The following is a 122,950-nucleotide window of genomic DNA, read 5'->3' as shown; positions in this document are numbered from 1 at the left end:
CGCTGGTAATTGGCCTGATCAGGTTTTTATTTCTCCCTATTCCAGTTTTGGTAAATTGTGGTTTTCCAGATATGCACCCATTTCTTTTAGATTGCCTAATTTTTTGACATATAGCTGCTCATAATACGTTTTTAAAAATGTTTGTACTTCCTTGGTATTGGTTGTGATCTCTCCTCTTTCATGATTATTAATTTGAGTCTTTTTTCTTTTCTTTTTAAGAAGGCTGGCTAGAGATGTAGCTATGTTATTAATTCTTTCAAAGAATCAAATCCTGGTTTTGTTTATCTGTTCTACAGCTCTTCTGGTCTCTATTTCATTGAGTTCTTCTCGAATCTTTATTATGTCTCTTCTGCTTGGCATAAGTTTTACGTCCTGTTCTTTCTCCAATTCCTTTAGGTGTGAGCTTAGCTTGTGTATTTGAGTTTTTTCCAATTTTTTTGAGGGAGGCTTGTATTGTAATGTATTTCCCTTTTAGAACTGCTTTTGCTGTATCTCAAAGATTTCGAATGGTTGTATCTTCATTTCATTAGTTTCCATGAATCTTTTTAAGTCTTCTCTAATTTCCCAGGGGTTTTTCTAAAGATTTTATTTATTTATTAATGAAAGACATAGAGAGAGAGGCAGAGTCACAGGAAGAGAGAGAAGTAGACTCCCTGCAAGAAGCCTGATGTGGGACTCGATCCTGAACCCCAGGATCATGCCCTGAGCCAAGGGCAGATGTTCTATCACTGAATCACACAGGCGTCCCTCTAATATTCTGGTTGACCCATTCATCTTTCAGTAGGATGCTCTTTAACCTCCTTGTGTTTGAGTTTCTTCCAAATTTATTCTGGTGATTGAGTTCTAGTTTCAAAAAATTGTGGTCTGAAAATATACAGAGGACAATCCCAATCTTTTGGTATCGGCTGAGACCTGATTTGTGACCCAGTATGTGGTCTATTCTGGAGAAAGTTCCATGTGCACTTGAGAAGAATATGTATTCAGTTGTGTTTGGATGGAAAGTTCTGTAAATATCTGTGAAATCCATCTGGTCCAGTGTATCATTTAAGGCCCTTGTTTCTTTGGTGATGTTCTGCTTAGAAAATCTATCATTCGTTGAAAGTGCCATGTTGAAGTCTCCTACTATTAGTGTATTGTTATCTAAGTGTCTCTTTAGTTATTAATTGATTGATATACTTGGCAACTCCCACATTAGGGGCATAAATATTCATGATTTTTAGGTCTTCTTGATGGATAGACCCTTTAAGTATGATATAGTGTCCCTCTTCATCTTTTACTACAGTCTTTGGGATAAACTTTAATGTACCTGATATGAGGATTGCTACCCCTGCTTTCTTTGGATGACCATTTGAGAGGTAAATGGCTCTCTACCTCTTCATTTTCAGGATGGAGGTGTCCTTAATTTTAAAATGAGTCTCTTGTAGACAGTATATAGATGGGTCTTGCTTTTTTTATTCAGTCCAAAACCCTGCATCTTTTGATGACATCATTTAGCCCATTCATGTTCAGAGTTACTATTGAAAGAAATTAATTTAGTGTCATCGGTCCTATTCAGTCCCTGTTTTTGTGTATTATTTCTTTGGGTTGCCTCTTTCTATTACAGGGTCCCCCTCAATATGTCTCGCAGAGCTGGTTTGGTGGTCACATATTTTTCAGTTTCTGCCTATCTTGGAAGCTCTTTATCTCTCCTTCTATTCTGAGTGAGACCCTTGCTGGGTAACGTATTCTTGGCTGCACGTTCTTCTCATTTAGGACCCTGAATATATCCTGCCAGCCCTTTCTGGCCTGCCAGGTCTTTGTGGAGAAGTCTGCTGATAATCTAATATTTCTCCCCAAATAAGTTAGGGATAGCTTGTCTCTTGCTGCTTTAATGATTTTCTCTTTATCTTTGGAATTTGCAAGTTTCACTATTACATGTTGGGGTGTTGAACAGTTTTTACTGATTTTGGGGGTCATCCTATCTCCTGGATCTGAATGCCTGTTTCCTTCACCAGATTAGGGAAGTTCTCAGCTATGATTTGTTCCAATATACTTTGTGGTGCTCTTTCTCTCAGCCTTTTCTGGAATCCCAATTATATGTATATTCCTCCTTCTCAAACTATCATTTTTTTCCCCAAGCCTTTCCTCATGGGCTCTTAATTGTTTTTCTCTTTTTTCCTCAACTTTTTTCCTTACCATCATGTTGTCTTCTATTTCACTCACTCTCTTTTCCACCTCACTAACCCTAGCAGTTAGGACCTCCTGTTTGGATTGCATCTCTTTTAATTGATTTTTTATTTCGGCCTGATTAGATCTCAATTCTGCAGTAATAAAGTCTCTAGAGTCCTTCATGCTTTTTTCCAGAGCCACCAGTAGCTTTATAATTGTGCTTCTGAATTGACTTTCTGACATTGTATTGAAATCCAAATTCTGTAACGGTGGCAGAGAGTACTGTTTCTGATTCTTTCTTTTGAGGTGAATTCTTCCTTCTACTCATTTTGTCCAGGGCAGAGTGGCTGTATGAGTGGGCTGAGTCAAGAATATCAACCACAACCTAAGTAAAATACACCCTAGATGATTCTGAAGAGGTCAGAGACCAGAAAATAAAAGAAAAAGAACAGAACAAAATAAAACAAAAGAACCACTAAAGTGAAAAACAAAATTTAAAACAAAGTAGTAAAAATAAAAGGCCAAAAATCACAAAGGAGGAGAAAAAAGAAAAAGGTAAAGAAAAGAGGAAAAAAGTGGGGGTGGAGGATGGTGGTGGTAAGGAAGTGGTAGTGGAGAGAAAATGTAGTCTACGTGAGGGGTCCTAGAGGGTGATACTCTTGGCTCTGAGTATATTTTGTTCTGTATGTTAGAAGATGCTCAATCCCAAATTTACATAAATCTGCAATACTTATATAAAGCCCAAATACTGACCACAAAAACATAAACAAGATAAAAGAAAGGGGCAGAATGGGGAGGAAGAAAGAATATAATCTCACAGAATAAACCAGAAAGTATTCCACTTGGTTCTGGGTGCATGCTGGTCATGTTTTAGAAGGTACTAACTTCCACCATTGTAGAACAAAACAACGCAGAAAAAAAACAAAAAACAAAAACCTATATTTCATATATCTACCAAGATTAAATTGAATACGTTGAAGGGAATCCAGAAGTGAAAAATATATCTAAGACATGTAATAGTAGAGATATGAAAGTCAAAAGGAAAAAAAAAACTTTAAAATGAAGAACTGGTAAAATACTCTAGCCAATGTGGGAAAGGAAAAAATATTGGAAATTTTTAGTCTGATATAAAAATGAGTCATAATGGGAAAGGGGAGGGGAAGAAAAAGAAAAGGGGGACCCTCTAGTTCTACATACTATTTTCCCTCAATTTTCCCTTGGTCCTGGAGCTTTCCAGCGCTGCCTGGTCAATAAACTTGCTCTTCCCTTGTTCTTCCAGCTGATCTTCTGGGAGAGGGTCCGCTGTGCAAATTCTCAGGTGTCTGTGCGGGTGAGAGCTGCCCCGCCCCCTGCCAGATGCCAGCTCAGTGTCAGCTCTTTCTCCTGTGAGGCCTGTGTTCCCTGGAGGCCCCGCCTCTCCCAGACACAAGGTGAAACAAGGAAGAAAAACAACAATGGTGGCGGCCAGAATTCCAGCTCTGGAGGCAGCTCCCTGTGAGTAAATAACCGGAGTCTCCCCATCCATGCTGGCCTAGATGCTCCCGGGGCAAGGGCAGGTGCACTGATCTGCACAGCTTGCAGGGTGCCCAGGGGCAGAGAGTTCTCACTGTCCTGTGCCCTCCTTGCTTCTGCCAGTCCCAGGGGAATGCAGGATCGCTGGCTTTGTCTGCTTTGGCACACTGGGATCCAGGGCCCTGTGCCACTAGACTAGTGCTCCTGGGGACCACCTCTCCCAAAGGGAATGGAGGACAGCCACCTCCACCCAGAGGTGGCCCGCCTAACCGACTGGCTTCTTCCAAATGCCCCAGAGAGTTTGTGGCCCTCCAGCCCTTTACCAATAATGGACCACAGTTTTCTGTGATGTTTCCCCAGGGCACCCCTCCTCTGGAATCTTGACGCTTCACTACCCCTCCTGAGATTTTCCCTGATTTCCCTACTAAGCACTTTTCCATCAGGGAAAACTCTGGTGAGGATTTTTAAAGTTCCCGCTTCGCAGTGGTTGAGCTTTCCTTTTTTTTTTTTTTAATTTTATAAATTAATTTTTATTGGTGTTCAATTTACCAACATACAGAATAACACCCAGTGCTCATCCCGTCAAGTGTCCCCCTCCGTGCCCGTCACCCATTCACCCCCACCCCCCGCTCTCCTCCCCTTCCACCACCCCTGGTTCATTTCCCAGAGTTAGAAGTCTTTCCTGCCCAAGACGCTTTCACTGCTCTGCTTTAGCCTGGCTACTCAGTTACCCTCCCCCACTTTTTTTTTTCATCTTCCTGACTTGTTAAAAGCAGAAACTTTTCTCTCTGTAGCATTTCACCTGTTCTCTCTTTAAATCAGGTTGAATTTATAGGTGTTCAGGATGTTTTGAAGGTTATCTAGGTAAGTTTGTGGGACCAGGTGAGTGAGGACCCTATTCCTCCACCCTCTTGCCCCCTTCCAGATACTTTCTTTAAAAAAGAAGAAAATAAAGAAAGAAAACCAAGGAAACACTGGGTTTGAGTGATACACTGGGCCAGATGAACTTAATAGATATATTCAGAACATTTCATCCTAAAGCAATAGAATACACATTCTTCTCAAATGCAGATCAACAAGTACAAAAGTATTGAGATCATATGATGCATATTTTCAGACCACAACACTATGAAACTTGAAGTCAACCACAAGAAAAAATTTGGAAAGACCACAAATATATAGAGGTTAAAGAACATCCTATTAAGTAATGAATGGGTTAAGCAGGAAATAGAGAGCAAATAAAAAATTTCACGGAAGCAAATGAAAATGAAAACTGGTAACCAAACCTTTGGGATGCAACAAAGACAGTTCTAAGAGGGAATATATTCTACTACAGGCCTACCTCAAGAAGCAAGAAAAGCCTCAAAGACACAACCTCAATTTATGCCTAAAAGAGCTACAAAAGAGACAGTAATGATAGGCTAGTGAAAGCAGAAGAAGGGAAATAATAACGATTATGGCAGAAATAAATGACATAGAAAAAAAAGAAAGGAAAGCAAAACATTAGAGCATATCAACAAAACTAAAGACTGGTCCTTCAAAAGAATTAATAACATTGATAAACTCTTAGAGAGACTTAGCAAAAAGAAAGGAGAAACGATCCAAATAGTTAAAGTTACAAATGAAAGACAAGAGATCACAACTAATAGCTCAGAAATACAATTACAATAGAAAACTATGAAAAATTGCACTCCAGCAAACTGCAAAATCTGGAAGAAATGGACAAATTCCTAGAAACTTGCAAACTACTAAAAGTGAAAAAATAAGAAATAGAAAATTTGAAAAGACCCACAACAAGCAAAAAAATTGAAACAGTAATCAAAAAATTTGCAATGAACAAAATCCTGGGCCTGTTGACTTCCAAAGGGAATTCTACCAAACATTTAAAAAAGAGTCAATACCTATTCTTTCCAAACTGTTCCAAAAAGTAGAAACGGAAGGAAAACTTCCAGACTCATTCTATGAAGCTAGCATTGCCTTGATTCCTAAACCAAACAAATACCCTACTTAAAAAAAAAATTGCACGCAAATATTCCTGGTGTACATGGATGCAAAAATTTTCATTATAATTTTCACCAGTACATTAAAAGAATTATTCACCATGATCAACTGAGATTTATTCCTGGGCTGCAAGAGTGGTTCAATGTTCACAAATTAATCAGTAGGATACACCATGTTAAAAAGAAAGGATATGAATGATACGATCCTCTCAATAGCTGCAGAAAAGGCATTTGATAAAACACAGCATCCATTCTTGATAAAAAATTCTCAACAGGGCACCTGGGTGGCTCAGTGGTTGAGCACCTGCCTTTGGTTCAGAGTGTGATTCCAGGGGCCCGGATCGAGTCCCACATCGGACTCTCTGCAGGGAATATACTTCTCCCTCTGCCTATGTGTCTGCCGCTCTGTGTGTGTCATAAATAAATAAATAAATAAATAAATAAATAAATAAATAAATAAATAAATAAATATTTTTAAAAACACCTTCAAAGGGATCCCTGGGTGGCGCAGCAGTTTGGCGCCTGCCTTTGGCCCAGGGCGCGATCCTGGAGACCCGGGATCGAATCCCATGTAGGGCTTCCGGTGCATGGAGCCTGCTTCTCCCTCTGCCTGTGTCTCTGTCTCTCTCTCTCTCTGTGACTATCATAAATAAATAATAAAAAAAAATTAAAAAAAAAACACCTTCAAGAAAGTAGGGATGGATGGAACATAGTTCAAGATCATAGGGGCCACATATGAAAGACAAATAGTTAATATCATCATCAGTGTGGAAAAACGGAGATCCTTTCCCATAAGGTCAGGAACAAGACAGAAATGTCCACCCTCACCATCCCTATTTAACACAATACTGGAAATCTTAGCCTCAGCAATCAGACAACAAAAATAATTAAAAGGCATTCAAATTGACCAGGAAGAAGTCAAACTATCACTATGTGGAGGTGACATGGTACTCTGTGTAGAAAACCTAAAAGATTCTACCAAAAAAATGCTAACTGATGCAAGAATTCAGCAAAGTTGCAGGATATATAATCAACATGCAGAAATCTGTTGCATTTCTAGGAGGGAAGATGATGGAAGAGTAGAGGACCTCATTTCATCTGGTCCCTTGAATTCAGCTAGCTAGCTATCAAATCACTCTAAACACCTGTCAGTTCGACCTGAGATCTAAGAAAAGGGTTGCGGCAATTCTACAAATAGAAAAGTGACCACTTTGTGCAAGGTGGAAGGTGCAGATATGTGAAGGTGAGTGGATATATCAGAAGGTAAACTGCGGGGGGTGGCGGAGGAAGGAGACTGTTAAGGCAGCTAGGGGAGGTGATATAGCAGCGAGTACAAAATTAGAACTTTCAGAAGTCTGCTCTGTGGAGGGACAGCACTCTGCCTGAAAGGTGCTCAGGTGGAAAAGCAGGGCAAAATCCTAAGTGGGACAATGTGGTCTCAGGATCCCTGGGGTCACAGAAAGAGCAGGGATGCCTGAGTGCGGCCCAGTTCCTAAGCATTGGAGCAGAGAAGCTGGCTACCATCAGTGAGCCAGGGGAGGGCTCTCAGCTTTCTGTTGCCATAAACCACAAACTGTGGCACCATCGGGCAACTGCTGTCCAAGCAGGGGCCCAGCAATGATAGAAATGCAGCAAGACCCTCCTGTCCCCAGAAGAAACAGCAGGGCTGTGTGCATGATCCGGTGATCACTCTAAGAACAGGGGCCCAGAAAGTGGTAGAACCACAATGAGACCCACCTCCTTCCCCAGAGAGGACTCGTGTGGCTGTGCAATCTAGGAGTCTGCAGTTTGGCACACACAAAAGTGATTGCCTGCTTATCCCTGAGGGTGCAGTGGAGAGTGGAGGCCACGATCTTTCAACTCTAGGCTGGAGATTGAGGTTCCACCATTGTTATTTTAATTTTTTCTTCATCCAAGGCAGCATAGAAAGCCTTCAGGAAACAAAAGCCACATAGAGCAACCCAAAGCATCTTAACCTGACCCAGCCCCCTGGCAAGAGGTGGTGCAACTTTGCCCAGGCAGACACCTGAGAATCAGTGCAAGAGGCCCCTCCCCAGGAGACCAACAGGAACATCAGGCTAATACCAAATTTACAGATCACCCAGAACTGAAAAACTCTTGTACTAGGAGAAAATAGTATATAGAATTCGAGATTTTTTTCTTCTGATTCTTTAGTCTTTCGGTTTGAATTTTTTTTCTCTTTTCCTTTTTATCTTTATCAACTAGTTTCTTATTTTATCAACTCTTTTAACGCCATTTTTAAATTTTCATTTTTATTTACATTTTCTAGGAATATTCTTCATTTTTGGCTTCCTTTCACTATATTCGAATTTATTTTTGTAGAAATATAACTTTTTCTTTCCTTACAATTTTGGGACTAGGGTCTTCTAACAAACAGGCCAAAATATACCCAAGACCAAGTTTATCACCCTATTTTGTCCAGATATTAGATTATATTCTTTTTTCCCCTCTTTTTGGTTTCTGATTTCTTCGGATTTGTCTAATGTATATTTTGCTGAGGACGCGGTTGACATTTTTGATTTTTTACTCCCATTCATCTATTCTTCTCTGGACGAAATGACTAGAAGGAGAAATTCACAACAGAAGAAAAAACCAGAGGTAATACTCTGTCATAGATTTAATCTATATGGATATAATTAAGATGTCAGACTTGGAATTCAGAATAACATTTATAAAGATACTAGCTGGGCTTTAGAAAGCATAAAAGACACTAGAGAATTCCTTAGTTCAGAAATAAAAGAGCTAAAATTTAATCAGGCTGAAATTAAAAATACTTTAACTGAGATGCAATATAAAATGGATGCTCTAATGGCTTGGGTAAATGAGGCAGAAAAGAGAGTCAGTGACATAGAAAACAAAATGATGGAAAGTAAGGAAGTTGAGGAAAAGAGAAAAGCAACTACTGGATCATAAAGGAATGCTTCAAGAAATCAGTGGTACCATAAAGCAAAACTATTAGAATAATTGGGGTCCCAGAGGAAGAAGAAAGAGAGAAAGAGGGACAGAAGATACATTTGAGCAAATTATAGCTTAGAACTTCACTAATCTGGGGAAGGAAACAGGTATTCAACTCCAAAAGGCACAGAGAACTCCCTTCAATATCAATAAAAATATGTCAACACCTTGCCATATAGTAGTGAAGCTGGCAAATTTCAGAGATAAAGAGAAATCCTGAAAGCAGCTTGAGACAAGAGGTCCTTAATCTATATGGGAAGAAACATTAGACTGGAAGCAGATGTATAGACAGAAACCTGCATGGCAAGAGAGGACTGGGGTGATATATTTAAGATACTAAATGAGAAAACATGCAGCCAAAAATACTTTATCTACAAGGCTGTCAATAAGCATGGAAGGAGAGATGAAGAGTTCCAGGAAAAACAGAAACTAAAAATAATTTGTGATCATTAAACCAGCCCTGCAACAAATATTAAAGGGGATCCTGTAAGCAAAAAGAGAGCCCAAAAGTAACATAGACCAGAAAGAAACAGAGACAATTTACAGAAATAGTGACTTTACAGGGAATACAATGGCACTAAAATCATATATTTTAATAGTTACTCTGAATGTAAATGGACTAAATGCTACACTCAAAAGACACAGGGTATCAGATTGGGTTAAAAAAGCAAGATCCATCTGTATGCTGTCCACAAGAGATTCATTTTAGACCCAAAGACACCTCCAGATTTGTATGCTAATGGACAACAAAAGAAAGCTGGAGAAACAATCCTTATATCAGGCAAACTAGATTCTAAACCAACGACTATAAAAAGAGATGAAGAGGAACACTATATCATAATTAAAAGGTCTAACAAGAAGATCTAACAATTATAAATATTCATGCTCCTAACTTGGGAGCAACTAATTATATAAACCAATTAATAACAAAATTAAAGAAACACATTGATCCTAATATAATAGCAGAGGGACTTTAATTTCCTGAGTGATTACTATGTGCCAGGGCCTGGCTATGTACTTTAGATGTGTTTTCTTTTTTTAAGATTTTATTTATTTATCCATGAGAGACAGAGAGAGAGAGAGAGGCAGAGACACAGGAAGAGGGAGAAGCAGGCTCCATACAGGGAACCCGACATGGGATTTGATCCCGGGTCTCCAGGATCAGGCCGTCAGCTGAAGGCAGCGCTAAACCACTGAGCCACTGGGCTGCCATAGTAGAGGGACTTTAACATCCCACTCACAGCAATGGACAGAACATCTAAGCAGATCAACAAGGAAACAAGGGCTTTGAATGGCACACTGGACCAGATAGACTTCACAGATATAGTCAGAGCATTTCATCCTAAAACAACAGAATACACATTCTTCTCAAGTGCACATGGAACATTCTCCAGACTAGATCACATACTGGGTCACAAATCAGGTCTCAACTAGTACCAAAGGACTGGGGTCATTACTTACATATTTTCATACAACAATACTTTGAAACAATATATGAAAAGCCCACAGCAAATATCATTCTCAGTGGAGAAAAACTGAGATCTTTTCCCCTAAGGTCAGGAACATAACAGGATATCCACTCTCACCATCGCTATTCAACATAGTACTAGAAGTCCTAGCCTCAGCAATCTGGCAACAAAAGAAATAAAAGGCATTTAAATTATCAAACTCTCCCTCTTCACAGATGACATGATACTGTACATAGAAAACCCAAAAGACTCCACCCTAAGATTGCTGGAACTCATACAGCAATTCGGCAGTGTGGCAGGATACAAAATCAATGCCCAGAAGTAAGTGGCATTTCTATACACTAACAATGAGACTGAAGAAAGAGAAATTAAGGACTGGATCCCATTTATAGTTGTGCCAAAAACCATAAGATACCTAGAAATCAACCTAACCAAAGAGATAAAGGATCTATACTCTAAAAACTACTGGACATTTCTGAAAGCAATTGAGGAAGACACAAAGAGATAGAAAAACATTCATGCTCATGGATTGGAAGAACAAATATTGCTAAAATGTCTATGCTACCCAGAGCAATCTACACACCCAGTGCAATCCCTATCAAAATCCCATTGACATTTTTCACAGAGCTGGAACAAATAATCCTAAAATTTGTATGAAACAAGAAAATGCCCCAAATAGCCAGAGGAATGTTACAAAAGAAAACCAAAGCTGGGGGCATCACAATGCCAGACCTCAAGCGCTATTACAAAGCTGTGATCAGGGATCCCTGGGTGGCGCAGCGGTTTGGCGCCTGCCTTTGGCTCAGGGCGCGATCCTGGAGACCCGGGATCGAGTCCCATATTGGGTTCCCGGTGCATGGAGCCTGCTTCTCCCTCTGCCTGTCTCTCTCTCTCTCTCTCTCTCTCTCTCTCTCTCTCTCTCTCTCTGTGACTATCATAAATAAATAAATTAAAAAAAAACAAAGCTGTGATCATCAAGACAGTAGGTATTGTTACAAAAACCAACACATAGATCAATAGAACAGAATAGAGAATACAGAAATGTACCCTCAACTCTATGGTCGACTAATATTTGACAAGGGAGGAAAGACTATCCAATGGAAAAAGACAATCTCTTCAATAAATGGTGTTGGGAAAATTGGGCAGCCACATGTAGAAACATGAAACTGGACCATTTTCTTATACCATACACAGATAAACTCAAAATGGTGAAAGACCTCAATGTGAGAGAGGAATCCATCAAAACCCTAGAGGACAACATGTGCAACAATGTCTTCGACCTCAGGCACAGCAACTTCTTGCTAGACACATCTCCAAAGGCAAGGAAAACAAAATCAAAAATGAACTTTTGGGACTCATCAAGATTAAAATTTTTGCACAACAAAAGAAATAGTCAACAAAACTAAGAGGCAACCTGTATAACAGGAGAAAATATCTGCAAATGACATCATATAAAGGGCTAGTATCCAAGGTAGACAAAGAACATATCAAATTCAACACCCCAAAAACAAATAATTCAGTTAAGAAATAGGCAGAAGATATGAACAGACAATTCTTCAAGAAGACCTACAAATGGTCAACAGACACCTGAAAAAATGTTCCACATCCCTTGGTATCAGGGAAACTCAAATCAAAACCAAAATGAGATATCATCTCACACTGGTCAGAATGGCTGGAATTAACAAATCAAGAAATATTAGGTAGTGGTGAGGGTGCGGAGAATGGGGAACCTTCTTACATTGTTGGTAGGAATGCAAGCTGGTGCATCCACTCTGGAAAACAATATAGAGGCCTGTCAAGAAGCTAAAAATAGAGCTACACTATAACCCAGCAATTGCACTACGGTGTATTTACTCCAAAGATACAAGTGGAGTGATCTGAAGGGGCACCTTAGGATGTTCACAGCAGCAATGTCACAATAGCCAAACTGCGGAAGGAGCCATGATGTCCTTTGACAGATGATGTGATGTATATACAATGGAATATTACTCAGCCATCAGAAAGGATGAAATCTTACCATTTACATCGACATGGATGGAACTGGAGGATATTATGCTGAGTGGAGTAAGTCAATCCCAGAAAGAAAATTATCATTCAGTTTCACCCATATGAGGAATAGAAGAAACAGTGCAGAGGATCATACAGGACGGGAGGGACAAACAGAATGGGAAGAAATCAGAGAGGTAAAGAAACAATAACAGACTCTTAAACTATAGGAAAGAAACTGATGGTTTCTGGAGGGGTGTGGGTGAACGGATGGAGTAACTGGATCATGGACATTAAGGAGGGCATGTGATGTGTCGGGCACTGGGTGTTATATGCGATTGAAGAATTGCTGAACTCTACTGGGTCTGAAATAAATGATGCTCTATATGTTGGTTAATTGAATTTAAATATAAAAAAAGAAACCTTTTGCATTTCTATACAGCAATAATGAAGCAGCAGAAAAAGAAAACACGGAGTAAATCCCATTTACAATTGCACCAAAAGCATAAGATATACCTAGGAATAAACATAACTGAAGGAGTAGAGGATCTGTACTCTGACAACTACAGAACACTTCCGAATGAAATTAAAGAGAGCACAAAGAAATAGAAAAACATTGCATGCTCATGGATTGGAATAACAAAAATTATTAAAATGTCTACACCACCCAAAGTAATCTTCACATTTAATGCAATCCCTTTCTAAATACCACCAGCATTTTTCATAAAGCAAAAACAAATATTTTTGAAATCACAAAAGACTCAAAATAGCCAAAGTAATCCTGAAAAAGAAATAACAAAAATGGAGACATCCCAATTCCAGATTTCAAGCTCTATTACAATGCTATAGTGATCAAGACAGTATGGTACTGGCACAAAAACAGACATATGGGTCAAAGGAACACAACCAGGAACCCAGAAATGGAACCATAGTTATGTGGTCAACTAATATTTGACAAAGGATGAAAGAATATCCAATGTGAAAATAGTCTCTTTAACAAATGATGCTGGGAAAATTGGACAGCCACATGCAGAACTGTCCATCTAGGTGACTTTCTTATGCATAGATGACAATAAATTTAAAATGGATGAAATAACTGAATGTAGATCGGAAATCATCAAAATCCTAGAGGATAACACAGGTGGCAATCTCGGTGATCTGGACCACAGCAACTTCTTACTACACACATCACTGAAGGCAAAAGAAAACTGAAAATGAACTACTGGGATTTCATAAAGATAAAAAGCTTCTGCACAGTGAAGGAAACCACAAAACTACAAGACAACCCTCAGAATGGAAGATATTTGCAAATGACATATCTGATTAAGGGTCACTATCCAAAATCTATAAAAAAAAATCTACAAATACCTACCATTTGCTTCGACATGGATGGAACTGGAGGGTATGATGCTGAGTGAAGTAAGTCAATCGGAAAAGGACAAACACTGTATGGTCTCATTCATTTGGGGAATATAAAAATTAGTGAGAGGGAATAAAGGGAAAGGAGAGAAAATGCGTGAAAATATCAGTGAGGGTGACAAAACATGAGAGACACCTAACTCTGGGAAACGAACAAGGGGTGGTGGAAAGGGAGGTGGGCGGGGGGTTGGGGTGACTGGGTGACGGGCACTGAGGGGGGCACTGGATGGGATGAGCACTGGGCGTTATGCTAAATGTTGGCAAATTGAACTCCAACAAATAAATAAATAAATCTATAAAGAACTTATTAATGCAAAATCCAAAAAAACTAATAATCCAGTTATGGAACGGGTGAAAGACCTAAGTAGACATTTTTCCAAAGAAGAACCCCAGACGGCTAACAGACACATAGAAAGATTCTCAACGTCAGGGAAATACACATCAAAACCACGATGAGAACCACCTCGCACCTGTCAGAATGGCTAAAGTCAATAACACAAGAAACCCTGCCTTTGGTAAGGATGCAGAGAAAGGGGAGCCCTCCAGCCCTGTTGGTGTGGATGCAAACTGGTAGGGACACTCGAGATCGCTCAGACGTTCAAAATAGAGCTGCCCTGTGATCCAGCAGTTTCACTACGAGGTACTTACCCAAAGGATGCAAAAACATACAATCAAAGGGGTACAGGCACCCCAAAGCTTACTGCATCATTACCAACTCTGGAGAGAGCCCAGATGTCCATCAATGATCAATGGATAAAAAAGATGTGCTGTAGATACCAGGGACTTTACTCAGCCATCAAAAGAATGGAATCTTGCCATTTGCAGCAAGGTAGATGGAGCTGGAGGGTGTCATACTAAGTGGAATAAGTCCGTCAGAGAAAGACAAACACCGTATGAACTTGGTCAGGCATGAAATTTAAGAGACAAAACAGATGAACATATGATAAGGGGGGAAATGAAGGGAAAGAGGAAAACAGACCATCAGAGACTGGAACGTGGAGGGCGGGGCAAGCTGGCACAGGAGCAGGGTCCTCACCGCACCTGGCCCCCAGCTCACCTGGATGACTTTCACACCATCCTGAGCACCTGCAAATCCGACCTGAGATGTAGAGAGAACAGACAGATGCTACAGAGAGAAGGGTTTTCGCTTCTAACAAAGTGGGAAGGTGGAAAAGAATAAGACAAAAAGGAATCAAGTGGGGGTGGGGCATGAAGAGCCAGGCCGAGGGGGCGGGGCCTCGGGGACAGGAGAGTCCCACCCTGGAGAGGCGGGAACTTTAACTTTACACTGGATTCTTCCAGGAGGGAAAGGTGCTCATCAGGGAACTCGGGCGAGACCACAGGGGGGGCAGGGTCACCTCCAGTCCCCAGGCTACCTGTTAGAGGAGGGGCGCCTGGAGGGAGCGCACCCACACCGCAGCTGGTCTGGGTAAGGGTTGGAGCGCACACCAGGGGGGCCTCGGGGGGAAGCTGCGGGGGGGGGGCCCGGGGGGAGAAGCTGCGCCCTGCTGCCTTCGGGAGCACGATTCCAGCAGCACAGGTCCTGGATCCCAGGGCGACGGGGGACACAGCCCAGGATCCTGCCCTCCCACTGGGTCGGGGGACCCTCCTGCCACCAAGTGCCCCCAGGGGATGGGGGAGGGTACAGGACAGTGAGGATGCTCCTGCCCCCAGGCACCCCCCATTTGTGCAGGTCAGCGCCCCCCGCCACCCCAGGAGCATCCAGGCCAGTGCGGACTAGGAGCTGCAGGAGTTACTGCGGGAGCTGACTCCAGGGCTGGAGAGCTGGCACCGCCAGTGTGGTTATTCGTCCTGGTGTCACCCTGTGCCTGGGAGGGGGCTGCCCGGGAAACAGAGGTCTCCTGGGATACACAGCTCCCACTGAGCCCGGCACCTGGCAGGGGGCGGGGCAGCTCACCCAGGTGCACGCACCTGAGAATCAGACAGCAGCTCATCCCCCAGAAGACCAGCTGGAAGGACAGAGGAAGAGCAAGTTCTTGACCAAACAGCCCTGGGAAGCTCCAGGGGAAGTCGAGCAATTTACAGTATATAGAACCAGAGGGTGCCCCTCCGACTTTTTCCCCTTTCTCCAGTACAACTCGTTTTATATCAGACTATAAATTTCCAATTTTTTTCTCTTTTCCCACCTTAACTACAATATTTTACCACCTCTTCATTTTTAAGTTTCTTCCTTTTTGACTTTCACATATCTACAATTACGGGTCCTAGATATATTTTCCACTTCTAGATTGCCTTCAACATACTCAATTCAGTTTTGGAGATACACAAGATATACTTTTTGTGTGTGTGTGTGTTTTGTTCTCTGTGTCTCATTTTGTTCTCCAATGGCAGAAGGTAATACCTTCTAAAACATGACCAGCATGCACCCAGAACCAAGTACAACACTGTGCTGGTTCATTCTGTGAGATTATATTCTCTCTTCATTCCCATACTACCCCCCTCTTTTATCTCGTTTATGTTTTTGTGGTCAATGTTGGGGCTCTCTACAAGTATTTCTGGTTTATATAAATTTGAGCATCTTCTAACATACAGACCTTAATACACTCGGAACCAAGAGGATCACCCTCTAGGATCCCTCAGGTAGACTACATTCTTCCTCCACTACAAATTCTTCACCACCACCATCTCCCAGTCCCCCACACACACACTTTTTCTACTCTTTCTTTTTTCTTTTTTCTTCTTAACTTCTGCTTTTTTCTCTTGTATCTTTTTTCTTTTTTTTTATTCTTCTTTGGGATTCGTGGCCTTTTATTACTACTTTGTTTTAAAATGTGTTTTTTACTTTAGTGGTACTTTTGTTTTATCTCATTCTGATCTTTGTTTTCAATTTCAGGTCTCTGACCTAGTCAGAATCATCTAGGGTAAAATTTACTTAGGTCGTGGTTGATATTCTTGAGTCAGCTCGGTCATACAGCCACTCTGCACTGAGCAAAATGAGTAGAAGGAAGAACTCACCACAAAAGAAAGAAGCAGAAACAGTACTCTCTGCCACAGAGTTACAGAATATGGATTTCAATTCGATGTCAGAAAGCCATTTCAGAAGCACAATTATAAAGCTACTGGTGGCTCTGGAAAAAAAGCATAAAGGAATCAAGAGATATCATGACTGCAGAATTTAGATCTAATCAGGCCAAAATTAAAAATCAATTAAATGAGATGCAATCCAAATTGGAGGTCCTAACAGTGAGGGTTAATGAGGTGGAAGAAAGAGTAACATAGAAGACAAGTTGATGGCAAGGAAGGAAGCTGAGGAAAAAAAGAGAAAATTTATTAAAAGACCATGAGGAAAGATTAAGGAAGTAAATGATAGCCTCAAAAGGAAAAATCTATGTATAATTGGGGTTCCAGAAAGCTCCAACAGGGACAGAGGACCAGAAAGTGTATTCAAACAAATCATAGCTGAGAACTTCCTTAATTTGGGGAGGTAAATTCAGATCCAGGCAATCAGATTCAGGAGATAGACAATATGAGCCCAAAAATCAATAAAAACTGTTCAACACCTCAACATATAATAGTGAATCTTGCAAATTCCAAAGATAAAGAGAAAATCATTAAAGCAGCAAGAGACAAGCAATCCCTAACTTATATGGGAAGAAATATTAGATTAACAGAAGACCTCTTCACAGAGACCTGTCAGGCCAGAAAGGGCTGGCAGGATATAGTCAGGGTCCTAAATGAGAACATGCAGCCAAGAATACGTTACCCAGCAAGGCTCTCATTCAGAATAGAAGGAGAGATCAAGAGCTTCCAAGATAGGCAGAAACTGAAATAATATGTGATCACCAAACAAGCTCTGCAAGACATACTAAGAGGGACCCTGTAAAAGAAAGAGGAAGCCCAAAGAAATAATCCACAAAAACAGGGACTGAATAGGTATTACGAGGACACTAAATTAATTTCTTTCAATAGTAACTCTGAACATGAATGGCCTTAATGATCCCATCAAAAGGCGCAGGGTTTCAGACTGGATAAAAAAGCAAGACCCATCTATTTGCTGTCTACAAGAGGCTCATTTTAGACCTAAGGACACCTCCAGCCTGAAAATGAAAGGTTGGAAAACCATTTACCTCTCAAATGGTCCTCCAAAGAAAGCAAGGGTAGCCATCCTCATATCAGATAAATTAAGATTTATCCCAGACTATAGTAAAAGATGAAGAGGGACACTATATCATACTTAAAGTGTCTATCCAAAAATATGACCCAACAATCATGAATATTCATGCCCCTAATGTGGGAGCTGCCAAGTATATCAATCAATTAACCAAAGTAAAGACATACTTAGATAATAATACACTAATAGAGGGAGACTCTAACAGAGATCTTTCTGCAAATGACAGATCTTCTAAGCACAACATCACCAGAGAAACAAGAGCTTTAAATGATCACTGGACCAGATGGATTTCCCAGACATTTACAAAACTTTACGTCCAAACACAACTGAATACACATTCTTCTCAAGTGCACACGGAACTTTCTCCAGAATAGACCACATACTGGGTCACAAATCAAGTCTCAGCCAACCAAAAGATTTGGATCATCCTCTGCATATTTTCAGACCACAATGCCTTGAAACTAGAACTAAACCACAAGAAGAAATTTGGAAGAAACCTCTAGTGGAGGTTAAAGAGAATCCTACTAAAAAATGAAAGGTTCAACCAGGAAATTAGAGAAGAGTTAAAAAGATTCATGGAAACTAATGAAAATGAAGATACAACTTCTTTGGGATACAGCAAAAGCAGTCCTAAGAGGGAAATATATCACAATACAAGCCTCCCTCAAAAAACTGGAAAAAACTCAAATACACAAGCTAATCTTACACCTAAAGGACTGGAGAAAGAACACCAAATAAAACCTACACCCAGCAGAAGAAGAAGAGAGTTAATAAAGATTTTAGCAGAACTCAATGAAATAGAGACCAAAAGAACTGTAGAACAGATCAACAAAACCAGGAGTTGGTTCTTTGAAAGATTTAATAAGATAGATAAACCATTAGCAGTCTTATTAAAAAGAAGAAAGACTCAAATTAATAAAATCATGAATGAAAGAGGAGAGATCGCAACCAAGGAAGTACAAACAATTTTAAAAATGTATTATGAGCAGCTATAGGCAATTAATTAGGCAGTCTAGAGGAAATGGATGCATTTTTGGAAAACCACAAATTACCAAAACTGGAACAGGAAGAAGTAGAAAACCTGAACAGGCCAATAACCAGTGAGGAAATTGAAGCAGTCATCAAACACCTCCCAAGACACAAAAGTCCAGGTCCAGATGGCTTCCCAGGGGAATTCTATCAAATGTTTAAAGAAATAATACATATTCTACTAAAGCTGTTCCGAAGTATAGAAAGGGACGGAATACTTCCAAACTCGTTCTATGAGGCCAGCATCACCTTGATTCCAAAACCAGACAAAGACCCCACCAAAAAGGAGAATTATAGACCAACATCCCTGATGAACATGGATGCAAAAATTCTCAACAAGATACTAGCTAATAGGATCCAACAATACATTAAGAAGATTATTCACCATGACCAAGTGGGATTTATCCCCGGGATGCACGGCTCCTTCAACAGTCATAAAACAATCAACATGATAGATCACATCAACAAGAGAAAAAACAAGAACCATATGATCCTCTCAATAGATGCAGAGAAAGCATTTGACAAAATACAGCATCCATTCCTGATCAAAACTCTTCAGAGTGTAAGGATAGAGGGAACATTCCTCAGAATCTTAAAAACCATCTATGAAGAGCCCACAGCAAATATCCTTCTCAATGGGGAAACACTGGGAGCCTTTCCCCTAAGATCAGGAACACGACAGGGATGTCCACTCTCCCCACTGCTATTCACCATAATACTAGAAGTCCAAGCCTCAGCAATCAGACAACAAAAAGAAATAAAAGGCATTCAAATTGGCAAAGAAGAAGTCAAACCCTCCGTCTTCACAGATGACATGATTCTGTACCTAGAAAACCAAAAGACTCCACCCCAAGACCGCTAGAAGTCATCCAGCAATTCAGCAGTGTGGCAGGATAAATGCAATGCCCAGAAGTCAGTGGCATTTCTATACACTAACAATGAGACTGAAGAGAGAGAAATGAAGGAGTCAATCCCATTTACAATTGCACCCAAAAGCATAAGATAACTAGGAATAAACCTAACCAAAAAGGTAAAGGATCTATACCCTAAAAACTACAGAACACTTCTGCAAGAAATTGAGGAAGACACAGAGAGGGAAAAATATTCCATGCTCATGGATTGGAAGAATTAATATTGTGAAAATGTCAATGCTACCCAGGGCAATGTACACATTCAATGCAATCTGTATCAAAATACCATGGAGGGCAGCCCAGGTGGCTCAGTGGTTTAGCGCTACCTTTGGCCTGGAGCATGATCCTGGAGATCCGGGACCGAGTCCCACATCAAGCTCCCTGCATGGAGCCTGCTTCTCCCTCTGCCTGTGTCTCTGCCTCTCTCTCTCTGTCTCTGTGTCTCTCATGAATAAATAAATAAAATCTTTAAAAAAGTACCATGGACTTTCTTCAGAGAGTTGTAACAAATGATCTTAAGATTTGTGTGGAATCAGAAAAGACCCCGAATAGCCAGGGGAATATTAAAAAAGAAAACCATAGCTGGGGGCATCACAATGCCGGATTTCAAGTTGTACTACAAAGCTGTGCTCATCAAGACAGTGTGGTACTGGCACAAAAACAGATACATAGATCAATGGAACAGAATAGAGAATCCAGATATGGGCCCTCATCTCTATGGTCAACTAATTTTCAACAAAGCAGGAAAGACTATCTACTGGAAAAAGGACAGTCTCTTCAATAAAGGGTGCTGGGAAAATTGGACATCCACATGCAGAAGAATGAAAGTGGACCATTCTCTTACACCAGACACAAAGATAAACTCAAATGGATGAAAGATCTAAATGTGAGACAAGAATCCATTAAAATCCTAGAGGAGAACATGGGCAACACCCTTTTTGAACTTCGCCACAGTGACTTCTTGCAAGATACATCCATGAAGGGGAGGGAAACAAAAGCAAAAATGAACTATTGGAACTTCACCAAGATAAAAAGCTTCTGCACAGCAAAAGAAACAGTCAACAAAACTACAAGACAACCTACAGAATGGGAGAGGATATTTGCAGATGATGTATCAGATAAAAGGCTAGTATCCAAGATCTATAAAGAATTTATCAAACTCAACAGCAAAGAAAGGAAAAATCCAATCATGAAATGGGCAAAAGACATGAACAGAAATCTCACCGAGGAAGACATAGACATGGCCAACAAGCACATAAGAAAACGCTCCGCATCACTGGCCATCAGGGAAATACAAATCAAAACCACAATGAGATCCCACCTCACACCAGTGAGAATGGCACTTCAGGGGGCACTTGACGGGATGAGCACTGGGTGTTATATTATGTTGGGAAATCGAACTGCAACAAAAAAATATACCAAAAAAAAAGAGGCTCTAATGTTGAAGAGCACCTGAGAGTTAATGAAGGCAGTGGTTGGGGGATGGGCTAGGTGGGGGGGATGGGTATTAAAGCAGGCATTTGTCATGAGCACTGCGTGTTGTATCTAAGTGATAAATCACTGCATTCTATGCCTGAAACCAATATTACACTATGCACTAAATAAAATTCAAATAAAAGTTTAATAATAGCTAAGTATATATTTAGTAGAATTCCTATGGGAAGCCATCTGAGCCCGGACTTTTTTTGTTGGGAGACTTTTGATTAGTGACTCTGATTTTTGATTAGTGATTCAATTTCTTTGCTGGTTTTCCGTCTGTTCAAGTTTTGTATTTCTTCCTGTTTCAGATTTGGTGATTTATATGTTTCTAGAATTAGTAGTAGTAGTAGTAGTAGTAGTAGTAGTAGTAGTAGTAGTAGTTTCAAGAGTAGTAGTCTGTGGTTCATCAGTTACATACAACACCCAGTTCCCTCTAAACAAGCACCCTCCTTAATACCCACCGCCCATTTAACCCATCCCCGCGCACCTCCCCTCCAGCAACCTTCAGTTTAACCGCTGTAGTGAAAAGCGTCCTTTATGACCGCCTTCTGTTTCTTTCTTTTCCCCGCTATGTTCACCTGTTTCATTCTTAAATTCCACATATGAGTGAAGTCCTGCGGTATTTGTCTTTCCCTGACTGACTTACTTAGCTTAGCACAATACCCTCTAGCTCCACTCCCAACATAACAAATGCCAAAATTTCATTCATTCTTATGCTGGAGTAAATCTTCCCTTGTGTGAATACACCGCATCTTCCGTACCCTTTATGTGTAAGATCCATTGCATATTTGAGATTTTTCTTGCTTCTTGAGGTGGGCCTGTATTGCAACATATTTTCCTCTTATGACTACTTTGCTGCATCCCAACAGTTTGGGATTGTCATGTGTTCGTTTTCAATTGCTTCCTTTTTAAAGATTTCTTCCTTGTTTGACCCACTCATTCTTTACTAGGATGTTCTTTAACCTCCATGTATTTGTGGTCTTTCCATTTTTTTTCTTGTGATTGTCATCAACTTTCCCAGCATTGTGATTGGAAAATATGCATCATATGATCTCAACCTTTTTGTACTTCTCAAGGCCTGATTTGTGACCTGGTTTGTGATCTATTCTGGAGGTTGTCCCGTGTGCAGCCCAAAGGAATTCCACTGCTTTAGGATGAAATTTTCTGAATATGTCTGTTAAGTCCATCTGGGATGACAGTGTGTCAATCAAAGCCATTATTTCCTTCTTGATTTCTGCTTAGATGATCTGTCCATTGCTGTAAGTGAGGTGTTGAAGCCCCCTACTATTATTGTATTATTATAAATCTGTAATTTTGTTATTAATTCTTTTGCATATTTTGTGCTCCCAATTTGGGGGCATAAATATTTACAATTGTTAGATCTTCTTGTTAGATAGACCCCTTTGCTATGTTATAGTGCCCTTCTTCATCTCTTGTTATAGGCCTTGTTTTAAATTTTAGTTTAGACGGGCACTGAGGGGGGCGCTTGATGGGATGAGCAATGGGTGTTATTCTATATGTTGGCAAATTGAACACCAATAAAAAATAAATTAAAAAAATAAAATAAAATAAATATTAGTTTATCTGATAAACTGATAATATGGCTACTCCTGCTCTTTTTTGATGTTCATTAGTATAATAGATGGTTCTCCATCTCCTCCCTGTCAATCTGCAGGTGTATTTAGGTCTAAAATGAATCTCTCTTTCGCAGCATATAGATGGGTCCTGTTTTTTCATCCATTCCGACACCCTATGTCTTTTGATTGAAGCATTTAGTCCATTTACATTCAGAGAGATTGTTAATAGATATGAATCTAGTGCCGTTTCATTACTAGTTTTGTCATTGATTCTGGAGATTTTCTCTGCTTCTTTCTAGTATTTGTCACTTTTGGTCTTTCTTTCTCAGTCAAGGAGTTCCCTTTAATATTTCTTGCAGGGCTGCCTTTGTGGTCACAGACTCCTTTACTTTTTGTTTGTCTGGGAAACACTTTTTTAACATATTTATCAATACAATTTATTATAAAACATTGGCTCAACTCTCAGTATCAAACAGTTTACTGCCTAAACGTGAAAAGGCTGTATTCAGGCAAGTTGGTGGATTTCACAACTAAATGAAAAGTACCCATCCACGTTTAAGTTTGGAATCCAATATAAAACTATACCATTATGGTCAAATATTTGAAGAATTTTCCCATCCTTTTTTTTTATTGAGTTCAATTTGCCAACATATAGCATAACACCCAGTGCTCATCCCATCAAGTGCTCCCCTCAGTGCCCATCACCCAGTCACCCCACTCCCCACCAACCTCCCCTTCCACTATCCCTTGTTCATTTCCCAGAGTTAGGAGTCTCTCATGTTCTGTCTCCCTCTCTGATATTTCCCATTCATTTTCTCTCCTTTCTGTCTTGGAAACTCTTCATCTCTCCTTCTATTCTGAAGGACAGCCTTGCTGGATCGAGTATTCTTGGCTGCAGATTTTTCCCATTCAGGATGTTGAATATTTAATGCCACCCCCTTCCAGTGTGCTATGTTTCCATGGAAAGAAACCTTATTTGCTAACCTTATTTGTATTCCCTCGTAAGTTAGGGACTTCTTTTTCTTGTTGCTGTTAGGATTTTTTCTTTACCTCTATGTTTTTCAAATTTAACTATGATATATCTTGGTGTTATCCTGCTTTGGGTGATTTTGATGGGGGTTCCCTGTGCCTCCTGGATTTGGATATCTGTCTCCTTCCCCAGATTAGGGAAATTTTCAGCTTTAATTTGCTCAAATAAATCTTCTGCCCCCCCCCTTTTCCCTCTCTTTTTCTGGGACTGCTATGATGTGAATGTTACTGTGCTTTATGGAGCCACTGAGTTCCCTAAGTTTATGTTTCTGAACCATTGTTTTTCTTTCCCTTTGTTTTTCAGCTTCAATATTTTCCATAACTTTATCTTCTTTATCACTTTGTCATCCCTCTGCTTCTTCCATCCCTGTGATCATTACATCCAGTCAGTTTTAAATCTCAGTTATAGCATTTTTATTTCAGCCCAACCAGTTTTCAAGTCTTTTATCTCTAATGTAAGAGACTTCCTGGTGTCTTCTGTGTTTTTCTCAAGCCCACCTAGTATCCTTAAGATTGTTACTTTAAATTCTGGATCAGACATATTATTTATCTGTTTCAGTTATTCCCTAGTTGTGATTTTTTTTTGTTCTTCTTTTTGGGATGAATTCCTCCATTTTGATAATTTGTCTAGATCTCTTGTCTTTTTCTCTGTGTTATGAAACCCTGTTGTGTTTCCTATTCCTGAGAGTAATGGCATTATTATTAATAGATCTTATACTGTCCAGGGCCTGGAGCTTCAGGAAGTATCTCTTGTGCTGTGTGCACTCTGCTGCTGTGTTTTAGCTGCCCTTTCCCTCAGGTCAGTCATCTACAGAAGATCTCCTAGGCTGCAGCGAGGAGTGTTTGCAGCTTGTCAGAGTATGATGGGTTTTAACTAGGTGTGCCCTGGTCTGCTTGTTAAATGAGACCTGATGTAACTTTCACCAGAAATGAAGCTTTGCAGAAGTCTGTGGTTGGTTGATGTGATGCATGTTGTGGTTACTGCTGGTCTTTTAGGGAGGGTTCCCTACCGTGGTTCTTGGGCACACTTGTCTGAAAATCGGCACCTGCAGAGCTCAGGGGGAGGGATTGATGAAGTGGTTTAGGCTACCACTGTTATCATTGTCTGCTTACTGAATTTAGCTTATGCTGAAGGGCAAGAGAGGGAAGTTGTGCCAGCCCACTTCCTCATCCATAGACAGGAGATCCTGCACTATTTCCCTGAAGAAAGCATACCCAAAAGAGTGAACAATCTTCCCTCATGTGTCCCAGGTGTCCCTCAGATCCCTTCCTTCACCCTGTCTGTGTCCAAACCATCTTTTACCCAACAGGACAGTGCCCCCTGTGTCCTAACTCAACCAGTCTGGCTGAGTTTTAAAGCTCCAAACTTTAGGGTGGCATGGTGCAGGCTCCCACTGGTCCTTGGGGAAGGTCTCATCGGGATGCAACTGGTGCAGATTTGTTCCAGAACAGCAGTCACACCAAAGCACAGGGGCTTATGGTTTAGACTAAAGGGCAGCAAATAGCTGGTGTCCAGGTAGGGCACCCTCTGCAAGTGTCTGTACCATGCTCTGATGTGGGGAAAGGTAATGGTGATCTCCCCTGGCTTTTGTGTCCCTGGTGATTCAGTACTACCTCTCCCAGATATGCTCCAAGAAGGGCTAAGCATCTCTCCTGTGTATCCCAGGGCATCCTCAGATCATGCTGTCTGCCCCCAGGCTTCTGCCTTCCTTTATCATAGGAGCATTGTAGTGCCCACCAACTCTACCCTGGCCAGTAGTGGGAATCTAAGACTCTACTCTTTAAGCCCCACTGGTTGTAGCAACTCATGAAAATCAGCCCCACTCCTTTTCCCAGACAATGGACGCGGGGAAGAGTTCTCTTTCTGTGATCCCCTGAAGGCTCTGCACTCTCTCTTCTCTCTTTCCCTCTCCTCTGTTTGTGACCACGGCTTCCTCCCATCCACCACACCTGTGATCTGTTTCTTCCCCAAACCACAATTCCACCCCTCCTACCTTTCTTTTTTTTTTTTTTTCTTTTTTTTTTTTATAAATTAATTTTTATTGGTGTTCAATTTACCAACATACAGAATAACACCCAGTGCTCATCCCGTCAAGTGTACCCCTCAGTGCCCGTCACCCATTCACCCCACCCCCACCCTCCTCCCCCTCCACCACCCCCAGTTCATTTCCCAGAGTTAGGAGTCTCTATGTTCTGTCTCCCTTTCTGATATTTCTCACACATTTCTTCTCCCTTCCCTTATATTCCCTTTCGCTATTATTCATATTCCCCAAATGAATGAGAACATACACTGTTTGTCCTTCTCCGGTTACTGTGGCCAAGTTAAAAAAGGGTGTTGCCTGAGTTCTTCTCTGGGATTTTGATGGAATCTTGTCTCACATTTAGATCTTTCATCTATTTTGAGTTTATCTTTGTGTATGGTGCAAGAGAGTGGTCCAGTTTCATTCTTCTGCATGTGGATGTCCAATTTTCCCAGCACCATTTATTGAAGAGACTGTCTTTCTTCTAGTGGATCGTCTTTCCTCCTTTATCGTATATTAGTTGAGCATAAAGTTCAGGGTCCACTTCTGGGTTCTCTGTTCTGTTCCATTGATCTATATGTCTGTTTTTGTGCCAGTACCACACTGTCTTGATGAACACAGCTTTGTAGTACAACCTGAAATCTGGCATTGTGATGCCCCCAGATATGGTTTTCTTTTTTTAAAATTCCCCTGGCTGTTTGGGGTCTTTTCTGATTCCACACAAATCTTAAAATAATTTGTTCTAAGTCTCTGAAGAAAGTCCATGGTATTTTGATAGGGATTGCATTATACGTGTAAATTGCCCTGGGTAACATTGACATTTTCACAATATTAATTCTGCCAATCCATGAGCATGGAATATTTTTCCAACTCTTTGTGTCTTCCTCAATTTCTTTCAGAAGTGTTCTGTAGTTTTTAGGGTATATTTTGAGAACCATTTGAATGGTAAATGGTTCTCCAACCTTTTATTTTCAGGTTGTAGGTGTCCTTCTGTCTAAAATGAGTCTCTTGTAGACAGCAAATAGATGGGTCCTGCTTTTTTATCCAGTCTGAAACTCTGCGCCTTTTGATGGGGTCATTAAGCCCATTCATGTTCAGAGTTACTTGAACTTCTTCTTAAAGGGGAGTTTTAAGAGTCCCCCTTAAAATTTCTTGCAGAGCTGGTTTGGAGGTCACATATTCTTTCAGTTCCTGCCTGTCTTGGAAGCTCTTTATCTCTCCTTCCATTTTGAATGAGAGCCTTGCTGGATAAAGTATTCTTGGTTGCATGTTCTTCTCATTTAGGACCCTGAATATATCCTGCCAGCCCTTTCTGGCCTGCCAGGTCTCTGTGGAGAGGTCTGCTGTTACCCTAATATTCCTCCCCATGAAAGTCAGGGACTTCTTGTCTCTTGCTGCTTTAAGGATCTTCTCTTTATCTTTGGAATTTGCAAGCTTCACTATTAGATGTCGAGGTGTTGAACGGTTTTTATTGATTTTAGGGGGGGATCTCTCTATTTCCTGGATCTGAATGCCTGTTTCCCTTCCCAGATTGGGAAAGTTTTCAGCTAGGATTTGTTCAAATACATATTCTGGCCCTCTGTCCCTTTCGGCGCCCTCGGGAACCCCAATTAAACGTAGGTTTTTCTTCCTTAGAGTGTCATTTATTTGCCTTAATCTGTCTTCATGGTTCTTTAATTGTTTATCTCTTTTTTCCTCAGTTTCCCTCTTTGCCATTAACTTGTCTTCTATGTCACTCACTCGTTCTTCCACCTCGTTAACCCTCGTCGTTAGGACTTCTAGTTTGGATTGCATCTCATTCAATTGATTTTTAATTTCTGCCTGATTGGATCTAAATTCTGCAGTCATGAAGTCTCGTGAGGCCTTAATGCTTTTTTCTAGAGCCACCAGTAGCTGTATAATGGTGCTTCTGAATTGGCTTTCTGACATTGAAGTGTAATCCAGATTTTGTAACTCTGTGGGAGAGAGGGCTGTTTCTGATTCTTTCTTTTGAAGTGAGGTTTTCCTTCTAGTCATTTTGCTCAGTGCAGAGTGGCCAAAAACAAGTTGTATTGGAACACGGGGGAGTATCACTGGTCCCTCTAGCTGGTCTTCTGGGGGAGGGGCCTGTTGCGCTGATTCTCAGGTGTTAGCACTTGGGGGAGCTGCTCTGCCCCTGCCTGCTGCAGGGCTCAGCGGGGGTTGTTTACCCCGTGAGGTCTCAGGAGGAACAGTTGCAGTTGCTATGGCAACTCTGGAAGCCTGGATTCAGCCTCCGCAGGAACTACGGGGCTCGGGGCTCTCGGTTCTCCGTCCGCAGGGCCTGGAGGCTCCGGGGCGGGGCCGCTGATCTGCTCAGCTCCGGGCAGGAGCGTCCTTGCTGTCCTGGGCCCTCCCGGCCTCTGCCTGTCCCGGGGGGAGGCCGGATCCTGGGCTGTGTCCCGGCGCCCTGTGCTCCGGGGCCTGTGTTGTTGGATTTGCGCTCCCGCCCCGCAGCTCCCTCCCTGGAGCCGCTCCCGAGCCCCTCCGAACTGCTCCGGTGCGTGCTGCAGCCCTTAGGGAGCTCGGAGCACTCTCCGGGGCGCAGGTGTCTGTTAGTGTCCCAGGGAGCCCGAGGGCATCCCCGCCCTCCTGGGTCCTGCTCCAACTCCCTGCGAGCCCCTTTCCGCCCGCCCGGGAAGGTTGGTGCAGCTCCTGCTCCTCCGGGACGGGGCTCTCCTGTCCTGGGGACACTCGCCCCGGCCTCAGCCCGGCTCCTCGCGGGGCCCCTCCCCCTCGGAGGCCTTTTGTTCCTTTATTTCTTTTTCCCCCCGTCTTCCTACCTTGATAGAAGCGCGGACTCTTCTCACTGTAGCGTTCCAGCTGGTCTCTCTTTACATCTCAGGCCGAATTCGTAAATTTTCAGGATGGTTTGAAGGTTATCTAGGTAATTTGGTGGGGACAGGTGATTTGGGGACCCTGCTCTTCCGCCATCTTGCCCCTCCCCCCTCCCCCTCCTACCTTTCATGATGTGGCATCTTCTCTCCCTCTAGTTGTGCAGTTTGTTCGGTCATCAGATTGAGTTCATGGGTATTCAGAATGATTTGATATTTATACAGCTATGTTCAAGGGATGAAGCAAGCCCTAGACCATTCTATTACTCTGCCATCTTAGCTCTTCCATCCCAACCCTCTTCTTTCTTTTCCTTTCTTTATCTTTCTTGTGGTGAGAACACTTGGGATCTACCTTCTTGGTAAATTTCACATATACAACTTCTCTGTCTTCTTGCAGGCAGACTTCATCCTCAGACTTGCTTCTCTGGTGCTGAAAAATGGACAGTAAATGCTTCATGTTTTATACATCAAACCTTAATATCCAGGCAGAGAGAGCCTCTCATTTTTCTCCATTTGTGACAAAAATCAGGCTTTGTATGATCTGCGCCAGCTGGAGCAGGTGACTTGATCTGAACCATCACTCTGGGTCAGGACAAGTGACACCTGTCTGATTATTGGCCTGAACTGGAGGTTACCTCTTGTCCATCCTTCAGCCTGTTTCAGTGTCAAGGATGCTTTCTCCTGATGGCTTCAGGCTGATGAGAGCCCAGGGATACCCATGAGGTTGGAGTCAACTAACCAAAAACCACGTGATAGTCATGCAAGGATGATAAGGAGGCCTAGAACATAGAGAAGCAGCTGCACAGTCTGATCCAGGTGAGAAGATTGTGGAGGTCCCATGATTTTCTCTCCCCCCTTCCTGTCTTTTCACCTTTGCCACCTCTCCCATCTCAATGTCATTTTTCAGAAATATCCTCATGTGCAGAAGTGGCTGTTTACACTTGGTGCCTCTGGATGCTCCCCTCCTCGACCCCTAAACAAAGTAGAACAAAGTGCTTTTTCCCTTGTTCAATTAAAATAAGAAGCTGTACTAACTGTATAGAAACAATGAAAACCATAATCAAGGCAGGAAAGCAAAACTTTCAAGCTCCAAAAACAGTGATGACTTCTTCCTCCCCTACTCCTTGACACTCAAAGTATCCCTGCTGCATGGTCAGGGCTTGAGAATGGTTTGAGTTAATTAGTGAAACCTAAAATAACTGAAGTCTAGCCATGGATGTCTCCACTCGCACTGCCATGAGGGTCATTACTCACAAAGGATCTATCTTCATTATTCAGTCTGTGCTGATTGACATACCTGCAGACATTGATTTGTAGCCCCAGACACACATGCTCACCATGTTCATGGAACTTAGATTGACCCAACATATGTCACCCATCACACGTGTTCCCAGTTGAGGCAGAACCAGGGGCCTCTCTGCCTTCCTGTTTTAATTCCTACGCTGTAAGCATGTGTCTTATTCATGGCCCAATTTCTGGTTGGGCCATGCTGATGCAATTTCTGCATTTACATGTTCCTTCTTGGTTATTTCATTGTTCAAAATGGCCCTGAAGCTAGAGCTACAGGGATGACTAGTGTTCTTAAGCACAAGAAGGTAGGATGCACCTCACAAACAAAACACCAGTGTACATAGGCCCTCTCAGGCTTGGGATGCAGAGTAGCAGGCCATGAGTTCAGTGGTAATGATTCAACAATGCAGTAAATCCAGGAGAAAGAACAGGAAATTTGTGAGGTCACTAACCAAAAGGAAAGAAAAACCTATAAATTTGGCATAAATCACCAATATTTTTTAAAGATTTATTTATTTATTCATGAGAGACACAGAGAGAGAGAAGAGAAGCAGAGACACAGGCAGAGGGAGAAGTAGGCTCCCTATGGGGAGCCCGATGCAGGACTCGATCCCAGATCCTGGAGTCACGATCTGAACCAAAGGCAGCTACCCAAACACTTAGCCACCCAGGCATCCTGAATCACCCATATTTTTACTGAGAACTTATTCCATGCAAATGAGAGACTTTGCAAAGGTAGAAATATTTAAAAGACATGGACTTTGCCCTGAAGAGGCTTAAGAGTTAGAAGGGAAAAGAAACTATAGGAGGGATCAAGGGCTGCAGAACAGCAATAAATTAGACAGAGTGCACATCAAGGTGGTGGAATTTCTTACAAAATACACTGATTCTGGAGACAGAACATGAGGGACTCCTAACTCTGGGAAATGAACATGGGGTGGTAGAAAGGGAGGTGGGCGAGGGGTGGGGGTGACTGGGTGACGGGCACTGAGGGGGGCACTTGATGGGACGAGCACTGGGTTTTATTCTATACGTAGGCAAATTGAACACCCATAAAAAATAAATTTAAAAAAATACACTGATTCTATTTGTGAAACAGGGAATTGTCACTGGAGGAAATGATATTTGATGCTTGCAAACCATGGAAGTTGCTGAGAATTCATTTTACCCTAAGTTCAATTTTGAGATTTAAGTTGCAAATGAAGTTGAACAACAAATCCAGCTAAATTACACTTAGTTTTTATTGTCGACTAATCATTAAGCACAAATGAAAGATAAAGTTGCACACAGAAGATTGCGAGGACATCACCACTGAGCTGAGTTTAGGTATATTTTGGTCCATGGGCTCCTGGATTCTCACTCTAAATGGAAGCCAGTGCACTGAGGTCTCCAGTGGGCTTTCCTGGGAGGAACAGAGGAGGAATCTCTCTGCAGCAGGTGGAGGGGAGGGTTTCAGGGGGGAAGGGCACGGGCGGCAGGAGGGCTGAGGACACACGGAAAGGTGAGGAGACACGTGGGAAAGAGCAGGAAGGGGGCTCCAGAGACTCACCAGCGCTTCCAGAGCCTGCCAGGGCTCCAGAGACTCACCACGCCAGGCCTGCCAGGAACACCAGGAGCACAATAACTGCCAGGAAGACCAAGCCCACTGAGGGGGGCTGCTGTGTGGGCTTGGGCACAGAGGGTGTCATTTCCCATCCACCCCGGGTTGAACTGCACCACACTGGTCCTCTATGTTCCTGAAAACCTCTGCCTCACCAGCCACCCTTCCACCTCTCTCTTCTCCCATCCCTCCTCAGAGATGGACACTTCACCTAACCCTATGCATCCTCCCACATTTACAGGGCCTTCACCCTCAGATCTTTCATTTCATGGATTACTCATATTTTGTCCTTTTGATGTAGATTTCCTAGATTCCCAAATTTTTCATCAGGCTCCTGCTCTGCTATAGCACCACTCACCCCCTTTCCCAGCCGGGCCCAGCTCTTTCTCACCCCAGTGGAGGACTATGTCCTGGCCTCCTAGACTGCTGTGTCTCACACGGCAGGACAGGCCAGCTGTCTCCTTGACTTTCACATCCAAGGACACCTGACGGTACCACGTCCCATCAGCATGGGGCAGGACGTCACCTCGCCAGGTGCCCTGTTGCTCCTGCTCACCCCGCATCCACGTCACCCACATAGGCTTGGGGTAGAAGCCAGAGACATGGCACACCAGCCGCAGATGGTCAGGCCTGGGGCTGGGGCCAGTGGACAGCCAGGCCTCGGGCCTCACTGTGGAGACAAGACAGGAATTCACAGACTGAGGGGAGGTCCTCATATCACTTTAGACAGACCCACCTTTCCACCTCTAGAAATCTGCCACCATCATTGTCTCTCTCCCTCAACTCTCTTCTTACCTTGACTTTGAGGGAATGATGCAAATTTATGATTGTATAGTTCTTGGGGGAGGAAGCAAGACTGACCTTGTCACTGCAGATGTGTCTTCCCTGCATCAAGAAGACCCAACAGGAACTGGGGGCAGGAGTCACTGATGTGTGTTTGCAGTCTTACATTGATCACGTGGTATTGATTGAGTAGTCTGGACACCTGCTGAGCCCTCCTTCCTCCGTTTGGAGATGGCCACCATGACTTGTTCTGGAAACACAAGATCTTCCCCTTGATAGGCAATTCGCATAAATCCTACTGATGTTTCTCCAATGTGCAGCTCACAGCCTTTTGCTGCTTGTACCTGAAAGGGATCTGGGGAAAAGAGACTGTGAGTTTCAGCACAGTGGGATTGAAAGAGATGAATTGAATGAGTGGAAGCCAAGGATGATGGGAGCAGAGAGAGAAGTTCAGGGGATTTTAGAGAATGGAACAAAGCTTGGTTTTAGTAGAGGCTCACACAAAGGGGAAGTGGTAGTCACTGGAAGCAGAGGAAGAGGTGAATAATTGAGGAAGGAGTTAATGCTGGAGGAGGGGCATGAAAGGTGTGGGCAGGGAATATGGAAGGGCTCATCAACAAATTGGGGTAAAACAATCTATGGTCAAGGAACAATGGGGTACAGGGAACACATAGGTAGACATGCTGGTGGGATAGAATGGGGAGAAAAGTACAGTTCAAGGAGTCAGTCACAGAGTGAGGACCAGAGGTGCTTGGTTGGAAGCCAGGGAAAGGAGTGTTCATGGGAGACACTAGTGGGACAGGAGAGCCCAGCCTATGGTCAATGAGAGGAGTGGGATGGAGCAGAAGATGTGAAGCTTTTCAAGAATCGAGGTCTGGCTTCCACCCCCTCCCCTAAAAGGTGTAACTCAGTTTCAAAATGGAGAGATATGAGGTTCAGAAGGCAGTGGAGGCTCTTTCCTTCAGGAAGACAGGACACAAAAGACATATAACCAGCCTCTTCCATCCCACCCTGGAGGGAACTGAACTCACATTCAAGCTGCCATTCACTGAAATGATCCTGAAATATCAGAGGAAATCTAATGGAGAATGTATGGAATGATCTTTGTTCTTCCATCAGTTCCTTGTTGCTGAAATTGCCCCTGGACCAAGGCCACATGCATGTGAAAGTGCCAGAGTCACTGTCCCAGCCATGAGTCTGCAGCTCATCCAGCCAAACTGAGCCTACGTTTTGTGTCCAGGAACGGCTGTAAAAGGATGTGGTCAGGATGATCTGGAAGGAGATTAGCTCCTGGAAGTCTGTGGGAAAGGACAGATAGACTGAGGAAGAGGAGGACATTGGGAAGGAGAGGGAGTGGAGACTACGGGGCCGGGGACGGGACCCAAAATCTGGAGGACAGAGAAGCCATAGTCGTCTCAGGAGACACCTGCTGCCCCAGAGCCTGAGCCTCGCACCCATCCTTCTGGAGAGCACAGGGCCCTGGGGCTGGGGATGCTCGGGGAGGAAGCAGGCTGACTCTCTCATCCTCAAGTATGTGTGGAAACATGCCACAAGCACACACACCGACACACAGAAATACACACCCATATGCATATACAAACACAGATATACAAACATGCATACTCCCAGTTCCTCACATGCACAAACACACAGATGCACAAAAGCACTTAAAAACATACACACACACACACACACAAACACACACATGCACACGTGCGCCCACTGGGCAGGACCTGAGCTCTCACCATCTTCGCTGTCACCCCCTGGGAGGAGAACCACCAACAGCACAAGTTGCAGGAAAAGCATCTTGTTTGCAGATGTTCTTTCTCTTGCAAAGTCGCTCTTTGACTTCTGTCCTCACACACCGACCCCCTCCCAGCCCCTCTCCTCTGACTTCCTCTCCACACACACACAACCCTTCCCTGAGTCTCTGCGACAATGCAAATGTGCTCCTCCCTCAGCCCTGGACACCTACTCAGTCTCACTTCCCCTCCTGCTCTGACCATCCTCTCTGGCCTCCAGCTTCTCCCTTCCAGCTTCTTGCAGCGTCCATCCCGCCCCCGCCCCCTGATTTAGATGCTACAGACCAAGTCCTGTGTGGCCTGGAAAAGTGGCCCCACTTCTCAGCCCTTTCTTCTCACCCAGACGGTAACCCAGGAAAACACCCAGCTCCCAGCACCAGCCCTGCACCTGCTGTCTCTCTGTCCCTCCTGCCCTGTGGACCCCCCCTCCCCCAGGTATTTCCTTCCCCATCCCACCGCCACCCCAGCTCCTTCACATCTCTGACTTCTCACTGCTTGTGCCAAAAAACTAATCAGCCAGGAAAATCTGAAGATCTACCTGGTTTTATTAAGTGATTCAAGAATGGGGCAGCCTCCCACCTGGCAGGTGAGGGGAGCTCTGAGCAGTGGTGCAAATGGAGGGTTTCATAGGAAGGAAGTTGGTGAGAGAAGAGAAAGGAGTGTTTCAGGGAAGGTCCCTTACCCTCAACTGGAAGAGCAGGAGATCTAACCATGCAGATGACCTCCCTTCCATGGGGATGGAGAGAGCGCATGTGACAGAAAACCACCCTGGGCCAAACCAGAGAATCCCTCACTGATGGTGAAGACTTCCTTCTCTGGGGGAGGTGGGAACTGCAGCTGGTTAGATATTAAGCCAGATGTGGGGACTTGGTCTGGACCAAAGTGCCATTTGGGCCCAAGGGAAGGGTCTTCTTTTCAACAGATGCTCTATTTGCTTGTCCAGATTCCCCATGATTGTAGCAGTCTCAGCAACCCCCAGTCCTCCATTATTCTTCGGGAGGAACCAGTAGGCATCACAGAGACCACAGGACATGGAATCATCTGAAGAGTTCCCCCTCCATCTGACTGGCATTAATACATATTCATTCACCACCAGTCCCTTAGCACCTGCTGGGACCCAAGCACTCATGAAAGTACAGTGTGCGCAGGGCAGGCACTATAGTCAAGGAGCATTGAGTCTACCTGGGAAGAAAAACACATAAACCAAAAACTATACAGTTTTGTGCGCTCGGTTAGTTCTTTGTTTGGTTGGTTTTTCTGCTATAGTTAACATGCCACATTAAATTAGTTTCTGGTGTACAATATAGTGATTCAGTAATTCCCCACATTACTTAGTGCTCATGAACCTAAGTGTAATGCTAATCCCATCACCTGCTTACCTTCCCCCACCAACCTCCCGTCTGAGAACCAGCCGTGTGTTCTCTATAGACAAGAGCCTGTTTTATCCTTTGTTTCTTTTTTCTTTCTTCCTTTATTTTGTTTATGAATTCCACATATGAGTGAGACCATATGGGATTTATCTTTCTCTGGCTGTCTTCCTTCACTTCCCATCATACTCTCTAGCTCCATCCAGGTTGTCGCACTTGACAGGATTTCATCCATTTTTATGGCTAACAGTCCATTGTGCATACATACCACACCTTTTTTTCTTGGTTCGTCTGTCTATGGACATTGGGCTGTCGAATGTAATGCTGCTGTGAACATCAGAATGCACATATCTTTTCATTTTAGTGTTTTCACATTCTTTGGGTAAATAGCAAGTAGTACAAACACTGGATCATAAAGTAACTCTGTTTTTAATGTTTTGAGGAACCTCCACGCTCTTTTCCACAGTGGCTGCGCCAGTGTGCATTCCCACCAACAGTGTGCAACAGTTCTTTTTTTCTCTCCATCGTCTCCAACACTTGTTTCTTGTATGTGTTTCTTTATATATATATAATTATTATATATAATTATATATTATATATATAACACCAATCTGACAGATGTGAGGTGATATCTCATTGAGATTTGATTTGCATTTCCCTGATGAGTGATGTTGAGCACCTTTTCATGTGTCTGTTGGCCATCTGGGTGTCTTCTTTGGAGAAATGTCTGTTCATGTCTTCTGTCTATGGTTTAATTGGATTATTTGATTTTTGACATGTTGAATTGTCCACATTCCTTTTATATTTTGGATACTAACCCTGTATGGAATATGTTACTAGCAAATTGATATTCCCATTCCATGGGTTGTCTTTTACCTTTCTTGACTGGTTCCTTCATTGTCCAAAAGCTTTTCATTTTCATGTAGTCCCAACAGTTTGATTTTCCTTTTGTTTCCCTTACCTGTGGATACATATCTGGAAAAAATGTTACTGGGGCCAACATCAGAGACCTTACTGTCTTTGCTCTCTTTTAGGATTTTTATTATTTCAAGCCTTACATTTAGGTCTTTTATAGACTTTGAGTTTATTTTTGTCTGTGGTATAAGAAAGTGGTCAACTCATTGGGTGTTATTCTGTATGTTGACAAATTGAACACCAATAAAAAATAAATTTATTTAAAAAAATAAAATAAAAAGAAAGTGGTCAACTTTCTTTCTTTCGCATGTAGTGGTCCAGTTTTCACAGTACCATTTATTGAAAAGACTATTTCCCATTGCGTATTCTTGCCTCCTTTGTCAAAGATTAATTGAACATGAAATTGTGGTTTATTTTTCCCTTGTCTCTGAACTCTGTTCCATTGATGTATGTGTCTACTCTGTGCCAGTTCCATAGTGTTTTGATTACTGCAGTTTTGTAGGGTAACTTGAAATCCGTAATTGTGATACATCCAGCTTTGTTTTTCTTTTTCAAGTTTGCTTTAGCCATTCAGTCGTCTGTGGTTAAGATTACTTACCCTCAATCTGTGAAAAATGCTTTTGTATTTCAAAGGAATTGAATTAAATCTGCAGACTGCTTTAGGTAGTATAGATATGTTAACAGTATTAATTCTTCCCATCAAGGAGCATGGGATATCTTTCCATTTCTTTGTCTTACCTTCAATATTTTTCATCAGTGTCTTCATAGATTCCAAGTACAGGCCTTTAACCTATTTGGTTAAGTGTATTCCTAGGTATTTTATTATTTTTAGTGCAATTATAAATGGAATGGTTTTCTTTTTTTTTTCTTTTTATTTTTTTTATAAATTAATTTTTATTGGTGTTCAATTTACCAACATACAGAATAACACCCAGTGCTCATCCCGTCAAGTGTCCCCCTCCGTGCCCGTCACCCATTCACCCCCACCCCCCGCCCTCCTCCCCTTCCACCACCCCTAGTTCATTTCCCAGAGTTAGAAGTCTTTATGTTCTGTGTCCCTTTCTGATATCTCCCACACATTTCTTCTCCCTTCCCTTATATTCCCCTTCACTATTATTCATATTCCCCAAATGAGTGAGAACATACACTGTTTGTCCTTCTCCGATTGACTTACTTCACTCAGCATAATACCCTTATCCACGTTGAAGCAAATGGTGGGTATTTGTTGTTTCTAATGGCTGAGTAATATTCCATTGTATACATAAACCACATCTTCTTTATCCATTCATCTTTCGATGGGCACCGAGGCTCCTTCCACAGTTTGGCTATTGTGGACATGGCTGCTAGAAACATCGGGGTGCAGGTGCCCCGGCGTTTCATTGCATCTGAATCTTCGGGGTAAATCCCTAACAGTGCAATTGCTGGGTCGTAGGGCAGATCTATTTTTAATTCTTTGAGGAACCTCCACACAGTTTTCCAGAGTGGCTGCACCAGTTCACATTCCCACCAACAGTGTAAGAGGGTTCCCTTTTCTCCACATCCTCTCCAACATTTGTTGTTTCCTGCCTTATTAATTTTCCCCATTCTCACTGGTGTGAGGTGGTATCTCATTGTGGTTTTGATTTGTATTTCCCTGATGGCAAGTGATGCAGAGCATTTTCTCATGTGCATGTTGGCCATGTCTATGTCTTCCTCTGTGAGATTTCTCTTCATGTCTTTTGCCCATTTCATGATTGGATTGTTTGTTTCTTTGGTGTTGAGTTTAATAAGTTCTTTATAGATTTTGGAAACTAGCCCTTTATCTGATATGTTATTTGCAAATATCTTCTCCCATTCTGTAGGTTGTCTTTGAGTTTTGTTGACTGTATCCTTTGCTGTGCAAAAGCTTCTTATCTTGATGAAGTCCCAATAGTTCATTTTTGCTTTTGTTTCTTTTGTTTTCGTGGATGTATCTTGCAAGAAGTTACTGTGGCCAAGTTCAAAAAGGGTGTTGCCTGTGTTCTCCTCTAGGATTTTGATGGAGTCTTGTCTCACATTTAAATCTTTCATCCATTTTGAGTTTATCTTTGTGTATGGTGCAAGAGAGTGGTCTAGTTTCATTCTTCTGCATGTGGATGACCAATTTTCCCAGCACCATTTATTGAAGAGACTGTCTTTCTTCCAGTGGATCGTCTTTCCTCCTTTGTCGAATATTAGTTGACCATAAAGTTCAGGGTCCATTTCTGGGTTCTCTATTCTGTTCCATTGGTCTATGTGTCTGTTTTTGTGCCAGTCCCACACTGTCTTGATGACCACAGCTTTGTAGTACAACCTGAAATCTGGCATTGTGATGCCCCCAGCTATGGTTTTCTTTTTTAAAATTCCCCTGGCTATTCGGGGTCTTTTCTGATTCCACACAAATCTTAAAATAATTTGTTCTAAGTCTCTGAAGAAAGTCCATGGTATTTTGATAGGGATTGCATTGAACGTGTAAATTGCCCTGGGTAGCATTGACATTTTCACAATATTAATTCTGCCAGTCCATGAGCATGGAATATTTTTCCATCTCTTTGTGTCTTCCTCAATTTCTTTCAGAAGTGTTCTATAGTTTTTAGGGTATAGATCCTTTACCTCTTTGGTTAGGTTTATTCCTAGGTATCTTATGCTTTTGGGTGCAATTGTAAATGGGATTGACTCCTTAATTTCTCTTTCTTCAGTCTCATTGTTAGTGTATAGGAATGCCATTGATTTCTGGGCATTGATTTTGTATCCTGCCACGCTACCAAATTGCTGTATGAGTTCTAGCAATCTTGGGGTGGAGGCTTTTGGGTTTTCTATGTAGAGTATCATGTCATCGGCGAAGAGGGAGAGTTTGACTTCTTCTTTGCCAATTTGAATGCCTTTAATGTCTTTTTGTTGTCTGATTGCTGAGGCTAGGACTTCCAATACTATGTTGAATAGCAGTGGTGAGAGTGGACATCCCTGTCTGGTTCCTGATCTTAGGGGAAAGGCTCCCAGTGCTTCCCCATTGAGAATGATATTTGCTGTGGGCTTTTCGTAGATGGCTTTTAAGATGACGAGGAAAGTTCTCTCTATCCGTACACTCTGAAGAGTTTTGATCAGGAATGGATGCTGTATTTTGTCAAATGCTTTCTCTGCGTCTAATGAGAGGATCATATGGTTCTTGGTTTTTCTCTTGCTGATATGATGAATCACATTGATTGTTTTACGAGTGTTGAACCAGCCTTGCATCCCGGGGATAAAACCTACTTGGTCATGGTGAATAATTTTCTTAATGTGTTGTTGGATCCTATTGGCTAGTATCTTGTTGAGAATTTTTGCATCCATGTTCATCAGGGATATTGGTCTGTAATTCTCCTTTTTGGTGGGGTCTTTGTCTGGTTTTGGAATTAAGGTGATGCTGGCCTCATAGAATGAATTTGGAAGTACTCCATCTCTTTCTATCTTTCCAAACAGCTTTAGTAGAATAGGTATGATTTCTTCTTTAAACGTTTGATAGAATTCCCCTGGGAAGCCATCTGGCCCTGGACTCTTGTGTCTTGGGAGGTTTTTGATGACTTCTTCAATTTCCTCCCTGGTTATTGGCCTGTTCAGGTTTTCTATTTCTTCCTGCTCCAGTTTTGGTAGTTTGTGGCTTTCCAGGAATGCGTCCATTTCTTCTAGATTGCCTAATTTATTGGCGTAGAGCTGTTCATAATATGTTTTTAAAATCTTTTGTATTTCCTTGGTGTTGGTAGTGATCTCTCCTTTCTCATTCATGATTTTATTAATTTGAGTCTTCTCTCTCTTCTTTTTAATAAGGTTGGCTAATGGTTTATCTATCTTATTAATTCTTTCAAAGAACCAACTCCTGGTTCTATTGATCTGTTCCACAGTTCTTCTGGTCTCAATTTCGTTGAGTTCTGCTCGAATTTTAATTAACTCTCTTCTTCTGCTGGGCGTCGGGTCGATTTGCTGCTTCTTCTCTAGCTCCTTTATGTGTAAGGTTAGCTTTTGTATTTGAGTTCTTTCCAGTTTTTGAATGGATGCTTGTATTGCAATGTATTTCCCCCTCAGGACTGCTTTTGCTGCATCCCAAAGATTTTGAACAGTTGTATCTTCATTCTCATTAGTTTCCATGAATCTTTTTAATTCTTCCTTAATTTCCTGGTTGACCCTTTTATCTTTTAGCAGGATGGTCCTTAACCTCCACGTGTTTGAGGTCCTTCCAAACTTCTTCTTGTGATTGAGTTCTAATTTCAAGGCGTTATGGTCTGAGAATATGCAGGGGACGATCCCAATCTTTTGGTATCGGTTCAGACCCGATTTGTGACCCAGTATGTGGTCTATTCTGGAAAAAGTTCCATGTGCACTTGAGAAGAATGTGTATTCAGTTGAGTTTGGATGTAAAGTTCTGTAGATATCTGTGAAATCTATCTGGTCCAGTGTATCATTTAAAGCTCTCGTTTCTTTGGAGATGTTGTGTTTAGAAGACCTATCAAGGGTAGAGAGAGCTAGATTGAAGTCACCAAGTATAAGTGTATTATTATCTAAGTATTTCTTTACTTTGGTTAATAATTCGTTTAAGTATTTGGCAGCTCCCACATTCGGGGCATATATATTGAGGATTGTTAAGTCCTCTTGTTGGATAGATCCTTTAAGTGTGATATAGTGTCCCTCTTCGTCTCTCACTACTGTCTTCGGAGTGAATTTTAGTTTATCTGATATAAGGATGGCTACCCCTGCTTTCTTTTGAGAACCATTTGAATGGTAAATGGTTCTCCAACCTTTTATTTTCAGGTTGTAGGTGTCCTTCTGTCTAAAATGAGTCTCTTGTAGACAGCAAATAGATGGGTCCTGCTTTTTTATCCAGTCTGAAACCCTGCGCCTTTTGATGGGGTCATTAAGCCCGTTCACGTTCAGAGTTACTATTGACAGATATGAGTTTAGTGTCATCATGATATCTATTTAGTCCTTGTTTTTGTGGATTGTTTCACTGAACTTCTTCTTAAAGGGGAATTTTAAGAGTCCCCCTTAAAATTTCTTGCAGAGCTGGTTTGGAGGTCACATATTCTTTCAGTTCCTGCCTGTCTTGGAAGCTCTTTATCTCTCCTTCCATTTTGAATGAGAGCCTTGCTGGATAAAGTATTCTTGGTTGCATGTTCTTCTCATTTAGGACCCTGAATATATCCTGCCAGCCCTTTCTGGCCTGCCACGTCTCTGTGGAGAGGTCTGCTGTTACCCTAATATTCCTCCCCATGAAAGTCAGGGACTTCTTGTCTCTTGCTGCTTTAAGGATCTTCTCTTTATCTTTGGAATTTGCAAGCTTCACTATTAGAGGTCGAGGTGTTGAACGGTTTTTATTGATTTTAGGGGGGGATCTCTCTATTTCCTGGATCTGAATGCCTGTTTCCCTTCCCAGATTGGGAAAGTTTTCAGCTAGGATTTGTTCAAATACATATTCTGGCCCTCTGTCCCTTTCGGCGCCCTCGGGAACCCCAATTAAACGTAGGTTTTTCTTCCTTAGAGTGTCATTTATTTCCCTTAATCTGTCTTCATGGTTCTTTAATTGTTTATCTCTTTTTTCCTCAGTTTCCCTCTTTGCCATTAACTTGTCTTCTATGTCACTCACTCGTTCTTCCACCTCGTTAACCCTCGTCGTTAGGACTTCTAGTTTGGATTGCATCTCATTCAGTTGATTTTTAATTTCTGCCTGATTGGATCTAAATTCTGCAGTCATGAAGTCTCGTGAGTCCTTAATGCTTTTTTCTAGAGCCACCAGTAGCTGTATAATAGTGCTTCTGAATTGGCTTTCTGACATTGAATTGTAATCCAGATTTTGTAGCTCTGTGGGAGAGAGGGCTGTTTCTGATTCTTTCTTTTGAGGTGAGGTTTTCCTTCTAGTCATTTTGCTCAGTGCGGAGTGGCCAAAAACAAGTTGTATTGGGAAAAGGAGAGAAAGAGAGAGAAGGAAAGAAAAGAGAAAAAGAAAAAAGAAAAAGAAAAGAAAAAGGAAAGAAGAGAAGAAAAAGGGAAAGAAAAAGAAAGAAAGGTGAAAAAAAAGGGGGGGCGGGGGAAGCAATCAGAAATCAAAAAGAAAAGAAAAAAGAAAAGAAAAAAAAACACGGGGGAGTATTTCTGTAGACTTTAAGTCCCTTGACTTCCCCTGGAACTGGTCCGTCCAGCTGGTCTTCTGGGGGAGGGGCCTGTTGCGCTGATTTTCAGGTGTTAGCACTTGGGGGAGCTGCTCTGCCCCTGCCTGCTGCAGGGCTCAGCGGGGGTTGTTTACCCCGTGAGGTCTCAGGAGGAACAGTTGCAGTTGCTATGGCAACTCTGGAAGCCTGGATTCAGCCTCCGCAGGAACTACGGGGCTCGGGGCTCTCGGTTCTCCGTCCGCAGGGCCTGGAGGCTCCGGGGCGGGGCCGCTGATCTGCTCAGCTCGGGGCAGGAGCGTCCTCGCTGTCCTGGGCCCTCCCGGCCTCTGCCTGTCCCGGGGGAGGCCGGATCCTGGGCTGTGTACCGGAGCCCTGTGCTCGGGGCCTGCGTTGTTGGATTTGCGCTCCCGCCCCGCAGCTCCCTCCCTGGAGCCGCTCCCGAGCCCCTCCGAGCTGCTCCGGTCGGTCCCTCCGTGCCCGCTGCAGCCCTTAGGGAGCTCGGAGCACTCTCCTGCGCTCGCAGGTGTCTGTTAGTGTCCCAGGGAGCCCGAGGGCATCCCCGCCCTCCTGGGTCCTGCTCCAACTCCCTGCGAGCCCCTTTCCGCCCGGGAAGGTTGGTGCAGCTCCTGCTCCTCCGGGACGGGGCTCTCCTGTCCTGGGGACACTCGCCCCGGCCTCAGCCCGGCTCCTCCGGGGCCCCTCCCCCTCGGAGGCCTTTTGTTTCTTTATTTCTTTTTCCCCGTCTTCCTACCTTGATAGAAGCGCGAACTCCTCTCACTGTAGCATTCCAGCTGGTCTCTCTTTAAATCTCAGGCCGAATTCGTAGATTTTCAGGATGGTTTGAAGGTTATCTAGGTAATTTGGTGGGGAGAGGTGATTTGGGGACCCTACTCTTCCGCCATCTTGCCCCTCCCCCTGGAATGGTTTTCTTAATCTCTCTTTCTGCTGCTTAATTATTAGTGTATAGAAATATAAAGGGTTTCTCTATATTAATTTTGTACCCTCAGACTTACTGAATTCATTTATCAGTTGTAGTAGTTTGGGGAGAGTCTTTAGGGTTTTCTGCAAATATTTTTTGCAGAAGAATATTTTGCTTCTTCCTTACCAGTTTTGCTTCTTTTCTTATCTTCCTTACCAAAGATGACTTTTATTCTCTTTTCTTGTCTGATTGCTGTGTCTGGGACTTCAATACTATGTTGACTGAAAGTGGTGAGAGTGGACATCCGTGTTTTATTGCTAACCTTCAGGGGAAAGTTCACTGTTCTTTTTTTAAGATTTGATTTGTTTGTTTATTTACTTATTTATTTATGAGAGAGAGATAGTGTGAGAATGAATGGGAAGGAGAGGGAGAGAGAATCTGAAGCAGCCTGCATGCTGAGCTCAGAGCCTGATACATGACCACAATATCACAACGTGAACCAAACCCAAAGTCAGGCAATTATTCAACTAAGCCACCCAAGAACCCCAAAACTTCTCTGTTTTTAGCCATTAAATATGATGATAGCTGTGGGGTTTTTATATGTGACCTTTATTATATTGAGTATGTTACCTCTAAATATATTTGGTTGAGAGATTTTATCATAATGGATGTTGTATTTTGTCAGATGATTTTTCTGCATCTATTGAAATAATCATACAGTTTTTATCCTTCCTTTTGGTGATGTCATATATCCTGTTGATTGATTTGTGAATATTGAACCACACTTGTATCTCAGGAGCAAATTTCATTTGATTGTGAGGAATGATTTTTTTTAATGAATTGTTGGATTTGGTTTGCTAATATTTTGTTATGCAGTTTTGCATCCTTTTATCAGCAGTATTAGCCTGTAGTTTCTCTTTTTATACTGTTCTTATCTGATTTTGGTATTAGGGTAATACTGGCCTCATTGCATGAATCTGAAAGCATTCCTCCTCTTCTAATTTTAATAGTTTGAGAAGAATAGGTATTAACTCTTCTTCAACTATTTGATAAAATCCACTTTTGAAGTTATTTAGTCCTGATTTTTAGTTTGTTGGGAGTTTTTTCATTATTGACTCCATTTGATTGCTGGTAATTAGTCTGTTCAAATTTTCAATTTCTTCCCACTTCATTTTTGGGAGGCTATATGTTTCTAGGAATCTACTCATTTCTTGTAGGTAGTCCAATTTCTTGGAATATAATTTGCCATAATATTCTCTTACAATCCTTTGTATTTCTGTGATGCCAGATATTTCTCTTCTATTTCTGCTTTTGTTTATTTGAATTCTCTCTCTCTCTCTCTCTCTCTCTCTCTCTCAATGAGTCTGGTTAAATATCAATTTTTTTATCTTGCCTAAGAAATTGCTCCTCGTTTCATTGATCTGCTGTGTTATTTTTGTGGTTTTTGTTTTTGCTTCTATATCGTTTATTTCAGCTCTAATCTTTATTATTTCCTTCCTTCTACTGCCTTTGGGTTTTATTTGCTTTTTTCTATCTATTTTAGTTGTAAAATTTGGCTGTTTGTTTGAGATTTTTTCTTCTGTCTTGAGTTGTGCCTGTTTTGCTATAAAATTACTTCTTACGTATCAGATAAAGGGCTAGTATCCAAGATCTATAAAGAACTTATGAAACTCAACAGCAAAGAAACAAACAATCCAATCATGAAATGGGCAAAAGACATGAACAGAAATCTCACAGAGGAAGACATAGACATGGCCAACAAGCACATGAGAAAATGCTCCGCATCACTTGCCATTAGGGAAATACAAATCAAAACCACAATGAGATACCACCTCACACCAGTGAGAATGGAGAAAATTAACAAGGCAGGAAACCACAAATGTTGGAGAGGATGTGGAGAAAGGGGAACCCTCCTGCACTGTTGGTGGGAATGTGAACTGGTGCAACCACTCTGGGAAACTGTGTGGAGGTTCCTCAAAGAGTTAAAAATAGATCTGCCCTACGGCCCAGCAATTGCACTGCTGGGGATTTACCCCAAAGATACAGATGCAGTGAAACGCCAGGACACCTGCACCCGGATGTTTCTAGCAGCAATGTCCACGATAGCTAAACTGTGGAAGCAGCCTCGGTGTCCATCGAAAGATGAATGGATAAAGAAGATGTGGCCTATGGATACAATGGAATATTCCTCAGCCATTAGAAATGACAAATACCCACCATTTGCTTCGACATGGATGGAACTGGAGGGTATGATGCTGACTGAAATAAGTCAATCAGAGAAGGAAAAACATTATATGGTCTCAATCATTTGGGGAGTATAAAAAATAGTGAAAGGGATTAAAGGGGAAAGGAGAAAAAAAATGAGTGGGAAATATCAGAAAGGGAGACAGAACATGAGAGACTCCTAACTCTGGGAAACGAACTAGGAGTGGTGGAAGGGGAGTTGGGGGGGGTGACTGGGTGACGGGCACTAAGGGGGGCACTTGATGGGATGAGGACTGGGTGTTATTCTATATGTTGGCAAATTGAACACCAATAAAAAATAAATTTATTTTAAAAAATAAAAATAAAATAAAATTACTTCTTAGAACAACTTTGGCTCCATCCCCAAAATTTTGGACAATTGTGTTTCCATTTTCATTTGTCTCTATGTATTTTTTTATTTCCTCTGATTTCTTGGTTAATCCATTCATTGTTTAACAGTCTGTTAGTTAACCACCTTGTAGTTGTCCTCTTTCTATCTTTTGCTTGTGGTTAATTTCTGCTTTCATATTGTCATGGTCAGAAAAGATGAGTGGTATGATGGTGATCTTTTTGGATTTATTGAGACTTGTGTTGTGGCCTAATATGGGATTTTTTTATTGAAAATGTTCCACCTGCACCTGAAATGAATGTGTATTTTTCTGTCTTCGGATGGAATGTTCTGAAATATCATTCAGATCTATCTGGTCCAATGTGTCATTAAAGGCAATTTCCTTGTTGATTTTCTGCTTGGATGGTCTGTTCATCCACGTAAGTGGGATGTTTAAGTCCCTCACTATTGTCATATTGCTATTCATTATCTCTTTGGTGGTTACTAGCAGCTTTATGTATTTGGGTGCTTCCATGTTGGGTGCATAATATTTATAACTCTATATTTTCTTGTTGGATTGTTCCCTTTATTGTTATATATTATCCTTTTCCCCTTTTTAAAGTTTTTTTTTAAGGCCTATTTTCTCCAATACAAGTATTCTACTCTGGCTTCCAATCACAACTATTTGCTTGATAAATGATTTTCCATCCCTTCACTCTGAATCTGCATGTGTCTTTAGGTCTGTAATGTGTCTCTTCTAGGCAGCATAGAAATGTGTCTTATTTATTTATCCATCCAATCACTCTATGATTTATGATTGGAAAATTTAGTCCACTTACATTCAATGTAATTATTTTTTAAATTTTATTATTTATTTTTTTAATTTATTTTAATAATTTTATTCATTTATTCATGAGAGAGAGAGAGAGGCACAGACACAGGCAGAGGGAGAAGCAGGCTCCATGCAGGGAGCCTGACGTAGGACTCGATCCCGGGTCTCCAGGATCACACCCTGGGCTGAAGGCAGTGCTAAACCACTGAGCCACCTGGCCTGCCCAATGTAATTCTTGATTGGTATATAATTATTGCCATTTTGCTACTTGTTTTATGACTGTTTTTGAAGTTTTCTATTCTTTCTCTTCTTCCTCTCTTTCCCTTGGTTAATTGGCTTTCTTTAGTGATATACTGGGATACTTTATTTTTTACATATCTATTATTAATTTTTGATTTGTGTTATAATTTGGTTTGTATATAACAGCTTCTTTATGTAGCAGTCAACATTAAGTTACTGTTACTTAAGTTTGAAGCCATTCTCTATCCCTCTCCCTTCCCTACTCTCACATTTTTGAAATACAGTGTCCTACTTTGCATCCTTTTATTTTGTGAGTTCCTTGACATATTTTTATGGATATCTTTAGTTTTACTGGTTTTCTGCTTTCTTTCCTGTGGTATTTCCTTTCCTTCCCACTCAGAGTCCTCTTTAACATATTTTGTAGTGCTAGGTTATGGTCACGAATTCCTTTCACATCTGTTTGTCTGAGAAACTCTTTATCTCTCTCTTTCTCTGTTCTGAATGATAGTCTTGCTGGATAGAGTATGCTTGCCTGGAGATTTTTTTTTCTTTCAGTATTTTGAATATACCATGCCACTCTCTTCTAGCCTGCAAAATTTCTGATTAAAACTCAGCTGATATGGGTTATGAGTTTCCCTTGCATGTAACTTTCTCTTGCTGGTTTTAAAATTCACCTTCATTACTACTTTTTGACATTTTAATTAATATGTATCATGGTGTGGACCTCTTTGCATTGATTTTCTTGGGAGCTCTCTGTGCCTACTGATTCTTGATTTCTGTTTCCTTCACCAGATTTGGGAAGTTTTCAGCCATTATTTCTTCAAATAAACTTTTGCCCTTTTTCTCGTTCTTCTCCTTCTGTGATGTATAATGCTTTTATGCTTGATGGTATCACTGAGTTCCCTAAGTCTATTTTCCTTTTGTATTTCTCTTTCTCTCTCTCTCTCTCTCTCTCTCTCTCTCTCTCTCTCTCTCTCTCTCTCTTTCTCTCTTGCCTATTCAACTTGATTGCTTTCTATATCCTGTCTTCCTGGTCACTGATCTATTCTGCTTCCTCAATTCTCCTGTTCATTCCATATAGTGTATTTTTAATTTCATTTGTTGAGTTCTTCATCACTGGTTGGTTCCTTTTTATGTTATCTATCTCTCTGTTTTGGGTCTCACTGAGGTCCTCTATTTGTCTCTCAAGACTAGGGAGTAACTTTATGATCATTACTTGAAGTTCTCTATTAGACATATTACTTATCTCTTTTTCTCTTCTTTCTCTTACTGTGATTTTGTCCTATTCTTTCACTTGGGACATATTCCCCTGTGTCCTCTTTTTGTTTAAGTCTCTTTTCTTTTTTCTCCATGTTAGAAAAGTTAGTTACATCTTCTGCTCTTAAAAGTGATGTCCTTATGAATAAGGGTTTCTGTGGTGCTCTGCAGGGCAGAGTCTCCTGTTTACCAGAGCCTGACACTCTAGGGGTGTCTCCTATGTATATCATGTGTGCCCTGTGGAGGCTCTCTTCATTGCATCTCCACCCATCCTGCCAGGTCCATGTGGCCTCTCTTCTACACTTAGCTGTGGAGAGTTAGTTCCGGCAGTCTTTGGGTCGTTTTCTAGATTATTTACACTGATACAGGTGTTGTCTCATTGGGAAGAGGTGATTGTAGGGCCCTTCTCAGCACCTTCTTCCCCAGAACTTCATGTACTGACTTTTATGATAATGTATAGGCTTTACCCAACAACATAACTGCTTGAAATAATATTTTCTAAAAATGACCCTTAATTGATGTTTGCTCACTTAAAATTATGACTTAATTTGTTGGTTTGGAGTATTAGATATACATACAGCCCTCTTAAAATGAACCCCCAAAATCTAAAAGAGGTCCCAGTAAGTAGGTGCTCAATGATCCCAAAACTGAGAAACAAAGCGCATAGTTGAGGATGAGACTGGACCAGAAACAGAGCTAGTGCCCCACTCTCTGCCCCAAGCAGGGTAGCCAGCAAGGTACCCAGAGCTTCTCTGCTAGTGGAGGGACAAGACTCTGAAGATACGTCCCCATAAGGCACATCTTACTAGAAAAAGAAAGTCACAGGTCCACATGGTGTCATTTAGACCCAGTTCCCACACTAGAGCTTCCTACCGACAGTTTCAATCACTACCACCCCAACGCCCACCCTCACCCAGAAATGTAGCCTTAACAGGTCAGGCAAGAAATTTTTCTTTCCATCAGAGCCAATGAATCTGTCTACTGAGACCCCCCTGTCCCCTGAAGGCAGATGAAGTCATGTGCATGATAAAAACCCTATTTTCCCCCCAAGAAAATGGACCTGTCCCTGAAACAATCTTTCTCTTTTGCTACTAACTCCCTGGCCCCATGCCCCCTCTATAAAAACCTTCCATTCTGTACAACTCCTCTGAGTGCCCCCCTGTGGGTCAGATGGGGTATTGTGTGAGTCATGCACCATTTAATGAAGCCAATTAGTTCTTCAAATGTATGTAGTTGATTTTTCTTATTGAACAGTTCTGAAGTTTGTCTCAGGGTGATTAAAAGTAAACATCAAAAAATGAACAAGCTTGGAGGAAGAGATTATTCATTTGCCTTAAATATCTGGACATAGAGCTTCCTCTCATCCATGTTGGAACCACTCTCAGAGAATATGTTTACCATGCAAATAGGAAATGCTGAGTAAGTGAGGAACGAGTGAATGAATGAATGGATGATCCAAGGCATCAGTGGATTTCCTCCACAGAAAATCCTGCATTTTGAGTATTTCGCTGTCACTGTGAGGACACTTCTTAGTTTATTACATGCTGGTGTATCTTGTTCTTCCAACTCTAGGAAGACCCTGAAGGATGAATTTCTACCAGTCACTTAATCAGCAGCAGCAACCTTGATTCCTGACCTGTGATCCGTCAGAAATCCATGAAAACACCCAGGACAGGGGTTGCTCAAGATGTCAGGTTTAATAAGCAAGACAGGATAAGAGTGTTACAAGACAAGGACACATGAAGAAAACACAAATAGGCAAGAAAAGGGATAGAGGAATATTTTCAAGCATCGAGAGAAAGGAAGAGGGAAGTGAGGAGGAACACTGCAAGGAAGAGAGACCTTAACCCAGCGTCCCCAAGGACATTGTCCACGTCCATCAGAGGGGAGCTTCCGGTCACTAAGGATAGAAACCCACCTTGTTGGGCTGAAATCACACAGGAAAGGTATTGGCTGATGGAACTGGAGAGCCCGGGGACTGTAAATGGGACTGATTCCTTGATTTCTTTCTCTTTCTACTGCTTTATTATTGGTGTCTAGAAATGCAACCGATTTCTGTACAATGATTTTGTATCCTGGGACTTTACTGAATTCAGGTGTCAGTCTAACAATTTTTCTGGTGAAGGCTTTTGGGTTTTCTATATAGAGTGTCATGTCCTCTGAGAATAATGGAAGTTTGACTTCTTCCTTTCCAATTAGGATGCTTTTTGTTTCATTTTCTTTTCTTTTTTTTAATAATAGATTTATTTTTATTAGTGTTTATTTTGCCAACATACAGAATAACACCCAATGCTCATCCCGTCAAGTGCCCCACTCAGTGCCCACCACCCAGTCACCCCCACCCCCACCCTCCTCCCCTTCCACCACCCCTATTGCTGAGGCCAGCACCTCCAGTACTATGTTAAATAATAATGGTGAAAGTGGACATCCCTGCCTTAATTTTGACTGTAGAGGTAAAGCTCTCAGTTTTCCCCCACTGAGCATATTAGCTGTGTGTCTTTCATGTATGGCCTTTATGATGTTGAGGTATCTTCCCTCTGTTGCTACGTGGTTGAAGATTGCTATCATGAATGGATGTTGTACTTTCTCAAATGCTTTTTCTGCTTCAAAGACAGATCTAAGACAGGATCATATGGTTCTTATCATTTCTTTTATTAATGTGCTGCATCGTGTTCATTGATATGTAAATATAGAACAGGAATAAATCCCACTCGATTGTGGTGAATGACTTTTTTATTTTTTATTTTTTTATTTTTTATTTTTTTAATAATAATTTTTTTATTGGTGTTCAATTTGCCAACATACAGAATAACACCCAGTCCTCATCCCATCAAGTGCCCCCCTCAGTGCCCGCCACCCAATCACCCCCACCCCCCTGCCCTCCGCCCCTTCCACCACCCCTAGGTCATTTCCCAGAGTTAGGAGTCTTTATGTTCTGTCTCCCTTTCTGATATTTCCTACCCATTTCTTCTCTCTTCCCTTCTATTCCCTTTCACTATTATTTATATTCCCCAAATAAATGAGAACATATAATGTTTGTCCTTCTCCGATTGACTCATTTCACTCAGCATAATACCCTCCAGTTCCATCCACGTTGGAGCAAATGGTGGGTATTGTCATTTCTAATGGCTGAGTAATGTTCCATTGTATACATAAACCACATTTTCTTCATCCATTCATCTTTCGATGGACACCGAGGCTCCTTCCACAGTTTGGCTATTGTGGACATTGCTGCTAGAAACATTGGGGTGCAGGTATTGTTAGATTTGATTTGACAGTATTTTGTTGAGAACTTTTGCATTTGTGTTCATCAGGGATGTTAATGTAAGCCAGCATCAATCCTCAATCTCTTTTTTCAGTGGGGTCTTTGTGTAGTTTTGGAATCAAGGTAACGCTGGCTTCATGGAAGGAGTTTGGAAGTTTTCCTTCCATTTCCGTATCTTGGAACATGTTGAGAAGAATAGCTGTTAATTCTTCTTTAAACGTCTGGTAAAATTCCCCTGCGAAGACATCCAGCCACGGACTTTTGTTTCTTGGGAAATTTTTTATTACTAATTCAATTGTTTTGCTGCTTATGAGTGTGTTCAAGCTTCCTCTTTCTTCTTTCAGTTTTGGTAGCTTATTTGTTACTAGGTATTTATCCACTTCTTCTAGATTGTCCAATTTGTTGACATATAATTTTTCATAGTATTCTCTTATTATGTTTCTGTGTTTATGTTATTGTGTTTCTATGATGTTGGCTATGATCTCTCTTCTCTCTTCATGATTTTACTTAGTTGGGTACTAGTCGTTTATTTTTTATAAGTCTGGCTAGGGGTTTTTATCGATTTTAAAATATTTTAAAGACTAAACACCTGGTTTCATCTGTTCTATTGTTTGTCAGTCTTTTTTGTTTCTATATCATTTACTTATGCTCTAATGTTTATTATTTCCCTTCTTCTGCTGGCACAAGGCTTCATTTGTTGTTCTTTTTCTAGTTCCTCTTTGTGTAAGATTAGGTTGTGTATTTGAGATTTTTCTTGCTTCTTGAGGTAGGCCTGTATTTCAACATACTTCCCTCTTAAAATTGCCTTTGTTGTACCCCAAACATTTCAGACTGTTATGTCTTCATTTTCATTTGCTTCCAAAATTTTTTAAATTTTTAAAATTTCTTTAATTTCCTAGTTGGCCCACTCATTCTCTGGTAGGATGTACTTTAACCTCCATGTATTTGTGGTCATTACAACTTTTTTTCTTTTGGTTCACTTCAAGTTTCATAGCATTGTGGTTGTACAATATGTATCATATAATCTCAATCTTTTGTGCTATTGAGACCTGATTTGTGACCTGGTATGTGATTTGTTCTGAAGAAAGCCCCGTGTGCACTCCAAAGGAATGTGTGTTCTGCTGCTTTAGGATGAAATTTTCTGAATGTATCTGTTAGGTCCGTCTGGCCCAGTGTGTCATTCAAAGCCTTCACTTCCTGGTTGACTTTCTCTTAGATGATCTGTCCATTGCTGCAAGTGAGGTTTTATTTTTCTAATTTTATTTACTTATTCATGAGAGACACACAGAGAGAGACAGAGATGTAGACAGAGGGAGAAGCAGACTCCCTGCAGGGAGCCTGATGTGGGACTCGATCCCAGGACCCCGGGGTCATGCCCTGAGCCAAAGGCAGACTCTCAACTGCTAAGCCACCCAGGCATCCCTGTAAGTGGGGTTTTAAAGTCCCCTACTATTATTATCAATGAGTTCCTTTATGTTTGTTATTAATTACTTTACACATTTGAGCGCTCCCAAGGTGGGAGATAAATATTTACATTTGTTAGGTCTTCTTGTTGGATAGACCCCTTTATTATGATATAGTGCTCTTCTTATTTCTCTTGTTACAGTCTTTGCTCTATAATCTAGTTTGCCTGATGTAAGTATGGATACTCTGGTTCTCTTTTGACCTCTATTTACATGATAAATGGTCTCCATCCCCTCACTTTCAGTCTGCAGGTGTCTTTAGGTCTGAAATGGGCCTCTTGTAGGCAGCATGTAGATGGCCTTGATTTTTCATCCATTGTGACACCCTGTGTCTTTTGATTGGAGCATTTAGTCCATTTAGATTCAGACTGTTTATTGATAGATAAGAATTTAGTAACATTTTATTACTTGTTTTGTTGTTGGTTCCGGAGATTTTCTCTGTTACTTTCCAGTCTTTGTTGCATTTGGTTTTTCTTTCCCACTCAGAGTCCTTTAATATTTCTTTCAGGGCTGGCTTACTGACCACAAACTCCTTTAGTTTTTGTTTGGGAAACTCTATCTTTCCTTCTATTCTGAATGACAGCCTTTCTGGATGTAGTATTCTTGGCTGCATATTTTTCCCATTCAACGTGGTGAATATATCTTGCTACTCTCTTCTGGCCTGTCAAGTTTCTGTGGACAGATCCGCTCCTAACTTTATTTGCCTTCACTTGTAAGTTAGGGGCTTCTTTTTTCTTGTTGCTGTTAGGATTTTTTCTTTATCTTTATATTTTGCAAATTTAACTATGATATGCCTTGATGGTGGCCTGTTTTTGATGGTTTTGATAGGAGTTCTCTGGGCCTTCTGGATTTGGATGTCTGTTTCCTTCCCCAGATTAGGAAAGAGGGTGTTTTCACCTATAATTTTCTCAAATAAACCTTCTGCCCCCTTTCCCTCTCTTCTTCTTCTGGGACTCCTAAGATATGAATGTTTTTATACTGTATGAAGTCACTGAGTTTCCTAAGTTTACATTCATGACCCAATATTTTTCTTTCCCTCTTCTTTTCAGCTTCATTATTTTCCATAATTTTATCTTCTTTTAAAAATGTATTTATCTATCTATCTATCTATCTACCTATTTATGGGGGAGGGGCAAAGGGAGAGATATAAGCAGTTTCCCCACTAAGCTGTATGCCTGTTGCAGGGCTCAAATCCAGGACCCCAGGATCATGACCCAAGCCTAAGGCAGACACTTAACTGACTGAGCCATCCAGGTGCTCCCATAATTTTATCTTCTATGTCACTTCGTCATTCCTCTGCTTTGTCCACCCTTGTTGTTATTACATCTAGTCAGTTTCAAATCTCAGTTATAGCATTATTAATTTTGTCCTGATTGGTATTTAGTTATTTTATCTCTGTGGTAAGGGTCTTCCTGCTGTCCTCCATGCTTTTCTCAAGCCCAGTTAGTATCCTCATGATTGTTGTTATAACTTATTGATCAGTCATATTACTTATATCTGTTTTCATTAGATCCTTGGTTTTGACCTTTTCTTGTTCTTTCTTTTGGAATGAATTCCTCTATCGTGGCATTTTATCTAAATCTCTGTCTTCTCTGTGTTAGAAAGGCCCGTTATGTTTCTGTTCTTGAGAGTAATAACTCTTTAAAGAAGAGGTCATATGCCGTCCAGTGTCTATTGCTTCAGGAAGTGTCTCTGGTGTATGATGTACACACTCTGCTTCTGTGTTTTGTCTACTCTTTCCCTTAGGTCATTCCTCTGAAGAGTTTCTCCCTGCCTGCAGTGGATATTTTTGGACCTTGCCCAAACTATGGTGAGTTTTAACTATGTGTGCCCTGATCTGCTTCTTAAAAGAGCCAGATCCTATTTCCACTAGAAATGAAGATTTACAGAATTCCTGTGGTCAGTAGCTGTGGTGCATGTGGAGGATCTGCTGGTCTTCTGGAGGAGATGCCTGCTGCTCTGGTTCTCAAGTACACTTGCCTGAGAAAAGTTGCACCTGCAAAGCACAGGGGGTTGGGTCTTTGTACAAGAGGCTCAAGCCTCCACTGTGGGTGTTGTAATGTTTATTGACGTTAGTTTAGGCTGAAGGGTGGGGTAAGAGAAAGGCACCAGCCCCCTTTGTCACCCTCAGAGAGGGGAGTTCATGTCCACCACTCTCCAATTCCCAGAAGAGCAAACAATCTCCCCTCATGTGTCCCAGATGCCTCTCAGATCAATGCCTTAACCCTACTTGTGTACAGACTGTCTGCCCACCAGGCAGCACAGTACCCCTGTGTTCTATCCCAGGCAGGTTAGCTGAGATGTAAAGCTCCAAACTTTAGGGAGCTGGCATGGCAGAGCCTCACACTGGTCATCTCGGGGAGGGTCTTGCTGCACTGAGAGGGGTGCAGGTTTGTTCCAGATGGGCAGTTGCACCAAAGCACAGGAGCATGGAGTTTGTCGTAAAGCATAGCAAATAGCTAGTGTCCGGGCTATCTGCCTTCTACCAGTGTTGCTGCACTTACACTAAAAGGTGCGGGAGGCTAATGGCACCTACTGTCCTTTATGTACCCAGAGAGGCAATGGCATCTCTCCCAGATGCACTACGAGAAGGATCAACATCGCTCCCATTGCATCCTAACAGACCTCAGATCATGCTGTCTGCCCCTGGGCTTCTCCACAGAATCATTGCAATCCCTTCAAGGCTCCACACCAGCCATAATGTGGACCTCCAAAATTCCGGTTTTTGAGCCCTGTTGGCTACAAAATCTCAGAAAAATAAGGGCCTCTTATTTTCCCATTCATTGGCTTTCTGGTAGTTTTTCCTTGTGTTCCTTGTCCCATGTTCACTTCTCTCTCTCTCCTCTCTCCATGACCATGGCTCCTACCACTAGTAGAAACCACAATCCATTTCTCCCCCAAATCATATCTCTGCACCTCCTACCTTCCATGATGTGGCCTCTTCTCTCTCTCTAGCTGTGTAGTTTGTTCTGTCAGTCATTAGATAGATTTATTGGGTATTCAGAATACTTTGATATTTATCTAGTGGAGTTTAAGGGATGAGGCAAGCCTGTAATCTGCTTACTACTCCATCATCCTAGCTCTTCCCGCCGATGCTCTTGTTTCTTTTTCCATTCTTCTAATTACCTTTCTTTTGGTGAGAACACTTCAGATCTACCCCCTTGGAAAATTTCATGTATACAATTTCCCTGTCTTCTTGAATACCGAATTCCTCCTCAGACTTGCTTCTGTGGTGCAAAAATGATTGTGGTTTTTCAAGCTTTATACCTCACATTGTATCCTTCAGGACAAGAGAGAGCCTCAAACATTGGCCACAAAAAATCAACTTTGTGTGACTGTGCCACCTGGACCAGATGCCTGGACCCAAACCATCGCACTGGGTGAGGTCATGTGGAATCTATACGATGATTGGCCTGAAGTGGGGGATATCTGTCCATCCTTCAAGCATCAAACATCTCAACTACTATAAACATTTCAGGAAGCAATAGAAAAAGAAAAGCCTACAGACTTAGCATTTATTCACCGGGATTTTTATTTCATGCATGTGGGACACCTTACCAAATTACAAATATCATAAAGACATGGACATTGCTCTTCAGAGGCCTAAGAATTAGAAAGGGGAAAGGAACCTAACAGTGGCAAAAAGCCATGGGTATCTGAATAGAACTGCCAAAGTGCAGGTTAAAATTCTTACCAGGCAGAGACTGATTCCAATTATGAATCAGGGAGGGCTCACTGGAGGAAGTGACATCTGATGCCAGGGACTCCCGGAGGTTATAAGGATTTCATTTTGCTCTGAATTCGATTTTGAGACTTAAGCTCCAGAATCAAGTTAGAACAACAAATCCCACTAAATTACACTTAGCTTATACTGACAACTGATCATTAAGCAGGAATCAAAGACAAAGTTGCACACAGAGAGTTGCCAGGACATCACTGCTGAGCTGCCTTGAGGTCAGTCCAGGGGGCTGGGCTGCTGGGATCTCACTTCAAAGGGAAGTCCGTACACTGAGGTCTGCTGTGTGTTTTCCTGGGAGGAATAAAAAGGAATCCCTCTGCAGCAGATGGAGGGGAGGCTGCAGGGGGGAAGGGCACGGGTGGCAGGAGGGCTGAGGACACACTGAAAAGTGGGGAGACACGTGGGAAAGAGCAGGAAGGGGGCTCCAGAGACTCACCAGCGCTTCCAGAGCCACCACGCCAGGCCTGCCAGGAGCACCAGGGGCACGATCACCACCAGGAAGACCAAGCCCACGGAGTGGGGCCGCTCTGTGGGGTTGGGCCCAGAGGGTGTCATTTCCCATCCACCCTGGGTTGAACTGCACCTCCCAGGTCCTCTCCACTCCTGTCACCATCCATCTCACCAGCTGCCCTTCCCCCTTTCCCTTCTCCCATCCCTCCTCAGAGATGGACACTTCACCTAACCCTCCGCATCCTCCCACATCTGCAGGACCCTCACCCTCAGCTCTTCCATCTCTTGGGTTACTGATTTTTTGTTCTTCTTGGCCTGGAGTTCCTAGAATCCCCAATTTTTCTTCTGACTCTCCTGCCGTGGTGAAGGACCCCCTGCCCCTTTCCCAGCTGGGCCCAACTCTTCCTCACCCCAGTGGAGGACCATGTCCTGGCCTCCTAGACTGCTGTGTCTCACACGGCAGGACAGGCCAGCTGCCTCCTTGGCTTTCACATCCAAGGACACCTGAAGGTACCACGTCCCGTCAGCATGGGGCAGGACGTCACCTCGCCAGGTGCCCTGTTGCTCCTGCTCGCCCCGCATCCACGTCACCCACACAGGCTTGGGGTAGAAGCCGGAGACATGGCACACCAGCCGCAGATGGCCAGACCCGGGGCTGGGGCCAGTGGACAGCCAGGCCTCGGGCCTCACTGCGGAAACAGGACAGGGATTCACAGACTGAGGGGAGGTCTTCACCCTTAGACCTATCACCATCATCCCTTCTCCCTCTTGATTCCTTCTTACCCTGAATGTGAGGGAATAATGCAAATTTATGAGTGCAGAATAGAGAATTCTTGGAGCAAGGGAGCAGGACTGACCTTGTCGCTGGAGATCTGCCTTCCCTGCATCAAGAAGACCCAACAGGTAACGGGGACAGAAGTCACTGATGTGTGAGTGTATTCTTAAATTGACCACATGGTACTGATTTAACAGTTTGCAGACTTGCTGAGCTCTCCTTCCTCCCTTTGGAGATGGCCACCATGACTTGTTCTGGAAACTCACAAGATCTGATCCTTGATAAGCAATCTGCATGAATCCTACTGATGGTTCCCCAATGTACAGGCCACAGCCTTCTGCCATCTGTACCTGAAAGGGATCTGAGAAGAAAGACTATGAATTACAGGACAGGGGGAGTGAAAAAAATAAAATGAGATAAGGCAAAGTCTAGGAGAGTGGAAGTAGAGAAGTTCAGGGGGTTGGAGGGAATTGCATAGAATTTATTTGAGGGAGGCTCAGATAAAGGGGAAGTGGGTGGTGGTAGCTGGAGGTGGAGAGAGGTGAATGCTGGAGGAAGGAATGAATGTTAGAGGAAAGACATGAAGGATGTGGGCAGAGGAAAGGTAAGGGCTCAGCAGAGAAGTTCAGGTAAAAACAATTTAAAATGAAGGGAGAGCAGTGGGGTACAGGGAACACATAGGTAGACATTGCTGATAGGACTAAATGAGGAGAAAAGCAGATCAAGGAGTCAGTCACAGAGCGAGGACCAGAGGTGCCTGGTTGGAGGCCAGGGAAAGGGGTGGTCGTGGGAGAACTAGTGGGACAGGAGGGCCCTGTGGTCAATGAGAGGAGTGGGACGGAGCAGAAGATGTGAAGCTTTTTAGAATCACAGTCTGGCTCCATGCTCTGCCCACAGTGGTAGGGTTCAGCTTCATGATGGGACACATGAGGTTCAATGGAGCCTCTTTCCTGGAGGTAGAAGGATCCCAGGACACACACAGACCAGCCTCCTCCATCCCACCCAGAGGGAACTGAGCTCACATTCAAGCTGCCAGTCACTGACATGGTCCTGAAATATCAGAGGAAATCTAATGGAGAAGGTATGGAATGTCCTTTCCCGTTCAATCAGCTCCTCTTTGCTCAATTTGCCTTTGGCCCAAGGCCACAGGAACAAGAAAGTGCCAGAGTCACTGTCCCAGCCATGAGTCTGCAGCTCATCCAGCCAAGCTGAGGCAAGATTTTGTGTCCAGGAACGGTTGTAAAAGGATGTGGTCAGGATGACTTGGAAGGAGACTGGCCCCTGGAAGGCTGTGGGAAAAAGGACAGATAGACTGAGAAAGAGGAGGGCATTGGGAAGGAGAGGGAATGGAGACTAAGGGGCCGGGGACGGGGCCCAAAATCTGGAGGACAGAGAAGCCATAGTCATCTCAGGAGACAGTGCTGCCCCGGAGCCGGGGCCTCGCACCCTTCCTTCAGGAGAGCACAGGGCCCTGGGGCTGGGGATGCTCGGGGAGGAAGCAGTCTGACTCTCCCTGCCCAGGTCTGTGCTGGGAACCCAGGCAACAAGTGCACACATACACATGCACACAAAAACACACTCATAGAAACGTACACACATTCTTACACAAACAAATATATACACACACACAAGTATACAGACACAGAGACACATACACACACACAAACACATATTAAAACACTTGCATAAAGACACACAAGACATACATTTGTCACAAATACAGAGACTGGCAGACACACTCATGCCCTCACACATGTATACACATAATCAAATGCACACTTAGAGGCACACAAGGACATTTACACACATCACACACACGCACGCACACACACACATGCACACACGTGCGCCCACTGGGCAGGACCCAAGCTCTCACCATCTTCACTGTCACCCCTGGGAGGAGAACCGCCAACAGCACAAGTTGCAGAAACAGCATCTTGTTTGCAGATGTTCTTTCTCTTGCAAAGTCGCTCTTTGATGTCTGTCCTCACACACCGACCCCCTCCCAGCCCCTCTCCTCTGACTTCCTCTCCACACACACAACCCTTCCCTGAGTCTCTGCGACAATGCAAATGTGCTCCTCCCTCAACCTTGGGCACCTACTCAGTCTCACTTCCCCTCCTGCTCTGCCTCCCCTCTGGCCTCCAGCTTCTCCCTGTCACCAGCATCCATCCCGATTCAACGTTCATGAACATAAATGTAATCCTAATCCTCTTCTCCTGTTTTCCCGTCTCCTCCACCCACCTCCCCTCTGGGAACCAATAGTCTGTTCTCTATAGATAAATAAGAGTCTGGTTTTTCCTTTGTCTCTTTTCTCTTTGTTCCTTTTTGTGTGTGTGTCTTAAAATCCACATGTGAGTGAATTTGAGACCATACGGCATTAACCTTTCTCTGAATGACTTTTTTCACTCACTATCATACTCTCTAGCTCCATGTTGTTGCAAATGGCAAGATTCTAGTCATTTTCATGGCTGAGTAATATTTCATCATGTGCACCTATCATATCTTTTTTCTCTGTTTATCCATAAATGGACACTTGGGCTGTTTTCATAATTTGGTTGTTGTAAATAATGCTAGAGGAAACATCAGGGAGCTTATATCTTTTCATTTTAGTGTTTTTACATTCGTTGGGTAAATATCAAGTAGCACAATTAACTGAGTCCTCTGGTAATTCTATTTTTAATGCTTTGAGGAACCTCCATGCTCTTTTCCATAGTGGCTGCACCAGTTTGAATTTCCGTCAACAATGTACAAGGGTTCCTTTTTCTTCGCATCATCCCCAAGACTTGTTTCTTTTTTTAAAGATTTTATTGATTTATTCATGAGAGACACACAGAGAGAGGCAGAGACACAGGCAAAGGGAGAAGCAGGCTCCCTGCGGGGAGCCTGATGTGGGACTCAATCCCAGGTCACTCCTTGAGCCAAAGGCAGATGCTCAACGCCTGAATCACTTAGGAGTCTCCAACACTTATTTCTTGTGTATTTTCTTTTCTTTCTTTTTTTTTTTGTATTTAATCAATGTGACAGGTGTGCGGTGATATTTCATTGTGGTTTTGATTTGCATTTCCCTGATGATGAGTGATGTTGAGCATCTTATGTCTGTTGACCATCTGGGTGTCTTCTTTGGAGAAACGTCTATTCATGTGTTCCATCCTTTTAAAAATTGGATTATTTGTTTTATTAGGTGTTGACTTGTACAAGTTCTTTATATGTATTGGATAGTAGCCCTTTATGAAATATATTATTTGCAAACAGATCCTCCCATCCCTTAGGTTGTCTTTTTGTTTTATTGATTGTTTCATTGGCTTCTCAGAAACTTTTTAATTTGATATAGTTAATAGGTTCTTTTGCTTTTGTTTCCCTTGCCTCTGGAGACATATCTAGAATGATGTTCTGTGGCCAATATCTGAGACCTTACTGCCTATGCTCTGTCCTAAGATGTTTATGGAATTTCAGCCCCTCATTTAGGTCTTTATTCCACCTTGAGCTTCTTTTGTCTATGGTGTAAGAAAGTGATCAACCTTCTTTCTTTTGCATGTAGCTGTCTAGTTTTCCCAACTGCACTTGTTGAAGAGACGTTCTATTTCCCGTTGCACATTCTTGCCCCCTTGGTAACATTTAATTGACCATAAAATCATAGGTTTATTTCTGGGCTCTTTCCTCTGTTCCATTGATGTATGTCTATTTGGTGCCAGTTTCATACCGTTTTGATTGCTACAGCTTTGTAGGATACCTTGAAATCTGTAATTGTGACACCTCTAGCTTTGTTTTTGGCCATTCAGTGTGCTTTATGGTTCCATACAAATTTTAGGATTGTTTGCTCTAGTTGTGTGAAAAATACTTGATGGGATGAGCACTGGGTGATATGTTGGCAAATTGAACTCCAATAAAAAAATGCTGTTGGTATTTTTATAGGCACTGCATTAAATCTATAGATTGCTTTGGATAATATGGACATGTTAACAATATTTGTTCTTCCAAACCATGAACATGGAACATTTTTCCATTTCTTTGTGTCACTTTCAATTTTCTCTGCCGGTGTTTTATAGTTTTCAGAGTACAGGTCTTTCACCTCTTTGGTTAAGTGTATTTCTAGGTATTTTATTAGTTTGGGTACAATTGTTTTTTTTTATTTAATAAATTAATTTTTATTGGTGTTCAATAGTTTTGCTACAATTGTAAATGGAATTGTTTTTCTCTTAATTTCTCTTCTGCTTCTTTATTAGTGTATACAAATGCAAGGTATTTCTCTACATTGATTCTATATTCTGTGACCATACTGAATTCATTTATCAGTCTAGGAGTTTTTTGGAGAAGTCCTTAGGGTTTTTTATACGTAGTATCGTGTCATCTGAAAATAGTGAAAGTTTTACTTCTTCCTTGCCAATTTGGATGCCTTTTTATCCCCTTTTTCTTGTCATATTTCTGTGGCTGGGCCTTCCAGTACTATGTTTAATAAAAGTGGTGATAATGAACATCCTTGTCTTATTCCTGACCTAAGGGAAAAAGGTTTTCATTATTTGTATGATGTTAGCTCGGGTTTTTTATATATCACCTTTATTATGTTGAGTTATGCTACCTCTAAATCTATTTTGTTGAGGGATTTTATCATCAATGGAAGTTGTACTTTGTCAGATGATTTTTCTGAACCTATTTAAATGATCATGCAGTTTTTATCTTTTCTCTTGTTGATGTCATAAATCATGTTGATTGATTTGTGAATATTGAACATTATTTGAATCTCATGAGTAAATTCCACTCGATCATGATAAGTGACTTTTTAAATGTATCTTTGGATTCAATTTGCTAATATTTAATCCATTGTTCCATTGTTGGATTCAGTTTGCCTCTGTTTCCCTGTTGATTTTCTGCTTTGATCGTCTGTCGATTGATGTAAGTGGGTGTTAAAGTCCCCCCCATTATTGTATTACTGTGGATTATATTCATTATGTTATTAGTTGTTTTATACATTTGGGTGCTCCAATGTTGGGTGCATAAATATTTAAAAGTATTATATATTTTGCTCATTATTCACATTGTTATTTTATAATGTCATTCTTTGCCTCTTGTTACAGTATTTCTGTAAGTCTATTTTTTCTGATACAATGTTGCTACCTTGGCTTTCATTTCACATCTTTTGCTTGATAAACAATTCTCCATCCCTTCTCTTTCAATCTGCATATGTTTTTAGGTCTGAAATGAATCTCTTTTTTTTAATCTTTTTTTTAATTTTTATTTATTTATGATAGTCACACAGAGAGAGAGAGAGAGAGAGGCAGAGACACAGGCAGAGGGAGAAGCAGGCTCCATGCACCGGGAACCCGACGTGGGACTCGATCCCGGGTCTCCAGGATCGTGCCCTGGGCCAAAGGCAGGCGCCAAACCACTGCGCCACCCAGGGATCCCTGAAATGAATCTCGTGTAGGCAGCAGAGAGGTAGGACTTGCTTTTTTATCCACCCATCACACTTTTGACTGGAGAATTTAGTACATTTGTATTCAATGCATTTTTTGATAGGTATGTAGTTATCAACATTTTTTATGTGTTTATGGTTATTTTAGCAGTTCTCTGTTCCTTTCTCCTCTCACTCTCTTTTCTCATGGCTAGCTGGCTTTCTTTAGTGATACACTTGAATTCTTATCTCTTAAATTTTCCATGTCTATTAGTAGTTTTTGATTCATGGATATCATTTAGCTTGTATATAACAGCTTCTGCCATAGCAGTCGATATTAACTTATTGGTCACTTAACACTGAATCCATACCTTATTTCTCTTTCCCTCCAAACGCACATTTTAGGTATGTGGTGACTTCTTTTACATCTTTTCATTTTGTGAGTCCTTTGACTGATTTTATAGATATATTTATTTTTACTGCTTTCATGCTTCCTTTCATTTTGGTCTTGCCATTCCTTTCCACTTACAGTCCCCTTTAATATTTCTTGTAGTGCTGGTTTAGTGGTCATGAAGTCCTTCAACTTTTGTTTGTCTGGGAAACTCTTTATCTCTTCTCCTGAATTATAGCCTTGCTGGATAGAATATTCTTGGCTCTAATGGTTCTTTGTTTAGTTTTGTTTTCCTTTCAGTACTTTTTTAAAGATTATTTATTTATTTATTTATTTATTCATGAGACAGAGAGAGAGAGAGAGAGCCAGAGACACAGGCAGAGGGAGAAGCAGGCTCCATGCAGGGAGCCTAATGTGGGATTCGATCCCCACACCCCAGGATCATGACCCAAGCTGAAGGCAGACGCTCAACCACTGAGCCACCCAGGTGTCCATCCTTTCAGTACTTGGAGTGCATCATACCACCCTCTTCTGGCCTATAGTTTCTGCTGAAAACTCTGCTGATAACCTTATAGAGCTTATCTTGTATGTAACTGCCTTCTTTTCCTTTGCTGCTTTTAAATTATCTCTTTTTCACTTTTTTTTTTTTTTTTTTTTTTTGCCATTTTAATTACTATGTGTCTTGCTGAGGACCTCCTTAGGTTGATTTTGTTGGTGGCTCTCTCTGTGCTTCCTGATTCTTGATTTCTATTTCCTTCACCAGATTTGGGAAATTTTTAGATATTATTTCATCAAATAAATTTTCTGCCCCTTTTCTCTTTCTTCTCCTTCTGTAATCCTGATAGTATAAATGTTATTATGCTTGATGATGTCTCTGAGTTCCCTAAGTCTGTGTTTCTTTTGTATTATTTTTCCTCTCCTGTGCAGCTTGATTACTTTCCATTATCTGTCCTATAGCTCATTGATCCATTCTGCTTCCCCTAGCTTGCTATTCATTCCATCTAGCATATTTTAATTTCATTTATTGAGTTCTTCATCTCTGATTTTTTTCTTTTTTTTTATGTTTTCTACCCCTTTATTGAGGGTCTTACTAAAATTCTTCACTGTTTTCCCAAGTCCAGTTGCTATCTTTAAGACAATTACTTTAAATTTTCTATCAGGGAAGAATTAAGATAGCAGGGGAGCGGGGGGGGGGGTCTGAATTTGGCTCTTCCCTTGAATGCAGTCTGATGAGTACCAAATCACCGTGAACATACAAGAAATCAATGTGGGGACAGAAAGAGCAAAAGTGCACAATTAGAACTAGGAAAGCAGCCATATTGTGGAAGGTAAGAGCTGTAAAGAGTCAATTTGGTGGGAGTGGGGAAGAACTGTGGGTGCTGAGAAGGGGAGGGAGCCCTGATCAGGGAGAGAAGGAGAGACAGAGAGAAAAAGAGTGAAGGTGTCCACAGGGGATCTCACATGAAGAACTCTTCCCCAAAACCACTGACTGGGAAAAGAAGACATACTGACCACCACAAGTTTCTATAAGCACTGGAGTGTAAAGTCTGAGATTTTGGAGTTCTGCACCCTCACCAGAGTCATGACCAATGGGCTTGGTAGTGTGCCAGCAGGAAAGGAGGGCAGAGGCCCAGAATGGACAGCATATTCTGAGAATCCAATGCATCACACAGGAAGAAAGACTTTCCTTGCTTAGGGTGCATTTGAGCGAGGTGGCATGACCTATCTGTGGACAAAAGACCCAGTGGATGCCTGTCATTAGCATAGAAATAGAGATGCTGTCTGAGGGCAGCAAACCTGGTGCCATGTTTGGGGTACATTTTACCATAAACTCTGAAACACTGTGTCAGACAACCAATTTCTAAGAGAAATTGGAAAATGGCAAAAGCTCAGTGAGACCCTTCCCCACAGGATCAGCGAGGGTCTGCACAGCACAGATCTCTAAAATTTGGAGTTTTGAAACTCAGACATGCACTTGAGATAAAATACTGGAGTGTTGTGCCTCCACCTGCGAAGGTGGATAGTTCGGATGCAGGAACGGTGAAGTCAAGAATCTGGGAGAAGCCAGGGACAAAAGAGAAGTCATTGCTTTCCTGTGAGGGCTTCCTAAAGAGTGGCCAGTGTAGAGGCACCTGGGTGGCTCAGTTGGTTAAGTGTCTGTGTTTGGCTCAGGTAATTCTCTCAGAGTCCTGTGAGCGAGCCCCATGTCAGGTTCCTTGCTCAGCAGGGTACTCACTTCTCCCTCTCCCTCTACTCCTACCCACCCCCAATCATGATTTCTCTCTCTCTCTCTCTCTCTCTCTCAAAGAAATAATATTTTTAAGAGTGACCAGCATGGGGCAGCCTGGGTGGCTCAGAGGTTTAATGCCACCTTCATCCCAGGGCATCATCCTAGAGACCCAAGATCGAGTCCCACATTGGGTTCCCTGCATGGAGCCTACTTCTCCCTCTGCCTGTGTCTCTGCCTCTGTGTGTGTGTGTGTGTGTGTGTGTGTGTGTGTGTCTCATGAATAAATAAATAAAATCTTTAAAAAAAAAAAAAAAAGAGTGACCAGCATAAACTTCCCACTCTGGAGACGAGAAAGCAGGGCAACACCATTTCCACCACTAACACCACCACCTATCAGCACTGACCCACAACTCAATGAGTAAAACAGTGCCACCCAGTGGAAGCTGTTGCCTCTTTGACCAAAATCCACCCTCCTACGGCTTGTAGGTGCATCTGCACTAAGATAAGTCGGCCAGAGAAGCACCACAGCAGGCCGCACACCCCTGAACACCAACAAAAACCCTTCACACACACCAAATCTACTGATCATAGTGTTGCAAATCATCATATCTAGAGGAAATAGGATCTAGCTTCCTTTTTTAAAAATTTATTTAATTTCATTTTTATTTTTATCCTTTCTTTTTAAAATTTTTATCTAGATTATTTTAACAAGCATAACTAAATGTACATAACATCCTCCTTCCCTTTTTTAAAAATTATTTTTGTTTTCATTTTTTAAATTTTTATTACTATTATTATTATTTTGTCTGCCTTCCTTTGACAAAGAGATCAAAGTATACCTAGGATCAGGCTTACTTTTGGGGGGTGACCTCTTCTTAATATAGCCATTACTTTCAGAAGCAAGAATACAACAGGCTTTTCAAATACAACAGGCTTTATTAAGGAAAAAAGTGTGTCCCAGAGAAAATGACAAAATGAAAGAATTCATCCCAAAAGAAAGTATAGGAACAATAAGATGTCTGAACCAGAATTTAAATCAATAATAATAAGGAAACTAACTGGGCTTAAGAAAAGCATAGAAGACACTAAAGAATCCCAGAATGCAGAAATAAAAGAACTAAAACTAGTCAGGCCAAAATAAGAAATGTTATAACAGAGGTGCAAAAATGAATAGATGCAATGACAACAAGGATGGAAAAAGCAGAGAAGTGAACCAGCGAAATATACAGAAGATAAAATTATGGGAATTTTTAAAAGCTACAATAAAGAGGGAAAGAAAGGTATTAAGTCATGAATGTAGACATGGGGAACTTATCAGCTCCTTAAAGTGTAGTAACATTCATATCATAGGAATCCCAGAAGAAGAAGAGAAAGAAAAAAGGGCATAAATTTTTTTAACAAATTCTAGCTAAAAAACTTCGCTAATCTAGAAAATGAAACAAATATCAAAATCCTAGAAGCACAAAGAACTCCCATTAAATTCGACAAAAGCCTGCCATCACCAAGACAAATAATAATCAAATTCACAGAATACACAGACAAGGAAAGAATTCTGAAAGCATCAAGGGGGGTGGAAAGTTCTTAAACTACAAAGGAAGACAGATCAGGTAAACAGTAGATCTGTCCAAAGAAATTTGGCACCCAAGAAGAAAATGGAATGATATATTCAACATGCAAATGGGAAAAATATGCAGCCAAGAATATTTTATCTAGCAAGACTATTATTCAAAATAGAAGGAGAGATAGTTTCCCAGACATAAAGAAAAAGTAAAGGAGTTTATGACCACCAAACAAGCCCTGTGTGAAATATTAAAGGGGACTCTTTGATTGGGTGAAAAAAGACTAAAAGCAACAAAGACTACAAAGGGAAAGAGAATATCATCAGAAACACCAAGGTAACAGAATGGCACTAAATTCATATCTATCAATAATCACTCTGAATGTAAATGGACTAAAAACTCCAATAAAAATCATAGAGCATTAGAATAGATTTTAAAAAAAAAAGACCCATCTATATGCTGCCCACAAGAGACTCGTTTTAGACCTAAAGACACCTGCAGATTGAAAGTGAGGGGATGGAGAACGAGCTATCATTCTAATGGACACAGAAAGAAAGCCCCAGAATTGCCATACTTTTATCAGATGAACTAGATTTTAAACCAAAGATTGTAACAAGAGATGAAGAAGGGAATTATATCATACTTAAGGGGATTACCCATCAAGAAGTTCTAACAATTGTAAATATTTATGCCCCCAAATTGGGAGCACCCAAATATATAAATCAGTTAATAAGAAACATAAGGAAATTCATTGATAATACTATAATAATAGTAGAGGAATTTAACATCTCACAGCAGTGAACAGATTATCTAAGCAGAAAATCTAGAAGGAAACAGTGGCTTTGAATGACACACTGGACCAGATGGACCTAACAGATACAGAAAGATCAAGATCATACCATGCATATTTGCAGACCACAACACTATGAAACTCAGAGTCAACCACAAGAAAAAAATTGGAAAGACCTCAAATACATGGAGACTAAAGACCATCCTACTAAAGTTGAATGGTTAACCAGGAAATTAAAGAAGAAATTAAAATATACATGGAAGCAAATGAAAATGAAAACACAATAGTATAAAACCATTGAGATGCAGTAAAGGCAGTCCTAAGAGGGAAGTATATTGCAATACAGGCCTACCTCAAGAAGCAGGAAAAGCTTCAAATACACAACCTAACCTTACACTTAAAGGAGTTAGAAAGGAACAATAAAGAATGTATAATGCCAGCAGAAGAAGTACATAAAGATTAGAGCAGAAATAAATGGTATAGAAACAAACAAACAAAAACAGATCAACAAAACTAAGAGCTGATACCTTGAAAGAACTAATAAAACAAATAAACTCCTAGCTAGCCTTATCAAAAACAAAAAAGAAAGGAACCAAATAAGTAACATCATGAAAGAAAGAGGAGTGATCACAACCAACATCACAGAAATACAATTATAAGAGAATATTATGAAAAATTATATGCCAAGAAAATGGGCAATCTGGAACAAATGGACAAATTCCCAGAAAAGTACACACTACTAAAAGTGAAACAAGAGGAAATAGAAAAACTGAACAGACCCATAATCAGCAAAGAAATTGAATCAGTAATCAGAAATCTCCCAACAAACAAATGTCCAGGGCCAGATGGCTTCCCAGGAGAATTCTACTATTAAAAGAGAGTTAATACCTATTCTTCTCAAAATGTTTCAAAAAAAGAGAAATGGAAGGAAAACTTCCACACTCATTCTATGAGGCCAGCATTACCTTGGTTTCAAAACGAAACACCTCACTAAAAAGGAGAATTACAGGCCAACGTCCCTGATGACCATGCATGCAAAATTTTCAACAAAATACTAGTAAATTGGATCCTAGAGTGCATTAAAAGAATTATTCACCAGGATCAAGTGGCATTTATTCCTGGGCTGCAGAGATGGTTCAAAATCTGCAAATCAATCAACATCATACGCCACATAAATAAAAGAAAGGGTAAGAACCATATGATCCCCTCAATAGATGCAGAAATACTATTTGACAAAATACAGCATCCTTTCTTGCAAAAAAAAAAAAAAAACACAAAAACACAAAACCCTCAATAATGTAGGGATATATGGAAAAAAAAAACAAAAAAACACAAAACCCTCAATAATGTAGGGATATATGGAACATACCACAACATCACAAAAGCCATATTCAAAAGACCCACAGCTAATATAATTCTCAATGAGGAACAACTGAAAGCTTTTCCTCTATGGTCAGAAACAAGACAGGGACGTCCACTCTCACCAGTACTATTTAATATAATACTGGAAGTCCTAGGCTCAGTATTCAGGCAACAAAACAAAATAAAAGGAATACAAATGGGCAAGAAGTCAAACTTTCACTATTTGTGGAGAACATGCTCAATGTAGAAAGCCTGAAAGACTCCACCAAAATATTGCTAGAACTAATATATTAATTCAGCAAAGTCACAGGATATAAAATCAATGTACAGAAATCTGTTGCATTTCTACACACCAACAATGAAGCAGTAGAAAAAGAAATCAGGTAATTGATTCCATTACTTCCATTAAAACTATACCAAAAACCATAAGATATCTAGGATTAGACCTAGCCAAAGAAGTAAAATATCTGTACACTGAAACCATAGAACACTTATGAAAGAAATTGAAGATTACACAAATAAATGGGGGGGAAAATTCCATAGTCACAGATTGGATAAACAAATATTGTTAAAGTGCCCATACTACCCAAATCGATCTACACACTTAATGCAACCATCAGCATTTTTCACAGACCTGAGAGAGTCCTAAAATTTGTATGAAAATCATAAAAGAACCTGAATAGCCAACACAACCCTGAAAAAGAAAAACTAAAACTGGAGACATCATGATTCTGGACTTCAAACTATATTACAATGGTGTGATCATCAAGACAGTGTGGTGCTAGCAGAAAAACAGACACGTAAATCAATGGAACAGAATGAAAACCCAAAAATGGACACAGAACTCTATGATCAACTAACTTTGACTAAGCAGGAAAGAATATCCATTGGGAAAAAGACAGTCTATTCCCAAATGGTGTTGGGAAAACTGGCAGCAACATACAGAAGAATGAGAGTGGACCACTGTCCTTACACTGTGCACAAAAATAAATTGAAAATAGATAAAAAAAAAAAAAAAACCTAAATGCAAGATAGGAAACCATCAAAATTCTAGAAGAGAACACAGGCACCAACCACGTGGACCTCAGCCTGTAGCAACTTCTTGCTATCTACATTGCCAGAGGCAAGGGAAACAAAGGAACAAAGGAACTATTGTAACTTCATCAAGATAAAAAGCTTCTGGGCAGCCAGGGTGGCTCAGGGGTTTAGCCCAGGTTTAGCCTTCAGCCCAGGGCCTGGAGACCCCGGATTGAGTCCCACATCGGGCTCCCTGCATGGAGCCTGCTTCTCCCTCTGCCTGTGTCTCTGCCTCTCTCTCTCTCTCTGTGTGTCTCTCATGAATAAATAAATAAAATATTAATTTAAAAAAAAGATAAAAAGCTTCTGTAAAGTGAAGGAAACAAACAACAAAACTAAAAGGCAACCTACAGAAGGAAGAAGATATTTGCAAATGACATGTCTGATAAAAGGTTAGTATCCTAAATCTATAAAGAACTTAATCAAACTCCACACCAAAAAAAAGTATTAGTTGACCATAGAGTTGAGGGCCCATTTCTGGGTTCTCTATCCTGTTCCATTGATCTATGTGTCTGTTTTTGTGCCAGGACCACACTGTCTTGATGACCACAGCTTTGTAATACAACTTGAAATCCGGCATTGTGATGTCCTCAGCTCTGGTTTTCTTTTTCAATATTCCCCTGGCTATTCGGGGTCTTTTCTGATTCCACACAAATCTTAAGATCATTTGTTCCAACTCTCTAAAGAAAGTCCATAGTATTTTGATAGGGATTCCACTGAATGTGTACATTGCCCTGGGTGGCATAGACATCTTCACAATATTAATTCTTCCAATCCATGAGCATGGAATAGTTTTCCCTCTCTTTGTGTCTTCTTCAATTTCTTTCAGAAATGTTCTGTAATTTTTAGGGTATAGATCCTTTATCTCGTTGTTTAGGTTTATTCCTAGGTATCTTATGCTTTTGGGTGCAATTGTAAATGGGATTGACTCCTTAATTTCTCTTTCTTCAGTCTCATTGTTAGTGTATAGAAATGCCACTGACTTCTGGGCATTGATTTTGTATCCTGCCACGTTGCCAAATTGCTGTATGAGTTCTAGCAATCTTGGGGTAGAGTCTTTGGGTTTTCTATGTGCAGTATCATTCACTCATATGGGGAATATAAAAAATAGTGAAAGGGATCATAAGAGAAAGGAGAGAAAAAGAGTGGGAAAAAATCAGAGAAGGAGACAAAACATGAGAGACTCCTAACTCTGGGAAAATAACAAGGAGTGGTGGAAGGGGAGGGGGTGGGGGGATTGGGTGACTGGGTGATGGGAACTGAGGGGGGCACTTGACCGGATGAGCACTGAGTGTTATACTATATGTTGGCAAATCGAACTCCAATAAAAGAATATACAAAAAAAAATCTTTCATAGAAAAAAGAAAAAACACCAAAAAACCCCCAAATAATCCAGTTAAGAAATGGGCACAAGACATGAATAGACACTTTTCCAAAAAAGACATGTGAAAATATGCTCAACATCACTCATCATCAGGGAAATACACATCAAAACCATGATGACAGACCACCTCACAAATGTCAGAATGGTTAAAATTAACAACACAGGAAACAGATGTTGGTGAGGCTTCAGAGAAAGGGGAACATTCTTACAGTTGGTAGGAATGCAAGCTGGTGCAGCCACTCTGGGAAACAGGATGGAGGTTCCTCAAAAAGTTAAAAATAAAGCTACCCTATGAGCCAGCAATTGCACTACTAGGTATTTACTCAAAGGATACAAAAACACAGATTGAAAGGGGCACATGCACCCCAATGTTTATAGCAACATTATCAACAGTAGCCAAACTATGTAAAGCGCCTGGATTCCAATGACGGATGAATGGGTAAAGAAGATGTGGCATATATAGACAATGGAATATTATTCAGCCATTAAAAAGGATGAAATGCTGCCATTTGCAATGACATGGGTAGAACTTGAGGGTATTATGCTAAGTGACATAGGGCAGTCAGAAAAAGACAAATACTATTTCACTTGTGTGTAGAATTTAAGAAACAAAACAGGTGAACTTTTGGGAAGGGGGAAAAAAGAGAGAGGGAGGCACCATAAGAGACTCTTAACAATAGAGAATAAATTGAGGGATGATGAAAAAGGTGGAAAGGGGATGGGTGTTAAGGAGACCACCTGTGATGAGCACTGGCTGTTATTTGTAAGTGATGAATCACTGAGGTCTAATCCTGAAACCAGTATTACACTATATATTAACTAACTAGAATTTAGGTAAAAATTTGAAAAAAAATCCTAATAAATAAATAAGTTGTCAGGCATACTATTTATCTCCTTCCCATTCTGTCTTGCTGTGATTTGGTCATGTTCATTTATTTGGAACATATTCCTCTCTCTCCTCACTTTGTCTAACTCTGTTTCTGTGTCAGGAAAGTTAGCTACGTCTCCATCCCTTGACTGTACTGACCTTATGAAGAAGAAGTCCTATGGTGACATTCAGTGCAGTGTCCCCTGTTCATCAGAACGTGGCCCATCGGGTTGTCTCATATGTGGCCTGCATGTGCCATCCTGTGGTGACTGAGCTGCTTGGCCCTCAGTCCCCTCATCAGCAATGACTCCCACTGCCTGTTGTGGGCAGGCTTTGTTCCCTGTGGCATCAGTGGGCCAGTCTGGGGCCTCCTTGGGCTTCAATCATGTCAGACCAAGCATTTGCCAGAGATGAAGCAGCACCAACCTAGGGCACATTCCCTGTGTTGCCCCCTGAGAAGCTTTCCTTGGTGGGAGGGCCCTTCAGTCAGACCAGCTTTCAGCCACCAGCCCACATCTGGGGCCACAGTAAGAATGTTCTGTGAGGTTATCTTTCCCATGCCCAGGGCAGGACTCCCTTTGGAGTGGTATGGCCCCTGTCAGAGCTGCTTGCACACTCCAGCCTTGTGGCATCTCTTTGGGTGGACTCCCAAAAAGAGTGTGATGGAAGGCAGATGAGCAGAGGAGCATGGGGCTGGGAGTCGCAGTGTTAGCAAGGTTCAAACAGGCACGTTCTCAGAGGGGACTGCAGCCGATGGGGTGCAGGCAGCTTGTCCTCTCGTGTCTATGAAAACCCGAGTGTAAATTTCTGCCAGTCACTGATCAGCAGCAGAACAGGCAACTCAACTCCTGACCAGTGGCTTGTTAGAAATCCATGTAGACACCTAGGACAAGGATTGACCCCAATGTCAGGTGAGCATGTGAGATGGGGTCAGGGTGTCACAAGACAAGGACACATGAAGACAAAAGCACACAAGCAAAGAAAGGAATAGAGGAATATTTTGAAAAATTGAGAGAAAGGAAGAGGGAAGTGAGAAGAATGTTGCAAGGAAGAGAGACATTAGCCCAGCATCCCCGGAAGCCACACCCACATCCACCAGAGGGGAGCTTCCAGTCACTAAGGATAGAAATACACCTTATTGGGCTGAAACCACACAGGGAAGGTATTGCCTGATGGAACTGGGGAGCCCAGGGTCGTGGGGGCTCCAGGACCTTCTGTGAGTCTGTGTGTCTGCCTTTGCTTTTCTGGTGCTTTGGTTTTGCTGTTACTTCTGTTTCAGTTTCAGTGAAGGATGATGACAAATGAAAATTTTAATTGTGGACAGTGTGCAGCTTTCCAGCTGCCCAGGGAGGAAGGAGGGAGCCACCACGGGCCATGGGGGCCCTGGCTGGCTCTAACAGGTGCAGCAGAGCCTGTGACACCACATGAACGAAGGTCCTCCTGAGAAAGTCTTCCAACGACTTCTCAGAGATGCTGGCCTGAAGATCCCGGGAGCCTGGTCCACATGGAGCATCCAGGGAGCAGCGTCTGAATGCTCACGTCCATACCTGCCCTGCCTCCCATGAGGCGTGCAGCATTTCAGAAGGAAATGGTTAAGAAACTTGATTGGAAGCAAATCATGAAAATTAATCTTTTTGTAGCATTCTTCACAAGTTTGACTACTTTGTCATTTTCTCTTAAAAACATAAAATGAAGTAACCACTTGAGGTTTTGATGTATGCATACATGGTGACATGATGGCCATAACCAAGCCAATTAACATGGCCAACATTTCATATCAGGAACTTCTCCTTCTCTTTCTTTTCTTTTATTTTTCTTTCTTCCAGTAAGAATACTCGGGGTCTAACCTCTGGGAAAATGTCATGTGTATAATTTCTCTGCCTTCTTGCAGGCAGGCTTCATCCTCAGGCTTGCTTCTCTGGTGCTGAGAAATGGATTGTACTTGTTTCAGGCTTCATACCCTGACCTTATCATCCAGGCCAAGAGAGAGCATCTCTTTCCCCTCCATTGACCACAGAAATCAGGCTCCATGTGACCTGTGCCACTTGGACCAGTGCCTGACCTGGAACCATCACTCTGTGTGGCATAAATGGCATCTGTCTGGTGATTGGCCTGATCTGGAGGCTACCTGTCCATCCTCCAGCCTGTCTCATTGTCAAGGATGCTTCCTCCTGATGGCCTCAGGGTGATCAGAGCCCAGGGATACATGAGGGTGGAGCCAACCAACCAAAATCCACATGGTGACGATGCAAGGGTGACAAGATGGACTTGAAGTCAGAGAAATGGTCAAGTAGTCTGATCCAGGCAGGAAGCTTGGAAGATTGCAGAAGTTCTCATAATTTTCTCTCCCAATTCCCATATTTTCATCTTTGCCACCTCTGCTATCTCAACATTATTTTCCAGAAATGTCCACATGTACAGAGCTGGGAGCAAGCATGTGGTCCCTCTGGACATTCTCCAGCCTTGGACCCTACTCTCAGCCCTAAAAAAAAAAAAAAAAAAAGTAGAACTAAGTCTAATTAGTTCCCTTATTTACGTTTCCCCGGGTTCAATCCAAATAAGTTACTGCATTAACTGGATAGAAACAATAATGGAAACCATTATCAGATCAGAGAAACAAACTTTTCAAGCTCCTAAAACAGTGATGGCCTTTTCCTCCCCACTACTTGACTCTCAGATTGGCACTGCTGCATGATCAGAGCTTGAGAATGGTTTGTTGAGTTAATTAATGAAATGGACTTCTAGCCAGGGATGTCTCCACTCACACGGTGATGGGAGTCATCAGTCACCAAGGGGCCATTTCATTATTTATGGATTCTGTGCTGATCGGCCTACCTGTGGACATTGATTTGTAACCACCAGATGCATGTTCTTACTGCTATTCATGGGCACTTGGTGTGTTTGACATGTGTCACCCACCATACCTACTCCCAGGTGAGGCTGACCCAGGTGTTACTCTATGTACCTGTGTTAATTCCCACGTGGTAAACACATGTCTTATTCACAGTTCCTTTGGTGCCACACTTTCTGAATTTATGTGCTCTTCCTAGGTGATACCACTGTTTACAACAACCTCGAAGCCCAGAGCTGCAGGGCTGACTGGAGTTCCTAAGCAGACGATAGTAGCATGCACCTCATGACAAAATGCCTGTGTAGATAAGGCTCATTCAGGCTTGTTCAGGCCCCTGATGCAGAGCTGTGGGCCCTGAGTTCAGTGGCAATGAGACAACAATGCAGCAAATTCAGGAAAAAGGACAGGACAGTCATGATGTCTATGTGGAGACACTCCAGGAAGTGTTAGAGTAACACTAAGACGCTACGATGACTCCACAAGAAAGGGGGAAAGGGACCTAAGTTCATGGATTCATGAGATGAACCCCCCAGCTGATTTTGCTAAAATGCAAATTCTGATTCAGTGAGCATCAGCTGAGGGCAAGACCTTATATTTCTAACAAGCCCCAGGGTGACATCTCTGCTGCTGTCCCTGAGACCCACAACCAGCAAGGGCCGCCATCCTGCCTTCCTCTTTTAATTCAGAATACTTAAGGAACAAGCCCAGTCCAGTAGATTTGCATAGTTAAATAATAGAAATCTTCACAGGAAATCCGATTTCTTCTAGGGGCCTGGAGGTGTCAACAGGAACAGGGAAAGTGTGAAATTATCGGCCAAGTGAGACTTCTACAAGAAGAGCACCAAACATCTCAACTACTACAAATATGCCAGGAAGCAAAAGAAAAGAAAAACCCATGAATTTGTCATAAATTCAACACATATTTTTATTGAGCACATATTCCATGCAGGTGAGACTCCTTGCTAAGAATATAAATATTTAAAAGACACAGACTTTGCTTTCAAGAATCCTTAGAAGAGAAAGGGGACCAAGTGAGGGTAAAAAAGGCTGGGGGTCAGGAATAGATAAACCGGTGAAAGTTCTCACCAGGCAGAGGCTGCTTTCACATCTGAATCAGGAGGGCTCACTGGAAGAAGTGACATTTCATGCCAGTACACCTGGAGGTGGCTGGGACCTCATTTTGTACTGAATTAAATTTTGATATTTAAGTTCCAGAACCAAGTCAGAACACAAATCGCACTAAACTACATTTAGCTTACATGGATAATATATCATTAAGCATCACAGAAACACAAAGTTGCACACAGGGAGTTGCCAGGACGTCAGTGCTGAGCTGGGTTTAGGTAAGTGCTGGAGCCTGGGCTGCTGGGAATCCCGCTCTGAAGGGAAGTCCGTGCACTGAGGTCTCCAGTGGGCTTTCCTGGAGGAACAAGGAGGAGGCCCCCTGCAGCAGGTGGAGGGGGAGTTACAGGGGGGAGGGTTCGGGCAGCAAGAGGGCTGAGGACACACAGAAAGGTGGGGAAACACGTGGGAAAGAGCAGGAAGGGGGCTCCAGAGACTCACCAGTGCTTCCAGAGCCACCACGCCAGGCCTGCCAGGAGCATCAGGGGCACGATCACCACCAGGAAGACCAAGCCTACGGAGTGGGGCTGCTCTGTGGGGTTGGGCACAGAGGGTATCATTTCCCGTCCACCCCGGGTTGAACTGTACTCCTTGGTCCTCTGTACTTGTGTCATCTTTGCTGAACCAACCTCTCTTCCTCTGCTTTTTTCTCCCATCCCACTTCTGAAATACACCATTCATCCAAACCTCCCCATCCTCCCACATCTTCAGGACCCTCACCCTCAGTTCTTCTTTTTCTTGAATTATTAATTTTAAGTCCTTTTTGGTCTGCAGTCCTTAGATTCCCAAATATTTCATCAGGCTCCCCAACTCTGCTGAAAGACCACCTGCCCCTTTTCCCACTTGGGCCCCAGTCCTTCCTCACCCCAGGGGAGGACCATGTCCTGGCCTCCTAGACTGCTGTGTCTCACCCGGCAGGACAGGCCAGCTGCCTCCTTGGCTTTCACATCCAAGGACACCTGAAGGTACCACATCTCATCAGCATGAGGCAGGACATCGTCTCGCTGGGTGTCCCACTGCTCCTGCTTGCCCCGCATCCACATCACCCACACAGGCTTGGGGTAGAAGCCAGAGACGTGGCACACCAGCCACAGATGGCCAGACTGGGGCCGAGGGCCAGCGGACAGCCAGGCCTCGGACCGCACTGCGGAGACAGGACAGGGATTCACAGACTGAGGGGAAGTCCTCACATCACCTTAGACAGACACACCTTTCCACCTCTTGAAGCCCATCACCATCATCCCCCTCCCTCTTGACTCTCTTATCCTGAATTTGAGGACACAGTGCAGATTTCTGAGCACAGGATGCAGAAAGCTTGGAGGGAGGGAGCAGGAGATCTTGTCGATGGAGATCCGCCATCCCTACATGGAGAAGACTTAACAGCAATAGGGGGCAGGAGTCATTGAGGAGCTTGCGTACTATTTCATGGGAAACATGGTCCTGGTTGAATAGACTGCAGACCTTCTGAGCCCTACTTCCTCCCTATGGAGATGGCCTCCATGACGTGTTCTGGAAGCTCAGGAGATCAGATCCCTGATAAGCCAACTGCAGGAAGCCTGCTGATGCTTCTCCAAAGTGGGAATCACAGCCTAATACCAGCTGAATCTGAAAGGGATCTGGGGAAGAGAGATGTGAGTGATAGGACAGCGGAAGTGAAAGAGATGACATGAGAAGAGTGGAAGCCATGGATGGTGGAAGCAGAGGGAGAAGTTTGGGGGATTGGAAAGAATGGAGCACAGTTTGGCTTGAGGGGAGCCTCAGACAAAAGGGAAGTGGTGGTCGCTGGAGGAGGAGGGAGATGTGAATGATTGAGGAAGGAGCAGATCTTGGAGAAGAGCCACGAAGCTTGTGGGCAAAGAATAGGGAAGGGCTCATGGGGAAAGGTGGGGAAAAACAATCTAGGGTAAAGGGAGTGCAGTGGGTGGGGGGGGTGGGTAGAGGGAACATGTAGACAAACATTGCTGATAGGACTCAATGGAGAGGAAAGTACAGTTCAAGAAGTCAGTCACAGAGCGAGGGAGCAGAGGTGCCTGGTTGCAGGCCAGGGAAAGGGGTGGTCGTGGGAGAACTAGTGGGACAGGAGAGCCCAGCCTGTGGTTAATGAGAGGAGCAGGACAGAGCAGAAGATGTGAAGCTTTTCAAGAATTGGGGTCTGGCTCCACGCTCTGTCCAGATGAGTGTGAACCTTTATTAGCAGAGAGACATGAGGTCCAGAGTCCAGTGGAGCTCACTTCCTAGAGGAAGAAGGAACTCGAGGAGACACACATGCACCTGCCACTTGCCACCCAATCCGGAGGGAACAGAACTCACATTCAAGTTGCCATCGACTAACATGGTTGTGATGTGTTGAAATAGTTCTAATGGTGTATGTGTAGAATAAGTTCTCACTTTGATCAGCTCCTCATTGCTGAAGTTGCCGTTGGACCAAAGCTGCAGGAAACTGATAGCACCAGTCTTGGGGTCCCTGCCATGAGTCTGCAGCTCATCCAGCCAAGCTGGGCCTTGATTTTTGTGTTCAGGAACGGCTGTAAAAGGATGTGGTCAGGATGATCCGGAAGGAGATTGACTCCTGGAAGACAGTGGGAAAAGGACAGATAGATTGAGGAAGAGGAGGACATTGGGAAGGAGAGGAGACTAAGATTCCAGTGATGGGACCCAAAATCTGGAGGACAGAGAAGCCATAGTCGTCTCAGGAGACACGTGCTGCCCCAGAGCCTGAGCCTAGCACCCATCCTTCAGGAGAGCATGGGGCCCTGGGGCTGGGGATGCTCGGGGAGGAAGCAGGCTGACTCTCTCATCCTCAGGTATGTGTGGAAACACATGCCACAAGCACACACACCCACACACAGACATGCACACCCATATGCATATACAAACATGCATACTCCCAGTTCCTCACATGCACAAACACACAGATGCACAAAAGCACTTAAAAACATACACTTACACACATACACACTCATATACACATTTGAAACCACTGGGCCGGACCCGAGCTCTCACCATCTTCGCTGTCACCCCCTGGGAGGAGAACTGCCAACAGCACAAGTTGCAGGAACAGCATCGTGTTTGCAGATGTTCTTTCTCTTGCAAAGTCGCTCTTTGACGTCTGTCCTCACACACCGACCCCCTCCCAGCCCCTCTCCTCTGACTTCCTCTCCACACACACACAACCCTTCCCTGAGTCTCTGCGACAATGCAAATGTGCTCCTCCCTCGACCTTGGACACCTACTCAGTCTCACTTCCCCTCCTGCTCTGACCATCCTCTGGCCTCCAACTTCTCCCTGTCACCAGCGTCCATCCCGCCCCCGCCCCCTGATTCAGATGCTACAGACCAAGTCCCTCGTGGAGGGGAAAAGTGGCCCCACCTCTCAGCCCTTTCTTCTCACCCAGACAGTAACCCAGGAAAACACCCAGCTCCCAGCACCGGCCCTGGACCTTCTGTCCCTCTGTCCCTCCTGCCCTGTGACACACACACCCCCCAGGTATTTCCTTCCCCGTCCAACCCCCACCCCAGCTCTTTCACATCTCTGACTTCTTGTGGTAAAAAACAAAATCAACCAGGTAAATTTCAAGATCTATTGGTTTTATTAAGTGATTCAAATACCCACCAATTGCTTCGACGTGGATGGACCTGGAAGTTATGATGCTGAGTGAAATAAGTCAATCAGAGAAGGACAAACATTATATGGTCTCATTCACAAACTTATATATATAAGAAATAGTGAAAGGGAATAAAGGGGAAAGGAGTAAAAATGAGTGGGAAATATCAGAAAAGGAGATAGAACATGAGAGACTCCTAACTCTGGGAAACAAACTAGGGGTGGTGGAAGGGGAGGTGGGTGGGGGGTGGGGGTGACTGGGTGATGGGCACTGAGGGGGGCACTTGATGGGATGAGCAGTGGGTGTTATTCTATATGTTGGCAAATTGAACACTAATAAAAAATAATTTTACAAAAAGAAAAAAGAAAAAAAAACACAAATATAGGGCAGCCTCCCACCTGGCAGGTGCAGGGGAGCTCTGAGCAGTGGTGCAAGGGGTTTTCATAGCAAGTTGACAAAAGAAGAGAAAATAGTGTTTCAGGGAAAGTCACTTTCCTTTAACTGGCAGAGCAGGAGGTCTTATCATACAGATGACCTCCCCTCCTCAGGGGGTGAAGAGCGTCCACGGGACAGAGAACCTCCCTGGTGCAAGCTAGAGAATTCCTACCTGATGGTGAAGAATTACATCTCTGGATCGGTGGCCATCACAGAGACACAGGACATTGAATCATCTGAAGAGCTCCCCCTCCATCTGACTGGCATTAATATATATTCACTGACCACCAGACACTTAGCACCTGCCTGGCCCCAAGCACTGTGCTGCCCTCGTGAAGGTACAGTGTGCGCAGGGCAGGCACTGTATTCAAGGAGTTTTTAGTCTACTTGGGAAGAAGAACCAAGAACTCTCCATTTTGGTGTGCTAAGTTAGTTTTTTTTCTGGTTTGGTTGGTTTTTTTTTTTAATTCCACTATAGTTAACATACTGTATTGTATTAGTATCAGGTGTACAATATAGTGATTCAGCAATTCTAGACATTACTCAGTGCTCATCAACCTAAGTGCACTTCTAATCCCCTTCACTTGCTTCCCCCATCTCCCCACTTACCTCCCTCTGGGAACCAGCAGTGTGTTCTCTATGGGTAAGAGTCTGTTTTTTCCTTGTTCATTTTGTTGGTTTCTTGCATTCCACATATGAGTGAAATCATACGGTATTTGTCTTTCTCTGACTATTTCCCTTCCCATGATATTCTATAGCTCCGTCCATGTTGTTGCAAATGGCAAGGTTGTAGTCATATGTATGGCTGAATAATATTCTATTGTATGTACATACCACATCTTTTTTTTATTATTATTCATCTATTGTTGGACACTTGACTGCTGAAGTAAACATCAGGGTGAATGTTTCTTTTCATTTTAGTGTTTTCATATTCTTTGGGTAAATATCTAATAATACAAAAAATATTTCCATCAGCAAAATTGTGGGATCGTATGGCAATTCTGGGGTTTTTTTTGGAGGGGGGGGGCGGTGTTTTTTTGTTTTTTTGGTTTTTTGAGGAATCCCCATTGTGTTTTCCATAGTGGCTGCACCAGTTTGCATTCCCACCAACGGTGTAAAAGTGTTCTTTTTTCTCAACATCAAGTCCAAAACTTGTTTCTTGTGTGTTTTTTTAAATTTTTAAACCAGTGTGGCAGGTGTGATGTGATATCTCATTGTGGTTTTGATTTGCATTTCCTTGATGATGAGTGATGTTGAGCGTCTTTTCATCCATGTGTTGGACACCTGCATGTCTTCTTTGGAGAAATGTCTATTCATGTCTTCTGTCCATTTTTTAAACTAGAATATTTGGTCTCTTAGGTGTTGTGTTGTAGCAGTTCTTTCTGCTACCCAGTCTGGCACGAACTATGAACCTAAGGACCTGACTTCTGTTTCTCCACAAAATGTCATGTCCCTCTGCGAGGCAGAGAATGGGAATGCAGGAACCATTAGGGTGCTTGTCCCCTTTCCAAATTCCGATCTGTCTCAGATAGAAACAAATCTTGGCTCCTTTAGCCAAGATCCTTCCCACTTCACTAAGGAATTCAAACACCTCACAACTGTTTTTTATTTCATGTGGCAGGACATTCATATCATCCTTACATGTGTTGCCCTCATGAGGGAAAAAACATATCTGGTCTTTGATTCAGAGCTGGGCTGATGGGACCCACACTCATTCCCACGACTGCCCTGGTGGGGGCATAGGGAACCCAAATGCTGAACTTAGATGGCATTATCAGAAAGATGACCCTTGTAAAATTATTCAAGATTACATGAAAACTTGCCTGGTTGAGAGTATGCAAAAAGCAGTCAAAAAATCTGTAAATTATGTAAAGAAATAACCCAAGGCCAAAGTGAAAATCCCATGTTATTTCATTTTTGCTTAGCAAAGGCCATGAGGAGATACAGAAACCTAGATCCTGAGGTCCAAGATGTAATGGCAATATGAGCAATGCATTTTATTAGCTAAGCCTCCCATGATGAAAGGCAAACCTTCAGAAGCTGGATCAAAGACCTCAGACCCATGTCCCCGTACTTCTGGATATGGCCTTCAAGGTCTTCGATAACTGAAAAGTAGACTCAAGGGCTGAAAGGGAACAGAGACAAGGGCCAGGACCAAAGTATGGCTGCAGCTATCGCCAGCTCCCTGCCTTCCTCTGAGTCCACCCAGAGGCAAAAGCCATTAAAGGTACAAGCCACTAAGTCTCCCCATGTCCCAGGAGGACCTCTAAGGCTGCATTGGTTTTTTGCCAATCAGGGCATCTGACCCAGTAGTGTCTACTGCCCACTCCATCAGGGCCTTGTCTGGTGTGCAAATAACCAGGGCGCTGGAAATGAAAATGCCCCTTCTTCCCATGTGCAGGAAGGCCATCCCAGGCCCAAAAGATCTAAGTCCAGGCCATCACAAGTTATCAATGCACTCACACCAAGGCTACTCTGGGCAACCCCATAGCTCTATACCTTGATTATGAGGAGCCCAAAGGAACAGAGGAGGATGATCTCCTCTCCTTTGACTGACAGGGCCCAATACTGTGCAGGCTCCCATATTCTCCATCACTACAGCGGAGCCTCGGCTAATGCTGGGTGTAGCGTGAGACAAAATTGAATTTCTACTATATTCAGGAGCCACTTAGTCTGCTCATATAAAATACACAGGCATCACTCTCCCATCCTTGGACCTCATCACCCTCATAGACAAGCACTCAAAGAAGGGACCTTTCATTCCCCTTTCATTTGATCTTAGCTTAACAGTACTTTTACCCACTCCTTTCTTGTTTACCTGATTGCCCAACTCCATTACGTGGAAAGGACATAATGACAAAGGTACAAACTAACCTTTGCATTTCTGAGATTGACCTCCTTCTGCTAGCGTTTTTGTCCTCTGAGCCCTCCGGCAAGTAGAGCTGCAAGCCAGATGGAGATCTCTGCTTGTCCCAAAGGAGACTCAGGTGATGCACACCCAGAGGTCTAGAGGCCCATGCATCAGGCCCATTGCCAATTTGCACTCTCTTGCATTCAATCATTCTAAAATGTTAAAATTTTCCTAAATATTTTCCTCCCAACACCCTCATGATTTCTCCTTCCCAATTCCAAGACCTCAGTCTTGATATTTTCATTCAGGGTGACCTCTCCAAGTTTACCTGGTGAGAAATTGTAATGTACCTGGACCTACACCCTCTTGATATCCTGCTCTCACAATACAATCATCACCCTTTCGGGGTTATCCTTGTCCTCATCCTAATCTTTTGGCCTCCTCCCTCCAGGATCATGCAACATAAGGATGGTTTTCCTGGGAAGAAACCTGGTCATGGCTCTGCTGGCTTCTCCCCTTTTTAGGGCCCCTGGACTCAATACTCATACTCCTAATTATTGGTCCCCCTCCATTTCATCTCTTTGTTAAATTTACCTCTTCTAGATGGGTAGGAAATATCAGAAAGGGAGACAGAACATGAAGACTCTTAACTCTGGGAAACGAACTAGGGGTGGTGGAAGGGGAGGAGGGCGGGGGGTGGGGGTGAATGGGTGATGGGCACTGAGGGGGGCACTTGACGGGATGAGCACTGGGTGTTATTCTGTATGTTGGCAAATTGAACACCAATAAAAATAAATGTATTACTAAAATAAATAAATAAAAATAAATAAATCTACCTCTTCTAAAATCCTACAGTTCCATATACAAATGATGGTTCAACAGGGTTTCCAGCCCATACCATGAGAGGATCTCCTCCCCCTAATCCCATGGACCAGCCACTAGGAAATGTCACTCAAATCACGTATAAACACATTAATATAACACCATGCTCCAGTCTATGATTGTAGAGAAGCCCCGATGGACTGAGAAGTTCTGTAGGCACCTCTCTATACGCCCCCATTTAGCAAGAAGAAACATCTGAAGGTGAGACATCCTCTCAAATGCCAAAGATTTGTCATTGTTAATGTGTTGGGGGGAAGTGGAGGCTACTTGTAGGAAAAACCAACTTGATTGTAGAAATGAAACCAGTGTAAGATAGAAGGGTCCACAGTGACCCCACATTAGGCAACTCCCCTAAAAATATGCTTAGGCCATAGCTGACCAACAGGTTACTCCTGCACACAGGTACCAAGAAAGGAAACTCCTTATGCTTCCATACCTGCTCACCTTCCCCCTTCACCACAGCCCCCACCACTGCTTCCTGGCAGACGGTCTCTCCTTCCCATCCTGTCTGCTACTCCCGGCTGTGTAATCAATAAACTTGTCTCCTTTGCTCTGCTTTGGGTAAATTCTTTCACCACATGAGCCACCATCCTCCACCTTGTCAGGTCACCACATCATATGCAAAGTCTTGCTTACTTAGGACAGATGCCAGATGCTCTACACCAGAAAGAATAATTCTGCTGAAATGGTTAACAAATGACTGAAGCCAAGCGTGAGTACTAGGAGCCATGGGAAGTCACAGACCCAAGAAATTCTCTGTATATCTAGGTTTTTCCCCTGACCTCACTGGGGCCCCTGACAGACTGGAATCCAGGATACAGACCAGAGAACGGCTTTCTCCGGTACAAGCCTGAAGCTACAGGGGACCTGCTGCCTGAGAAGGACAGGAAGACCACTAACTCCCAACAGAAAGAAGCCTTAACCAGGTGTGGGAAGGACAGGGAGCCTCATTGCCTCAGGGCACAGGTGAAGCCACACTGCAGCTCAAGGCAGGGGCAGGGGCGAGAGGGGTGGGACACTGAGGGAGGGACAGTAACCTGTCCCAGAGCTGTCCCACCCTGTCCCCGAGGAGAGGCTCCATCTGCTGAGGGAAAGGCAGGAACCCTTAGGAGGCCCAATCCCAAAACAGAACAGCAAAGCACGTGGTTGAGGATGAGACTGGACCTGAAAAGAGCTAGTGCCCCACTCTCTGTCCCAAGCAGGGTACCCAGCAGGGTATCTAGAGCAGCTCTGCTGGTGGAGGGGCAAGAGTCTGAAGATAGGTCTCCATGAGGTTCTTCCTGTTAGAAGAAGAACATCACAGGCCCAAAATGGTGTTCCTACACTGGGGCTTCACACTGGGGCCTCATACCCCATCTAATTATAGTTTCAACCTCCCCCAGAAATTTGCCCTTAACTCATCATGCAGGAAATTATTCTTTCCATCAGCACCAGTCCGTCTATCACCTGGGTTCTCTCTGTCCCCCACAAGCAGATGAGGTCATGTGCATGACAAGACCCTTTGCTTTCTTCCCCCTCCCCCGCAAAACAGGGCTGATTCCTGGAACGGGGCTCTTTTGCTACTAACTCCCCAGCCCCACCCTCCTTCTACAAGAACCTTCCATTTTGCACAGCTCCTCTGAGTGCCCACCTGTGTGCCAGGTGGGGAGTTGCCTGATTTGTGGATCATTTAATAAGGCCATTTAGATCGTCACATGGTTGAATTTTCTCACTGAAGAGCTCTGAAGTTTGACTCTGGGTGATTAAATGTACAAATCAAAAAAGGAAGGAACTTGGAGGAAGAGATTATTCATTGTATCTTAAATACCTGGACGCAGAGCTGCTTCTCATATTGTTGGAACCACTTTCAGAGTGGTTACCATCAAATTGGAAGAGCTGAGTAAGTGATGAATGAATTAATTAATTACTGTGTCAGGAATATATCTATGGAAAACTTCTTGCATTTTGAGTATATAATTGTCATTGCCATAACACTTCCCAGTTTATTACATGCTGGAGCAGCTCTCCCCTTCGTCTCTAGGAAAAACCTGGAGTATAAATATTTGCCAATCATGTAACCTGCAGCAGACCCTGCACCTCGATTCCTGACCAGTGGTCGGTTAGGAATCCATGAAAACACCCAGGACAGGGATTTATCCAGATGTCAGGGTTAATATGCAAGACAGGTAAGAGTGTCACAAGACACGGACACATGAAGACAAAAGCACACATCCTTTAAGTGTAAGGTTAAGTTGTGTATTTGAGGCTTTTCTTGTTTCTTGAGGTAGGTGTGTTTTGCAATATACTGTCCCTCTTAGGACTGCCTTTGCTGCATCCCAAATATTTTTGGATTGTCATGTTTTCAGTCATTTGCATCTATGAATTTTTTTTCTTCTTTAATTTTCTGGTTAACCCATTCATTCTTCAGTAGGATGTTCTTTAATCCCCATGTACTTGTGGCCTTTCCAAAAGTTTTCTTGTGGTTGACTTCGAGTTCCATAGAGTTGTAGTCAGAAAATATGCATGGTATGATTTTGATCTTTTGCACATGTTGAGGCCTGAGTTGTGACTCTGTGCGTCATCCATTCTGGAGATTGTCCCGTGTGCGCGCCAAAGGAATGTGTATTCAGCTGCTTTAGGATGAAACGTTCTGAATGTATCTATTAGGTCCCTTTTGTCCAGTGTGTCATTCTAAGTCATTCTTTCCTTGTTAATTTTCTTCTTAGGTGATCTGTCCACTGCTGTTAAAGTCTCCTGCTATTATTTTCTTATTATCAAGGAGTTCCTTTATGCTTTTTATTAATTGATTTATATACCTGTGTGCTCTGAATTTGGGGGCATAAATATTTACAATTGTTGGATCTTCTTGATAGATAGACCCCTTTATTATGATGTAATGCCCTTGTTCATCTCTTGTTAAGTCTTTGGCTTAAAAATCTAGTTTATCTGATAGAAGTATGGCTACTCGGCTTTTTCTTGATGACCATTAGCACAATAGATGGTTCTCCATCCCCTTAATTTCAATTTACAGGTGTCTTTAGGTCTAAACTGAGTCTCCCTAACTCTGGGAAACGAGCTAAGGGTGGTAGAAAGGCAGGTGGGCGGGGGGTGGGGGTAACTGGGTGACGGGCACTGAGGGGGGCACTTGATGGGATGAGCACTGGGTGTTATTCTATATGTTGGCAAATTGAACACCAATAAAAAATAAATTTATTTAAAAAATTAAAAATAAATAAATAAACTGAGTCTCTCATAGGCAGCAAATAGTTGGATCTTGTTTCTTTACCCATTCTGATATCCTATGTATTTTGATTGCATCATTTAGTCCATTTACATCCAGAGTGATTATTAATAGATATGAGTGTAATGCCACTGTGTTTCCTGTGAGTTTAGTGTTTCTGACGATGGTCTCTGTGCCTTTCTAGTCTTTGTCACTTTTGGCCCTTTTTTCCCCCAAAGATTCCCCTTTAATATTTCTTCCAATGCTGGTGTAGTGGTCACAGACTCCTTTAGCTTTTGTTTGTCTGGGAAACTTGATCTCCATCTATTCTGAAAGACAGACTCATGGGATAAAGTATTCTTGGCTGCATATTTTTCCCATTCAGGATGTTGAATATATTATGCTACTCACTTCTGGCCTGTCAGATTTCTGTGGATGGACCTGCTGCAAACCTGATCTGTTTTCTGTTATAGTTTAAGGACTTTTTTACTATGGTATGTCTTGGTGATGGTCAACTTTTGTTGAATTTAATTGGATTTGTCTTGTCTGTGCTTCTTGGATTTTGGTGTCTGTGTCCTTCCCCAGATTTGGGAAGTTTTAATCAATAATTTACTTGAATAAAATTTGTGGCTCCTTTTCTCTCTCTTCATCTTCTAGGACTCCTATGACACGAATGCTATTACAGTTTGATAAGTTGCTGAATTCTCTAAATCTACGTTTGTGACCTGTTATCATTCTTTCCCTCCTCTCAGCTTCATTATTTTCCATAATTTTATCTTCTATATCACTGGTTCATTACTCTGCTTCATCCAGCCACATTTTTATGGCATTAATTTGGATTTGCATCTTGGTTATAGCATTTTTAATTTTAGTCTGACTAGATTTTAGTTCTTTTATTTCTGCAGTAAGGGATTCTCTAGTGGCTTCAATGCTTTTTTCAAGCCCAGCTGGTAGCTTTATAATTGTTATTTTAAATTCTAGCTCAGACATCTTACTTGTACCTATATTGATTAAATCCCTGACTGTCAGTTCTATCTCCTGTTCTTTCCTTTGGGGTGAATATCTCCATCTTGTCATTTTGTCCAGAAAAGGAAAAAGAAGAAGAAAAAAAAAAAAACTCAGTGTGTTTTAGTCTGTTAAAAGAAGCTAGATCCAAAAATAAAATTATATATAAACTAAAATTAATAATAAAGGAGGACGTGGGTGGTTCAGTCAGTTAAACACTGCCTTCAGCTCAGGTCAAAATTCCAGGGTCCTGGGATTGAGCTCTGTGTTGGGCTCCTTACTCTGTGGGGAGTCTACTTCTCCCTCTCTCTCTGCCCTCTCCCCCTATTGTGAACTCTCTCTCAAATAAGAAAATAAAGTCAAATAAATAAATTTAATAAGAAATGAGTAATGGAATTTAAAAATGAGAAAAAAATGAGGGGTGCTTATGTGCTCAGTTGGTTAAGTGGCTGCCTAGCATTCAGGTCATGATCCCAGAGTCCTGGGATCAAACCCCATGTTAGGCTCCCTGCTCAGCATGGAGTCTGCTTGTTCCTCTCTCTTGGCGCCTCCGCGTACTCTCTCTCAAATAAATAAATAAAATATATTTTTAAAGATTTTATTTATTTATTCATGAGAGACAGAGAGAGAGAGAGGCAGAGACTGAGGCAGAGGGAGAAGCAGGCTCCACGCAGGGAGCCCGATGTGGGACTCGATCCGGGGTCTCCAGGGTCACACCCTGGGCTGAAGGCAGCACTAAACCGCTGAGCCACCCGGGCTGCCCTAAAATATTTTTTAATGAAAAAATAATAAAAAAGAAAATAAAAAGAAAGCTAGATCTACTTCCCCTAGAGATGAAGCTTTGCAACACTCTGTGATCCATAGACTTGGTGCAAGTGAGTTATTGGTGCTCGTCTTCTGGGGTCGGGGCCTACTGCACTGATTCTCAGGTGGACTTGCCCTAGTGGAGATGTACCTCCAGGGCGCCTTCCTCCCCGCTGCCCACCGCCTGTCGGGGTAGAGCTTAGTGTAAGCGCCTCAGACCTCCACGAGGTGGTGCTGTTTTGCTCCCTAAGAGATTCAGCACTGATGGGTGGGATGAAAATGGCTGCACCTTGCTCTCTAGCTCCAGACCGGAGAGGTTATAGCCTCCACTCTTCAATAAGCCCTCACAAAAAAGCAATCAATCACCCTTCTGTGTCCCTGGTTTCTATCAGAACCCTATATTGATTCTGCCTGTATTTTATCTCAAGCGCTCAACTGGGTTTCAAAACTCCAAATTTTAGGGACTCTGGCAGTGCAAACCCACACTTTTCCTTGGGTGGGGACAGGGAATTGTGTCTCTCAGGATTGTGCCATTTTCTGGACTGTCCTTAGAAACAGTGTAGCTCATTGGAAACCTCATTGGAAGTTAATATCTCTGCTAGACCTAATACGTATACTTCTTAAACTCTTCCAAAAAATTGAAATGGAAAGAAAATTTCCAAACTCATTCCATGAGGACAGCATTACCTTCATTTTAAAAACAGACAAAGACTTCGCTAAAGGAGAATTACAGGCCAAAATCCCTGATAAACATGAATATAAAAACTCTCAACAAGATACTAATGAATCAAATCTAACACCAAAAGAATCATTCACCACGATCAAGTGAGATTTATTCCTGGGCTGAAGGGGTTGTTAAATATGCACAATGGAATCAATGTGATACAGCATATTAATACAAAGAAAGGATAAGAACCATCTCCTCAAGAGATGCAGAAAAAGCATTTGGCAAAGTACAACATCCATTCATTATAACAACCTTCAACAAAGTAGTGATAGAGGGAACAACCTCAACATAATAGAGGCCTTATATGACATATTCACAGCTATTATAATCATCAGTGGGGGAAAATTGAGAGCTTTCCCTCTACAATCAGTAACAGACCTATCCACTCTCATCATTGTTACTTAACACTATAGTGGAATTTCTAGCCTCAGCAATCAGACAACAAAAAGAAACAAAAGGCATTCAGATTGGTCTGGAAGAAGTCAAACTTTTACTATTTTCACATGACATGATATTCTATGTAGAAAACCTGAAAAATTCCCCCAAATTATTAGAACTGATATATGATTTCAGTTAATTCATAGGATATAAAATCAATGTACAGATATCTGCTGCATTTGTATACACCAATAATGAATCAGCAAAAAAAAGAAATCAAGGATTAATCTCATTTACAATCGCGCCAAAAATCATACTATACCTAGGAATAAACCTAACCAGAGAGGTAAAGGATCTGTTCTCTGAAAACTACAGAACACTTATGAATGAAATTGAAGAGGACACAAAGAAATGAAGAAGTATTTCATGCTCATGGATTGGAAGAAAATATACTGTTAAGATGTCTACACCACCCAGAGCAATCTACACATTTAATGTAATCCCTATCAAAATACCAACAGCATTTTTCACAGAGCTAAAACAAACAATCCTGGAATTTGTATGGACGCACAAAAGACCCCGAATAGCCAAAGCAATCCTGAAAAAGAAAAAGCAAAGCTGGAGGCATCATGATTCAGGAATTCAAGCTGTACTCCTCCAGACAGTGTGGTACTGGCACAAAAACAGACACATAGATCAATGGAACAGAATAGAAAACCCAGAAATGGACACAGAACTATATGTTCAATAATCTTTGACAAAGCAGGAATGAATATTCAATGGAAAAAAGACAGTCTCTTCAACAAACGGCGTTGGGAAAACTGGACACCAACTTGCAGAAGAATGAAACTGAATCACTTTCTTACACTGCACACAAAAATGAATTCAAAATGGATTAAAGACCTAAATGTGAGATAGAATGCCATCAAAATCCGAGAGAACACAGGCAGCGACCTCTTTGACCTCAGCCATAGCAACATCTTTATTGTTGTTGTTGTTGTTATTTAAATTCAATTTTCCAGCATATAGTGTAATACCCAGTGCTCATCTTGCATCTTCTTACTAGGCATGTCATGGAGGCAAAGGAAGCAAAAGCAAACTTCATCAAGATAATATGCTTCTGCACGGAAAAACAAACAAACAAACAAACAAACAATAGAACTAAAAGCAACCTTTGGAGGGAAGATATTTTCAAATGATACATCTTATAAAGGTTTTGCACCCAAAATCTGTGAAGAGGGCAACCCCAGTTTAGCGCCGCCTTCAGCCCGGCGGGATCCTGGAGACCCTTGATCGAGTCCCACGTTGGGCTCCCTGCATGGAACCTGCTTCTCCCTCTGCCTGTGTCTCTGCCTCTCTCTCTCTCTCTGTGTCTCTCATGAGTAAATAAATAAAATCTTTTAAAAAAAAATCTGTGAAGAACTTGTCAAACTCAATACCCAAAAAACTAATAATTCAGTTAAGAAATGGGTGAAAGACATGAATAGACATTATTATAAAGAAGACATCCAGATGGCCTACAGGCGCATGAAAAGATGCTCAATATCACTCATCATCAGGGAAATACGCATCAAACCCATGATGAGATACCACCTTACACTTGTCACCATGACTAAAATTAACAACACAAGAACTAGCAGGTGTTGACAAGGAGAAACCTTGTCAGAGAAAGAGGAAAGAAACCTCTTACATTGTTGATGGGAATGCAAACTGATTCAGCCACGCTGGAGAACAATATGGAGGTTCCTCAAAATGTTAAAAATAGAGCCACCCTACAACCAAGCAATTGCACTTCTAGGTATTTACCCAGAGGTTACAAAAATACAGATCGAGGGAGATAAGCCATAAGAGACTCTTAACCATAGGAAACAAACTGAAACTTGCTGTGGGGTGGGTGTTGAGAGGGCGTACAGAGTGAGGGGTATGAAGGAGGGCATGTGATGCAATGAGCCCTGGATGTTATATACAGCTGATGAATCGCTGAACTCTACCTCTGAAACTAATAATACACTCTATGTTAATTAATTCAATTTAAAGTTTAAAAAATAAGAAAAATATGCAGATTCCAAAGGACGTATTGTGCACAGTTTGGCTATTGATACAGCAGTATCAATAAGTTTGATGAAATTGGCTATTGATACAGCAGTATCAATAGCCAAGCTATGGAAAGTCCAAATGTCCATTGACTGATGAATGGATATAGAGCATGTGATATAAATGTGCAATAGACTGTTACTCATCAATCAAAAAGAATGGAATCTCGGATCCCTGGGTGGCGCAGCGGTTTGGCGCCTGCCTTTGGCCCAGGGCGCGATCCTGGAGACCCGGGATCGAATCCCATATCGGGCTCCCGGTGCATGGAGCCTGCTTCTCCCTCTGCCTATGTCTCTGCCTCTCTCTCTCTCTGTGTGTGACTATCATAAATAAATAAAAATTAAAAAAAAAAGAATGGAATCTCCTACTTGGAAAGACATGGAGGAAGCAGGAGTGTCTTATGCTAAGGAAATAAATTGACCAGAGAAAGCCAAATACCATATGATTTCATTCATGTGTGGACTTGAGGAAACAAAGCAGATGAACATATGGGAAGGGGGATGGGGGGATAAAAAGAGAGAGAAAAACAAACCATAAGAGAGTCTTAAGGTTAGAGAACAAACTGAGGGTTGATGGAAGGAGATGGGTGGGGGATGGGTAGGTGGGCGATGGTATTAGCGGGCCCTTGTGGTGACCACTGGGTGTTGTATCTAAGTGACGAATCAGTGTATAATATTCCCGAAACCAGTATTGCACTGTATGTTAATTAACTAAAATGTAAATAAAAATGTAAAGATAAATAAATGTTTGGTAAAATTCCTGTGGGAAACCATCTGGTCCCGGACTTTTGTTTATTGGGAGAGTTTTGATTAGTGAGCAATTTCTTTCCCAGTTTTCAGTCTGTTCAAATTTTCTATTTCTTCTTGTTTCAGTTTTGGTAGTTTATGTGTTTTTAGGAATTGTTTTATTATTATTATTATTATTATTATTATTATTATTATTAGTTTCAAGAGTAGAATTCAGCGATTCATCACTTACATACAGCACCCAGTGCTCACCAGCACAAGTGCCCTCCTTAATTCCACCGTCCATCTAACCCGTTCCCCGCCCACCTCCCCTCCAACAATCCTTGGTTTATCCTTTATAGTTAAGAGTCCTTTTTACAGTTTGTCTCTCTGTTTTTCCCCTATGTTCACCTATTTCATTTCTAAAATTCCACATATGAGTTAAAATAATATGGCAGTTGTCCTTCTCTGACTGGCTTATATCACTTAGCATATAAGAACCCTCTAGCTCTATCCATGTTGTGGCAAACGCCAAGATTTCATTCTTTATTATGGTTGAATAATCTTCTGTTGTATAAATATAGCACATCTTCTTTATCCTTTATATGTAAGATTAGATTGCGAATTTGAGACTTTTCTTGCTTCTTGAGGTGGGCCTGTACTGCTATATACACCCCCCCTTAGGACCACTTTTGCTGCATCCCAAATGTTTTGGACAGTCATGTTTTCATTTTCTTTTGTTTCCATGTATTTTTTTTATTTCTTCCTTAATTTCCTGGTTGATCTACTCATTCTTTAGTAGGATGTTCTTTAATTTCCATGTATTCATGATCTTTCCAAATTTTTTTCTTGTGATGGACAGCAACTTTCATAGCATTCTGGTTGGAAAATATGCATCATATGATCTCAATCTTTTTGCACTGGTGGAGGCCTGATATGTGATCCAGTATGTGATCTATTCTGGAGGTTTTCCCCTGTGCACTCAGAAAGAATGTGTTTTCTGCTGGTTTAAGATGAAATGTTCTGAATATAACTGTCAAATCCATCTGGGCCAGGGTGTCATTCAAAGCCATTTTTCCTTGTCGACCTTCTGCTTAGGTGATCTGTCCACTGCTGTAAGGGGGTATCAAAGTCCCCTAATGTTATTGTCTTATTATCAATGAATTTCTTTATGTTTGTTATTAACTGTTTTACATATTTTGGTGCTCCCAAGTTGGGGCATAAATATTTATAATTGTTAGGTCTTCTTGTTGGATAGACCCCTTGGTTATGATATAGTGCCCTTCTTCATCTCTTGTTATAGGCTTTGGTTTAAATTCTAGTTTATCTGATAAACTGATATATGGCTACTCCTGCTCTCTTTTGACATTCATTAGTACAGTAGATGGTTCTCCATCCCCTCCCTTTCAATCTGCAGGTGTGGTTAGGTCTAAAATGAATCTCTTGTTGGCAACATATAATTGGGTCCTGTTTTTTCATCCATTCTGACACCCTATGTCTTTTGATTGGAGCATTTAGTCCATTTATATTCAGAGGGATTGTTAATAGATATCAATCCAGTGCCATTTTATTACTAGTTTTGTCATTGTTTCTGGAGATTTTCTCTGCTTCTTTCTAGTATTTGTCACTTTTGGTCTTTCTTTCTCACTCAAGGAGTTCCCTTTAATATTTCTTGCAGGGCTGCCTTTGTGGTCACGGACTCCTTTACTTTTTGTTTGTCTGGGAAACACTTTATCTCTCCTATTCTGAAGGACAGCCTTGCTGGATAAAGTATTCTTGGCTGCAGATTTTTCCCATTCAGGACGTTGAATATTTAATGCCACTCTCTTCTAGTGTGCTACATTTCCATGGAAAGATCTGCTGCCAACCTTATTTGTCTTCCCTCATAAGTTAGGGACTTCTTTTTCTTGTTGCTGTTAGGATTTTTTCTTTATCTCTACATTTTGCAAGTTTAACTACTGTCTTGATGTGGACTGCTTTTGGTGATTTTGATAGGAATTCTCTGTGCCTCCTGGATTTAGATGTCTGTTTCCTTCTCCAGATTAGGGAAGTTTTTAGTTTTTGTTCAAATAAGCCTTCTGCCCCCTTTTCCTGCTCTTCTTCTGAGACTTTAAGATACAAAAATTATGTTTTATGGAGTCTCTGACTTTCCTAAGTCTACCTTTGTTAAACATTTTTCTTTTCTTCTTCTTTGCAGCTTCATTATTTTCCATGATGTTACCTTTGATACCACTTCTTCATCCCTCTGCTTCTTCCATCCTTGTGGTCACTACACTCAGTCTCAAATCTCAGTTATAACTGGTTAAACCTGACTAGTTTTTAGGTCCTTTATCTCTGTGGTAAGGGATTTCCTGATGTCTTCTGTGTTTTTCTCAAGCCCAGCTAGTGTTCTTATGATTAAATTCTGCATCAGGTATATCACTTATCTGTTTTAATTAGATCCCTGCCTGACCTTTTCTTGTTCTTTCTTTTGGGATGAATTCCTCCATTTTGGCAATTTGTCTGGTCTCTGTCTTCTTCTCTGTGTTATTAAAAGCCTGTGTGTTTCCTGCTCCTGAGAGTAATGGCTTTATTAATAATTGATCTTATACTGTCCAGGACCTGGTGCTTCAGGAGACATCTCTGTTGTGTGCTGTGTGCACTCTGCTGCTGTGTTTTCACTGCTCTTTCCCTCTGGTCAGTTGTCTGCAGAGGATCTCCTAGGCTGCAGTGAGCAATGTTTGGACCTTGTCCAGAGTGTGGTGAGTTTTTACAAGGTGTGCTCTGGTCTGCTTGTTAAATGAGACCTGATGCAATTTCCACTAGAACTGAAGCTGTGCAGAACTCTGTGGTCAGTAGATGTGGTGCATGTGAAGGTTTCTGCTGGTCCTCCAGGGGAATGAGCCTACTGACCTGCTTCTCAGAAATACTTGCCTGAGAAAAGTAGCACTTGCAGAGTGCAGAGGGGCAAGGACTTGGTGCAAGTGGTTTAGGCCACTACTGTTGGCACTGTGCTACTTAATAAAAGTTTATGCTGAGTGATGGGGGAGGAAAATGGCACCAGGCCCATCACTCATTCTCAGAGAGGGGAGCCATGCCTGTTGCTATCAGAGAAGCCCTCCCAGAAGAGCAAACAATTTCCTCTTTAATGTCCCAGGTGCCCCTCAGATCCTTGCATTTACCCTAACTGTGTCCAGACCATCTCCCACCCAACAGCACAGTGCCTCTATGTTTTATCCCAGGGATGCTGGATTTTGAAATTCCAAACTTCAGGGAACTGGCATGGTGCAGAATCCCACTGATTCTTTGGGAGAGGGTCTCACTGGGCTGGGACTGGTGCAGGTTTATCCCAGAAGGAAGTTACACCAAAACACAGGGGCTGGGGGTTTGGAGTAAAGTACAGCAAATAAGTGGTGTCCAGGTAGGTCCCTCTCTGCGAATGTCTTTGCACCTATGTTCTGGGACAGAGGAGGGTAATGGCGCTAGCCAGTTTCTTTGTCCCTGGGTATGCAAAGCCACCTCCCCCAGATGTACTCCAAGAAAGGGGAACTATTTATCCTGAGTGTTCCAGGGAATCCTTAGATTGTGCCATCTGTCCCTGGGTTACTGTCCTCCTTCTCCAGAGGAGCACAACAGCACCTTCCAGACTCCACACTGGCCAAAGTGTCAACTTCTAAAATTCCAGTCTTTCAGCCCTACTGGTTGTAATAACTCATGAAAATCAGTCCCTTTTTCCCAGTAGGTGGCATTGGGGAACTGTTTTCATTGTGTGATCCCCTGTGGGCTCCTCTCTAACCCTCTCTCTCTCTCTTTCTTTTTCTCTCCTCCATCCACAACCAGGACTCCTACCCTTCCATAGCACCTGTGATTTGTATCTACCCAAACCATGATTCTGTGCCCCCTACCTTCCATGATGTGGCCTCTTCTCTCCCTAAGTTGTGCAGTTTGTTCTCTCAATCCTCAGATTAAATTCTGGAAATTCAAAATTATTAGATATTTATCTAGCTGTTTTCAAGCGATAAGCAAGTCTGGGATCCTCTTACAACTCTGCCAATGAAGCTTCTCCCTCCTGACCTGCTTCCTTCTTTATTTTTCTTTTATGTATTTGTAGTGAGACACTTGGGATCTACTCTCTTAACAAATTTCATGTATACGATGTCTCTACCTTCAAGCATACAGATTTCAGCCTCAGGCTGCTTCTGTTGCTGAAAAATGGATTGTAGTTGTTTCCAGCATTATACTCTGCACAATATAATCTAGGACAAGAGAGAACATCTCTTTCCCCTGTCATTGACCATAAAAATCAGGCTTTGTGTGACCTATGCCACCTGGAGCAGGTGGCCCCAAACCATCAACCTGGGTGAGGACAAATGGGATCTGTCTGATGACTGGCCTGAACTGGAGGTTACCAGTGCATCCTTCTGTCTGTCTCCTGATGACCTCAGGCTGATTGGAGCCCAGGGCTACACATGAGGGTAGAGTCAACCAACCAAAAACAACATAGTGGCAATGTGAGGATCACTCAGTAGATTGGGACCTAGAGAAGCAATCAGCTGGCCTAATCCAGGAGAGAAAATTGGGGAAGCATCACTGTTTCTACTCCCTTGTTCCATAATTTTCACCTTTACCACCCCTCCTATGTCAATGTTATTATCCAGAAATGTCCACATGTGCAACGATAGGAGCCTGTATTGGGTTCCTCGGGAGGTTCTTCTGCTCTGGGCCCTTCTATCAACACCTAAACATATTAGAACTACATCCCTTTACCCTAGTTCACCCATTTAAGTTGCTGCACTAACGAACTCCATAGAAGCAACAATGAAAACCATAATCAAATCAGGAAAGCAAAAAAATTTCAAGCTTCTAAAACAGTGATGACCTTTTCCTCCCCACTGCTTTACACTCAAAATGTCCCTGCGGCATGGTCAGAGCTTGAGAATGGTTCCTTGAGTTAATTAATGAAATCTAGAGTAACTGAAGTCTAGCCATGGATGTCTCCACTTGCACTGCCATGGGCGTCACCAGTCACAGGGAGTCCATCTTCATTATCACAGAATCTGTCTGTGCTGATTGGCCTACCTACTAATATTGATTTGTAACCTCCAGACCATTATGCTGAGTGCTACTCCCGGACACATAGAGTGGCCAAAAGGGGCACCTACCTGAGGTGATCCTAGCTGAGGCTGAACCAGGTGCTCCTGTGCCTTCCTGTTTTAATTCCCACACTGTAAACACGTGTCCTATTTATGGTCCATTTGATGCCTCATTTTCTGCATTTATGTGCTTTTTCTTGGTGATTTTAGTGTTTAAAATGTCTGAAGCCAAGGCTGCAAGGCTGACTGGTGTTCCTAAGTACAAGAAGGGGGGATGTGCCTCACAGACAAAACACCTTCTTAGCTAAGGCTCACTCGGGCTCCTGATGCAGAGCTGTGGGCCGTGAGTTCAGTGCTAATGAATCAACAATGCAGTAAATCCAGGAAAAAGAATAGGACATTCATGATGTCCATGTGGAGCCAATCCAGAAAGTGCTAAAGTAACATTTGGATGCTATCATGACACCACAGGAAAGAGGAATAGGAGCTATATTCATGGATTCCTGAGATAATGACCATTTCTTATTTATCTGTTCCTAAAATCATCACGGGCAGCACAGCAACAGGGCTGAAGGCCAAAAAAACCGGTGCTCACAGTACCTAAACTGGAAAAGTTACACACTTCTGAGCTGGTATTTCCGTACAGGGAAATATTCTATATGATAAATTGTTTACGAATACACATATGTATTAAAGAAGCTGTCTTTAAACAGAAACACACATGAAACCAAGATGGGTAGTCATCAGTTGGCAAGCATTGTGAACAGAGTCCCCCAGACACTCAACCTTGGTTTTGCCCCAGGAGCATCGGCTCACTGTCACTGACTCCCGGTCTCCAGTGACTAGAATACACCTGCCACAAATGCCAGGATGAACTATATGCATTCTCCTTGATGGATCCCCATTCATTCCCGAGAGGAAAATCTTCCCTTTCTGGATTTTCTCTTTACCCTTCAGGGGCACACTTGTCCTGCTCCCTCTCAGGCATCACATTTAGGTCCCTGAGAATCCTCTGCTGATTTTGCAAAAGTAGAAATTGTGGTTCAGTGAGTCTCACCTGAGCCCAAGACCCTATATCTCTATCAAGCCCCAAGGTGACATCTCTGCTGCTGCCCTTGAGCCCCACACACAGCAAGCATCCTGCCTTCCACTTGTAATTCAGAATACTTGGTGCAACAGGTCCAGTCCAATGGGTGTCTGTGGTTAAATAATAGACATCCTCCCAGGCAAACTTGTTTCTACTTAAGGACCTGGAGATGTCAACAGGAACAGAGAAAGAGTGAAGACATTAGCTAAGTAAGGGGACTTTAAAAAAAAAAAAAGCATCAAATGTCTCAACTACAAACATATTGGGAAGCAAAAGAAAAAAAAACACTATGAATTTGTCCTACATTCAACATATATTTTTATTGAGTACAAATTCCATATAGGTGAGGTTTGTTGGCAAGGATGCAAATATAGAAAGGACATGATCTTTCTTTCAAGAATTTTAAGAATAACAAAGGAAAAGGAACTACAAGGGGCAACAAGACCTGGGGGTCAGGAATAGTTTAGCCAAAGTGCAGGTTAAAGTGGTGGATATTCTCACTGGGCAGAGATTGTTTCCACTTCTGACTCAGGGAGGGCTCACTGGAGGAAGTGACATCTGATGCCTGTGACCCATAGAGGTTGCTGGGATCTCATTTCATATTGAGTTTAAACTTTCAGACTTCAGTTCAAGAACCAATCAGAACAAGAAACCCCACTAAATCACGCTGAGCTTATATTGACAACTGATCAATAAACAAGTTCAATAAAGTTGCACGCAGGGAGTTGCCAAGACATCACCGCTGAGCTGGGTTTAGGTGAGTGCTGGGGCCTGGGCTGCTGGGAATCCCGCTCCGAAGGGAAGTCCGTGCACTGAGGTCTCCAGTGGGCTTTCCTGGAGGAACAAGGAGGAGGCCCTCTGCAGCAGGTGGAGGAGGGGCTGCAGGGGGGAAGGGCACGGGCAGCAGGAGGGCTGAGGACACACAGAAAGGTGGGGAGACACGTGGGAAAGAGCAAGAAGGGGGCTCCAGAGACTCACCAGCGCTTCCAGAGCCACCACGCCAGGCCTGCCAGGAGCACCAGGGGCACGATCACCACCAGGAAGACCAAGCCCACGGAGTGGGGCTGCTCTGTGGGGTTGGGCACAGAGGGTGTCATTTCCCATCCACCCCGGGTTGAACTGTACTCCTTGGTCCTCTTTACTTGTGTCATCTTTGCTGAACCAACCTCTCTTCCTCCTACTTTTTTCTCCCATTCCACTTCTGAAATAGACCGTTCATCCAAACCTCCCCATCCTCCCACATCTGCAGGACCCTCACCCTCAGCTCTTCTGTTTCTTGAATTATTAATTTTAAGTCCTTTTTGGTCTGCAGTCCTTAGATTCCCAAATATTTCATCAGGCTCCCCAACTCTGCTGAAGGACCACTGCCCCCTTTTCCCACTTGGGCCCCAGCTCTTTCTCACCCCAGTGGAAGACCATGTCCTGGCCCCCTAGACTGCTGTGCCTCACCCAGCAGGACAGGCTGGCCACCTCCCAGGCTGCCACATCCAGGTTCAGTCAGAGATACCATGTCCCGTCAGCATGGGGCAGGACGTCACCTCGCCGGGTGCCCTGTTGCTCCTGCTCGCCCGCATCCACATCACCCACACAGGCTTGGGGTAGAAGCTGGAGACGTGGCACACCAGCTGCAGACAGCCAGGCCCAGGGCTAGGGCCAGTGGACAGCCAGGCCTCAGGCCTCACTGCGGAGACAGGACAGGGATTCACAGACTGAGGGGAGGTCCTCATATCACTTTAGACAGACCCACCTTTCCACCTCTAGAAATCTGCCACCATCATCCCCTCTCCTTCTTGGTTCCTTCTTACCCTGAATTTGAAGGAAGAATGCAAATTTCTGAGCTCAGAATGCAGAATCTTGTCACCTTGTCGCTGGAGATCTGCCTTCCCTGCATCAAGAAGACTCAACAGGAACCGGGAGCAGGAGTCACTGAAAAGCATGTGTACTATTTCAGTGTAAACACGGTCCTGATTGAATAGAGACCTACTGATCCCTAGTTCCTCCCTTTGGAGATGGCCACCATGACATGTTCTGGAAGCTCAGGAGATCAGATCCTTGATAAGCCATCTTGGTGAATCTACTGATGCTTCTCCAATGTGAGAATCACAGCCTAATACCAGCTGTACCTGAAAGGGATCTGGGGAAGAAAGACTGTGAGTTACAGGACACGGCGAGTGAAGGAGATAAAGTGACATGAGTGGAACCCTTGGATGGTGGAAGCAAAGGGGAAGTTCAGGGGATTAGAGGAAAACGCTTTGGTTTGAGGGGAGGCTCATACAGGAGAAGTGATGTTTGACCGAGTTGGAGAAAGAGATGAATGACTGAGGAAAGAACAAATGTTGGAGGAGAGACATGATGGGTGTATGGGTGTGGGTAGAGAATAGCAAAGGGCTCAGTGGGAGAGCTGGGGTAAAAACAATGTAGGGTGAAGGGAGTGCTGTGGGTTACAGGGAACACATAGTTAAAAATCATTGATGAGATAAAATGGGGAGAAAAGCACACAGATCAAGAAGTCAGTCACAGAGCGAGGACCAGAGCTGCCTGGTTGGAGGCCAGGGAAAGGGGTGGTCGTGGGAGAACTAGTGGGACGGGAGACCCCAGCCTGTGGCCAATGAGAAGAGCGGGACGGAGCAGAAGATGGGAAGCTTTGCAACAATCGGGGTCTGGCTCCACGCTCTGCCCACACTGGTGGGATTCAGCTTCATGATGGGGACACCTGAGGTTCAGAAGCCAATGGAGCCTCTTTCTTGGAGGAAGAAGGATCCCAGGACACATGCAGACCTGCCTCCTCCATCCCACCCAAAGGGAACTGAGCTCACATTCGAGCTGCCCAGTCACTGAAATGGTCATGAAAAAGCAGAGGAAATCTAATGGAGAAGGTATGGAATAAGTTTTCTTTCTTTTTTTTTAAAGATTTTATTTATTTATTCATGAGAGACACAGAGAGAGAAAGAGAGAGAGGAAGAGACACAGGCAGAGGGAGAAGCAGGCTCCATGCAGGGAGCCCGATGTGGGACTCGATCCCGGGTCTCCAGGATCCTTGTGGGGTGGAGAGGGCACATATGACAGAGTAACTCACTGGGGCTGACCAGAGAATTCCTCACTGATGGTGAACATTTCTGGGGGAGTTGGAATTGCAGTTGGGTTAAGGATTAACCAAGGGTTGGGGACTTGGCCTGGCCTGAGATGCCATTTTCAGCTTATGGGTTTCTTCGAAACAATTACTCTATTTGCTTGTACAAATACCCCCATGGTTGCTTATGTAAGAGTCTCAGCAACCCCCAGTCCTCCATTTTCTTAGGGAGGAACCTCCATTTTCTTAGGCATCACTGAGACCACAGGACATGGAAACAACTGAAAAATACCCCCTCCATCTGACTGGCATTAATATCTACTCACACACCAATTCGACATTTAGCACCTGCCTAGATCCAAGCACCGTGCTGCCTTCATGAAAATACAGTGTTCACAGTCACTTTCTTCAAGGAGTTCTTAGTTTACTTAGGAAGATAACACTTAAATGAAGACTGTTCATTTTGGTGTGCTGAGCTTTATTATAATACACACAATCTAGATAAAAACAAGCCTGCTGCAAATAATATTTCTAAAGTGGTGACCCTTGCTCATTCATAATCTTGACTCACTGATTGGCCTCAGGCATTTCTCCTCCTTCATGACCCCAACATAACAGAGGGCCTGGCATGTGGTAGGTGCCCAATGGTTATTTCTGAATGAAAAGTTCAGTTCTAGGGTCCAATAACTCTCAAAACCCTGGAGATATTCAACATAAAAATTTTGTAAGCATCACAAAATTATTAGTTGCATTCCAACTTCATGAGATGACAATCTTACCATTTTTTTTCAAAATAAAGTCATATGCAAATAATTATGGAGTTTACACAGAGGGTCCTACTTGAAACTCTTATTACTTGTTATAAGAAACCATGAGAAAAAAAAGAAACCATGAGAATGTGAAGCAAGTGAAGTTAGTAGAATGTTCTAGAATCACGTATCCAGAGTCCCTTCTTACTCTTCCTGCTTATTCTTCCATGCTTGTTTTCTCATGAGCTGAACTCTGCTGGACATGCTGACCTTCTTTTTCATGATGGTATTAAGGTTTTATGACAGTTTAATATTTGTTTGGTGCTTTATATCACCTGGATAAATGTGTTTGGCTATTTGACTTGTTATTTCTTGGTTAACAGGTAAACAGATGTAATCTCAGGCTAACGTTAAACAGATTTTTTTTAGGAAGTTATGATTGGAATATAGAAAGCACCCACTCCCATAGTTAAGATTTTTAAGAGCTGGATAATCAAAACCTTGTCTCTTGAATCCATCAGATCCAAGGATCAGAGCAACGTGGTAATCAAAATATATGGAAAGACAGACTCTTCAAAAGAAATAGGGGATGCTTGCTTACTGGGGACATATGACAGATGCTCAGAAAAAATAATTAAGTCAGAACAAATAATTCCACTGAAATTGTCAACAGATGACTAAAGGCTGGCATGAGTACCTGGAACCTCAAGAATCACAGAATCAGGAAATTATCCTTAACTCTAGACTTCTTCCATTGACCACACCAGGTGTTCCTGAAAGCCTGGCAGCCAAGATACAGACCAGAGAACTGCTTTCTCCAAGTACAAGCCTGAAGCTACTGGAGCCCTGCTGCCTGAGAAGGGCAGGAAGACCATCATCTCCCAACAGAAAGAAGCCTTAACCAGGTGTGGGAAGGACAGGGAGCCCCACTGCCTCAGGGCACAGGTGAAGCCACAGTGCAGCTTGGGGTCCGGGGACACAGGGAGGGAGGGCCAGTAATACACCCTGTCCCAGTGGAGAGGCTCCATCTGCTGAGATAAAGGCGGGAACCCTTAGGAGGCCCAATCCCAAAACTGAAAAACCAAGCACCTGGCTGAGGATGAGACTGAACCAGAACAGAGCGGGTGCCCCACTCCCTGTTGCAAGCAGGGAGCCAGCCAGGTACCAAGGGCAGCTCTGCTGGTCGGGGGCAAGAGTCTGAGACAGTTCTCCATGAGGTTCTTCCTATTAGAAAATTGTTAAGTCCAGAATGATGCCCTGAACGGAGTCTGCACACAGGGGCTTCATACCCATCCTAACTAATTGAACCCCACCGGAAATGTAACCTTAACCAGTCAGTGTCAGTAAATTTTTCTTTCCATCAGAGCCAATGAGTCCGTCACCTGAGTTCTCTCCACTCAAAAGGTAGATGAGGTCATGGGCGTGATAGCACCCTTTGCTCCTCCGCCTAGAAAGCAGGCCTGGGTGTTGGAACGCTCCTTCTCTTTTGCTAATAGCTGCCTGGCCTCACCTTGGCCTATAAAATATTCCATATTGTACAACTCCCCCTAGTGCCTCCCTACTTCCAAGGTGGGTCCTGCCGATTCATGAATCATTCAATAGAGCCAATTAGATATTCAAAAGAACTTGTTTGAATTTTATTATTTAGTAGATTTGGTGGTAACGGTGGGATCCCAAGTGAGCTTCCAGCATCCTTGAGGGACCCAGAGAAACACAGCAGGAACCCAGGCACCCTTGAACCTCACTGCGTTTCCCACCTTCCCAAGGACCGCGGGTAAGCTTCTGGCCCGGAGCCCCGCTCGCTGGCATTCCCAATCCAATTGGCTTTCTTTTCCAAGCAGGGTCAGCTGGAGCTTGCAGACGCTTACGCCTGGAGCCACCCGGGCCTGCAGCCTTCCCTGGAACACACAGAGCTGCCAGGAGGGTCTGCCAAGGCCACACCCCTAGCCTTTGAGAGCAAACTCTTGGGGGCACAGCTTCCACAAGGTCGCAGGGGAGTTGATGGTGCTTGGGGCCTTCTTATGGCCAGATGCAGAACTGATCCTATAGGTAGGTGCATGTTTGTTGTCTTGATGTGTGTAAATGAAGGCAGTTGCTAGAGGGATCTCAGGGGTCAAACAGCCCCAAAGTTGGGAGCATTGGAGCACTGAAAGGCTGTTAGAGCCCTCGCCACCCCCCAGAAGGCTCCTGAGACAGAAGTTGGTCACCAGATGGGTCGGATTGACACTCGGTCACCTGCCAACCTCAAGAAAACTGAGCAATGAGGTGCACCGTAGCCCATGCACAACCCCAACCCCATGGCCCATCCTTTGTAGCTATTACTGCAGCTCTAGGAAACCCAGAGGCTTCATGAGGTCCTTAAATTCTAAACAGTCAAGCATGTCACCTTCAGGAGCACCTGCTTGTGGAGGCTGAGAAAAATTAAGGCCATTCCACCTCACATTTAGCGTTAGCACAAGGACAGCCAACTGAGGCCCCCGTGAATAAGAGCTGAACTTTGCAGGAAAAACTGCAGAATTGCTCTCGGCAGGGAATCCCATATCAGAAAGACAACAATATCAGAAAGACAACAGAGCCCACACCCGTGGCAGAAAGTCCCATATTAGAATGAGAACAAAGCTCAATGCCCATGAAAGCCCCATATCAGAATGTAAACAGAACTTGATAAATTCCTCCTCCCTTCTGAAAATCCCCTAGACCAGCCCATAAAAAACCCAGCTGTAACCCACTTCGGGGTCCAAGTCCCTGCTCTGCTGTGTCGGGTATGCTTGGACCCAAGCTCCAGCTTGCAAGTAAACCCTCGTACGCTTGCATGGGTGTCGGCTCCTCGGTGGTTTCTCGGATTCGCAATCTTGGGCACGACACTGCTCAGCTCATGTCTAAGAACCTCAGTCCTGGAAGCTGGAGTCATGGAGCAGGGTAAGTGTACATATTACAACTGACCTAGACTGACAGTGGGCGGTATGGGGAACCTTCCAATCAGCGTTCATTAAAGAAGTGCACTTGAAAGTGTACTTTATCCACTCCTTGGTCAAAGACCGAGCAAAGGGCCACAGCAAAATATTTCTTCCAACCGAGGGAGGGTTCTCCAGAGTTGTTTTAGACAGATTACTTCCTGAGCCCAGCAGACAGGGAATTAAATACAAGTTTGCATTAGCCCTTTCTTTCCAAATCCAAACCCATTGACTACTAATACTTTCTCAAAATAACTATTTCCTTCCCGCTCATCCACTTTGACGTCCTAAGATCATGGTTTGACTTTCTGCTGCCTGGGACATGCGGGGTGTTGGGTCTTTCCTTGGCGATCTTTGGGGTGCCTCCAGGCCTGGTAAAGGGAGGATTTCTGCGGATGCCTCTCGACTCCATAAGGTTGCGCTGCCAGCGCCCTTAACCGCTGTCCCAGCCACGTCCTGCTAGGATAATTTGAAAAATGTCATAAATCCATCATCAGAACTTTGGCCAAAGTAAAAGCTGACGTTCAGAGCTGAGGGAAACTACTTCAGGCCTCCTCTCCTAAGCTACAGGTCCCCAGAGGAAAAGAGGACTTTCTCACAGGTGGACGGATGTGTCAGTCCTTTGATATTTGTCAGGCAATTCGGAAATTCTTTGAGAAACTAAAAACAGCTCTTCCTCTTTCAACACCTCTAGTCTATGGGGCCAGGAGCCTGGTTCCAAAAGCAAGTCAAAGACCAACAGTCCTTTTTTAATCGGAACATCTTAACATGCATTCTAAACATTCTGGCCTTAAAAGATCCAAAGTCCTTCTAGAAAGGGCTTGCCTGTATTTTCTCCAGGGTCTCCCAATTATAAATACAAGGAGTTCTGCCGGGAGATCTCCAGGAATTCTTTTCAAATGCAAATTCCAGAGAGATAATCCTTGTCAAGTGCAAAGAAGAGGGGAAAGCCCAGGGAGAAAGGGCTTCCCTGGTGCCCTGGAGGCTCAATGGGCTAAGCTTCCGACTCCTGACTTTGGCTCAAGTCAGGATCTCAGGGTCAAGATCGCAGGGTCAGGAGGTTGAGCCTGCCTCAGCCTCTGTGCTCAGTGTGGATTCCGCCCAGATTCTCCCTCCGCCCTTTCCTGGCTTGTGCTCATTCTGTAAGTAAATAAATACAATCTTTTTTAAAGTTAAAAAATAAACAAATAAGTAAAAACTGACATGCCAAAGATAAATATTAATCTTGTGTCTTTCAAAAAAATACTTAAAAAAAAATCTTTGCCATGTAGACAAATCAAGTTTGTTCATTCCATCTGCCCCATCCAAAAAAAAGAAAAAAGAAAAAAAAACCCAAATCAACAAACAAAAAATACCTCACGTGAAACTTATAGAGGTAGTGAATGTTGCACCTCCATAATGGAAGTAATTTATTTTATTTTATTATTTTATTTTATTTTATTTATTTATTTATTTTATTTTTTTGTTGGCAGTGATTTTAAAACAGAAGCTGAGCTGTCAGTTCTGTATCTGTCTTGTATGTTCATATCTGTGTTGGAAATGTGTTTCCGTCTCGGGGAGGCTTTGCTGAAATTAATTTGTGAAAGAGCTGTTTAGTGGGTTTGAAGGCCTGCAGGTATGAGGATTGGGCGTTCTAAAACTCAAAATAATAGAAATGGACCCAAATGTTATTCATGTGAATGTAAAAATATTTAATATGAAAGCTAGTTTGAGATTAATGGTTTAATTAAATCAAACACGTGTTTAGAATTCTCAGCGTTAAATATTACACTTTTGCCTGTTTGACTAACCGAATAAGTTTACCTTATCTTGTGTAAGATCCATCAACAACTACAACAAAACGTACTTGAATGTTGACTTCCTCTAATGCCTCATGAAGTTTTGTGGGTAATCTGAACATAACTGTTAAAGACAAGTAAAATAAATAGACGTGAATAAGATTGAAAGGTTTATATATATTCAATTAATTAACATATAGCGTAGTATTAGTTTCAGAAGTAGATTTCAGTGATTCATCAGTGGATATAACACCCAGTGCTCATCCCATCACGGGCCCTCCTTCATGCCCACCACCCAGGTACCCTGTCCCCCCACCTCCCTCCCCTCCAGCGACTCTCAGTTTTATTTATTAAATTAAATTAAATTATAAATTTAATTTATGTTTATGGTTTGTCTCTGTCTCTGATTTTGTCTTGTTTTATTTTTACCTCCCTTCCCCTGTGCTCTAAATAGCTCCAAGGGCGGCCCGGGTGGCTCAGCGGTTTAGCACCGCCTTCAACCCAGGGCGTGATCCTGGAGACCTGGGATCAAGTCCCACGTCGGGTTCCCTGCATGGGGCCTGCTTCTCCCTCTACCTGTGTCTCTGCCTTTCTCTCTACCTGTGTCTTTCATGAATAACTAAATAGTTCCAAAATCCTTGGTAACTTAAAAATCTTTAAAAAGTTTTGCTAAGTCATGGGACACCTGGGTGGCTCAGCGGTGGAGCATCTGCCTTTTGCTTGGGTCCTGTACCAGGGTCCTGGGATGAGGCTCCCTGCTGGGAGCCTGCTTCTCCCTCTGCCTGCATCTCTGCCTCTCTGTGTGTCTCTCTCATGAATAAATAAACAAATCTTTTTTAAAAAAAAAAGTTTTGCTAAGTCAAATAATTAAGTTCAGACCATTAAATATCGAGATCATTTCCAGATAAGACAAAATCCTAGAACATTCATAATTAAACACAGGCTTCTCTACATTGGGCTTACTACAAAAAAAACTAGAGTATGTGGGTATGCCAATGCTACACTGCAAAATTCAGGTGAGACATGCTTCCAGAAATTTTAAATGTCTTCATAAATCAGCAAATTTTTTTTAAAAATGTTGATATAGCAGACAGTTCACAATGGCTCTCCTCTTAGTTTTTGGTAGAAATGAAATTTCAGAAGGCTAAAAAATTCTAAGTAATATATGTAATGAAAGCTACTAGAAATCATGAGGGAAATATCCTCATATACCAGGAAAATAGGGTGTGTTTGCAGTCAGAAGGGGCATAAGGAATGGAAATGCATGTTTTGGCTGAGGGAAAAGAAAGTGATTTTGTCCTAAAATGGGGCTAATTCTCTGAAGGGAAACACAGGACAAAAATAGAGTATAAAAAAGGAAATTGTAGAAGGTTTGTGGGAAAGGTAGTGTTACAGGATTTCTTCCCCTTTAGTGCCTACGGGTTTGGTCCGTGTTGCTTAGAAGAATGAGAGGTAGACCGGACCAACAGGGGTGGGCAGCAAAGCAAGGATTATTGAGAGATAGATAGAAAGTGAAGTGATAGAAGCTGTGGTCTATGTATACAATGGAATATTCCTCAGCCATTAGAAACGACAAATACCCACCATTTGCTTCGACGTGGATGGAACTGGAGGGTATTATGCTGAGTGCAATAAGTCAATCAGAGAAGGACAAACATTATATGTTCTCATTCATTTGGGGAATATAAAAAATAGTGAAAGGGAATAAAGGGGAAAGGAGAGAAAATGAGTGGGAAATATCAGAAAGGGAGACAGGACATGAGAGACTCCTTACTCTGGGAAACGAACTAGGGGTGGTGGAAGGGGAGGTGGGCAGGGGGTGGGGGTGACTGGGTAACGGGCACTGAGGGGGGCACTTGGCGGGATGAACACTGGGTGATATGCTAAATGTTGGCACATTGAACTCCAATTAAAAAAAAGAAAGAAAAAAGAAAAAGAAAAAGAAAAAGAAAGTAAAGTGATACTACAAAGCTCCCAAAGAGGGAAGGGAGCAGAGAAGGATGCCCCTGGACTTTATCTAGGGGTTTTTATGGGCTTCTTGGAACAGCTGTTTTAATCTGATTAACCGTCCTTGAGCCTGTCATCCAATCAGGTTGTCATCTGTCCTGTGGGAAAGGGTGGAGGGCTCCTTCAAGGATGGTGTAAAATCCTTTTAAGGGTGGTTTCTGCTTTGGTGGGGGGCTTGGCCTTGCCTGCTTTTTTTCCCCAACAATCCTTCATCCATCGGTAGCTTTAAAAAGAAGTAATAGTATGCAATCAAGCTGGGTAGAATTAAAATAAATTTATTTAAAAATAAGTTTTAGGGTAGCCCCAGTGGCCCAGCGGTTTGGCGCCACCTTTGGCCCAGGGTGTGATCCTGGAGTCCCAGGATCAAGTCCCACATCAGGGTGGCTTCCTGCATTGAGCCTGCTTCTCCCTCTGCCTGAGTCTCTGCCTCTCTCTGTGTGTCTCTCATGAATAAATAAAATCTTTAAAAAATAAAAAATAAAAATAAGTTTTAATATAAAAATTAAGCCCCTACAAAATTAAAATTTGGTCTTCTCTCTGTTAAAAGGACAGTTTCCTTGGGCTTTCAGCTTGCTTGTGCTAAGATTGTACAACTTTTTTTACTTTTTAAATATTTACCTCTTAAAGATTCTTGATTCTATTTACGTAAGTACTTTAAAATCTTTTTGATATATTTAACAAACTTCCAAAAATCAGGGGTATCCCTGGGTGGCTCAGTGGTTTAGTGCCTGCCTTTGGCCGAAGGCGTGATCCTGGGGTCCCAGGATCAAGTCCCACATCAGGCTCCCTGCTTGGAGCGTGCTTCTCCCTCTGCCTGTGTCTCTGCCTCTCTCTGTGTGTGTGTGTCTCTCATGAATAAATAAATAACATCTCTAAAAACAAAACAAAACAAAAACTTCCAAAAATCAAATTCAAGGGAAAGGGAGTGAAGGGAACAGAACAGAGGAAGGAAGGGAAGGGAGGAAGGGAAGGAAGGAAGGAAGGGAAGGGAAGGGAGGTCTTTTGGGGTCATGATATTTGAAAAGATCTGTTAAACTAATTAGGACTATTTAGTATGTAGTTTATGTGGAAAGTATTGTCAAATCAATAATACCAGAGCCTTTCAAGACTCTGTCTGTACAAATATAGCACATACACTCCGCTTCTGGAAAGACTGACCCTCATTGCCAGACTTCTGACATCCTCATGCCCTTGTGACATGGCAACCATGTACTTCTGAAAAAAAATTACTATGATGAAATAATGGTTTCAAATTCAATCTATTCAGGGTTCTGGATTCTGGGAAGCCCCATGAAGGTCATTGGTTCTTCCTGGCTCCCTGCCTACTCCTCGTTTTGGCGTTTGCATTCCTTCACTCACACTGATACACTTAAGACGCCTCCAATTATGAATAGACATTGGTGTAGAGACTTCTATGTAATTTTCACACCTGCAACTGGACGCCTTTAAACTGCCCCTCAGTACAGCTTATCGACATGTTCGTATTGCCGTGTGTGTGTGTGTGTGTGTATGTGTGTGTGTGTGTGTTTTCTGGATGCAGTAAAGCCTCTCGCTGCTGCTCAGATGAGGCAGTCTTGGGAAAAGAAACCAGAACAACTACAACAAACAGTTGAAATGTGTTTTCCGTGTGGGGTATACTTTCCACCCTCTCCAGTGACCAAGGCACTCACTTCGCTGGACAACCACAGGATCCTCAACAAAGACCTTACAAATTCTAGAAATTCCATTGGTGCACGACCTCTTGCTGGTCTCCTGTTGTCTCACGCAGGTGGTACAATGATATAAGTGACGTTAGACCTAAGTGTCTAATGACTGATGCTCAAGCCTGTCCTCTGCAGGTTAAAGAAAGCTTCCTCAGTCCTGGGGCACCTGAGTGACTCGGTCCATGAAGCCTCCCACTCTTGGTTTCAGCTCAGGTCACGATCTCCGGTTCATGATATTGAGCTCTGCATGGGGCTCCGTGCTGAGCCTGGAGCCTCCTCAAGATTCTCTTTCTCCTTCTCCCTATGCCCCGCACCCTGCTTGCACACTCTCTCTAAAATCAAATAAAGAAACAAACAGAAGATAATTTTTTTAAAAAGAAGAAGAAGCTTTCCCCCGTCCTAAGTCCAAAGAACGTGTGGGTCACAATCTAGGGCCTGGTGAGTTGTATTCTAAAATATCAGCAGAGGAAGGCAGCCCTTGTCCCAATGACAGGGACTCAACCAAGTGCTCCTGACCACTGACACTCCCATGAAACTGTAGAATGCTCGGCCTCTGGATGCAATTGACTGGGAAGGGGGTGGGTAGCTGACCTCCAAGTAGACTCCCTCTACTCTGGCACTGGCATCCTGGTCTGCATCTCCGAGGTCATTGCTGGGAGCAGAGACTTCATTTATTTCAGGCCAGGAAATAATCTAACCATGCCCCTAACTTCTTACCAGCAAAATAAACCATCTAATTGGTCTCTCCCCTAAATGCATACTGTTGAGTTGAATAGGATCCTCCTTGACTCTGTGTAGCAGATCCCTATTTCCCTGGTTAAGGATAAACGGAAATGAGACTGGGATCAAACACTGCTCCTTAATTGTTTAAATTACTGCAAAATCTGCTGCGAAAGCAATAGCAGTGCAGCAAAGTTCCTAAAATCCTAGTTTTAGCAAAGTTGGCTAAAATCTCTAATCAAAGTCTATTTGCGCTAATTCTGACATCACCTGCTAGGCCAGGAAGGACACTTCTGGCGAAGCTGAAGCTCAGTTGCTTAAGAACAAGCCAGTGGCTTTAGAAGGGTGACACTTTCCTCGGGATCTTTCTTTTGACTTATCTGATTTTTATTGGTTTAGGTCTTGGGGACCAGGACTAAAAGTAAACTCCAAATGTTGCGATTTATAATTCTTGTAGCAATCTTCAACTCTCCGGTGCATTGTATTCTCTCCAAAGCTTCAATGTGTGTTCACAGCTGCTAACCACCAGGCAACTGACCTCCCTTAGCCTGGAACATCTAGCAATGAGGAAAATAACAACCTAAAGAACATGAACCCAAAACCATGCTCTGTTATCACAGAGGCTAAATGAAAACGTCATGACCTACAGCTACTACATAAGCAGCAGCCAAAACTGAGCTGCAAGCAGGAGCTGAGAGTAGTACTTAATGCATGAAAATTAGATCACATCTCAGGTAAGGTGAGAGGCTAATTGTTACAAAAAAGAAAATCAGAGACCCAAAATGGCGACACAAGGCCAAGTTCCCACACTGGGATTTCAAACCCAATCGAATTACAGTTTCGACCTCCCCCAGAAATGTGGCCTTAACCAGTCAGGCAGGAAATTTTTCTTTCCAGCAGAACTGTTCAGTCTGTCACCTGGGTCCTCTCCACCCCCACGGGCAGATGAGGTCATATGCATGATAAGACTTCTTGCTTTTCCCCAAGAAAACAAGCCTGAATCCTGGACCAAAGCTGTTGTACTATTAATTCCCTGGCCACCCCCACCTTTCTACAAAAATTTTCGATTTTTCACAGCTCCTCTGAGTGCCCACCCGCATGCCAGATGGAGGACTGCCCGATTCATGCAGCATTTAATAAAGTCAATTAGATCTTCATATAGACATAGTTGAATTTGCATATTTAACAGTTCTGAAGTTTGACTTTGGGTGATTACATGTAGACATTGGGGGGAAAAAAAGAGAAAGCTTGGAGGAAGAGATTATTTTTATATCTTTATTTTTAAAAAGATTTATTTATTTATTTATTTATTTATTTATTTGAGAGAGAGAGAAAGCAAATGCCAAGGGAGGGGCAGAGGGAGAAAGAGAATCACAAACAGACTCTCCGCTGAGCTGGGAACCCAATATGTTTCCTGATCTGAGACCCTGAGATCTTGACCAGAGCCAAAATCAAGAGTCAGATGCTGAACCAACTGAGCCACCCAGACGCTGCTCTTTATATCTGAAATATCTGCACACAGAGCTGCTTCCCGTAAATGGTGGAACTTCTCTGGAAGAATATGTTTACCACATAAATAGTAAAAGCTGAGTAACAAATAAATGAACTGATGCATTGGATCTGAAGGAAATCTATGAAAACTCTTTGCATGTTGAGTGTTTAACTGCCAAGCCATGACACTTCCCGGCTTATTTCATGGTGGTCCGGCTTGCCCCTTCGTCTATAGGAAACCCTAGAGTATAAGTATTCACGGATCATGTAACCCGCAGCAGACCCTGCACCTTGATTCCCGACCGGTAGTCTGTTAGAAATCCATGAAAACACCCAGAACATGGATTTATCCAGATGTCAGGATAATACGCAAGACAGGTAAGAGTGTCACAAGACAAGGTCACATGAAGAAAAAAACAAACAGGCAAAAAAAAAGATTAAGAAATATCTTCAACTTGACGGGATGAGCACTGGATGTTATTCTGTATGTTGGCAAATTGAACACAAATAAAAAATAAATTTATTATTAAAAAATGTAAAAAAAGAAGAAGAAAGAAATATTTTCAAGAAACATTGGCTGATGGAACTGGGGAGCCCAGGGTCGTGGGAGTTCCAACACTTTCTGCGGGTCTGTCTGCCTTTGCTTTTCTGATGCTTTGGTTTGGTTTGCTGCTGTTTTCAGACTCACTGGAGGATGATGACACCTGAAAACTGTGCCTGTGGACAGCGTGTAGCTTTCCAGCCGCCCAGGGAGGAAGGTGGGGGCCACCTCGGGCCATGGGGGCCCTCGCCGGCTCTAACAGGTGCAGCAGAGCCTGTGACACCACATGAACGAAGGTCCTCCTGAGAAAGTCTTCCAACGACTTCTCAGAGAGGCCGGCCTGAAGATCCCGGGAGCCTGGTGCACACGGAGCATCCAGGGAGCCGCACCCGCATGCTCACGTCCGTACCTGCCCTGCCTCCCATGAGGCATGCAGCATTTCAGAAGGAAAATGCAGGATTGGTCCAGAAAACCTCCACTGAAGCAAATCACAAAAACTTAATGTTTAATGTAGCATTATCACATCTTTGAATACTTTTTTTTTCTGGGCAATAACTACTTTCTTTTTAAAAACATAAAATGAAAAAAAATTAAAAAATAAAAAAATAAAAAGATAAAATGAAGTAACCAATTGAGGTATAACCAACCCAGTTACCTTGGCCACCCTTTACATCTTAACCCTCTTCTTTCTATTTCTTTTCTTTTCTTTTTCTTTCTTCCAGTAAGAACACTCGGGGTCTAACCTCTGGGCAAATGTCATGTGTATAATTTCTCTGCCTTCTTGCAGGCAGGCTTCATCCTCGGGCTTGCTTCTCTGGTGCTGAAAAATGGATTGTACTTGTTTCAGGCTTCATACCCTGACCTTATCATCCAGGCCAAGAGAGAGCATCTCTTTCCCCTCCATTGACCACAGCAATCAGGCTCCTGCAGCAGGTGCGCCACCTGGAGCGGGTGCCTGGCCCTGAATCATCACTCTGTGTGATACAAGGGCATCTATCTGGTGATTGGCCTGACCTGGAGGTTACCTGTCCATCCTCCAGCCTGTCTCATTGTCAAGGATGCTTTCCCCTGATGGCCTCTAGGTGATCAGAGCCCAGGGATACCCATGAGGGTGGAGTCAACCAAGCAAAATCCACATGGTGGCCATACAAGGGAGACGAGGTAGATTGCAAGTTAGAGAAACAGCCAAGCATTCTTTTTAAAAATTATTTATTTATTTATTCATGAGACACAGAGAGAGGCAGAGACACAGGAAGGCAGAGAAGCAGGCTCCCCCCTGGGAGCCCGATGTGGGACTCGATCCCAGGACTCCAAGATCATGCCCTGAGCCAAAAGCAGACACTCAATCTCTAAGCCACCCAGGGTCCCACAGCCAAGCATGTGATCCATGGAAAAGATTCCAAAAGCCCCATGATTTTCTCTCCCAATTCCCAGATTTTCATCTTTCCCACCTCTCCTTTGTGCGTTATTTTCCAGAAAAGCCCACATTTGTAGGGCTGGGAGCAGGCACATGGTCCCTCTGGACATTCTCTGACCTTGGGTCACCATCCCTCAGCCCCTAAACAAACTAGAACTAAGTCCCTTTCCCCTAGCTCAACCCGCATAAGTTGCTGCGGTAACAAACTTGTGAGGAACAAAAATGAAAACCAGGATCAAATCAGGAAAGCAAATATTCAAGCTCCTAAAACAATGATGACCTTTCCTGTCCACTACTTGACACTCAAAGATTCCTACTGCATGGACAGGAATTGAGAAAGTTTTGTTGAGTTAATTAATGAAATCTAGAGATACTGAAGTGTAGCCATGGATGTCTCTACTTGCACCGCCATGAGGGTCATGGGTCACAAAGCATCCATTTCATTATTCGTGGACTCTGTGCTGATGGACCTACCTGGGGACATCGATTTGCAGCCCCAGACACATGAACCCACCACTCCTCATGGACACAAAGAGTGGCCTGACGTGTCACCCACCTCAGGTGCCGCTCTGATTCCCCTGTTAATTCCCACACTGTAAACATGGGTCTTGATCATGGTCCCTTGGGTGCCAATTTTCTGCATTTATGTGCTCTTTCTAGGTGATATCAGTGCTTAAAACAGCCCAGAGCTACAGGGCTGACTGGTGTTCCCAAGCAGAAGATGGGATGTGTCTCATGACAAAATACTTGAGTATGTAAAGCTCGCTCAGATTCCTGATGCAGAGTTGTGGGACGAGAGTCAACAATGCAGTAAATCCAGGAAGAGGAACAGGACATACTTGAAGTCTATGTGGATCCATCCTGAAAGGCTAAAGTAACCACTATGATGCTGTGATGATGCCACAACAAAGGGGGGGAAGAGCTATATTCATGGGACCATGACTACTTCTTGTTTGTTTGTGTCTAAAACCGTTGTGGAGAGTACAGCTGTGGGTCTGAAGCCAAAGATCACGGTACTCACAGTACCCCAACTTGGAAATGTGACACACTTCTGAGCTGGTTATTCAGTACAGGGAAATACTCCATACAATTAACTATTTACAAATATATACACGTATTAGAGAAGCTGGCCTGAAACAGAAATAGGTGACTACAGGAAATAGTCCATGACTACCCAGGCTGTGTGGTCATCAGACCACAGGTGCTGTGGACAGAGGATCCAGGAACCCAACCCCTCATTTCCCCCCAGAGCAATGGCTCACTGTCACTCCGTTTCTGTCTTCGGGACTGCAACTCCGCAGCCGGGAATGCCAGGAGGCACTGTGTGCACGCTCCTTGCTGGGTCCCCATTCATCCCTGACCACAATGCTCCGGCTCTCTTTCCTGGAGCAACCCCTTTTCCCCAGGGACATACTTGCCCTGCTCCGTCTCAGGCATCACATTTAGGTCCCTGGGAATCCTCTGCTGATTTTGCAAAAGCAGAAACTGTGGTCCAGTGAGTCTCACCTGAGCCCAAGACCCTATAGGTGACATCTCTGCTGCTGCCCCTGAGCACCCCCCCCACAGCAAGCATCCTGCCTTCCAGTTTTAATTCAGAATACTTGGAGCAATGGGTCCAATCCAATGTGTGTCTGTGGTTAAATAATAGACACCCTCCCAGGCAAACTTGTTTCAGCCTAAGGCCCTGGAGAAGTCAATGGGTACAGAGAAAGTATGAACTCCCTTGGCCAGGTGACAAGACGATTAACAAAAAAAGGCATGAAACATTTCCACTACTACAACCATGTCAGGAAGCAAAAGAAAAAGAAAAAAAAACTATGAATTTAGAACAAATTCAACACATAATTTTATTGGGGACATATTCCATACAAGGGACTCTCTTTGCCAAGAATACAAATACTAAAAAGACATGGACTTTGCTGTCAAACATCCAATAATTAGAAGGGAAGGGACACAATGGGGGCAGCAAGGCCTGGGGGTCAGGAATAGAATTATCAAAATGCAGGTTAAAGTGGTGGAAATTATCACCATGTAGACTGCCTCCACTTCTGACTGAGGGAGGACCCACTGGAGGGAGGGACATACGATGCCTGTAATGGATAGAGGGTGTTGGGACATCATTTACAATGAGTTAAATTTTCAGACTTAAGATACTGAACCAATCAGAACAGGAAATTCCATTAAATCACGCTGAGCTGACACTGAGAACCGGTCCATAGGGAGGACTAAGGAAGAGTTGGCCACAGGGAGTGCCAGGACGTCAGTGCTGAGCTGGGTTTAGGTAAGTGCTGGAGCCTGGGCGGCTGAGATCCTGCTCCAAAGGGAAGTCCATGCACTGAGGTCTCCAGTGGGCTTTCCTGGAGGAACAAGGAGGAGGCCCCCTGCAGCAGGTGGAGGGGAGGCTGCAGGGGGGAAGGGCATGGGCGGCAGGAGGGCTGATGACACACGGAAAGGTGGGGAGACACGTGGGAAAGAGCAGGAAGGGGGCTCCACAGACTCACCAGCGCTTCCAGAGCCACCACGCCAGGCCTGCCAGGAGCACCAGGGGCACGATCACCACCAGGAAGACCAAGCCCACGGAGTGGGGCTGCTCTGTGGGGTTGGGCACAGAGGGTGTCATTTCCCGTTCACCCCGGGTTGAACTGCACCGCCCACAACCTCTCTGCCCCTGTCACCCTCTCCCTGACCGACCGCCCTTCCTCCTTTCACTTCTCCCATCCCTCCTCAGAGATGGACACTCCACCTAACCCTCCGCATCCTCCCACATCTGCAGGACTCTCACCCTCAGCTCTTCCATTTCTTTGGTTACTAATATTGTCTTTTTTTTGCTCTAGAGTCCCTAGATTCCCAAAAGTTTCATCAGGCTCCCAGCTCTGATGGATGACCATTTACCATGTTGCCCAGCCAGGTCCCAGCTCTTCCTCACCCCAGTGGAGGACAATGTCCTGGCCTCCTAGACTGCTGTGTCTCACCCGGCAGGACAGGCCAGCTGCCTCCTTGGCTTTCACATCCAAGGACACCTGAAGGTACCATGTCCCATCAGCATGGGGCAGGACGTCACCTCTCTGGGTGCCCTGTTGCTCCTGCTCGCCCCGCATCCACATCACCCACACAGGCTTGGGGTAGAAGCCAGAGATGTGGCACACCAGCAGCAGACGGCCAGGCCCAGGGCTGGGGCCAGTGGACAGCCAGGCCTCGGGCCTCACTGCAGAGACAGGACAGGGATTCACAGACTGAGGGGAGGTGCTCACATCACGTTAGACAGACACACCTTTCTGCCTCTTGAAGCCCATCACCATCACCCCCTCTCCCTCCTGACTCTCTCTTACCCTGAATTTGAGGGCATGGTGCAGATTTCTGAGCACAGGATGCAGAAAGCTTGGAGGGAGGGAACAGGACTGACCTTGTCGCTGGAGATCCGCCTTCCCCACATCAAGAAGACTCGAGACGTAACGCGGACAGTAGCCAGTGATGAGCTCATGTATGAATTCATTGTCTTCATGGTATTGATTGAATACGCTGGAGGCCTGTTGAGCCCTACTTCCTCCCTTTGGAGATGGCCTCCATGACGTGTTCTGGAAACGTATAAGGTCTGCACCTTGATAAGCATACCTCATGAATCCTGAGAAAGGTTCTCCAATGTGCAGCTCACAGCCTATTTCCATCTGTACCTGAAAGGGATCTGGGTAGAAATGACTGAGTTACAGGACAGGGGGGAAATAAAGAGATGAAATGACATGAGTGGAAGCCATGGACGGCGGAAGTAGAGGGAGAAGTTCAGGGGATTGAATGGAATGGAGCACAGTTTGGCTTGAGGGGAGCCTCACACAAAGGGGAAGTGGTGGTCGCTGGAAGCAGAGGAAGAGGTAAATGATAGAGGAAGGAACAAAAGTTGGAGGAGAGACATGAAGGATGTGGGCATAAAATAGGGAAGGGCTTGGCGGGAGAGCTGGGCTAGAAACAACCGAGGGTGAAGGGAGCACAGGGGGTGACAGGGTCGCATAGACAGACATCGCTGCTGGGATAGGATGGGGAGAAAAGCACACAGATCAAGGAGTCAGTCACAGAGCGAGGACCAGAGCTGCCTGGTTGGAGGCCAGGGAAAGGGGTGGTCATGGGAGAACTAGTGGGACGGGAGACCCCAGCCTGTGGCCAATGAGAAGAGCGGGACAGAGCAGAAGATGTGAAGCTTTTCAACAATTGGGGTCTGGCTCCACACTCTGCCCACACTGGTGGGATTCAGCTTCGTGATGGGGACACATGAGGTTCAGAAGCCAATGGAGCCTCTTTCCTGGAGGAAGAAGGATCCAAGGACAGACACACATACATTTGCCACCTCCATCCCACCTTCTCGTAGGTACCTGAACTCACATTCAAGCTGCCATTGGTTGACATGGTCATGGTAAACCAGATTATAAAAAATATAGTTTGAATAGAATAACTGATCTGCTTCCATCCGCTCTTCGTTGCTTAAATCTCCCTGGGCCCAAGGCCACCGGAAAACGAAAGTTCGATTCTTATTGTCCCAGGCATGAATCTGCACGTCATCCAGCCAAACTGAGCCTTGATTTTGTGTCCAGGAACGGTTGTAGAGGGATGAGGTTCTAATGACTCGGAAGGAGACTGGTTCTTGGGAATCTGTGGGAAAAGGACAGATAAGCTGAGGAAGAGGAGGACATTGGGAAGGAGAGGGAGTGGAGACTACGGGGCCGGGGACGGGACCCAAAATCTGGAGGACAGAGAAGCCATAGGCGTCTCAGGAGACACATGCTGCCCCCGAGCCCGAGCCCGAGCCTCGCACCCATCCTTCAGGAGAGCACAGGGCCCTGGGGCCGAGGATGCTCAGGAAGGAAGCAGGCTGACTCTCTCCATGCCCAGGTCTGTCTGTGCTGGGGAACCCACACACCCACACCACCCCTGCACACACTCAGGGACAATTGCACAGGACATATGCACAAACACACTAACACAAAAGAACTTACAAAGAAACACATACACACAAGTATACAGACTCAGAATCACACACACACACACACACTCACACTCTCTGGTCCTGTAGCCATTAGACAGGACCCGAGCTCTCACCATCTTCATCTTCGCTGTCACCCCCAGGGAGGAGAACCGCCAACAGCACAAGTTGCAGGAACAGCATCTTGTTTGCAGATGTTCTTTCTCTTGCAAAGTCTCTCTTTGATGTCTGTCCTCACACACCGACCCCCTCCCAGCCCCTCTCCTCTGACTTCCTCTCCACACACACAACCCTTCCCTGAGTCTCTGCGACAATGCAAATGTGCTCCTCCCTCAGCCCTGGACACCTACTCAGTCTCACTTCCCCTCCTGCTCTGCCTCCCCTCCGGCCTCCAGCTTCTCCCTGTCACCAGCGTCCATCCCGCCCCCGCCCCCTGATTCAGATGATACAGAACAAGTCCTGTGTGGCCTGGAAAAGTGGCCCCACCTCTCAGCCCTTTCTTCTCACCCAGACAGTAACCCAGGAAAACACCCAGCTCCCAGCACCAGCCCTGCACCTGCTGTCCCTCTGTCCCTCCTGCCCTGTGACACCCCCGCCCAGGTATTTCCTTACCCGCCCAACCCCCACCCCAGCTCCTTCACATCTCTGACTTCTCACTGCTTGTAGTAAAAAACTAATCAGCCAGGAAAATCTGAATATCCACCTGGTTTTATTAAGTGATTCAAGAATGGGGCAGCCTCCCACCTGGCAGGTGAGGGGAGCTCTGAGCAGTGGTGCAAATGGAGGGTTTCTTTGGAAGGAAGTTGGCAAATGGAGAGAAAGGAGTGTTTCAGGGAAGGTCCCTTACCCTTAACTGGGAGAGCAGGGGGTCTAACCACGCCATTGACCTCCCCTCCAAAGGGATGGAGAGAGCACATGTGACAGAGGACCTCCCTGGGCCAAACCAGAGAATCCCTCACTGATGGTGAAGACTTTATTTCTGGGGGAGGTGGGAACTGCAGTTGGTTAGGGAATAAGCAAAGTTTGGGGACTTGGTCTGACCAGACACTGTCACCCATTTGAGGCTGGGATTTCTTCTTAACAGTCGCTCTGTTTGCTTGTCCAGATTCCCCCATGATTGCCTGTGTAAGAGTCTCAGCAACCCCCAGTCCTCCATTATTCTTAGTGAGGAACCAATAGGCATCATAGAGACCACAGGACTTTACACACGTGAGAGAAACAGAGCATGAGCAAGGTGGGGGGAGGGGAGAAGCCTGCTCCCTGCTGAGCAGGGCTCAATTCTGGGACTCAGCGATCATGACCTGAACCAAAGGTAGACGCCTAACCCACTGAGCCACCCAGGCCCTGAACCGTCTCATAGTGTCCTTCTTTGTCTCTTGCTAAAGTCTTTCTTTAAAGTCCATTTTGTCCAATACAAGTATTGCTGCCCCGGCTTTCGTTTCACAACTATTTGCTTGATAAATGCTTCTCCATCTGTTCACTTTCTATCTGCATGTGTCTTTAGGTCTGAGATGAATCTTTTCTAGGTTTTGCATGTAGATGGGTCTTTTTTTTTACCCATCCCATCACCCTGCATCTTCTGATTGGAGCATCTAGACCACTTACATTCAATGTGATTATTGACGGGCTGGACTTATTGCCGTCTATCACTGGTTTTGTGGTTCTCTGCTCCTTTGCCTTCTTGCTATATTCTCCCTTGGTTAACTCGCTTTCTTTTGT

General features: G+C 43.1%; 2 protein-coding genes and 3 pseudogenes across 3 annotated transcripts; all 5 read right to left on the bottom strand.

Moving 5' to 3' along the window:
- Positions 1–31,413: 31,413 nt before the first annotated feature.
- On the bottom strand, positions 31,414–34,086 carry LOC129515126 (T-cell surface glycoprotein CD1a-like). Its single transcript, XM_055333854.1, has 4 exons — positions 33,245–34,086; positions 32,380–32,568; positions 31,789–32,100; positions 31,414–31,454 (listed from the first exon to the last, which is right to left on the bottom strand). Exons 1-4 carry the CDS (start codon positions 34,017–34,019, stop codon positions 31,414–31,416), a joined length of 1,317 nt encoding a protein of 438 aa, XP_055189829.1. The 5' UTR covers positions 34,020–34,086.
- Positions 34,087–56,571: 22,485 nt separating this feature from the next.
- On the bottom strand, positions 56,572–59,879 carry LOC129515336 (T-cell surface glycoprotein CD1a-like; annotated as a pseudogene).
- A 16,903-nt stretch (positions 59,880–76,782) lies between these two features.
- LOC129515309 (T-cell surface glycoprotein CD1a-like) lies at positions 76,783–80,075 on the bottom strand (annotated as a pseudogene).
- A 5,885-nt stretch (positions 80,076–85,960) lies between these two features.
- Positions 85,961–111,867, bottom strand: LOC129515125 (T-cell surface glycoprotein CD1a-like; annotated as a pseudogene).
- Positions 111,868–118,120: 6,253 nt separating this feature from the next.
- On the bottom strand, positions 118,121–121,527 carry LOC129515282 (T-cell surface glycoprotein CD1a-like). 2 transcript variants are annotated; one of them, XM_055334092.1, is made up of 6 exons: positions 121,348–121,527; positions 120,634–120,900; positions 119,666–119,944; positions 119,189–119,467; positions 118,764–118,854; positions 118,121–118,619 (listed from the first exon to the last, which is right to left on the bottom strand). In XM_055334092.1, the coding sequence occupies exons 1-6, from the start codon at positions 121,412–121,414 to the stop codon at positions 118,523–118,525; spliced, it is 1,080 nt and encodes a 359-aa protein (XP_055190067.1). In that variant the 5' UTR covers positions 121,415–121,527; the 3' UTR covers positions 118,121–118,522. The 2 variants fall into 2 exon arrangements, with proteins under 2 accessions (XP_055190067.1, XP_055190068.1); XM_055334093.1 differs by lacking the exon at positions 118,121–118,619 and having other exon boundaries at positions 118,785–118,854; positions 119,155–119,467.
- Positions 121,528–122,950: the final 1,423 nt, after the last annotated feature.

This window comes from Nyctereutes procyonoides, unplaced genomic scaffold, assembly GCF_905146905.1.
Source record: "Nyctereutes procyonoides isolate TBG_1078 unplaced genomic scaffold, NYPRO_anot_genome, whole genome shotgun sequence".
Lineage (NCBI taxonomy): Eukaryota > Metazoa > Chordata > Mammalia > Carnivora > Canidae > Nyctereutes > Nyctereutes procyonoides.
Note: the sequence above shows the minus strand (reverse complement) of the source record. Positions and strands in the feature narration are given on the sequence as shown.

What these genes read in the sequence shown, in the direction of transcription:
- LOC129515282 (XM_055334092.1), bottom strand. Translation starts at nt 121,414, where the DNA reads ATGCTGTTCCTGCAACTTGTGCTGTTGGCGGTTCTCCTCCCTGGGGGT. An exon ending in TGACAGCGAAGATGAAGATG is followed by an intron (nt 120,901 to 121,347) that starts GTGAGAGCTCGG and finishes CTTTTCCCACAG; the next exon opens with ATTCCCAAGAACCAGTCTCC. An exon ending in GGCGGATCTCCAGCGACAAG is followed by an intron (nt 119,468 to 119,665) that starts GTCAGTCCTGTT and finishes CTGTCTCTGCAG; the next exon opens with TGAGGCCCGAGGCCTGGCTG.
- LOC129515126 (XM_055333854.1), bottom strand. Translation starts at nt 34,019, where the DNA reads ATGCTTTTCCTGCAACTTGTGCTGTTGGTGGTTCTCCTCCCAGGGGGT. An exon ending in CAGTGAATGGCAGCTTGAAT is followed by an intron (nt 32,569 to 33,244) that starts GTGAGTTCAGTT and finishes TCTTTTCCCCAG; the next exon opens with ATCCCTTTCAGGTACAAGCA. An exon ending in GGGCCCGGCTGGGAAAGGGG is followed by an intron (nt 31,455 to 31,788) that starts GTGAGTGGTGCT and finishes TCTTCCTGGCAG; the next exon opens with TTATTGTGCTCCTGGTGTTC.